Source organism: Mustela lutreola, chromosome 1 (genome assembly GCF_030435805.1).
Source record: "Mustela lutreola isolate mMusLut2 chromosome 1, mMusLut2.pri, whole genome shotgun sequence".
Classification (NCBI taxonomy): domain Eukaryota; kingdom Metazoa; phylum Chordata; class Mammalia; order Carnivora; family Mustelidae; genus Mustela; species Mustela lutreola.
The window spans coordinates 193,003,474-193,147,652 of NC_081290.1; the positions used below are offsets into that span (position 1 = coordinate 193,003,474).

At 42.0% G+C, this 144,179-nt stretch overlaps 1 pseudogene; it reads right to left on the reverse strand.

Annotated features, from left to right (window-relative positions):
* Window positions 1-18,245: 18,245 nt before the first annotated feature.
* Window positions 18,246-77,065, reverse strand: LOC131829328 (small ribosomal subunit protein uS10-like; annotated as a pseudogene).
* Between the last annotated feature and the right edge of the window lie 67,114 nt (window positions 77,066-144,179).

The following is a 144,179-nucleotide window of genomic DNA, read 5'->3' on the forward strand; positions in this document are numbered from 1 at the left end:
GTTAACATCTCCATCCCTCAAAAGGGTCATGGAATTTGGCTCCATAAGAAAGGTATAGATCACACCTCTCAGGGTAGTCAGCCCTGCCACAGATGTATGAGAGGTGAGGTAGGTCAATATAGAGGTTATCATTAGCATCATAACTATCTCCAGAGAAAAAAATAAAACCAAAACTTGTGCCTACATTTCCACCTGACCAGAATGCCACAGAGCCCAACACCTGGAGTTAATTCTTATCTCCATCACCACGGCAGGACGCAAGACCAGAGCAGTGCAGTTGGTAGACCAGCTGGAAGCACCAGCTCCTGAAAGGAATCCCATGCTCCAGCCCTCATGCACCATGTTATCTCCTGGGCGGGAGGGTAGGGACCTTCAGCAAAATTTTCTGGATGTAACTGTACCCCCAAGTTTTTCCAGCTTCTCTTATCTTATAAAACATAATGTTATTCTTGGTTTAAAAAAAAAAAAAAAAAAAAGCACAAAGGATTGACAGTGTAAACACAGTGCGCCTTCTGGAAGGCCAGGAGACTGTCTGCATTTTGCCAGAACCAGAATCCGCTTTCCTGGGGGTCTCCTGAGTCTGCCAGTGCCCTGGAGAAGGGTGCCTTCTCAGGTAGCCAAGCAAGGAGAGGCCTTAGGGACTCCCATCTGGAGGAAATACCTTGAGGGCTAGAAGGAGTGAGCTATCCTCCTCGGGAGAGGCTCACCCAATCTGTGTTCAGAATTTCCAGTGCAGGGCCGCCTGGGTGACTCAGATGGTTAAGCCTCCACCTTCGGCTCAGGTCACGTTCTCTGAGTCCTAGGATGGAGCCCTGTGTCCAGCTTCCTGCTCAGCAGGGAGTCTGCTTCTCCCTCCCTCTCTGTTCCCCCCAACCCTGACTCATGCTCTCTCTCTCAAATAAATAAATAAAATCTTAAAAAAAAAAAGAATTTCCAGTGTAGGTTCATATCTCCAAGCTTGGTTTCCTCACCTGTAAAATGGGGTAGTAAGATGATGTATGTCACAGGATTGCAGGGAAGGGTTGATTCAATGGGATAAAACCCTCTGCACGATGACTGGCACATAAAGAGGGTTCACTTAATGGAGGCTCTTGGAACTCCTATCACCAGAGTCATCTCTGGGGGCGACGGAGCAAAGAGAGCAAATGGGAAAGAGCTCGGGGGAGCTGACCAAGGCGCTGGCATCCCCCGGCATCCCCGTGGCCCTGCCGATGACCTCTCTGTGCAGGGGTGCAGAACATTTCCCCTCCTTGTCAGGGTCCCAGCTTAGTCCCGATCTGGAGCACACGGCGGCATAAGAAAGGCCTGCCTCCCACAAGACGGGCACCGCGCCGAGCTACGCCTGGATCCAGAGGAGACATCTCTGTCCAGCATTTCGATCAGGGCTCTTCGGAGCCAGCTCCTGGGGCGCACACAAAGACCCATTCAGGAGGGCTGCAGTTCTGAAAGCCAGCAGATGAGCCGAGGGGCCCAGGAAGGGGCGGGGAAGTGGCACAGCGCCTGGCACCAGCCCCACTGGGGCCCGCCTCGGGCAAGTGGGCGTGGAGGGCTCAGGTCTGCAGCCACGGGCAGCACTCTTTGTGTTCCCTCGAATTCCTTTCTCTGATGGTGGTCCAGGGCATGGAGGACACCAGCTGCCATGGCTGGGATTGAATGACCTCCCTGGAGGAGGCTGGGAACCCCCACCCCACGATGCCGGCCCAATATGCAGGGTATCCACTGGAAACAGGCCAGTACTGACTGGCCTGCCATTTCAAAAGCACTTCTTTCTGGGAAAAAGGCCTCTCACAGGTTCCCACCCGGAGATATTTGCTGCGGCACATTAGTAAGAAACAAGAAGCTAAATGAATAAACAGGAGCTGCCTCTAACTCCCTAGGACCTGGGAGGCAGCTCCAGGGGACGTCGGCCTCAGTTTTCCGATCTGTACAATGGGGCCTGGTGATTCAGAAAGTAGCTGCTGAGAGAGTTTCTAGGTCGCAATTTGTTTCTTTTCTCTGACCCAGCAGACAGGCCTCAGCCCTAGCCTTCCTCCGTGTGGCCTCCTGGATCCCATGTTTTTGCAGGCAGCCCCCAAACACATCGGATCTGAAGAATCATGGACATATCAGCTCTGAATATGCCCTGGAACAGAGAGGCTGCTTGAAGAATCACAACCCTTGGAGCCAGAGGAAAATAAGATTCCCTCCTTTACCTTTTCCAACCTCCTAAATCCATGAAAGGCTGTCTCAGTAAGGTGACAAGTCAAACATGGAACAGAAAACCAAGTCCCCCTTTTGCCATCAGGATTATAAGACATTTCTTATGGGACAACAGCATTTCCCAGATGACTCAACTCGGAACAACTGAAAGGATTTTCTATGATCTAAAGATGTTTCTACATCTATTAATCTAGCTACCCACCTTTCCTAGAATGCACTGACTGCATTTATTCATCTAAATATCTCTCACCCGATGGTAAAACTCGGTATAAATATTACCTCTTCCAGGAAGCCTTCCCTGACTACATAGCTTGAATTAGTGCCCCTTCATCATGCATCCACAGCAGCCCAGGTACACGTCTTCCCTAGGATTGAAGAAATGACATTGAAGCTATCTATTTGTCTCATTCTCCCCACTTGTCAGGGACTGGACTTTATCATAATCTTTCTAACTCCAGCTTCCAGTATGGTGCTGGCATAATTAGGAATTCAGTAAGAGTTTACTGAACTAAACAGGTGTGTATCTATCTCTAGACTAGTTGCTGGAATAAACTCTCCTTTGTATTTTTATAAGAGTGTACTGTAACTTCTCAGGAAGTTCTATCTCAGATCTAACCTATCTCCTGCACACATACCTTGCTACTTTTTCTAACCTCAGGAGACAGCAGCTGCTTACATCCTTGTTCTTATCAGAGTAATAGTAGAAATCACTACTATCCCTCATCATTTCTTTCTACCAAGCCAGCTTTATTTTTTCAGGCTTAAATCAGGAATGAACTATCTGAGTCTCAGGCCTGACAGGTCTTACACTTAATAGACAAATAGAAAAGGACTTCCAAAAAGCTGTCGTGAAAACCTACTGTGTTCCAGACTCTGTAATGACGGTCAATAAACAAATGCTTAAGTCCCATATCAAGAGCTTTTCAACCTAGAACAGGAAATAAGGGGAAAGGTACTCAGTTTAGCTAGTAAAAAGCAGCACCCTACTTTATTTGTGGTCCCTTGGTTAGAATCACCAAGTTTTGAGAACACAGAAAAGTCCAGGGTGCTTAAAAAACAAAGCAAAGTTTCTAATTCCTGAGCAAATTGCGAAAAAACTAGTGGCCCAATCAGGGAACATGTTGGAGACGTTTTGGAGAGCCCATTCAAGGACAAGTGCCATGTGTATATTGACATTGTGCAAAAAATTCATTTGCATTTTCACTGCCGGGCAGAGGCTGGTCTCTCCTGACCACATATTCAGGAACCTGGCAGGAGCTGCTGGTCACCAACCCCCAAACTGGCAGGCTCCCTCCTTCTGGCCAAGGAGCTCAGGGTCTGCGTGACTTGAGGCAAGTCATCTGGGGACATTTGGGATTCTGATCTAGAGAGCCAGTGGAGGGAGCCCAGATAAGACCAGGACAGAAAGCTGGCAGTCTCAGTAACATCTGCTTGGTCTGAAATTTTGGCTCTGGCTCCTGCTGGGGGCCTGGGGCTGGGACCAGGAAGGCTGCGTTTGGAGCTGGTTACAGCAGGTGGCGCAGGAGAGCAGAAACCAACCCTCAGTGGGCCCCGAGAAAGCAAGCATGGTTTTCACTCCTCCCGGAAGGGAGGCATTAGGGCCAGGAAAGGCAAAGGAGACCAGACTCTCTGCAAGGCTCTCTGTGCTCCCAGATGGAGCGTAGAGCCAGATACGGGCTCTTTCACAAATAAGGAAAAGCCAAGGTAGGTCCTCAGAAGTCTGAGTCCAATTCTTGGATGGCCAGCACTTGGAGGAAATGCGCAAAGAGAAGAAAGAGAAAAAGAATGTGCAGAGGCAAGATAAACCCTCCTAGACTTGAAGGACTCCCACCACTCAGAACCCTTAGCTGCTGGTGAAGTAAAATTCCCCACATAGCCTTCCTCACCACCAACAAAATGAAAGCAACAACAAAACCACTTATTCTGTCTCGAACAGCTCTGGAAAATGGGATTTAAAAAAAAAAAATTTTTTTAATGTATTTAAGAGAGAAAAAGGGGGGGGGGTGAGGTTGGTGGAGGAAGCAGAGGGAGAGGGAGAGAGAATCTTCAAGTGGACCGCACTGAGCATGGAGTCCAACTTGGGGCTTGATTCCACAACCCTGAGATCATGATCTGAGCTGAAATTAAGAGGCAGATACTTAACCGACAGAGCCACCCAGGTACCCCTGGAAAACAGCATTTTTAAATAAAAATAAATTTATTTACATCTCAAAGCTATTAGGGGAAACCACCTTTTTGATGTTCTTATCTCTGGGTGAGCTTGCCTCTGAATCACACCCACGAAGAGGGCGGCCAGCAAGTTTTCCTTTCCACACACACACGGGAACTCCTCAGCCTCTGTGCCCCCAAGCACGGTCCTATTTATCTGAGTACTCAGCACCCTAAGCTGAAGAACTTTAAGCAGGTGGGGCTTCTAAGCACAGGGATAAAAGCATCACACGCAAGATGCAGGACAACCTCTTCTCTGAAAAATAACATTCAAAGGCAGTTACCTGCTGAGTGGTGCAAGAGAGAAATCATTTCGTTCACTTAGGCAGTGTGGGTAGGCTTGCGGATAAAGCCTAGAGAATATGACCAATTTGATTTCCATTTCCAATTGGCTTGTTTTCATATTTTTACTTCTCTGGTGGGGAAACACTCCTAGGAACTTCAGATCTGATGTCCTATAAATCAATTCTCTATGTTTGCTTAAGTACATATACATACACCCAAATCCGGCACTGGTTGGAAAATTGTTGGAACATTTCATGTGCTCGTTCTCAATCTTCTGCAAAAAGTGAGGTCTGCTCAACTAAGGTTCACTGTTGGCTGCACGGCCCAACTAGGACAGCCTAGGATGGGTCTGGGCTCTGTCCCATAACCTCCCCCCTCCAACTCCATGGGACCCTCATCATAGACATCTGAACAACAGAAAGCAGAAGGGGGTTCAGTCTCCAATAAAGGGCTAGGAGAGCACAAAGCAAGGAAGGACGACTGCCACCCCTCCCCCGCCAAGTGGGACAAGAAGGACTTCCCAGAGGTGGATACTGGTGTTTTATCTCTCTGTGCCTTTGCGCATGCTTTGTTCCGCCTGGAAAACCCTTCCTCAACCCCCAGCATTTTCCTTCCGTGAGTAATTTCTGTTCTTCAAGCATCAGTACTGATATCATCTGAAGGCCTCCCTGACCAGGACCTTGCTCCTGTGCTTTCTTAGAAATTCTGTACAAATCTCGGTCTAAGTACATGACCTAGAAATAATACTATCTCCACCCCCTATCCTAATATTTACCCATCACTCTGTAGACTCCCTTTTCTTGATATTCTTGCCAGATCCCTCTCCGTGCAACTCCTTCCCACACAGAGTTGCCAGTTAAAGACAGAATGCCCGCTTAAATTAGAATTTTAGGTAAACAACAGACTTTTTTTTTTTTTACTGGAAGTATAGCCCCAACATTGAATGGGTTGTATTTTTATATACTCAATATGGCAACCTGACCCCTGAGAGCACAGACTTCACGCCTTGTCCCTGACCCCGCCCCCACCCCGTCCCAAGAGGGCCATTCAAAGCTGCAGGTGCACTTTCTCAGCCCTGACCTCTCTCCCCAGCCCTCCAAGAAGAAAAGGGGGCATCCCTTGCCCACACTTCTAACAAGTTGGAAGAGTAATCTAAGGTCAGTTTCAGATCCATGTTGTGCTTTTACTCCCATACTGGGTGTATTATTCAATAGATGGAGTGTTTCAATTCAATATAAAAACACTTGCTCAATTAATTTTAAATGGGAGGGTTGTCACTTACTTTTCGTTTAAACGTGGCTTAATGAATTGTAGGAATTGTATGACTATGCCACATTGAAATCTGTTAAATCCATGTTTAACTTCAAAATACGGCAGTCTAGAAGCAGTGACATTTACCTTCTCAGTTCCTGCTGGCTCTTTCAACCCCTTCTCTCCTGGAGGAAGCAAGGGAGATCCAGCTGGCAAGACAGGAACCTGCAAAAACACATGCAATCTCATCAGACTGCGTCCACCATTGTGAAACATCCTGAAATTTAACTTACCCTCTTTATTTCACTATTGTAGCAAATGGAACTTTAAAAGTGAACATAACATCTCGGAGTCTTCTACCAAATCCTTTCCTCCAAGATTAGCTTTCTTCCCCCTTCTATCCAGTCCAAAGGAGTGGGCGAAAAATTGCTTAAAACGATCATTTACATTTGTGTTGTCTACCTTTTTCACGTCATGACACACACAGTAAATTATAACTGTGTAACTGGGGTAAGTTAGGAAGAATTTGGGAGATTCTGTTTGAGACTTAGGCATACAAATAATTAAATTTTATTCATTACTTTTATAGTGATAAAATGTTATGGAAGACAAAAAATATGGATTTTCTAAAACTTCTTCCAGTAAAATAAATCATTTTCTATTTAGGAATACCTGATACCTGATTTTTAAGATGTAAAGATTAAAATCACATATGCTTCTTACGTTATTAGAAAAAATGTAAAATACAAGAATAAATTAAATCAGAAAAAAGAAATCCCTAACGTTTTACACTGTAGGCCAAACAAAGAGCACAACTTATGACAAATCATGACCAAAACATAAATGAACTAAGACCAGGACCCTTTTTTGGTTTTGTTTTTAAGACACCAGCACATATTCACAGGTAAATAGGGGGAAGTGGATTGTTTGTAGCTGTCCCTGAACACTCTGGTGATGGAGACCATTCAAAGACTTTCAGAACTCAAAAACTCCTTACCAAAGTCAAGAAGATTATAGATGAAGCCATACACTGAAGCTCAAATAGAACTGAAAATGTCTAAAAGTTATCAAAATGGTTTTCTCATATTTTACCATGACAAGAAAGTTATAACCATCCACATCTCAGAAAACACCTTGTAAATTACTCTAGGCACCCCAGGCCTGTCACAGAGCCCTGAAAAGCTCTGCCTTCTGGTCCACTTCTAGCCCACTGTTGATGCAACAAGCACACTCAAAATTAATGGGTACCAAAGAAGAGGAATATTTTCATCTCTTAATTAAATGAAAATCTTCCCCAAATGTCAAGAACTATGGAACACTGAGGTAAATTACCCACAGAAGACTCAGGACTCCTCTCCTTCCCTGGCCAACCTTGGTGTGTGGAAAGGGCCAGTGTCACCATTCCATTCAAGAACATATCTGGAGACACTGTGGAGACCAAGCCCCAGGGTAAGCGTCAGAGACAGAGCAAAATGCAAAATCCTTGCCCCTCCTGAGGAATGGCTTGCAATCCGGAGGGTGGGACCAGAGGTGCACAGGAATCTATGGTTTACTTGAGTCTTATCCACAATAAGGGTTCCGTAATTCTTCAGATTTGGTGATTTTTTCCTGCCCACCCTCAACGTATGCTACGATCAGACATGTGCTTCTACAGAGCATCTGGCTGCCTTTCTCCTGAATCATTCTCTTTTCTCCAAGAACGTGCCTTAAGTTTGACTCGTGAAAGTGTTTCTCTCCCACTGAAAGTATGCCACTCTCCCCTTCTCACTCTCAGCCACCCCAGATGGCAGGGAAGAAGGGCCCAACACCACCACTCACCGTGGAGTGACAATATTCCAACATGCCCAAGATATAGAACCCGGAGGACTAGAAAGCTGGGGTGAAAAATGAACTTAACTATTGGTGGGGGGCTAAGGTTTTTTTTCTATTCATCTAACTTTCTAGGCTTCCTTAGGGTGTTCTCAAGCAGAACTGTCAGCCAAGTAGGTGGCCCTCAAGAGCCTGTCTCCTTCAGGCTCATCCCTGCCTGGAAGGATCACAGTATTAAGGTACGTGGTTTTCTTGATTTTGTGACGGATGGCACACCCACCAGGGAGTAGGGCCCCCTGCAGCACAAAATTCACTAATGTGCATAAATTAGCACCAAATGTCTATTCTGTGGAGAAATGCCAAAACTGCTCTTTCCCACATTTAGTAACCCATCAGCCTCTCTCTTTAGTGAAGGCCTATACCTTGCCTTACCTTGTCATTCTACAGTTTATCAGATGATTTCAAATCCATTTCCTCATTGGACCTTTGACATTTTAGGAGGCACATGATGCATAAGTTTTATTTCCATTATGTAAATGAAAAAAATAAAGCTCAGGGGAGTTAAAAAATGACAAGCCCAAGACAAAAACAGCTAAAAAGTAAAGGAATGGCTATTTAAGCAATGTCTTCCAACTCTGAATCCAGAATTCTTTCCGTGACACCATTCATAGCCAGCTAAAGACAACGAGAGAGAAGTTCAAGAGGACCAACACTGAAGGAGTCACCATCTCCCTTCTCTGTTATCTTGACCTCCAATACATTATTCACCTGAAGTCTCTGATGAACATTCCAGAAACATCTGAATCACCTTTGGTGCACAGTTGATAAACTACATGCATACATGCAAACGCAGACACATATTTACATATGTATAAAACCTATAGCCGGGCTGGTATTTCTAACACCTTAACACATTCCACATGGTTCTTCTCCATGCCTATCACAGAGCAGAAACTCAGTATCTATTGGCTGAGTGAATAAATTAAGGCTTACCTCTCTCATCCCTTTTTATGTCTCCAAACAGGACTTCTATCCCTGCTAGTCCCACCTCCTCAATACCCCACCAACCATGCTGGAGTTCTGGAATAGGCTCAGGACAAGAGGATGGCCCTATGCAATGAAATGGATCAGAACCAGACAGAAATCAAACAGAAGTTCCTGTTCTGCTAGAGCAAAATCTGCAGATTCTAGCTTCAGAAATGATTTACAGTAAATGTTTCAATATTTGGGGACAGATAATCGTTTGAAATAGATTTTAGATATTCCAATCTCATTTTATAAATGGAGAGCTATAAGCTCAGGGACGTTAAACAATTACCTAAAGATCACAGAGTTGGTAAGTGGCAGAGGCAGAACTTGAACTTGGTTCTGACTGCTCCATTTATCACTGTACAACTAGTGTCTGCCATGGTAACAGGCCCCCTTGGTACTTCTTGAAGGTATCTGGTTTGTTCCTCCTGGGGACCTTTGTACACGTTGTTTACCGGGCCTCCTAGGCTCTTCCCCAGATATCTGCTGCTCAGTGCAGGCTCCCTACATCTCCTCCAAGGCTCTGCTCATTCTTTACCTACTCATTGACCCCCTCCCTCACTGCCTTAAATTGCAACCTATCCTCTCCCCCACCTCCATCGTTCTAGATCCTCGTTGCCCCCACCTTGGTTTTTTCCATAGGATATACCTCTTTGTAGTCGATCATAAAATCTAGTTATTTATTATGTGTACAGATATTATCTAAGTTGGCTTTGCTATGGTATGGATTTTTGTCTTTTTAAATTCACTGATGTATCCTGCACACTAAAAGTATTACCAGGAATACAGTAAGTTGAATGTGGTAAATATTTGCTGCATGGAAGGAATAAATGTATGGTTGGCTCTCAGTTATTTGTCAAATAAATGAAGAGTCAGTTTATCTAAGATATTCCATGAATATATTCCACTTATTACATGCCTCCTGTATGCTAGGCCCAGAGATATAAGTGATCTTATTGAATTAGCCCTCAAATCCTCTTAGATAACTGAATCCCTTATTATAGATGAAGATACACAGGCTCAGAGAAGTTAGATAATTAGCCAAAGATCACACCACTGGCAGTGTCAGAGAAAGGATTTGAACTCTGTTCCATATAACTCCAAAACTTGGTGGTGGGGGGGGCCTTCTATCCCACTATAGTACTTCTCAGTGAGCTCACATGGTTATGAGCCACCTAGAAACATGCAGCCTCTATCAATGACATACTGCCCCATAGTTTATATTATTATAGTTTATATTATCATAGTTTATATTATTTTCCCATTAGACTCAGATTCGACTCAAAAGCATTCCATTACCTGACATGAGGTGGGCTACTTCCTCTACTGTTCTGGAGCCTACAAGCAATGCCTGTTGTAGAACCAAGTCTGGTAATTTGCATTTCTAATCATTCAGGAATTTAATTAGCATTATGGCCTTAATCAGGTGCACTCCAAATACAGCTGATGTCACCAGAGCTTAATTAGTTTGAAGGAGAGAAAGTTTTTATAGTCTGAATATATCTCTGTTGGTATAAAGGTGAAGGGTCTCGGGGGGTTGTAGAAGAGGAAAGAAGCCAACTTAAAATCTAGATTCTGTGATTAAACACTTTTTAAAAAAAACACTATGTGGGAAAGATTTTTTAAACTATAATATCACTAAAATAAAAGTAGGAAGATTACAGGATGCCAATGTCAACCATTTTTATAGGTCTGTAGAGGTATAATTTACATGAAATGGCACTCACTCATTATAACTAAAATTCAATGGTGATCTGTAAATGTATAGAATTGGGCAACTCTCACTCCAATCCAGTCTTAAAACATTTCACTCACTTCCCAAAATTCCCTCAAGCCTGTCTGTATTCATTGTTGGCTCCTCCCCACCCCCAAACGCAGGCAACTGCTATTCTGCCTAATATCTATAAATCTACCCTCTCATACGTTTCATATAAATGGAATCATACAATATGAGTACTTTCATGTCTGTCTTCTTCCACTTAGCATGTTCCTGAGGTTCTGTGTTATAGCATATACCAATATTCCATTTCTCTGTGTTGTTGAGTAGTATCTGATTGTACAGATACACCCCATTTTGTCTGCCCATTCACCAGTTCATGGGCCTTTGGGTGGTTTCCACTTTTTGGCTATTGTGAATAATGCTGCTGTGAACATTCATGCATAAGTCCTTATGTGGACATGGATATACATTTCTCTTGGGTAAATTCCTAGGCGTGAAATTGATTAAAGTCATATACTAAGTTTTCATATAACATGTTAAGAAACTACCACACTGTTTTCCAAAGTGGCTGTTCTGTTTTACATTCCCACCCACAACCCATGAGGGCAACCACTGATTTTGAAATTGCCTTAGATGGTAGAATGGCAAGTCTTCAGCTTTTTTATGTTTGATCTTTGAACCGTCACCTTGAAAGAAAACTGGGAGATACCCAAATTACACTATAGACAGAGAGAAGGAATGATGGGAAATTAATTGAAATAAATGAGGTTTAGATAAGAGAAGGGATTTGTAGCAAGCAAGTATTCTCAAGGATAGTATTTTCAGATTTCATTTGCTAGGAAATTAAATCAACCAATTAAATCAAATAACTCTCCAGAAAGATCAGTTACATTTGCCACAGAGATTGCTCATTTACCCAAATTTACCCTGAGATTTATATAACAAAGACATTGTTTAATTTACCTCATTCTCCTTTTTTTGTCTCCCTGTCCTGGAGGGAAGGAGCATTTTGTGGGCTTCATCCAGTTTTAGTACTTATTACTCAAACTGGATTGACCCTGCTCACATATAGGAACTCTGCTCACATATGACAAACTCCAAGTTGTTTCATTTTTCTTGTGATCTTTAATAACTTGATAAGATGTACATCACTAAAAGATGACACAGCCAACTCTTGAGCTGCAAATTCAGCTTGGGAATACACTGAAACTCCCTTGAGTACAGTTTATGGGTTCATTCATTTACTCTGGAAAACATTAATATGTTCCTTCAGATACCAAGGGTAGGAGACATGAGCTTGGGCCTTCAAGGGAGTGGCAGACATGTCAGTAAATACTGCAGTGGAGGGTGCTTGGGTGGCTCAGTCAGTTAAGCCTCTCTGCCGTTGGTGGCTCAGGTCATGATCCTGGGGTCCTGGGATTGAACCTCCCATTGGGCTCCCGGCTCAGCAGGGAGTCTGCTCACCCCTCTCCCTCTGTCTCCCATCCCCACTCCTGTTCTCTCTCTTGCCTGCACACTCTCTCTCTCAAATAAGTAAATAAAATCTTTTAAAACAAAAGCAAACAAACAAAAGCCCAAATACTGCAGTGGAGTGGTACAGGTGCTGTCATCAAAGAAAACACAGATCAGAGGGAGGTGGCAGGGGGCACAAAAACAGGTACCAATTTGGGTAAGTCATCATGGAAGAGGTAATTCTTCTGTTCTTATGTTAAAGATAAGTAGGTATTTTCAAGAGAGCCAGGAGGAGGTAGAAGGGAGGTCATTCTGGCAAGATGCCAGAACAGGAGCAGAGGCCCAGGACTATGACACAGCCAAATGTGTCCAGAGAACTGGGAGAGCTATCATTGTGGTGGCAGCGTGCAAGTGACCACTGAGTTGGTATGGCAGAAGACAAGGCTGGGAAGGGTTTTATATGTCTTAGAGAAGAGAGCAAATTATCCTCTAGAAAATACCCTACTGTAGGATATGATGAAGGATCTGGCACTATAAGATCAGAATTTTATTCAGTTTATATTTATTATAGTAAAGAGGATAACTAGGAGACCAATGAAGAGCCTTCTGTAGGAGCCAGGCTGAGACTCTGAACTCAGGCAGCAGCAGAAGGAATAAGGAAGCCGAGGATATGAAGTATATCAAAAGCCATGGTTTGGTGTGGACAGTAACTATCTGAAGCCCATGATAAAATGCAAACTTCCTGGGTCCCATATCTGCCCATATCCGATTTATAGGATTGAACTTTGGCCAAGGAATGCTCATTTTTAAAAGCACTCTGGGTGATTCTCCTGCACTTTGGCTAGGGATTTTTCATTGGAAAATGTATGACATGCTGCCCAGAGGAGCCTTGTAGAGAGCCACTGAATTCTAGAGCTGCCATTAGAACCAGTGCAACCAGGGGGCAGGTATTGTAGTAAATAGGCTAGTAAAGGTTGGGTGACTTTTGCCACTGGACTGTGCTAGTTTGCACCCCCACCTTTGATCTGGCTAACTTTGAAAAAGCAAACTGCACCGTAAAGAAAACCAAATTAAAATTAGTCACTATAGGCAACTAGATTTAATCAAAGTTTACTAGCTCATGTATAAGATTCCAACAAGGCTAACTCACATTCATCCAAAATGAATCTTATCTAGCTCACCACACAGGTAAATAACTTCACATTTCTATGAACTAGCTCTTGGTACAAACATTTTTATTTGCCTTTATAGCACTCTCTGTCTCTTTCTCTCATCTGTCTGTCTGCCTACCTAATGAGAGGGATCTCAGTGTTCTCTTTCCTACCATAAACCCTAAAAGAGTATAAATTAGATTTATTCCAGAGTAGAAATTGACCGTATTTGTCAAAAATCATTCTGTTCTGGGGTGCCTGGGTGGCTCAGTTGAGTTGGGCCTCTGCCTTCGGCTCAGGTCATGATCTCAGGGTCCTGGGATCAAGTCCCGCATCGGGCTCTCTGCTTGACGGGGAGCCTGCTTCCCTCTCTCTCTCTCTCTGCCTGCCTTTCTGCCTACTTGTGATTTCTCTCTGTCAAATAAATAAATAAAATCTTTAAAAAAAAATGATTTTGTGCTGGTGTGCCTATAGAAAACAGGCACAAAAGAAATGTTTTGTGTTGACAAAGCTACAAATATGTAGATATTTTATATGCATATTGCTATAAGATGCTGAATATATAATTTGTACATTATGCTGGTTTAAGAGAGTGGGAACTGTACTGCATTTTGTTTTGCACGAATATCTTTAAATGCAAAAAAACACCAGAGTAATAAATTAAACATTTTAATTAAGTGCTGAAGCCCCGATTGGTACGCTTCACTATTACATGGTTCAGAGAACTGTGTCAAATAACATCCTTATCAGACTTCTACATTTATGACAAGCTCCATAACACCCAGTTTTCTATACCTGCTCAGTTTTTTTTACCATGTCCCGCAACCAGAATGGTAAATTCTGGGACTAATAAAGTACCTGACGTTTACCTCGTAATTGTTTCATGCCGGGATGGTACTAAATCCTTCACATGAAAGATTTTACTGATAATCCCAGTGAACCTAATTAGTTGACTCCATTCTTGGCCCCATTTTACAGATGAGAAAACCAATGCCTCACAAAGTAGACAAGGTATATGACATATGACAGGTAATTCAGGAGCAGGGATTTGAACTTCATTCTAGTGGAGTGGGTTCTTATACCGATGGCACATTAGTTCTAAGGGTTCTTTTCCATATAAGCGATGGGAGAAATGGATTTAATGTGATGGGAAATGGGGACCAAACCTGGAATATCAAAAAAAGTCCTACTTTGAAAGGGTCTTCTCCACCAAGGAAGAAGCCCTGATTTATAGCATTTGCAGATTTCAACGGTGTTAAGTCGTATCACCAACCTACCATTACTAAACGTAGAGGTGGGAAGAGGGTATGTATGCATTGCACCCGTTCCCTCCTAAAGTGGTCTTTAGGTTTCTCATGGTCTCTGGACAAGCTCTAGAGACCTGGGACCACAGAGAACACAGGTGTCCTGTTTGCGGGAGGACCCACCGTAGGGGAGAGTGTAGTGTTCCGCTCTCTACAACAAAGTGGTGGAATGCAAGTGCCACCAGGCTATTTTTAATTAAAAAGTGATGACAGCTGAATATATTCCCTGACTCTGCAGCTAATAGCTTCCTGACCTAGACCTCACTCGCTAGACCCACTCCTGAAACTAGACGGCATTAGTCCCTATGGGGCTTCTATTATTGGCTGGCCGTCTCAACAGATACAGGTCTAACCAAATCCATGTCTAATCTGAGCATGCAAATGGGGAGATAAAAGGGAAAATGCTTAAGTGCTGAATCACAACCCACAGAGGGAAAAGTGGGTATCAGCAGCTGTCTGGGAGAACACCAGAGGTCACCGTCACAGAGTTCCACAGCAGCCCAGGAAATTCTGTCCTGCGACCGTCATTTGGAGCTATTACCTTTTGTCTATTCATATCTCACATTAATAATACTTGACTGGCGGTCCTATTACAAAGGCTGCATGTGTGGGTTAAAGCATGTTTTTTGCAGTCAAACATGCCTGAAGCGTTTTATCTGCTTCTGGTACCATTTAATCCTACCATGATGCCCATTTTACAGCTGAGGAAACTGACCCACGAGGACACAAGTGGCAGCTTCTGAACCAAAACCAAGGGAGAACTAATTCTAGGGCCCGAGCCCCTTACTGACATCCTTCAGCCACCCCACCTTCCTGCTTCAACCTGCATACTCAGTTCCTCTTCTGTGGGTTTGCCAGTGCTGTCACCTCAACCTCCACAATGCTCCCTCTTTCTACCTCCACTCCTTTGACTTATCCCAAATGTAGCTGTTCTTTAAGGTTCTAATCAAGCCCCCACTTTCCCATCATGCTTTCTTGAGGGGCTCCTCACCCAGGATCCCACTCCTATTATACTTACTGGCTGTGGACAACTGGCCTCCATTTTCCCTGCCTCAGCTCTACTCCCTTGTGACGTACCTTGTCTGGCTTCTTTTCCAGCCTCCAGGGTAAATTGTCTGGGCAGAAACTACATGTAAACCTCACAGCACTAAGCTCTAGGTAGAAGCTCACTTTTTAAAAATCAAGGAACGATGCTGTATCCACAAGTGTATCAATGGAACAAAGCTCTGAGAGTTCTAGAACTGAAAGGAAGACTGGTCGTTTTTGAATGCTCATTACATAGTAAGCCCTAAGCCAGGCATAGTATCTACATGATTTTATTTAGACCTATATGGCTGATATTGTACCTTCCATTTTACAGATTTTTTTTTTAAATGTCCAGAGAAGCTAAGAAATTTGTTACCACCATGTTGTTTAACAGCAACAAATCTGCAACTTGAATCTAGACCAATCTGACTCCAAAGTCCATACCATGCCACCCTGTCATCACATCTAGGTCACTGCCTCTGTGAGAGAAGAGAAAATACCCGCAGAACTCTGGGAGAAGCAGAAAGTCATTCTGAAGGCCCACTTGATAATACTTTCCAGGTTCTGCTAACCCTAATATTCAGAAACTCATGCTTCATGACCATCTTCATCCCCTCTGGCTTCCAATTCAAGCCACCTCCCTTTGTTGTGTAGAGGCAGGAAGGTAGAAAACAGCTGGCTGCCATTTCCTAGACAGGCATCCTTCTTGGGCTGGAAAAGTCCTCTGACACCATCTCATCTTCATCTTCTCTAGAATAAAAGACCAGCCACACGCCTCAGAGGTTGAAAGGTCGTCCTAATGGATGGGCTTTCCTACTCAGACCGAATTGTAACTGTCAGCAGGGAACCAGAGTGAGAGCCACCAGCAGGACTGGATAATCATGGACAGATGCCCTTGAATCAAAGATTCCTGCTTAAAGGAGCTGAGAGAGCAGAGAAAGCAAAGCTCATGGAGGAAAGAAGGATGCTGAGCACCAATGAGCCTTCCCCGTTACCTGCCATCACTAGCGGCCATCAGAGCCAGGCTGTGGGGTGGGCGAGGAGAGAACTGAGGCAAGAAGGCCAAGGCAGCTCCTAATTTGGGGAAACCAGGGATTGGCAGGCTGCCCGCATACCCGGGCACCTGGGTAACAAGGGCAGCAGCTCAGAAAGCAACGAAAACACAGTAGAGACCGGAGGAGGGGAGCCTTTCAAATGGGAGTGCTAAAATGTTTGGAACCCAGTGGCTAAGAAAGACACTGCCAGATGTCACACTGAACGCAGGCACGCTTTCCTGGGCCCTGGATGTGAAGGCCACGAACAATGAAAGGGGAAGCCTGTAAGGAAAATTCCATGGCCCCCGGGGCCTGCGCTGCCCCCAGGGAAAGCTCTGCCGCATGCAGGGAGGAGAAGAAACGATAGCCCAGCAGTCACCCTGCCTGCCACATAGGAAAGGACAGAGATGGGCCGGCTTCCTGAAAGGGATCAGGACAGTGCGTTTTAGAACAAAGCCTGGGCCATCCACCTGCAGGACAAAGTTTGCCCTTAATAAGATGTACATTGGAGGGGGCACAGAGAGGAGTGTTGTTCCTGCGTTCCATTAAAAAGGGATTATGGGCTGACTGACCAGGTAGGCAGTGTGATCGGTGAGCAGAAACTGGTCCTTTGGAAGCAGGAGTGTGGGTAAACAAAAGCCTTAAGAGACACAATCGGCGACTGTTCCCTGCAGCAGGGTGGTAAAGCAGGATGTCTGTGTTTGTGCGTGTGTGCAAGGGCGTGTGCAATATTTTCTGCTGTTGCTAAGATGGTTTCCCCCCTCACTGGCCTCTCGCCCAATCAAAAGGTAGCTGCTCCTCATTGGCTGCCTGGCTTTATCGAATGACCATGACGAGCTGGGGTTGAGCCCACCTCATTGGTTTACTCCTATGGCCCATTGTCAGGGGAGAGCAAATCAGACACCTAATCAATATTTTGTGAAGTGGCACTAGACTCCTGGCTAAATTTGCATTAAATTCCTGCCTGCCTGTGCCTTTGCACTCAGATACTATCATATTAACTTCGGAGGTAGAGAGAGAGGCAAGCAATCAAACACTGTCATCCTTCAGCCATTTTGGATGTATTCCCGAGTCTTGGCAAAAATTTTAGAATGCCAAACGTGTAACAGAGGAATTAGTTATAAACAAGATGTAAATCTCCTGAGCAGAAACATAATGCAACTAGGCTAGATTAGTGGTTTCCCTTCTAGATGCAAATTGAATTTTCTTTCCTCCCTCCCTCCCTTCCTCCTGCCCTCCTTCCCTTTCTATGTCATTCAACAAATATTTATTGAATACCTACTGTCAGTCAGGTTCTGCCGTGGCCCCAGATGCATCACTGTGTCAGGCAAGAAATGTTTTCTTTCAGGGCCACTCCATAGCAAAGCAGGGCATGAGAGGGCCAGGGGTCCTCACATTCTGCAAACCAAAGAAAGCTGGGCTCCAGTCATCATTCATGGAATGAGGTGGGATCAAAATCCCACAGCTGGAGATCTCCTGGCAGGAGATAAAGACACTGAATCAAAAGTTGGTGGAATGACCAGCATTCCCCCAGAATTCTACCAAGTCGCTGATAAAATGTGGATGCATAGTGATCTTGAGGAAGGTTAGATTTTGGGGTGTTAATAAAATTCCTCTCTTTCACAGACACGCTGGGAGCAACCAGTGAAGAAATTTCACGAGCCTTCTACCACCACTTAAGAGCTCACCCATGTCTGTGCCCCTCTCCTCTGTGCTCCTTCTTGCTACAAGGAACAACAACAACAAATTGTGTTTCCACCAAAACCATCCCTTTTATTTAACCCCATCCCCACTCACCAACTCAAAGCTCTCCTATAACTGTCACCTTGTTCTCCTACATAATTGAATTTCCAAATCTCCCCTCCCTTCTGGTCATTTCATCAACACGAAAATATGCCGCAATATCCTCTTCTTAAAAAACAAAGGTAATGAAGACCAAAACCTCTTTATGGATCCAGGCCAGTGTTCATCTAAAACACGCTGGTACCTCTGTTATGAGTGTTAAAAGTATTGAGATACTTCTGGACCTGGTGGGAATCACTCACCACCCTGAGTTTTCCAAGTATCCCTGCTCCCACTTTTTTCAACCCAAACCCTTCCCTGGGACCTTCAGGACCTTCCATTATCCAGCAACTGAAGGTTAGAGTCTGGATCAGCAGGGCCCTCCAACACCCTGCTCCGGACCTATAGCCAGCATCCGATTTGATTTAACAGTCCCCAGGCCATATGCAAGGTCCCTGCTTACACCCTACACTTGAAAGTCATCCCCCTTTCCTCCCCTTTATAGCAAAATCCTTGTAACAGAGGTCTTTTCTCATTCTCCCTATTTCTTTTTCTCTTTTCCTTTAACACATTCCAATCAGGTCACCATTCCAAAGTTTCCAGTACCAGTCTTTGTCAGGGTCATCAATAAAGCTTTACTTTGCCAAACCCAAAGATCAATTCTCAGTGCTCATCTTATTTGGCTTATTAGCCACATTTGTCACAGTTGACTGCTTCCTCTTCTTGAAATCTCTTTATTTTTTTATCTTTCTTGTCTCTGAGACCCCACTCTCTCTTCCAGTTCTCCTCCTTCCTATAGCCTGCTTTCTGTCCTCCTTTGCTGGTTCCTTCTCATCTTCTTGAACTCTGAACATGGCAGTGCTCTAGGGCTCACACTTGGGACCTCATCTTCTTTGCAGTCTACATTCATTCTTTGGCGAGCTCATCTGATCCCTTGATACTGAATACCTTCTATATGTCAATGATCGCCAAATTTCTATCTCCTGATCCATTTCCCCTGAAATGCAGATTCAAATAATCCAATTGTTAACTCTGCGTGTTCACCTGGGTATCTGATAGAAGTCTCAAATTTAAGTCATATAAAACTGTACCCTTGATCTTCCCCTCAAGAGTTTTCCCACTTGCTCCCAGTCTTCTTCATCTCAATAAAAGGTGACATCTTTCTTCTTATTGCTCAGTCCCAAATCCTTGGACTCGGGCTTGACTCTTCTCTTTTTCTCACACCACGCTATAATCTACCAACAAATTTGGTCATGCTACTTTCAAATTAGATCCAGAATCCAATCATTTCTCACCACCTCCCACCATAGCTACTCAAGACCAAACCACTATAATATCACCTTTTTACTATTGCAATGACTATCCAAGGGCCTGCCCGCCTTCACCCTTGCCCCCTTAAACAGCTGTCCTCCACATATGGCAGAAACAATCTCTTTGAATACAGTCAGTTCACGATACTCCTCTGCTCTGAGTTTTCAGAAGGCTCTATCTCCTCCAGAATAAAACTCAAAGTCTATATGCTATTCCTAGGCCCCGAAAGCACCATGAACTATGATGTATGCTTTGCTCTCAAGGAGTCCATTGTTTATTAGCTTAAATTCCAACTTTACTTCACTCTGTGACCCTCCTGCAAATACACGGTTAATCACAAGAAAGACTGGGGTGAGAATATGAATAATGGATTATACAAATCTAAGAACAAAGAAAAACAATTTGTGTGCAGCTGAAATCCTATTAGTCAGTTATGAACTGAAGCACACTGCTTAAGGGCAACATAGTCCCTTTGAATGTATTGAGATGATTTCATTTTGGCTCCACTGACATCATAAGCCGACATCAAATCATATCTAATTTCCAACGTTCATGGCAAACACTCCAAATACCTTGAATAAATGAATGCTTAGGAAATGAACTTATTTTTTAGCTGGGATGATGGTGATGAGAGCCGAATTGTGTGATGTGATCTGAACATATACTCTGTGAGGTCTGGTATTTCGTTTATATAAATTTTCTTTTTTTTTTTAAGATTATATTTATTTAATTGACAGATGGAGATCACAAGTAGGCAGAGAGGCAGGCAGAGAGAGAGAGAGGGAAGCAGGCTCCCCACCAAGCAGAAAGCCTGATGCTGGACTCAATCCCAGGACCCTGGGATCATGACCTGAGCTGAAGGCAGAGGCTTAACCCACTGAGCCACCCAGGCACCTCCATAACTTTTCTTTTTATCCCAACTTTATTATCTCCATTTTAAAGGTGGAATTAAATGTCTTTATCAAAGTATAAGCGGCAGAGTTCCAGACTTGAACAGTGGTCTGAGTGGCTTTAATGCCTGTGCTTTCACCACAGGTGTCTTGTGATGAGCCACCCTCCTATCTTTGTGACTTTTTTTCCCTTGACAACTGATAATCAATTTACAGCAAAAGTAGATTCAATCGTCTGCCATGGTGATTTCAACCTCAAATTTTATCTCCACGCTGACGGGTCATCTGCTTACCAATCTCATAAGGACAGTACAAATCAATGGTCCCTTGTAGAACCTCATCTGAAAAGGATCCCAAGTCTGAGAACCTTTTCTTGTAGTGACTCTCAGAGTCTTGGTGGGCCTCCGAACCGGTCCCTTCACAATGAGATTCTTCTCCTTTGTGCCTCTGAGCAGGTCAGCACGTATCTTCTCCAGAGATTTTACGTTGTGGCTGGCTAAGGTAATTCGAATTTGGAAAATTGCCACCCCTGGTTCCCTGGGTGTCTTCCTCACGTCTTTAAAAGCTTGCTCCTTGGCCAGAGGGAAGAGTGGTGAGTCAGGAGCTGGAGTGAGGCACCCAGAGTTCTGTTATAGTTGCAAACAACTCAAAGTCGTGTCTCTTTCTCTGTGACTTTTTTTTAAAATTATTTTTATTAATATATAATGTATTCTTTGCCCCAGGGGTATAGGTCTGTGAATCCTCTGTGACTCTTTAAACATGATTTTTAAAAATTTATTTATTTATTTGAGAGAGAGAAAGGGAGAGAGAGATGGGGAAGGAGCAGAGGGAGAGGGCAAGAGAGAATCCCAAGCAGACTCCCTTCTGAAAGTGGAGTCCCATGTGGGACTCCACCTCATGACCCTGAGATCAAGACCTGAGGTGAAATCAAGAGCCAGACACTTAACCCACTGAGCCATCCAGACACCCCAACACTTTTAACATCAATGCTCCTGTCATTATTACTACCTCCACAAACTTCCAAGATCACTGAAAAGTGAGAGCCAGATCCTCTGTTCTTTGTTTGTGGATGGGTATGCTAAGCTCCACAGAGGCTCAAGGTAAAGTAATGAGACAGAAAGCACAATCTCCTGCTTTCTTCTCTCCTGACCTTCTCATGTGTCTCACACTACCTCTCCCATAGATCTCTTAGCTAAGTGCATTGGACCCATTGACACTTTAAGTTCCAAAGCAGATCTTCTAGAGTCTATAATCTCACATCTTTTATAGTTTATTAATCACCTTTCTCATAAAAATGCTTAAAAAAGCCAATTCCCCATCTCCTGGAAGGTAGAAATGTAACACTATTTTCTGAAGATGCTCTCAAGCCCGTGGGAAGCTGAGTCCAATTTATCAGTCTTCCAATGTCAAATTTCAATTGGGTATTTCCTTGTCATATGAAACACACCTCAACAAATTCAAAATTTCTCCTCATGAACTTGTATATTCTAAAATAATCAAATTAAGAACCATATTCACTTGAAAATGAAATCCCTTAGATTTTGCTATATTTTTGAGAATCAAATTTCTATTAACTACTCATGACTTACCCTATTCGCACAAAAAAATACTCCCTTTTGTCAGTAGTCTCTGTGTTGAATGATCCTTCTGTGGTCAAGGGGAAGAGCCAAAGAGGAGAATCCTATTAAGAAACAACAGTAGAACGATGGTGGGTAGACTCTGCCTTCTAAAAGACTGATCTTCCAAGCCAAGTTGAAGCCCCATCTGGCTCAGTGACCAAGATAAAAGTAGAGTTATTAGAAGAAGCATAGCTTCATTTCAGTTCTCCAAAGCAGAAAACAGTAATTCATACAAAGTTCTGTGATACAGTCAACTCCATGGAATGAATAAATGAATGAAAGATCATTCAGTCATTCAACAGGTATGCCTGCTGTTTTCAAGGTGCTGTTGTCAGTGCTACAAAGGGAAATTCTTTGTGAAATGCTCCATTATAAGTACAAGTGGTATATAAATAGCCACTTTTATTGAGCTTTGCTCCTAGGCACTTCAGTCCTTATAAAGCCATACAACCTGCTAAAGGAAAACCCTCCTGCGAAAATATTAGAATGGTAACAATCCTTCCAGTACAGACCTCAGAAAGGATTTTAACACATATGAGTACACAATCAAGACAACAAAAATAGGTCAACCTCTTTTAAATGAACTGCTAAGATTATAGGCTACTTAGAAGAAATAATTTGAGATAAAGACATGTCTAGTGGTTGCTCCAGCCTATGGTCCAGGACCCCAAATAAATGCATTTTTTAAAAGTAGATTCATTCTGGGGCACCTGGGTGGCTCAGGGGGTTAATCCTCTGCTTTCAGCTCAGGTCATGATCTCAGGGTCCTGGGATCGAGCCCCACATCAGGATCTCTGCTCGGCAGGGAGCCTGCTTCCTCCTCTATCTCTGTCTGCCTCTCTGCCTACTTCTGATCTCTCCTTGTCAAATACATTAAGAAAAAAAAAGTAGATTTGTTGTGATTTGGTTTACTAAAAGTAATTCTGGAGCTGATGTTTCAGAAGTCAATTTTCTTAGGAGAGTATACCCTAGAAATACAGTTGATGTTATCATGTTTCTACAGTTAATGTGCTTTTCCTCTAAGTATTTTCTGCACATGACCCACGATCAAGAAATCCCTGAGGGTAACATTGGAGGTGATTTTGGGGAGCCTTCTTATCTTCCAGAATTTTATTAGTGCTTATGATGGAAAGAACTCTTACAGAAAGTCCAAAGTCTGAATCAGTGTCCTCACCAATGGAAACACTTGTATGGAACAGCAAAAGGTTACCATGAGAGCAAAAACCAAGGTCATGTGTATGTGGGGGAGCTACCGATCACACGAGCCAGAACTAGCCCAACCTGATCCTCCTGGTACCTCAATGAAGACTGTAGGACTCTGCAGAGAACAGATTGAACACAACTGACCTAGCCTACTTCATTTCTCAGAGCGAAACTAAGCCCAAGAAAGACAAAATGCCTCTTCCAAAATCACATAACCAATTATTGCTGAGCTAGAACTAGTTTTCTGATTCCCAAGATAGCACCTTTCCTCATACCAGACTCCTCTTAATTTCAGAGCCTACTGCAGTCTCCCTACAGCAAAAATTTCCTCTCTATTTCAGGCAACCAGAGCAGGCCAGGTTGGGTCTGAGCCACCCAAGACCATTTGTCAGTGCCAGTCTCCCACCAGGCAATGCCAACCCCAGCATCTGGTCCTGGTCCCTAGGACTTATGTTCTCATAATTAAAGAGCTGGCATATATAAACAAACCATAACCAGAACACCGCATGGTCAGTGAATAGAGGTCAAACGTGGATGAGAGCTGACTCCCAAGGTGAGAAGGAGCCAGTTCCTAATTTCCAGTCTTGTTTGTCTCTGGTGACAGGTACATAAATATTGCAATTGTTACAAAGAGCCTCTTTAAACCCCAAATATCCCTCAACTCCACAGCAAGTTAAACAAAACTTACACTATCCCACTTTGACTAGGTGGGACTCTACGTGAGCCAGGGGGTTGGAGTTATTTTCAGGTTTGAGTTAGGGCTTGCTTATTCAGGGAGACATGCTGGGGGCAGCATGGGGAGAGGAACTCTTATGGCTCTTGAAGGAACACCAGGACAATTTTGGCTCAGACTGCTTATAACTCTATAGGATGTAACCACTCCCTTCCTGGGATAGGTACAGCTCCCAAGAGGCCCCACCCAGACAAGATCTGAAAGGTCTGCAGCAGTAGCCAGAGTATAATCGGAGACTTGTACTCTTTGCCCTATTGCTACAGTGTGCTTGAGGTCATTTTGTTGCACTAACAAAACGTATTTCCCTCTTTGTGAAACAGTCTAGAGACAGATGACTCAAATTGGAGTCTAGTGCATCTGCCCCACTTGGGAGTTTTGTTAAACAGGTGTGTTCCCAAACCAACTCCAGATCCACTGAATCAGCACCTGTAGTTTAGTAAGACCTCCAGGTGATCGGCATGCACCTTAAATTTGGGAAGGACTGGTCAAGAGATGAAGACCATGACTCTCCCCGTTTGCCATTAGCTCCATGTACAAGGTTTCAGTTAGCAAACCTCCTTGTGTATCCTGTGCTTTTAAATGGAGAAATAAAGTACCCCCAGTGAAATCCAAAACTTCCTTAAAATATGCTTTCTTTTGCTCCAACAAGTTTTTCAACCCCAATTTCCATCTAATGGCCATTAGGGCAGGATTTGCTTCAGATCACCAGTAAGGATCTGAAGGAGGAATATGCATTGTGGACTGTGATAACCAGCAGTAAATATATTTGGTATTAAGTCCTTCTCCTTCACTTCTAGACATCCAGCTGGCTACCAAGTCCTTTTGATTTTACCTCCTAAAGGATTTTATTTATTTGTTTGTTTATCTATCTCAAGCATAATTAACATACAGCATAATATTAATTTCAGATATATGCACCCCTATGATTATTGAAGCACTCTTTACAATAGTCAACACACTGAAGCAACCAAGTGTCCATCAATAGATGAATGGGTAAGGAAAATGTGATATATATATACACAGTGAAGTATTACTCAGCCATTAAAATAAATGAAATCTTGACTTTTGCAACCATATGGGTGCTCCTAAATTATTTTTCCATCCTCCTTTCTATCCCCACTGCTCTGCTTTAGCTCAGGTCCTTATCATATATAACATGGACATTAAAATAACCTCTCAACTGCACACCTGGACTCCCCACATAGTATTTTGGTCAACCACCACATCCTCCAAGCTGGCATCAGAAAGAACATTCTTGAAGGCAAATCTGATCATATTGTCTTCTTGTTTCAAGTCCTCTAATGATGTCTGACAAATTCAATACTTTCAAGCTTTTCATGCAAGGTTTATGGTGATAGTGCTTTTATTTACTAACCTAACCCTATTTCTCCCACTTTCCTACTTTTATACCAATTCATGTGTTCCGTTCCTCTCGTTTCTCCCAAGCTGCCTCTTTGCTATGCATACTTTTTCTTTTGCTGCCAAATAAACCTCTTCTTGTTTTTTAAGATATTGTATAGACAGCCCCAAATCTGTCATGGTTCAGTTTAAGACAGTTTGACTTTATGACAGTGTGAGAGGTATCTACATTCAGTAGAAACCATCCATGGAATTTTGAATTTGGATCTTTTCCCTGACTAGGACTATGTGGTACTTTCCTCTCTTGTGGTACGGGGTTTCTGAAGCAGCCAGCCCCAGATCCCAGTCAGCTTCACGAACACCGGGTCAACAACCCAAACACTGACAACTGTTCTGTACCCACACAACCACTTTCAGTATAATATTCAGTAAGTTATGGGAGATTTTCAACACTTCATTATAAAATAGGCTTTACATTAAATGGTTTTGCCCAGCTGTAGGCTAATATAAGTGTTCTGAGCATATTTAAGGTAGGCTAGGCTAAGCTACTATGTTTGGTGGGTTAGGTATATTAAGTGTAGTTTCAACTTATAATAGATTTACTGGGATGTAACCCCATCAAAAACCAAGGAAGGGGAGGCTGGGTGGCACAGTCAGTTAAGTGTCAGACTCTTGGTTTCTGCTCGGGTTGTGATTTCAGGATCATGAGATGAGGCCCCAACTTGGGCTCCCCACTCAACAAGGAGTCTTCTTATTTTTTTTTTTAAAGATTTTATTTATTTATTTGACAGAGAGAAATCACAAGTAGATGGAGAGGCAGGCAGAGAGAGAGAGGGAAGCAGGCTCCCTGCCGAGCAGAGAGCCCGATGCGGGACTCGATCCCAAGACCCTGAGATCATGACCCGAGCCGAAGGCAGCAGCTTAACCCACTGAGCCACCCAGGCGCCCCAACAAGGAGTCTTCTTAAAAGACTTTCTCTCCCTCTCCCTTTGACCCTCATGACCTCTGTTCTCTCCTTGGTTCTCAAATAAATACATCTTTGTTGTTGTTGTTGTTGTTGTTGAAAAAAGTGGAGGAAGATCTGGAGTTCTGTTTTAACACCTATCAGCTCTTCTTGACCATGACTCTCAACCACTGAGTAGAGTTGGTCATCCCTGGATCCCAACAACATCTTGTGTTTGCTCAATTAGCAGCACTTTCCCTGAAATATGCTTGTCAACTTGTCTCTGTCCTAGCACCAGTTTATGGCATCTTGAGGTCCGGAACAATGTCGCATTCTTCTTTTGCATCTTGAGTATCCAAGTACCATCACCAACATGTAGTAAGCATTCAGTGAATGTTTGACAAATGAAACAATTAAAGGAATATAGTCACTGTGTGAAGTAGGTACCACGTTATCCCAGGGAACTGTGAAAAATACACAGCACATAGATTTAGTGGAAATATTCACAATGGATTAATCTTTGAGATCCCCCAATGATGGATATTAAGGAATGGAATTGATGTTAATAGTGAAAATTACTTATGTTAGTTAGCTCTGCCACTACCCTAAAGGGAAATGATCTACTTCATGTCATTTATTAAATACCTAATCACCTGTGACATCTAATAATCAGAAGAATTATAGCCTAAGGCACAACCAAACCTTGCCTTCTGCCGACTGTCAATCTAAGACAGTTAATATGGACACCAGCCACTCTCCTAGATGGTCAAAGAACTCTTTCCCTTGGGGCATGACGGTGTTGTCGGAAGGAAAGAAAGTCAAGAGGTAAGGCTAATTAAACACTTCTGGAAATTGGGTCTTAGCCTCTGCTACCCCATTTCCCCACAGCAGGGCTCTCATGACGCAGTGCTTCAAGCTCAGCTCAACTGGTCTCCAAGATCAATTTGGGACTCAAGCAGGGAAGATTTCAAGAGCTCCAACTCAGTATTCTTCATCAGAGGTCCAGTTACATTTGCATCCCGTCTTCCACCTTGCCTTCCTAGCCCCTGCTCCTAAGGCCCAGAACCCACCTTACACTCTGGATTCTGCTGATGAAGACAGTAACAATAATGCTGTTTCACACATTAATCCAACCTTACTATGCACCAGGCGCCATTCGGGGTGCTTTAGGTGTATGAAGCAAATTTAATTTTCACAACAAACCAATTTATTAAGTACTGAATTATCTACATTTTACAGATGAGGGAAACACAGACAAGTTTCCATCTATTGTTTGCTTGTTGGTTTCTCCTGATCATGTTCTGTCTAATTACTGCAGATTCCATGATGTTAACTACTTTGGGCTGCCTTACTTTTTGGATATTATGCTCTGAACTTTGCAGCTGGATCTGCATACACTCCGTCCCCTGACACCTTCCAGTCTGGCCATCCTATTACAGATTAATTTGCTCATTCGAGCCCTGTCCTGAAGAGGACAGCAAAAGAGAGATATAAGGTCATTTATTTCCCACTCTATTTAATAGGGATACTTAATTAATGTTCATAAAATTAAACTCAGAGTATGTAATATGAATAAAACACCAAGTGATAACAGGCACCCATACCACATACTGTCTGAATTAGAGGAAGAGGAAAGATGAGGTGCCATTTTTAAGAATGTACAACCTTGCAGACATTCTCCTAGGCATCTAGGCATCTATCTGGATCCCTGAAACTCTTTTATTATAATGAAACATAGGATGTCTATTAGCAAACTCAAGGATCTACACACCATAAGAAACAAACCATTGGTGCTCCATTACCTAGGAAAGAGAACTGTGGGAGCACCTGGTACAGATTCAGGATTTTGTTCCTCACAAGCCTTTTCAATGAAGTGCACATTCACTGACTCTCATATTTGCATAGTTCAGATAATAACAGCTCTCTGTTTCACGTTCAGAGCTGAGGTCAATGTCACTAGAAGCTGTTGAGCAACAATCCCCCTTTCAGGCAGTCCTTTGATCAGGTAGAAGAGAAGACTTAGAGAAGAAGGAATAGAAGCAATTCACTGCCCTAGGTTTGGAGCTCTAAAGCAGACCACATTTCCAGACACACATATGGGGTAGGTTTCAGTATCCTCTGGAGAACTTTGCGAAACACAGATTAGATTTCATTCTCTCGGTCCAGATCTCTAAACCAGAACCAGCCAGCCAGATAGAAATATATGCAATATACATATAAATAAATAAATGCATATATATATATATATATAATTTTAAAGGGAGATTCAGATACATATTATTGATTAGGAAATACTGCTAAAATTTCCATCTTGGAAGAACAAGAACACTAATAGCATATGTATTTTCTCCTCCAATAATACCAAGAAATGTAAATGAGTTACCGCTAAATTAAGCCCAAAAATTAGGACTACAGGGAGTGTCCTTAAATATAAAAAGAATTTGGTCACATTGAAATGGGTTCTGAAAAATCCCCTGAATGCTGACAGTTCCCCAAAGGAATTCATTTGAAAAATTAGCGTATAGTAAGCCTTCATGGAAGAGAAACACATATTAAAAATTCTTAAATAATAAGAGATAAATTCAGAGTATGGTAAGAGTTTTAGAAAAGATTCATAGCAAGGTTTTGGATTGTAGTTCACTCACCAGTATATTTAAATTGTAAGTTAATTTACAAATATTTGATAAGGATAATTTGAGAATGGATGTAGTCATCTATTTACTCTCTAAAAATAAACTGATGCCTGAAATGTAAGTGTCAAAATCCACAAAAGCTAATTTTACAAAGTCACAACACTGAACAGATTAATCTTCTCTTTGCCCATCAGCCTCGGCCCCCCTGTTGATGACAGCAGTTGCTTAAGCCAGAAACATCATCTAGGACAAAGCTTCAATCATATGATGGATTGTGTGGGTCTTACACAAGCAGGACCTGCACAAGACTGCAGGAGCTTTGGGTCTTTTTTAACCAAGACAGGTCATTAAAAGAAATGAAAAGATGTCTTCTGGAGGTTTAATTAAGGAAGTTAATTCTAGGCCCCATCATAGGCCCATTAACCTTTCTCTGTTCCTAAAATACCTTATGTAATGTCAAAAAGAAGCAAAGATGGGAAAAGGAGCTGTGTAATTAAACCTACTTAACCTTAAAATGGAAATGTGTCAAGGGATAGAAGCAATTGGTATGAAGCTCCTAACCTGTATTTACGACCCCAAAACCCAGAACCCATATGCCTTCTCTTGCTGTGCTTGACTCACATTCTCTTTGCTATGGGCTGGACAACTTGGCTGGTGAATTTACTTACTGTGTCTGACCCAAACCATAAGTCAGTTGTCAAAATGCCAGAAGGGCAGTACTATTCTGGTACAAAGAACAAATAGCTTGCTGGTTTCTATACAGATTTCTTGCCACACAAACATTCTTCTAAGGTTCTTAAGGAGATGGTTTTTCCTGACCTAGGAATGCCTTTCTTCGCCATCCCATGAGAACGTGGCCAGGCTGGGGCTGAATCTGGTTCAAGATCCCAGAGAACATGATGCATGTATTTTTTTTTTCTATGATAGTACATTGTTATGCACGTAAATTCTTCCAGAATGCCAACGTATGACTTGATATAAAAGGGCAGAGGCATAGCAAGAATTTGGCTGCCTTCTCAACCCCAGCAGAACATTGCATGAGGAGTGTTACTGGTGGGTTTTTGCCCAATCAGAAAACCACTGCAGGGCCAGGGAAAGGGGATTACGATGGTTTCTTTCTTTCTCTCTTTCTTTCATGTTTCAAGTTTTTAGTTAAATTCTAGTTGGTTAACATATAGTGTAATATTATCAGTTTCTGTTGCACTTAATCACCTAGCTTGTTCTGAGTTCTGTTCCTGGGGCTGTATCAGTAGGGATGGGAGCATTCAGAACCAGCCCCAAACCAATCTGAAATGTTGCAAGTTCCAAAACTTAACAGAAGCAGTCAGGTCTCTATTAAATACCAACAGATTATGCACATTACAGATTATTCATGAGGACTTTGTTTTCTCAGGGGCCTCTCAGGGTATATGAGGGTTGACACACAATACAGGACACCTGTATTTTTATTTGCAAAATCTGGCAACCCTACCTGATATCCAACTGGTAATCATCACCCAACACCCTTAAAACAGGACATTTTAGACAGAACTTGGAACCAGCCCTATTGACTCATTTTACATATGAGGAAACCCAGACACCCCAGAGATTTTTGGCAGGTGGTGGGTGGTCTGCTTGTTCTTAAGATTCCTGGCCAGTCAGAGGCAGTGTTTGGACCAGAATTCAGCCTATTTTATACCCATTTTATTCCTACCACCCAAGCTGTTTCTCTAATAACAATGCAATATTTTTATTGTTATTGTGTTGTTTAACTAGGCTTTCCAAAAATCTGACATTTCTTGAACATTACCCTCTTTTAGGTTCTATGCTAAATTCTATAGACAAAAAAGGAGTACCATTCTCTCCCCTAAACCTGATAGCTTTTAGAATTTAAATTCGTTACGTGTTAAGGGAAATAAAAACTTGTATTTTTTTAATATGGGCAAAGAGCCGCATAATAATTTTTTCAAGCCCAAATAGAAAGATGCTCTTGCAGAGATACTATTTTTTAAGTATTTGGACCACTGTAACCCTCCATCAGTTAATCATCAGTGCTGGTATTCTAGGCAAAGGTCATAAATACAGTCGAATCTCAGCCAAACTTTAGATCACTCTGTTCTGCAAAATCCGCTGGGAGAGATTATCTAAGTCCATTTGGAACCCGCTTCATACCTTCAGTCACTATCCTTCCAGGACCTTCTTTATATACTTTTTTGCTAGGAGATATGGTATGAAAATGCATTATATCTAGAAGTCTCTCATTCACATAGGAAATGGAAGAAATAGCCTTGGCTATGTTCAAGATAGATCTGTCCCTCTCTGGCTATCCCACGCTACTATGACTATTATCTGTGCAAGTGCCCTTCTTATTTGTGATGATTTCCTCAGGTCTTTCTCTCAGAAATAACTAATTTTGCACCTCGTTTTAAAATACAGTCTTGGACTTTGAAAAAACATAGGCATCCCATACTAAAATAAATGAGTTTAATCTAGGACTTACACAATAGTAATATTAATCTGGGGGTGCTTGGGTGGCTCAGTGAGTTTTAAGTGTCTCCTTTAGCTTGGGTCACGATCCTGGGGTCCTGGGATCAAGTCCCACATTGGACTCCCTGCTCAGCAGGGAGCTTTCTTCTCCTTTTCCCTCTCCTTCAGCTGTTTGTGCTCTCTCTCTCATAAAAGTAAATAAAATCTTTTAGAAAAATAGTAGTATTAATCCAGTTGGAAATCCAGCTTTTATTCACATCTTTAAAGAGTTCCTATTCTTAAATGATTAGTGTTATTGACCAAATTTTGCCCTCCCCAAATTTGTATGTTGAAGCCCTAACCCCGGATGTGACTGTATTTGGAGATAGGGCCTTTAAAAAGGTATGGGCAGGGTCACCCAAGGGCTCAGTTGGTTAAGCGTTTGACTCTTGATTTCAGCTCTGGTCATGATCTCAGGGTTTGGGATTAAGCCCTGTGTCAGGCTCCGTATTGGGCAAGGAGTCCGCTTAGGATTCTCTCTCTGCCTCTGCCCCTCCCCCAACAAACGTGCACGTACACTCTCTCTCAAAAAATAATAAATAAATTAACTAACTAAATAAATAAGTAAATAAAACTAAAAAGGTACAGGTAAATGGAGTCATAACATAAATGAAGCCCTAATTCACTATGACCCATTTCCATAGAGGAAGCGGAAGAGACACCAGGGGTGCTCAGGGGTGAAGAAAAGGCCATGTGAGGATACAGCAAGGGAGTGGCTCTCTGCAAACCAAAGAGAAAGGCTCAGAGGAAACCATCCCTGCCAGCACCTTGATCTTGGACTTCTAGCTTCAAGCACTTTGAGGAGATTAGTTTGTATTGTGTAAGCCACCAGTGTGCAGTATTTGTTATGGCCGCCTGAGCCAATGAACACCATCAGAATGAAGCTCGTGAGCATTAACCAAATAATTGCTGGAGTGTAAGAGAAGTGAAAGCAAGAATTCTACCTCATTCATAAAATTCACACCTCATATAACGCCTTGCACACAACTGGTCCCAAATAAACAGCTGACAAAATAAAAGAATGAACGCGTGGATGGATTTAGACCCGTGCCCCAGCAAAGCAGCACCAGCCATGTGACGTAACCACAGTGTGAGAGAGGAAAAGCAGAGGCTTCAGAGCCAGACAGACTGCTTTCACTCTTCTCTACCTGCCAACTTGGGAAGTTCCATAACCTTATTAACCTTAGTTCCTTGTTTGTCAGTTGACAGGAGTAATGTTTGTATCATGTAGTTGTGGAGATGGAGGTGATATGCCTGGTGTATATCACAGGTGCTATAAGGTTGGTATTAATGATGGTTGACCTTCCATGTGTTCACTCTTTTATTCATTCAACAACTTTTTATTGAGCAAGCCCCTTCTAGGCACCCAGCATTGTTCCTGGCACTGAGAATAAAATGGGTAATGACACAGTATCTTAGCTCACGTGTGCGTTGCATTCTAGAGAGCAGAGTCAAAGACAATGGGAAATAATCAAATGATTTCAGAGAGTGGTAAATGCCACGAAGAAAATAAAGCAGAATAATGTGGTGATGACTGTCTATGGCAAGCTCTCTGGGAAGGAGACATATGAGGCTAAGTTCTGAGTGATGAGAAATCAGCCTGGAAAGTGTCTGAGGGAAGAGCATTCCAGAGTGAATAGCTGCTACAAAAGGCCTACGGAGGGATGGCTTTAGCATCTTCAGGGAACAGAAGAAGACCAGTGTGGCTGTAGTATAGTGAGAAATGTGGAGAGAGGTACCAGATAAGTCAGAGAAATTAGCTGCAGCCAAATTATATAAGGACTTATAGGCCAGGGTGAGGTGTTTGAATTTTTTTCTAAAAGTAATGGAAAACAGATTTTCAAGCAGGGTAAGAAAGTGAGTTGATTTATGGTAAAAACATTATTCTGCTGCTGTCCCAGTGACAGGTGGTTGAGTGGGTGGAGGGGGTTCCTCGGGGGTCATGTCCAGTGGTCTGGGCAAGAGGGCACTGGCTTGGACTATGGTGGTGATGGAGCCAGATAATGGATGAATGGAAGATATTATTTAAGTCCATTTAGGACCTGCTTCATACCTTCAGTCACTATCCTTCCAGAACCTTCTTTATATACTTTTTTGCTAGGAGATATGGTATGAAAATCTATTATGTCTAGAAGTCTCTCATTCACTAAGCAATACGGGAATGGAAGAAATAGCCTTGGCTATGTTCAAGATAAAACTGTCCCTCTCTGGCTATCCCGCGCTACTGTGACTATTATCTGTGCAAGTGCCCTTCTTATTTGTGATATGATTTCCTCAGGTCTTTCTCTCAGAAATAACTGATTTTGCACCTCATTGTAAAGTATATTTTTAGACTTTGAAATAGCACAGGCATCCCATACTAATGAAGGAAGATGGGCTAGAAATCTCCAATGCGCTGGATGTGGACAGAATGAGGGGCTCAAGGATGACCCCTAGGATTCAACTTCAAGAGCCAAATGAGATGGTGCTATTTATTGCGATCAGTTGGGGGTAGGAAGAGGCAGGAGAGTCAATGGAGATGACACTGACCCTGACTTTGTCTCCATTTACCAATACAGTTGATGCAGCTTCCATGGCCAAGCCAGTAGCAGCCTGTCTCTTAAGAAAAATCACTGGAGCTTAGTTGCCAATACTGCAGATTCATTATCAATTCATTGATCACTGCTAAGCTTCACACTTTAAGTAGTTGTGTGAAAAATGATCTGGGAGAAGCTCAGGTTTGTTATTATACTCCTCTTCCAGGCCTTGGTTTTCTTCCCTGTGGAATGAAGCTTTTTGAGTGTGTGTTTATTTTTTGGTATTTCCCAACTGAACCACATTACCTCTCCTCACTCTGCAGAAACAAAACCGGAGCAGGGGGATCCCCTAGGAGCCACAAGGATGGAAGAGCAGATAATGGTCAACACTTGGACTCTGTGCTCCTCGTACAGACTTCAGAGTTCTTGTGCCGCCTGGCTCCTTCCTCACTGCTTCTCCCTTCTCTCTCAGGCATCAGGGTTCACTGCATCATCTCCTTCACAAAGGGTTCACATGGCTGCCAGTGGCTGGCTTTAATTAGAGTGTGGTACTGAGCATCATTACAATGTCGGTGGTGTTAAATTTCAACGTGCTCAGATACCATGAGCTGAAGTCACAGCTCATGACAGCCACAGGGAAGTGAGTGTTGAACTTAACTGGGAGATGATTAAAACAGGCAGGAGCAGAGATTGTTCATATTGGCCTCTCCTGCACTCCGACCCAACCACCCCCTTTTGGGGTCATGTCTTCCTTCCTTTGTCTTATTCATTCTCTCTACAGTAAAGGTTACTCTGAAGTGGGCATCTAACAAGGATGACAATGCTACGAGCAAGAAAAGAAAGCAACTAGAAGTACAAAATGTTTGTCCTGAGAAGCCTGCCTCTTATGGTTTCAAAATCATTCTGAAATAAAACCAGAGTAAATTACCCAGGTAACAAGTATGCCTTCCTAGTCTTTATATTGTGTCCACATGAGGGCAAGTAGAGTTTTCTTTCCATTACACTAAAGAGAGAGAAGAGAGACACAAGTAGTAGCTAACTGAAAATCACTGACAAATAGTTTTGGAATTTACTTAGTGAAAATGCATCAGCCATAGGCAGTCACCAGGCACATTCTTTGTCACTTTTTCAGAAAGCCATCGGTCCCCCTGACCATTAACCACCCCTGTCACCTAAGCTTCAGTAAAGTGCAAAGAGCTTTGATTGGCAAACAGAACACTTGCCTCTATGTGGCTTGTATAAATCACTTAGCCTTGTTAGAAATCAAGGCAGGATTCTAGGAGAGGCCATTGTGAGTTATTGATACAAAAAGGCAAGTAGATGACTTAACATCAGGCCCCAAATAGGGAAATTTGGAAAACTGCCGGGATACACACGGATGATCCCAGTTTCAAATTGAAATCCTTTTAGACAAAAGTAAGCTCTAAGAAGAAAATCCACCAGGTGTGGTGACAGAGAAATAAGTAAGGGGAGGGGGTGACCAGGAGAGGTTATATATAAAACGATGTGTGGAAAATGAGGAGGAACCAGGCTAAGAGCCAGAAAGGGAAAGAAAACAACAGGTGCAAAGCTCCTGGTGTAGGAAAGAGCTTGGTGTGTTCTACAAAGTGTCAGAAAGCCAGGGAAGGCTGAACAATGGTGACAATGGAGACGGGAGCCCGGAATGAGATTGGGGAGTTTAGGCCATGGGCAGGAGCCATATCCTGCATGGTAATTAAGGCAGAGAAAAGAGTTTAAATGTCTTCTAAGTAGAATTGGAGATCATTAACAGGAAAAGACACAAGTTGGTTTTGCTTTGTTTTGTTTTGTTTTGTTTTGCTATTTACAGATCTCTCTAGATACTATCTAGGGTTGCCAGGGATGGGTAGAATACCATTCGGCTTGTCAGGGATGGGTGGAAGGGCAGAGTGGGAGCAAGGTGATCTACTAGGGAGCCACGGCAGGTACATGGCCAGGAGACAATGAGGACTGGGGCTAAGATGATGGCAAGAGGAGAAGAGGAGGAAAAAACAGCCTGAAGTGTCTTGCACAACTGTGATGTATAATTAAGAGGACTTGCTTGTAGACTAGATGTGGATAATGATGGAAGGACAGAAATTAAGGGTTACTGCTAAGTTCCTGGTCTGAGCCCAGGGTGGCTGGTGAGGCCCTTTTTCTTTAGAGGTAGGACTGGGAGGGATGGAGGGTGGGTGCAGCAAAAATGAGTTTGAGAGCAGGAGGAAAATCAAGAGTTCCATTTTGGATGTCTTAACACAGCAATTCCTGTGAGGTACCTAATTACAGTATCAACTGTAGTTAGTTATATAGTAAAATATATGAATCCCCAGCTCAGATGAGAAAGTAGGGATGAAGATACAGATCTAGGAGTATCAATATGATGGTGATATGGAAAGTCATCGGAATGGATGAGCTCACCTCAGGAGAGAGTAGTCACAGAGACAAGAAGATGACCCAGAGATCAAAGAGGGGAAGAGACTCTAACCTTCATGATAGGAAGGCTGTCTCTCAGAAATGAGAGATAACCGGAGAGAATATGTTTCCCACTCCAGTATCCAGTACCTCCTTAGAAAACCACAATTAATCCTGAAGATGAAGAGAGAGAATGCAACGAAGAGCAGTTAGTGAACTACAACTTATTATTACATACGCACTATAATTATTAGCTTATGGCCTGGTCCTGGATTTATTTCTGTCTTTACTGTCTTCTTACTATAAAGTAAATTCCTAAGGTCAAAGATGCCATTTGTCCACTGATGGTTCTAGAACAAGCCAATGTTGGCTGACAGACTGACAGTTACTCTTACGATATTCAGGAGTAACTGGCCAAAGCCTGTTTCATGTTGGCTTCTGATAAACCTTCCTTCCATCATGGCTACTTCCTGTAATTTCACATTTGCAGGGCAGACATCAGAACACTTTAATCCTGATGAAAGTATGTGGCAGAAGCTCCTTTTCTCAAATCGATATGAAGAGAAGAGATCCTCATCTGTTCAGTAGGAGTTTTTTTTCCCCCTTAGCTTTGCCAAGAAAATTCAAAATCACACACAGGAATAAAAGAACTCACTTAAACTAAAAGGAAACAAGTATTTCACAAGAAGTCTTTAAGAGCTCTGGACTTCAGCATTCTTCGGTACGGGGAACATCGATATGGCAGGCTATCACTGAGAGCAGAGCAAATATTCCTGGAGAATTTTGTGAGGACCAGTTTAAAAAAAACTTTTTTTTTCTTATTTTTTCCTCAGTCCAGTTATTCTCATCTATTTTTCAAAGAAGATTTTTTTTTTCTGTCTCTTTCTCTAAGATGGATTTATTTGAGAGAGAGAGAGAAAGAGAGCACAAGAGGAAGGGGCAGAGAGAGAGAGAGAATCTCAACCACACTCCACGCTAAGCCCTGAGCCTGACTAGGGACTCAATCTCAAGACCCTGAGATCACCACCTAAGTGGAAACCAAGCGTTGGAGGCTTAACTGACTGAGCCACCCAGACACCCCTGCTTCTGTCTTTTTAAGGCCAAATACAACCTCAAGAAACAAAAAGTGAGATACTCTCACTTTTATTAGGAATTCACCCTCTTCTCTCACAGAACTTCTAAACTTCTTCTCCAGGTACATGATTTTCAGGGAATCTGAGGTAAGAAAAGATCAAGCTTTTACTGCCAAAGAGGAAGAGGTCTAGAGGTAAAGCCATCTCACCAGCGAACAATAGAACGTACTCCTAAAACATGTTTTGGGAAAATGCACGCCGCCCTCCCCTCCTTAATGACAAACTCCATGACAAGAGATAACATCTGAAAGGTCTAGACTGTGAACTGTAAGTGATAACAAACTTAACATACATGGAAGTTGTCTCGATTTTGTAATCAAAGAGAATCCTGATTTGTTCACTGTGGACCTTGGACAAATTATTTCTTTGTGCCTATTTTTTTTCATCCTAGAGATGGATAGATACCACTTACCTGGCATGTTTGTTGTGAGGTTTAGATATAAAGCACAAAGAGCTGGTATAAAGCACAGTGGAAGAAGAGAAGGGATGGTGACAGAAAAACAAAACACAAGTGCCTGCATCCTACACTGTGGTGGCTAGAAGGACTCATAGAAAATAGGGAGATATACTATCAACAACACAGAATGCTTTTGAGCACTTACTGTATGTTAGAACTGAGATAGTACTTTCATGAAAATTAAGACATTTTCAGGGTGACTCAGTAGGAGGGGATGGAGCTGGGACTCACACCGAGGCATGTAAAACCCAGAGTTCCTGGAATTCCCCACTACAGTGTACTGCCTGCCTTCTAGGTATAGGGAAGACAAATATATGAAAATCGTGATACTTGAGCTCTAGTTTTCATTTCCCACAAATTAAGCCATTTGGCCCTGGGAAAGTCACCCAATTTCTGTGACCCTCAGTCTTCCCAACTATAAAATGGGGGTGCTGGATATTACTGGATTACCAAGGTCATGTCTTTTTTACAATCCTGTGGTCCTGTGATTTTTTTTTACAGTTTTATTTAGATATGATTCACCTATAACACTGCATTAGTTTAAGGTGTACAACTAGTGATTCAATATGTAGATAATGTGAAATGATCACCACAACAAATTTAGTTAACACCCATTGCCATAAATAATTTCCATTTTGTGTGTGTGTGATGAGAACATTCAAGATCTATTATCTAAGCAACTTCCAAATATATAATACATCATTATAACTATAGTCCCCATGCTAGGACTCATTTAACTTATAGCTGGAAGTTTGTACCTTTTAATTGTGCTCAGATGCTTTTTACTTATTTTAATCAACTGAGGTCATTCAGCTTTTCAAAACTGGAGAATTACTTGGCTGCCAGAGTATTCACCATGAAAATCTGTAAGATAAATCAGGTCTCAAGCCCGCTAAAAACAAAACAAAACAAAACAAAACCCAACTGGTTCTATCCTGAACCTGGAGAAATGAAAGGAAGTGGTAAATATCACATAACAACAGAATATTCTACAGTGCTTCTTTATCTCCTAGTCTTGACAGAGTTTCCTGCCACAGTCAGACATGAAATGTCTTCTACAATGAACAGCAAGGAAAAGGGTCGGATCTGAAGAGTGAGTGTAGATCCAGAAAGCAGCCAAAGCCACGATCACAGCCCCGTCATGACCATACCCTTCAATCACACCTGTGCGAAAGCTGGGCCAATCTTCCCCTAGAAAACACAGCAGTCCTGGGGCAAAACTGGGGTTGGGAGCCAAATGTCTAACATGTTGATCCTTTCCTTTGACTTTTCTGCTGAACAGCATCAAGCAGGCATCAAAGCTCAGATTTTCTTGACCCAACATGATTTGGCCTCCGACTTTCGGGGACAGAAAGATGGTGCCCTCCAATCCTCGCTCCAGCTCAATGATTAAGTCCCGTCAGGGATGGCTGACAGAAAAAAACCCTGTCGTGGCTCCAATCTAAATTGTTGAAGCATCAGAATTATATGGTGCTTTTATTATCTTGTGGAATGCATGTCCCTGGGGTACTCCTTTGAGTTCAACTAAAATGACAGTTTAATTCTCAGTAAATGAGTGCTAATTAAAATGCTGGGGGAAAGACTGTCATAATTGAATAATGAGGATAAAGCAATGTACATTTGTTTAAAGGTTCCTGGAAGCTGAATTTAGGGATCAAAAAAATGGTCTCTAGGAGCTCACAGGCAAAACCAACTCCCTGAAAAATGTTCATCGCTCTGTGTGTGTATTCGCTAAACTAAGTTTTTATCTTGCGTAGGAATTGTTTGAAAGCGGCTGTGAGCATATAAGTCCTCCTTCCACATCTGTCTCTTGCAATGCTCCTCGCCAAAGATTTTGTGACACGGAGACTAGAGTGGAACCGGTGGGGATGGAAATCTGTGTTGTTTCACTCGTACATAGGTAACTGTGATCACCTCTCTCTCTCTCTTTTTTTTTAATATGCTTTGAGTTTATTTTTATGTATTTATTTACTTTTTTAGATTTTGTTTATTTATTTGACAGACAGAGATCACAAGTAGCCAGAGAGGCAGGCAGAGAGAGAGGAGAGGAAGCAGGCTCCCTGCTGAGCAGCGAGCCCGATGCAGGGCTTGATCCCAGGACCCTGGGATCATGACCTGAGCTGAAGGCAGAGGCTTTAACCCACTGAGCCACCCAGGGCCCCATGTGATCACCTCTCTTGACTCAGATCTCTGGAATGCAATACTCTTTGACACATGAACCCTTTTATAAAACTGCAGAATTAAGATAATGCCAAGAGGAGAAGCGTTTGGAAGGAAGGAGTATGGTTTCGTGGAAAGAGCATTAGATTCTAACCTTAGCCTTGCCGATAATTCTGAGAGTTTGTTGCAAATAATGTAATCTGGACCATGATCATTTAGTTGAACCTGTTTGGAGCATAAAATGAAAGAATATACGATGAGTGACTTTATTTATTTATTTATTTTTTTAAAGATTTTATTTATTTATTTGACAGAGGGAGATCACAAGTAGGCAGAGAGGCAGGCAGAAAGAGAGAGGAGGAAGCAGGCTCCCTGCTGAGCAGAGAGCCCGATGTGGGACTCGATCCCAGGACCCTGAGATCATGACCTGAGCCGAAGGCAGCGGCTTAACCCACTGAGCCACCCAGGCGCCCCCGATGAGTGACTTTAAAAGAAAAAAATTATAGGAATGAAATAAAACTTTAGCCTTTGGTTGACTCTGGCATAAATAATGTGAGCCTCTTATTTATCTTCCCAATTCAGATGACCCTAGTATATGGATACATTTTAACAGGTTAGACCCACTGGGCCAAGCTCATTACAGTAGCATGTGACCAGGGAAATCTGAATTATCCTAAAATACAAAATTTATCCTTCATCCCACACAATGTCCAATTTATATGCCTACCCCGACCCCCAGCTGCTGAGATAATTGGATTGACTTTCATGCTTCTGGGTTTCTCCATTTCCTTTAGCCCTTCTATTACTCTAGTAATAGTTCATTTCAAAGGCTTTGGGATTGTATTGAGTCCAACCTATTCAGTGAGTTTCTGTCCTGCCCTTAAAGATCTATGGGAAAAATAAATTCTATAACCACCTTCTATGCCTAACAACTTTTACAGTGAGTAAATTCTGTACAATCTGAATTCCTTGATTGTGAAAAAATGTCCCCAGGGCCACCCATTGGGAGGCCTCCCATGCACTTACTAATCCAGCACAGCTTAGAGGTCTTGACAGCTCCAGCAGTGCTGCTTAGACACCCCCCTTATGAATATGCAAAGACAATCTTTCACTTACAAAAGAAACTGATATAGCCATTATGGCCTGTGGTTAATCAAACCTCCATTCACTTCCCTCTGCTTTGAGAACCGTCATCAAGAAAACGTGTTGCTAAGCAAACTTAGCAGTAAGGACCAGGTTCCCTTAAAAACGATTGCCTAGAGGCCAGCTTGTTTAGAAGTAAGGATCCTGGTGGGTTTTTTTTTTTTTTTTTTCAGCCTCTAATTTGATTTCCTATAAAATCTAAGCTCATCATTCAGTTAAAGGAAGATTTGGAAGTTGCTCACACATTCCTCATTTTAACAAGTTAGAGTTTACACACACACAAATACACATGCACACACACACTCACTCACACCAGGTCCTTCCACTTGCTTCTGTAACCGCTTCTTGGAAAACATCCAAGCTTAGACCAAGGAAATGCATAATAGAGAAGCTGCTGACTTTCTAAGCATCTGGTGAATTCACAACTTTCATTGAGCCTTACATAATGTATCATCAATATTCATTCTTTCATAGACATCTATCTTAGTCATTCCCACCTCCCCCAGGAAACACGGTCAAGAGAAAACATAAAGGATACTCTATCACAAATTCTTAATGAACAGTACCTAGGAACAGAAATTCACTTTCTAGCTTTACAACTCATTTTCAGCATAATCTTAAGAGATCACTTAAAACTAGTTGTGCTATGGATTCCATAGACCCAGAATGGTGAATAACACTTTTCAGGACACCAAGATGAGTCCTTAAGCCTACTCACATGATAGCATAACATCCTCTCAAACGACCTAGATTATTAGAATCCATCTAGGTTAGTCAAAAGCTGTTTTATAGGATCTAGGTACTAATTTCCTCTAGCAGGTGGTGGGCCAGTGGTACATGTGAGGTTCTGATTAATCAGTTTTTATTAAAGAAATTAGTAAGAAAATGGCTAATGTAGTATTTACTATTATTCAATGGTGGCCATAGGATCAGTGTTTTTCGGAATGTAACCCTGACTCATCTGAGAACTTGTCAAAAACGAAGATTCCCTAGTCCTGCTTGGGGCTTACTGAATCCCAGCCTCTCTTGGTGGGGTCCAGGAATGTGCAATTTTAATAATGGTTTAACATGGTTTTCAGGCACATGCGAGTTAGAGAGAACCTCTGCTTGGCTTTTTTTTTTCCCCCCCTCAAAAGCATCGTTTCTGGCTTTGCTGGAACTCTTCAGTCAACCTGAAGCAAGATGGTTCTAATCTCTGAAGAGCTCTCATTCCAAAGGCTTCATGTTCATACTGGATTTGAAGACCTATATTTTTGATATTCCAAAAACCTGTCAGTAATGCCAATGCCTAGATGACTATTTGGTGTTCAATCCATCTCTGATGTCAGATGCATGGAATCATTCGCTTTTATCTGTTTTGCCATCTGATTGACATGGGTTGATTAGTTAAGGTTTTACAATAAAGAGAAGCTAATGGATCTTTGAGTTCAGCGGGTGTGTGTGTGTGTAGTATGTGTGTGTGTGTGTTATGTGTGTGCATTTAAATACTTTGCTCTTCTTTTGTTTTGACTTTATTCAATTAACTCATCAGCTTGCAACTAGTCAAGTATGACTTCCTAATAGCGTGGGTCATGCTTACTCCTTCAATCAACTCTTGGCATGTAACACTCCTATCTTCTTCTCCGAACATTTGTATAAGACCTCTACCTATTTTGTCAGCATCTTACAGAAAGGGTTCAGGGTGGGGGGGGGGGGCACTTGTAGATTTCTATATTCAGTCATGAGTAAAACATGTGAAAGCACACTCTAACAAATACTTAGGTATACATTCCTCAAAGTTATGCTCCTTAGCAGTGCTGTGGCATAGTTTTATGAAGGACCCCCTCTAATAATAGTTGGTGGGAGTCAGGATCTCATCTAAACCTTCAGAGAAGTTTTTCATCCAGTCTTCTCTCATGGAATTGACACATTTGGCACTTCTGTCAACACTGTACTTACAGCTTCTATGACATGACTGAAATTCCTCGAGGGTAGTGAATGACTTCTTTAATTCCACCCTGTCTCTCCCAAAAGCATCAGAAAAAATCCAAGAGGAGATGTTTAAGTGTATGCAGGTGGAAATGCAGTCCTGTGAATCAGTAATTAAACATAATCCAGTTTCTCAGACCTCAAAGACCAGAGAGTTAAAGTCAAACATGGGGAGGGGAGTATACATACTGAGACCCCTTGGCAAATCTGCTAGAGCCTCAGCTCCTCCTGGACCACTTCAGGGCCTCTGGATAGCTCACTACTCTCCTTGAAAGGCTGCCGGTCCCCTCCAGTGGTGCTGATCAGTCTCTCCCCTGCAGGATGGCCTACATTCAGGCTACCCTGGGATCTGTTGATTTCATTGTTGATCACCACTGTTGTTGATCTGCTCTCTCCCAAAAGGTCCGTGATTCTACAGTCACTTTGGTCCATGTATGGTCTGGCCCACTTCAAGCTCTGTACAGTGCAAGACTGGGGTGGAAAGGAAAGAAAAAAAGTAGAAGAAGGGTTCTTCCTCCTTCCCCACCCCCAGCATGAGAATGGCTTCCATAAGTCTGAAGAAAATGTCTTAGAAAGCCAGGTCTCTCACTGTGCCTCTGATGTGAACATTAATTCATGTGGCTGATTTGTCAGTTACTTTCATGAAACTCCATCTCTCCAAGAACAAAAAAAGTTAAAATTTGTACAAATTGGCCTATTGGCCCCTGGTTCTCTCTAACTGGGGTTCAGACAGCAAAGTGAATTTGACCACACCCAAGACCAGGGCTCTCTGCTCCTCCTCCACTGGGCGCCCTGGGGGCAAGAAAAGGGCAGTGAGCACCTCCTCCTAGACATCCCAGTTGCAGGGCGAGCTATTGACCTGACAGCTCTAGCCTGTCCACTCCCTGCTTCTCCTTTTATGAGACCCTGAGGAAGAAGGCATCCAGCAGCCTGCCCAGTGAGGCCCAAGTGTCCCAAAGCAGTTCCCTTCCACACCCTTTTACAACATACAACTTAGCCAGATCTGCCAAAGATGAAAGCATGCCCCCTCCAGCTACCCAGCAAAATTGCCAATTAAATCAGAGAGACGAAATTGGATCGAGTCGATGTCTCTGACTCAGCTGGCCCTAGGGAAATAGTGACTGCCAGCAGGTGGTTCAGAGTGACTCTTTGTAATATTCATTTCATGTTGCTTAAAGATGTGAAAAAGACCAAGTCTACCAGCTTCTGGTGTTGGACAAACCAGGCTGCTGTTGGATAATATTTGAACAGACAGCTGTGTCTGAGTGTGCCAGGGAAAATCTTCCAGGCAATCAAGTAAGGTCAGCACAAATTCCCCAGACTAGCTAAGAACTGGGTTGTGCCTAATCCCACGAAAACTGAGTGGTGAGTTATGGGCACTGTTGGTTCTTTCATAGACATTCTGGTTCATTCACTCGTCATCCATTCACTAGTCGCTCAGCAATTATTTACAGAGCTCTAATCTGTGCCTGTCTCTGTCTTAAGTGCTGGGTACGCACTGTCCCAGGCACCACAAAGCCTGAAGGCTAGTAGCTGCTTTTGACAATGCATTTAGTTTCTCAAGCACTGGTCGGAACCTTTCGTGAAAAACCTACAAGACACAGTTCTTATTAATACAACAAGACCATCAAAATTATTTAACTTTTTAAGTGCATAACAAAGTAGTGGAATGAATGAAGCATTCATTTCATTTGCATTCAAAGTCAAATAGAAGCTTTGTCTAAGCCAGGAATGGAGACAACATCGCCTAATACTCTCAATCTAGTCCTCGACTGATCCCTTTGCAAGAGGAGGCCTATCTATAGATCAAGATTCCCATAGCAAGAAAACCTAACTTAGACTCTGTGTAGAAATCACACAAAACAGTAAGATCACAACCACATAAAAGGCAATACTTTTCCTTCTGTATAAAGTCCTGCAATAAGTAAGAGCAAACAATGTCTGAAATTCTGAATTCAATTTCATGAGAATGCCTTCCTGACCTCTATCCCCTCCAGATATGGAGACACATGTCTGTATGTACTACTGGTCATATGCAGTAGGTCAGCCAGAGTCTTACCAGCACTCACTGACTAATCAGCTTCTTTACTTGGTTGTTCAGAACATATCAGATTATAGACAGACTAGAGGGGAAGGGAGGGACGGGGCTTTTAAACTAAGTGTAATGACGGGAGAAGATGCAAGTTGATAATGTGGTAAGAAGAACTGACACGGGGCACCCAACTCTTCCCCGCAGTTAATGCTCTTAAAAATACTCAAAGTTCAACCAAGTGAAGGATTAAGAAGGCAACAAATTATATTCTACATTTTAATATGTTTCCATCCAAAAATGATAAAATTCAGTCATGTGCAAATTTTTAAGTAGTGTTTCACTTCCAAGTAGCACTTTCCTCTAGAAGAGCAGCTTGGAAAGTTTGTTAAAGTTCTCATGCATCTTAAACCCCTTGAGCCTCCTAGCAATGCTGTGAGACTAGTAGATAGATATTTATTTTCTCCATTGTTCGTTCATCATTTTCATTATTTTCCTGTGTTCATTCATTCATTCTGTCAGCCAATGGGCATTCTTGAGTACCTCTCTGTTCTGGGTAGTGGGCTCCCATAGTGTCCTGTACTCTCCAGTATAGCAGCCCTAGCCACATGGGACTACTGAAAATAATTAAAACTAATTAAAACCACAATCCTGTGTATATGCTGGATACAGGGGTGAAGGAGATGAGGAGGGTTAGAGTATCTGCTTGTCCTGGTCCAGGAGATGCTCGGCCTGGCTCCCACATCTACCTGTGATTTCCCTTATTCTGTCAGCTGTTCTCTGTTCTATCTCCAGGGCACCCCATCCACCTGCTTGCAAGGCAGCACACTGCCAAAACCAGCTAGACAGGTGACTGTCCCTTCTTTTTCTCAATGATTTCCAAGAACTCCGCAAACACACTGGGTAAGCTACCCTAATGACTCACTGATGCTTTAATTATTACCTTTATTGCTGGAACTGAGAATGCTCCTCTTGAAACAATCCAATTCTCTTTTCCTTCGTTGCCCTTTACCTCTATATTTCAGATGAAAGAGGCTCAAGACAATAAAATTCTCAATTCCCCAAGATGAGTTACATCAACTTTCACCTCCTGCTGGGCGTGTCTCTGATGTCCCCCGCCAGCACAAGATCGGCCTCATGAAGGACATCCGAGGAGCCTTCCCAGGGAATATGTGTGCTTTTCTCTCCACCAGGAAATTAAAGGTTGAAAATAAATGGTCTTTGGTGCCTTGGAGTTTTGAGAAGCTCGATTTCTTTTTAAACGGGAAACAGAGAATCAAAATGCAGAGGAAGTGTTACTATACCCCAGCAAGAAAACAATGGAAAGAGAAAGTAGGCTAGGTAGGATCTAATAAGGGTGCTGGAGGCAAATCCTAAGGACAAGCTGAGGATTTAAAAGGATTAATATTGCTTACGAAAGAACTACCAGAGGAAGTGACAGAAATGTGAAGAGGTGACTACATAGGCCAATCTGAAGATGCTTAAGGGAACTATGGAAAAGACCATATTAAGCTCAAAGGAAAATGTAGACTCCATTGTCACCCTCAGAGGCTTATCAAACATCTTCACCAGACACTGAATGCTGGGGAAGTACCTCAGCCTTAACGAAAAATAAAATAAAACAAAAGAAATTAAAATTAAGTTAAACTAAATTAAAATAAAATAAGTAAGTGTCCCTCTGTGAGGGCCAGCATGCTGAATGTATGAAGGGACAGTTGTGGTTCAGCTTTTAATTTTAAAAACACTTTTCTGACTAGGACCTTTTCCACTAAATACCAAGGATTGATTGAACTCTGTGGCAACACAGGTCACAGTGAAATAGGAAGCGGGTCCCCACTCAGAGGGAAAGAGCCTTGCTCTGAGGCTCAGAACAAACTCTGGATTCCAAAGGACTCCATCCAGCTATGGGTGTTGAAAACCATCAAACGCAGGGCTTTGTCCTGCCTGACCCTGAGTTAATATGAGTCCTATGCAGCTCCATAGCAGCTGCGGCCCACAACGTCTCATTCTGCCCTTGAGTGTACGTCAGTCTACCAAGAATGTAGCCTTCCTTCCTCCTCCCTGTTCCCAATTGCTGGATCCCAGAACGTAAACCAGTTCCCTCCTGGACTGGAGTCCTGAACACAGGTGATTTGTTAGCTGTCACAAGGGTGGGAGAGGTTGGGGGTGGGAGGGCTGGACCCTGCGGAGTAGAGCTCCGACCTTAACATGCCTGGAATCACTAGCCTGGGGAGTGCTGTCACCAAATTCGAGAGCCCTATTCTAGTACTCTGCTCCTGGACTGACCCTCTAAGTATATTGAATCCAGCCTGTGTTGGACCCAAATCTGCCACAGCCTTTGATGTTCTGATCCAATACATTCCTACAGCTGTGCTTATCCTCCTAGATCTGGTTTACCCTCTCCCAGCCAGCTGATAAGCAAGAGACTAGCAAGTCTCCCATTCTGAAGCAGATACTAGCCCCTAATCATACGTAAGAATGCGGTAAGGCTTATAGGCCCAAGGAAGGAATCTGGATCTTATTCTAAGCATGACTGGAGAATTCTAAGCAGAAGAAAGGCATAGTTTGCCATGCCTTTCAAAAATGTAGCTCTGGCTACAATGTGAAGACTGGATCTTGAAGTGGTAAGGAAAGATGCTTGGGAACAAGTCAGAAGGCTAGCTAGTTCTCCAGTACTCAAGTAGTACTCCCATGGTAGCCTGGTGAGAAATAGTGGTGAGTGAGAGAGAAAAACAACCTTTTGTTTAGAGATGTGTTTTGTTTTGTTTTGTTTTTAATTATTATTTTTACTATGTTATGTTAGTCACTATACAGTACATAATTAGTTTTTGATGCAGTGTTCCATGATTCATTGTTTGTGTAGAACACCAAGTGCTCCATGCAATATGTGCCCTCCTTAGTACCCATCAACAGGCTCATTCATCCCCCCACCTCTTCCCCTCTGAAATCCTCAGATTGTTTCCAATGTTTTGAAGGTAGAGTTGATTAACATTGTTATGGGGGAGAGGAATTGATGGTCGCTACCCTTGTCCATGTCAGGGGCACATGGGTTTAAACTATGGTACATAAAGAGGACCTTGGTAAGACAAATGTAAACCTTATGTTCATTATTTATCCATATGTAGATGTTGGAATTTTCCAGGGATCTAATTGTCTAATGTAACCTACAAGATTTTAACCTTAACAGTAAGTTCTTCCCGGGACATAATAATGCTTGCTCTCAAAAGTATTCCTTCCCTAAACAGAAGTTTCACAGCTTGAGTAAGTGCAACAATAGAAGACTAATACATAAACTCTATGCTGTGACTTTTCAGCAGGATTCTGCAATGGAATTAAGAGCATCTTGAACCATTTTCTGAGAGTCTGCTAGAGTTTGTTTCAAAAATATATCTTGAGTGCCATCTATGAGCATATTCGAAAAGTTCCACAAAATAATGTGGGTCATAGACTTCTCTATCTATTCCCCTGGAGAAAAAACCGTTGGTAGAATAAGCTGAATAGCTTGGAATATGTTAACACTCATTGACAATATTTCCAATGTCATCATCAATTATACATCAACACATAAGGCATCTATTAACGTTCTCATTTGAATTAACTCAATTGCATGCAAATGGCTCAGCCAATGTAGGGATGAACGGCCTTCTGATATAACAGTGCAGTTTTTCCACCATCCTTTATGTGCAAAAAAAAATCATTTTTATTGCTTATGAGCTTTTCCAGTTCTTCACAGAATTGTTCCTTTGCCTACCCCCCTTTTTTTTGGTTTAAGAGTAAATCAGTCTTATATCATTTAAAATATGTTAGACAATTTTATCAACTTGAAAAGGTGAGTTGGGAATGTCTAACAGTAGAAAGCTTTGCGACATGCTTGAAGTACACTATGTGTATACAGACCAGAAAACCTGGAGTGACACTGATATTCTCCCAGTTGTTCTCCCAGATGTGTAGGGAAGTGTGTGGACACATGTACTACTCAAAGTCTTCAAATGCAAAATTGATTTTATAAATACAATGAAAACCCATCATTGAATAAAAACCCATCATTGAATGAAACCCCCCAAAGAAATATACAAGCATCACCACTCCTCTCACAGCATATGTGGAATTTCTTAAGCACTACAGTAATAGCAAGGGTTCCCTCTCAATGTGGATTACAATTCTGTATTTATATAAACTGTTCTTCAGTAGGAAATGATCAGGACCACAGTGCTCTCTGCTAGTTTGTGATCCTGTCCCTTTCCAACATTTTCTCATTCTATCACCTTATATCATGTGTTTTGAAGATTTAGTCAAGAAATGCCACTCCTTCCCCACAATGAAATCTTAAAGAAATTCCCAAATTTATAGTTCGAGGCAGATGGCTCAGTTATGCAGTATAAGCAACAATGTCCTAACTAGATCATTGATTTCATTTATGAAATTTGCTTCTGAACAAAGACTGATGGTTCTTGGATTTAAAAACAAACAGTGAGCACTGTGAAGTGTGTAAACCTGGCCATTCACAGACCTGTACCCCCGGGATAAAAATATATGTTTATAAAAAATTAAAAATTAAAAATAAATAAATAAATAAGTACAAACCAAAACCAAACAACAACAAAAATAGCACCTCAGTAATCCCAACCATGTATCAAATTATCAAATGTCTTAGAAGAACAATGACAGGTACAATTGTTACCTATGTCTGTACCCCAGAAACCATCAGAAGCTAAGCATACTTGTGGCTTTAGAACTTTTTATTTGAGTAGTCTATCACCACATGAATTCCAGAAATGAAGTTTAAGAAAAAAATGGCCAGCAGGCTCAAAGAAGTCCTTTCAAATACAGGATCTACTCAGTTTCCAGCTGGAAGAAACATTCAGTTACTCTTAGTACCTGAGAGGGGATTTCCACTACCAACAGTTGCCAACTCTCTCCTAAAAAGGTCCTCTTCTGGTCGCTGAAGATTTCCTGCTATAGTAGGCAAGGGTGATGAGGTCTTCTGCCAACATCACTTAGTGGAGTCAAATACTCCAAAGCAAAACTCCAATATGTGATAGCATCAACTCCACAATATCAAAATAAACAAAAATCTCTACAGTGACCCATAATATACACGGCATACATGACGCCAATGGCAGTAAACACACAGTCCCTTTTGGTTCCATCTACCTGGTACAATTGATTCTTGGTCCTTTTGAGCCTGTTATTTGATAAATTGATTTCTTTCTTTATATTCTTCTTGCAATAGTCCTTTGGAGATAATATCACAAAATCACTGCTCTTGAAATGCCTTTATCCATTCTTGCTTTTGCCAAGTTTGAAAATTATGATGGGACATAAATTTACAAAGATAAGGCAGACATCAGAGAAGAGGACTTTGTTTTCATCAAAGCCAATCACCATGAATACACATCCAGCTGGTACAAGAGGGAGGAAGTTCTGGGGTCAGAAGTCCTAAGTCTATTAGTAACATCCCTAGCCACTAACGGCATAACCCTGGAAAACTCCTCCAACATTTCCCTGTCTCAGTTGCCTCAGCTAGAAAATGGGAATAACCACCCTTCCTCAGCCTACTTCACAAGAAGATTACTGAAATATAATAATCCTTTGGCAAATTTTAATTTCAATTCATGTAGCTGTATGCATGATCAATCAATGATAAAACTTAGGTAACTTAAATAAGCAGAATAGATAAAACTCTCCTTTACTGGACCTGGAAATATAACATGTCTCATCAATAGTCAGAGTCAAGAAAAAATGTTTTGTTTTGTTTTGCTTTTGTTTTAATTCTGAGAGCTACATTTGGTAAGCAAGTTAATAGCTGAGCACTCACCATGTGAGCCTTCAATTCATTCATGCCTCCTCTCATTGAATCCTCTCAGGAATCTTATAAGGGAGATACTCTCTCTTTTTAAACAAAAGTTGTATTTTTTATATGAAGCAGAGGAAGACTTATTTTTCCTAATCCTTTCCCATATTTTTAACCAATTATGTTTTTTTAGTAGACTGATAGGGGATAAGTCAAGCCCTTGCTCAGGCTTTTTGTGTTTTTTGTTTGTTTTTTGCTTTTTTTTTTTTTTTTTTTTTTAATGTGACAACTGTTCTTTGTTATTTTTGGCTTCAGGTTTGACTTTTTAAAAGTAAATCTGAAAATAATAATAAAAATAAATCTGATGGACACACTCTAGTCCTGGTTCTAGTCTTTTTTCGTTTAACTGAAGTATAGTTGGTGTACAATGTGATGCTAGTTTCAGATGTACAACTTAAGAGCGAGCTAGTCTTACTTCCAATTTCCAGGGAAGATGCCTGAGCCTTAGTTAAGTATTTTTGCCCATTGTCGCTTCCCAGCAGACAACCGAGCAAACATTCAAACCCTGGGTATTCTGACGATAAAACCCTTAATGCTTAAAGTAAAGGAAACAGAGAATAGAAAAACAATAGGAAAAATATTAACCAAACTAAGAGTTAAGCAAAACAAAAGATAAATAAAATTAACAAGCCCTTAGCTAAGGAAAAAAAGAGAAAAAAACCCCAAATCAATGAAATTATAAATGAAAAAGGAAACATTACTATAGATGCCACAGTAATTCAAAGGATCATAAGAAGTATAAACAATTATACTCCAACAAACTGGGCAACCCAGGAGAAATGGAAAAATTCTTAGAAACATACAAATTTACCAAGACTGAATAAAAAATAAATAGAAAACCCAAATAGACCAATTATTAGTGACAAGGTTGAATCAGTAATCTAAAGTTTCCTGCTGAAGAAAAGCCCAGGACCAGATGGATTCACTGGTGAATTTTTCTAAACATTTACAGAAGACTTAGCCCCAATACTTTTCAAACCCTTCCCAAAAAAACTGAAGAAGAGTGCACACTTCCAAACTCATTTTAGAAGGCCAGCATTATCCTGATACCAAAGCCAGAAAAGGAAATTACTAGAAAAGAAAAATACAAGCTAACATCCCTGATGAATATAGATGTAAATTTTTAAAACAGAATGCCGACAAACTGAATTCAGTCATTCACCAAACTAAAAGAGTCATTCACCATGATGCATGCAAGTACAGTTCAACATAAACAGATCAATCAATATATCACATTAATAGTATATATGAAAAAAATATATGGTCCTCCCAATAGAGATAGAAAAGCACTCAACAAAATTCAACATCCATTCATGGATTTTTTGAAAAACCTCAACAAATTAGGCAGATAGTTACAGAAGGGAGGAGGTGGGGGGATGGGACAATTGGGTGATGAGTATTAAGGAGGCCACATGATGTGATGACCACTGGGTATTATACACAACTAATGATCATTGAACATTACATCAAAACTAATGATGTACTATATGTTGGTGAATTGAACATAATAAATAGAAAAAAAAAAAGGAACAACCCCAACATAATAAAGGCCATGTATGACAAACCCAGAGCTAACATCATCCTCAATGGTGAAAGGTTGAAAGCTTTTCCTCTAAGATCAGAAGCAAGACAAGTGTGCCCACTCTCACCACTCTTATTCAATATATTACTGTAAGTCCTATCTAGAGGAGTAAGAAAAGAAAAAGAAATAAAAGGTATCAGAATTAGAAAGGAAGAAATAAAATTACCTCTACTTGTAGATGACATAATTTTTTATTAACATATAATGTATTATTTGCCCCAGGGGTACAGGTCTGTGGATCGTCAGGCTTACACACTTCACAGCACTCACCATAGCACATACCCTCCCCAGTGTCCATAATCCCACCACCCTCTCCCTACCCACCCCCAGCAACCCCAAGTTTGTTTAGAGAGATTAAGAATCTCTTATGGTGGGGTGCTTGGGTGGCTCAGTGGGTTAGAGCCTCTGCCTTTGGCTCAGGTCATGATCCCAGGGTGTTGGGATCGAGTCCTGCATTGGACTCTCTGCTTGGCAGGGAGCTTGCTTCCCTTCCTCTCTCTCTCTGCCTGCCTCTCTGCCTACTTATAATCTCTGTCAAATAATAAATAAAATCTTTAAAAAAATATATCTCTTATGGTTTGTCTCCCTCCTGATCCCATCTTGTTTCATTTTTTCCTTCCCTATCCCCCAAACTCTCTATGTTGCCTCTCAAATTCCTCATATCAGGGAGACCATATGATAATTTTCTTTCTCTGACTGACTTATTTCACTCAGCATAATGCCCTCTAGTTCCATCCACATCGTTGCAAATGGCATGATTTCATTTCTTTTGATGGCTGTATAATATTTCATTGTATACATATACCACATCTTCTTTATCCATTCATCTGCTGATGGACATCTAGGTTCTTTCCATAGTTTGGCTATTGTGGACATTGCTGCTATAAACATTCGGGTGCATGTGCCCCTTCAGATCACTACCTTTGTAGTAGATAACATAATTTTATATAAAGAATCCTAAAGACTTACCCAAAACTGTTAGAGCTAATCAATGAATTCAATAAAGCTTCACCATACAAAATTAACTTACAAAAATCAGCCATGTTTCTATAGAATAACAACATAATTTCTGAAAAAGAAATGAATTCCAATTACAACAGCACCAAAAACAATAAAATATTTAGGGATAAAATAAGCAAGAAATAATAAGACTAACTCAATTATAAATTGTGCAAAGGACCTAAATGGACATTTCTCCAAAGAAGATACATGAAAGGCCAACAAATACATGAAAAACTACTCAATATCACTAGTCCTTAGGGAAATGCAAAACCACAATGTGAGCTTACCTCACACATGTAAGGATGACCATCACCAAAAAGACGAGATACAAAATGCTAGCACAGATGTGGAAAAAAGGGAACCCTTGTGCACCACCGGAAGGAATGTAAATTGGTAGAGTCACTATGGAAAGCCGTATGGAGAATGCCACTTCTGGGAACATATCCAAAGGAAATGAAAACACTAACTTGAAAAGATATCAGCCCTGCCATGTCCATAGCAACATCATTTACAACAGCAGACACAGGGAAACAACTGAAGTGTCCGTCAATGGATGAACAGATACAGAAGCTGTGGTATATACACATACAATGGAATATGATTCACCTATTTAAAACAGGAAGGAAATCCTACCATTTGCAACACCATGGATGGACCTCGAAGGCATTATGCAAAGTGAAACACGTGAGACAAAGACAAATACTACATGATCTCACATGTGGAATCTAAAAAACAAAACCAAATTTGCAGAAAAAGAGATCAGAGGGCTGGTGGAAAGAGACAGGCATGGAGGAAGGTGGTCAGAAGATACAAATGTCTAGTATTCAGATGAATAAGTGCTAGGAATACGATGTATGACATGATAACCATACTGTGTAACAAATAGAAAAGTTGGTAGGAGAGTAAAGAGTCTGCATCACAAAGAATTTTTTTCCTTTTCACTTTTCTTCTTGTCATATCTATATGAGAAGGTGAATGTTAGCTCAACCTATTGTGGTACTCACTTCACAATATATGGAAATGAAACCATCCTGTTGTATGCCTTAAATTTATACAGGGATGCATATCAATTATTTCCCAATAAAACAGGGGAGAAAAAAATCCATGCTCGTCACTACTGTTAGATGATCGTCTAGAGAGCTGTGAATTCTTTACTCAGAACCCTCCTCCCCATTCTACATCCACTCCCTGGGTGTTTCAGCGCTTTTTATCCCCGTTCTTCTCACTTCCTAAATTAGTCTCCTCTGATTTACTGAATCCTCTAGATCCCGTCAAGCTCACCAAAACCATGGCTTTGGCACATGTTTCTCTCACAAAATCCCGTTTCATACTGATCACTCTCTTAGGTTGCACTGATCTGTCAATCACGTCTTAGATGTGTCCTCCAGCTTGGCTTTTCCATGAAGGCACAGATTGTGTGGCATGTGTCTCCTCTCTCTCTCTCTCTCTCTCTCTGTCTCCATCATGCTCAAGACTATACTAGGTTAACAGAGCGGCTCTTCAACAAGGACTTGAAGACATTAACAAACCTTCTATTTGCCCTCCTCAAGTCCAGGCTGGCTTTCCTATTCCAGATGCCATCCAGGCAAATACCCACAAACAACATGCTGGGCCCAGGTAAGCAAGACCAACCTCTTCCATTGACTGGCCAAACAAGCAACTGTGTGAGGCAAAGAAGCACAGGTCCTAGCGAAGCCCCGAGTGGCACCAGCCACCCCAACCTGTGGGGCTACAAGAAGATTGTTTGGCCAGTGTGGTGTTTAGGCTGAACTTTTAAGGATTGTGTCATAATTACAATAAATTCTTACCAAATGTGCCTTCTCCTCCCAGCACTTTTAATGTGTCATATAATCTCATATAATCCTCTCAATAACTCTATTAAAAAGATGCTAACCTTATTCCATGTTACCAGTAAGAAAAGAGGAGCCGAAGGAGAATAATTAGCCCAGGGTTCCTAGTCAGTGGAAGAAGGAAGACTGAAATGCAGGCAGGCTGGTGCCCAGAGACCACACCTTTAACGAGGAATCCAGCCTTCCTCTCAGGTAGGTTAGTCACTGGGGAGGGAGAGGAAGGATGGTCCAGGCAGAAGGCCCTGCACACCTGAAGACACAGGAGGAGCTCAAGCAACCTACGTAGAGCAGCTGAAGGAGCTCTCTGTAGGCCTCTGACAGTTTCAGGTGAGGCTCTGGTTGCCCTGAAATGGACATTAGCCGTTTTCCAATTCAGGCATGTCACAAAAACTCCGTCCTGGGGTGGCCAACCTATCCCTGAGGGGAGTCTGAGCTGCCCAGAGGCTTTTGGTGAGCTGCAGGCCCCAGGAACTGTGCCTCACCATGTCCACCTTGCCTGCCTGCCCCAGTGGCCATAGAGTCCTCCTTGCCATGCATCGGTTTTTCATTAGCTACTAATAAGCTACGTGACATTGGGCAAATTACTCAGCTTTTCAATGATTTAGGTTCTCATCTATAAAATGGGCATGGTAACAGCGTTTACATGCAAACTTGATCTTGAGGACTAAATATAGACAAAAGACATAGCAGAGTGCCTAGCTCCTCATAAATGCTAATCAAGCTGGGGCCTAAACAGTGAAAAGGCTCATCTCAGCCGCATCTGCAAATCTGTGCACAATCTGGAACAAACAAAGCTTTCAGATACCTTCGCCTTCTCCTTTTCTACCAGTGTGCAGAAATATTTTTAAAAAGCAGTTATCTATCAGTTATATGTCAGTTATAAAAGTGTTAAATAAATCCGTGAAGGCAAAGAAAAAAGGGAAAGAGACTGGAGCCATCCTGCTGTTGCCATGACAACGAGGCAGTTTACCTGGACAGAGATTTTGGAAATCTCTTAAAAGAATAGCCAGAGACGTTTCCGTCTCTTTGGGGAGGGCCAAAGTCTTCCTTTATCCTCCACTAAAGCCACACATTGCTGAATATGTCCCAATTAACACAGGGCAAGATCTGAGAGGAGTGAGGACGTCGCGGGCAGGCAGGTGGCGGAATGGAAAGAGAGTTGGCAGGGGGCTACAAGGTAGGGGTCATATCCGTGGAAAATGCAAGATCAAACTGCCAGGATCTCCATTGTTTCACTTAAAATGCCCAAAGAGCATTCACCAAAAAGCATCATTCTCACACACGAAGCCCCCCAACTGCTGCAGATTAACTTTAGAAGAAATTGAATCTTAACCAATAACGCTCGTTCTTATGAACAGTACTGACATGAAGAAAGTGATTAAAAACTCTAGCGGGCAGGACTTTTCTCCGCAAGTCATTTTTTATATGGAAAGGAATAAAGAGCTTAGCATTCATGACATGTGCACCCCCCTCTCCACATCTCCTCGGGGGTTGTATATAGGTCGTGTGTCTGTGTATGCGTGTGTTTCCCTCCTACGATCTGCAGTTTACACTTCACATAATAATCTTGCACACCTCTCTCTCATTTTTTCAGTTAATCGATAGTATTTTTAGAGCCACAAATAGGGGCTATTTGTAATAGTACTTCCTTTAATTGCATATTTTTCAAACATGAGACTATTAAAGTAGCTGTCCATGAAAGCAGTCATTCAATTCTCCTCTGAGGTGCCCCTTCATTCTGAAAGGGCTCGCTCATCAAGCTCAATAGCATCTCTTGGCTGCCTGAGAAAAAGCACTGGAGGAAAAAAAAAAAAGCAACCTATTTTCCAGATCAAAGTAATCCCTACTCCATTGCCATGGCTGCAGACGTCTCTTTCTTCTTTTCATTGAGCAGACAAGGTCCTTCTCAGAGCCCTGCTTGCTTTTTTTTTTTTTTTTTTTTTTTTTTTTTTTTTGCCTGAATTTGTTTTCTCGTTGGGAAAAGTGGTCATTAAGGTATTAGTTTAGGTTGATTGGTTCTTCAGCAACAGAAGAGGCTTCTGATGCTTTGTTATCTCTGACATGATCTCAAAACAGTGGCCTGATTATTATACAATATAGAAATAATAACTCAAGGCAGCAGGCTTCCCGTTGAAACCCACGCAGGGTGGCAAGTATATGACGATACACCCAACCTGCTAGTCTTTTCACGGGTGTTTCTGGGAACCTCAGTGTCTGGCCGCATCCCTGGACATTGCATGGGCTTTCACCTCCCTGCCCTAGCCATTGAGCCCCCCTTCCATGAATTCTCCCCAAGTTGTTGAGGCTACTGAGGACTTGCCTCCATTTATACCAACCAGTGGCGCATTCACTAGAAAGAATGGGGAGAGAGAGGGGGAAGGCTTTGATGTTTCCCGGGGCAGGAAATCACTTGGATGATTCTTCCAGGGCCACTTGGCAGCAGGTAGAGGGTGTGACAGCTGGTGGGAAGGTCGGCGGCTGGGATGTGACCGCTCAACCGTATCGGGAGACTGTGCTGCCCTTGCAAACTTAGAAGTTTGCTCCTATAGTCTGGTGGGGGGTAGAGACGAGAGAGAAAGATCAGAGGGCTTGGCACATACCACCTGGGAAAAGAGAATTCAAAATTATCAAATAACAAGCCGGAAGCTTTCATTACTTTTTAAGACCAAGTGACCCAAGTTGTCAAGTCTGATCTAATAAGAATGTATGACTGCCAATACCCAAGAGGTGGGACGCATGGTGATCAACCACGTAGAGCCTGAATCTGGTCTTCAAGCACCCCTCTACTCATCTGTAAAATACAGTTGGTATCATGCTGACTATGAGGATTGATAATAATATTTACTGCAACCTCGCCATGTGCCAGACACTGTGCTTAGTACTCGACAAGCATTAACATCTCCTACCTCCAACAGGTCTATGGAACATTTCCTTACTGAATGCCCCTCTTCCTTACAAGGAAACAGGCATAGAGGCCTGAAGTAAGTTATCCAGATTCATATAGCTGGTGAGTGAAGCCAGGATTCAAATCCAATCAGCCCAAACTCTAGAGAACTCTTAGCCACCACTTAGGAATTAAGTGAAATAATATGTAAACTATTGATTCTGGTACCAGACACTCAGCAATATTACTGATCATTCATTTAACATTGCCAGCATTATTACTGAACTCCCTCTGTTGCTTCATCCAAATGAAGAAAAGTGTATGACAGGGCTTCAGTAAGGGAAAGGCTTTATGAAAGCAAACACGTCAAAAATAATTATGATAACTGGAACTGGCACACAGGAAAATTGACAATATTTCTTGATTTGAAAGTTCCATGGAGATACAGAACACTTGCAGGACTCACTGGGGGGAAGCAGGAGTGGGAGTTCGTTTCTAAAAACAACTCAGCAAAGGGGTATGGCCAAAGGTCTGGAGAATTGGCATCCTTGCTGCCTCAGCTGGGTGGAGGTGGAGATGGGGCTGGGTGCTTCTGCATTAGCCGGAGAGAGAGGGCAAGCAGAGCTGACAGACACAACCCACTCAGGCGACTAGAGAAAGCCTGACCACACACTCCCCGCCATCCGTACACAGAAAATACATGCACAGAGCAGCTAAATCCTTCCCCTCTCCTGTGCGAAGACCTCAAGGAACCAAGCAATGCTGCCATCTGCAAAGTCTTAGGGAGAGCCAGAAAACTTATTAAAAAGCCTCCTTCATTCATTTATTGGATTAGTATTTATTGAGAATCTTCTACATGCCAAGCATTGTGAGGTGCAAAGAATATAAAAAGGATTGAGTAGGTCCCTGACCTGTAGTAGGAGTAGGAGTAAGTGGTCTAAACTGAAGAGGGTTGTACTGTGTCATTTGAAGGAGTGGTGCACAGAGAACCCTGGGAGAGAAGGTGAAGACCAGGGGTACCTAGTTCTGATGTGAAGGTAGAGAGAAGTAGGGTAATGGAAGGGAGTGGGGTCCTAGATGTGTTCTCAGGGGAGGTGCCCAGTAAGGATGAGAGTGAGGGGTCATGTGACCAAGGTCCTGCTCACTGAATCTGGCTCTGTCCAACTTTCTTCTTGCCTGTTGTGTGTATCAGTAAGGATTGCGTGAACACAGAGCTCCCGCAGACACTGCAGAGGACACGTAAAATAAGTAAAAGATAGGATGCCCCATCTTACAGATACTTAAAATGTGATCGTGACTCCAAAGAGGCATAAAAAAAATAATTAGATAAGCTAGGGGAGTGGGTAGCAACACAATCTCAACGTTGGCTTTACCACTCTAAAACTTGCTAACTTTTCACATGCTGCCTAGTGAGAAAGCTAAGTTTGTCATGGCTGTGGACTGTTGGCCGGAAGCTGGGGAACATTCCTGAATACATTAGTCAGCTGGCACCACAGAACACCTACAAAGAGCTCAGAAGTTAAGAGCCATCACCCTGGGGGTGCCAGAGTGGTTCAGTCAGTTGAGCCTCTGACTCTTGATTTCAGTTCAGGTCTTGACCTTAGGGTCATGAGTTCAAGCCCCGCATTGGGCTCCACACTCGACATGAAGCCTATTTAAAAAAAAAAAAAAAAGAGAGAGAGAGAGAACCATCACTCTGGACGCAGGTCAGTTCCACAACACATTGTTTGAACTTGGGCAAGCCACTTAACCTCTCAGAGAATGGGTCACCTCATCTGCAAAATGGAGATCATAATGGAGATCATTTCTGCAGTGGTAGTGAGAGAACCTGAGATAAAACAAGAAAAGTGCTTAGGCCAAAGCCTGCCAACCATAAGCTCTCAATAATAATAATAATGAAGTTACAAAATATGTATTACTTATAATGGTTTACCTTTTAAATAAATGCTTATAAGCAATATTAATACTGTTCTTGAGCTCAGTGCCATGGTAGAGGCAAATACAGTTAATTAACAACACTTTTAGACTCTTTACTATGAACCAGTCACTATTCTAAACACTTCATATGTTTTGACTCACTGGATTCTCACAATGACACTATAAGAAAAATATCATTATCCCCAGTTTACAGGTAAGAAAACTTGAGCACAGAGAGGTTAAGAAATTTACCCAAGGCCACACAGCAAAGCCAGGATTCAAACCCAGGCTGTTTGGCTCAGGCTGCACTCCCAACTGCTCAGCAATGCTGCTTCTTGTCATAATGAATCAGATACAGTTCTTGAAAAGAATGTTTATAAGGCAAGCTAACATATGATAAGACTCAGGAGAAGTAAAAATCATAAAAGTACCAAAAGAAGAGCTGATGAGAGTTATCAAATCCAAATGGGAAAATCAAGGAAAAAGAACAGGAAAGAGAAGCAGTAGCATGCTGTGTCATGGAAGCCAGAGGAAAGAATTTTAAAGAAAGCAGGGGGATACTGGCTAGTCATGCCAAATATTACAGTGATGGCAAAGTGTAGGAGCCTTGAGAACAAACAGGATGCAGCACAGTGAGGAATGCAGTTAAGGGAGAGAGATCTCATGGAGGGCGGAGGGTAAAGCCAAATGATGAGGGTTGGTAAGAAACTGACTCTAATCACTGTAGACTTAACTTTTTTTTTTTTTTTTTTTTTTTATTTCACGACAGAAATCACAAGTAGGCAGAGTCAGGCACAGAGAGGGGGGGAGGAAGGCTCCCCGCTGAGCAGAGAGCCTGATGCGGGGCCCCAAACCAGGAACCCGGGACCGTGACCCAAGCCAAAGGCAGAGGCCCCAGCCCACTGAGACACCCAGGCACCCCTGTAGACTTAACTTTTGAAAAGATTAGTAACAAAAGGAAGGCAAGAGAGAAATGTCAGTTCAAAGGATCCTTCCCCTCCCAGACAAGGGTCCTTTGCTTGTTATCCCAATGGAACTTACACGTGCAGAGTAAAGATGGAAGAGACAGGTGTGGACAATTTACAACTGAGCAAAGAATATGGACAGCTTGTGTGGGGTGGCTCCAGTGGGAGCTCCAGCCTTGGCAAAGAGGAATTGCCCTTCTGCCTCTGACTCAAGAGGGAAGAGGAGACAGATGGAGATACAGAAACATTTGGATATGGAGGGCAATGAGGCAACTCACATCAGCTGCTCCTGACCTTTTCAGCAAGGGAAGTTCTAGGAAGAGAAGCGTGGGTGTCATTGGTCATTGGCTGGACAACCCATTATAGAGATGCCATTTCCCCTTTCCGGCAGCCTGACAAACTCCTACTAACCCTTCAGGACTCTAACCACCTCCTCTGGCCTCCTAAGTGCCAAGGCAGAGTTGAGGCTGTGTCACCCACACTTGTTCATTTATTTTTCTCTTACTACATCAGTCATGCCCGTTATAATTATTTTTGCTCCCATCTCTCTCGTCTTTCAGTGTGAAGTCCTCAACGGTGGAGACTACATCATACATTATATATTAATTTCTCTGCCATCACAGTAGTACAAAATGATATGCAGTAAATGTGTGTTGAATGAATAAATAAATTACTCCATAAGCCATACATAAAGGAACTGCAATTCAGACCCAGAAAGGGAATAACATTTTAGAACCAGCATCTTAAATGTCTAGGTTCATTTCAGATCGAAACAGTCTGCTCTTGGGCAATTACCCTAACCTCTCTGCATCTAATAACCCAAGCTCTGAAAAATGGGGAGCACAATCCATGGAACTGCGAGCTTCATTAGTGAATGCCAGTAAAGGGCTTTTTAAGTGGCAAAGCTGATAATTACAGAAAATGCCTCTGAGGGAGAAAGATGACAAAAATCTGTCTCAGGGACAATGAAGGAGCTTTCTTCTAGGATTTCCACCACATTTCACTCTGACACAAGCAGCCATGGAGGAGCAGGAGCCCTCTCAAAGGGCCTGCACCACTAGGTTCCAAGGTTATGTGTTCACCAAGTTCATGAACTGCTGTGAAATCCTATTTGTTAGAAAGCACAAGGGAGCAAGGTCCTGTGACTCAGCACCTCCCAGCTCAGGCCCAATGTGCCCCCTACTTAACTTTCAGCCTTTTCCATTGTCCTGCCTTCTGACTCCCGACTTCTGCCTTTAGAGAGCATCAACAGGCGGCTCAATATGCTCGACCCCTGGAAATACACTTGCTCTCCCAGGAAGTACATGATAATTTATCACTGCCATTTTCCAAGTGCTAGCTTGATAAACAGATACCTGAGTGAGCCCTGAAAGCAGCCACCAGCTGACTGGCACAAGATGAGACACAGCCCAGTCCAGGTGAGCTCCAAAAAACAATGTGACATGGAATAAGAAGTTGAGTTGATGTTCTGGGACTTTTAAAAACAACAACTTCATGATTGGTGTATTTTATACTTATGTCTAAGGCCATAAACATATAAGGCATAATGTATTCTAGGTGGCTGATCCTAAATGTAGAACACTGCTGTGGAAAAGTTTAGTGAGATGATAATTCTAAAATGTGGGTATTTGATTAATACTGTATGTAATTCATATCTACACAAAGGCACGCATGTTCGTACACACTTGCATACCCACACATACCCCCTCCCCCCAAAGCTGATTTTGTGGAAGGTAAATTCATAATGGATTTGTGCCCCAGATTCACACATTTCATATTTGCAATATGTGTGATAATAATGGGTAAAGATAGTCTAGAATTATTAACTGTCACAGTTAATCAAAAGGTGATTATATAGAGGAAATCAGATCAGAGTAAATGAAGAATGGGCATTAGAAGGGAAGAAAAGAATAGGACACAAAAAACAGGGATAAGACTAAGAATTGATGACAAGGTATCTGTGTCTGTCAGTAGTCCCAATTCTTTTCCAGACTGGTTATCAAACCACATTCAAACATTTCCAGAATAGGGGCACTTCCCGCTTGAGAAAGGCCTTGAATTGGTCACATATGTAATAGTGAAGGAGGTTTTCTTTTCCGATACTGCAGGCTGCTTTCTTACTATCCAAGCAGTTAACAGTCTGTAGATCCTCGTCAGTGCTAAATGTAGAAAATCTGCCACTGCTATAATTAAAACTCTGGTTGGTATCCACATTAGCCAGTTGATCTGAACATTAGCCACTCAAAGCTCTTCTTGAAACTTATAATTAGTTGGGAGAGAAATAAAATGACAGCGTGTTCTTACTGACATGACTTCAGGGTCCACACAGAGGCTGAATGGCCCTTATTCAAGGATAGCATATAGGGAAGCCTTTCAACTGTTGGAAAGTCAGGCTAAATGACTTCTCCTATCACCTGCAACTGTGAAATTGTAAAATTCATTGACCTCACAGGAAAATTACAAAATTATTCTATGAGGTGGACATCACTGGAACATTCCATCCCTCCCAGGGAGCCCTCCCATTGAGGACACGCAGAAGCTCTGGAAACAATGTCAGCTGTCCTCTCAACTGACCCACACACCTTGCAGGGATCACCTGTGCTGTCTGAGCTCTGAAAGCCTACTTACTTGGGTAAGTACTCCCCAGGCCCCAGTTCATCCAATGAAATAGCTATCACTAATGGAATCTTGGCTTGCAACCTTTTCTGGGCAGAGTTGAGGTAAGTAATTTTAGAGCCAATGATACCTTAGAAATTTGGGGTCATCTATCCCATCAACAATCAAAACAGAAAATAAAGCCTCAGTAAAAAGATTATATTGCTCAACCAGTATGCCATTAGTGTAACAGATATAAATTAAAAGAGTCGGGGAGAGATTTGGTCTCTTTTTTTTTTTTTTTTTTTTTTTTTTTTTTTTTTTTGAGGTCTAGAACCTCAAGGAAGTTGAGAGCTTAAAGGAAAGGGAGCTGGAGGGCAGAAAGGTCATACCATGATTAAAGCTTCCACCATGCAATTAATCAAATGTGAGGTATATCACAAGAAATCGTAATAAAAAGAACAAACCCTCAGTGCATACCCTTAGTATCTAAGACGTAGAAAAATGTGCGATGTGGGACTTCATTTCAGCTATCCACTTAGGGATTTATGCAAACAAAGGCTCAGGCTGTCAAGTGACTATTTTGGAGTAAAAAAGCAGCAAAGGGCCATGAGCTAAAAACCAAATAAAATTATGCAATTCCATTCTTTAAAAATCTTTCAAAAAGAAAAAAACTAATCTGTTACATGACAAAATATATAAAAATATATAGTAACTCATAGGTAAGCGGTTTTGATCCAGTTTATCTGAATTCGTATCTCAATTTCTATGCCTATTTCTATATTTGCATTCATATTTTATCAGTTATTTTGTGTTTATTGGTTGCCTCCTAAACTGAACTCCAAATACCTCAGGATGATGTCTTTTTTTTTTTTAATCCACATCAATCTGTTGCCATGCTCACTGTGGTTGACTAGCATCCCATAGAATCACTAAAAATGTTTCATCCAAACCCAACTTCTGCTTTTCCTAAGGTAAGATAGATTGGTTCAAGTGCTTTACATAAACGTCACTAGGGAAATTCTCCATTTGAAATATGGGTAACAATTACTCTGTACCTTGAAGTCACTGTAACTTTTCAGAACATTTTCATGGAGATCATTTCATTTCGGTATCTATTTCATGAACAGTCCCCAAAGAACATTACAACCACCAATCACCCCCACTCACCAGTGAAAGCTATGTCTGGAGTCTTGTGCCTTTTGGTAAATCAGAAAACTGGAGGTCATTCCTCCTCCAGGCAAGAGAATGTTCAATGCAATTCACCTCGCTAGAATATAACAGCGTTCAGCTAGAGATCAGCATAGAGAAAGACAGTGCTCAAGCGACATTACAGCAACTCAGACTATAGAAAGATCCAGAAGGTCAAAACACAGGTCTTCCTAGTCCTTGAAAAGTTGAAGGAAGACACCTAAGTGTCCTTCAATCACCCCCTTAAATAAGGTGTCCACAGTGTTTATGGTTTTCTCCCATCCTGATATTTTGTCATAATTTAGCATTCCTGGGAAGGCTGAAATGAATGCTGAATTTTTCACTGGAGCTGGGTCATGCTGACAGTGATAGCAACTGACAGGAGATTAAAAGGAACCAAAGAGACTGTGCTGAAAATATCTCATCAAGGTCACCCACTCGTGATAAGGCAAGTGGAGAGTGAGGGACAAATACAGGCTTATCGCTTAAGAACCAACTGGGACAACGACATTATCTAATTATTCCTCTTCATTCCCATCTCCTCCAGCCTCCCACTCCAACACACATGCTTTTAATCAAGTCTGTTATTTGAAAATTACTAGAAGATGGTTCTCCTCTTATCAGTTCAAGGTACAGCTACCATAAAGGCAATGCCACCAACCTTCCCAATCGTGCCAAGCAGAAATAGTCACTCCCAAGTCACTCGGCTCACCCCTTTACCACTGCACTTACTAGTTACGTGACTTTCTCCCCCAAAACTCTGAAACCCTCATGTGTCTGAAGCATGTCCTCCTCTTCTATTAACCTACACAGTGGCAGAGCTAGCTAGCTATCTACTGACACTCATGATTCTTCCTCTCTGAAACAGAGTTGCTGCTGAGAAGTTCCTGCTAAGCCAGGAACTACTTTTTCCAGCTTCACTTCTATCTGGGTGTGGCCACTGGGCCAGGTTTAGTCAGTGGAATATGAGCAGAAGTGATGTACTTCACCTTGAGGTTTTTTTAACATACCATACATCCACCATCCACACTCTCTTCTGCCTACCACCAGCTATGTGCAAACCTTGATGAGACAAGATGTTGCTGGCTTGATGAGGGAATCATTGCGTGGAAGAAAGCTACTGTATGGAAGAAACCATGTATTGGACTAGTGCAAGAGGGAGAAATATATTTCTTCTTTTTTTTTTTTTTAAGTGTATACATTTTAGGGTCTATTTGTTACCAGAACTTGCACTAACTAATACACAAGCCTAAACCAGTGGCATATACATCCATTCAAGGGACGGCAAATAACTAAATGGAGTATTCACCCATTTGCCTATGAAAGAGCCTGATTATTTTGTGCTTTTCAAGGAAAAGATTAACTATGGATTACATCTCATGAAATTATACCCAGTAATTGTTATTATGGAAATCATCTCAGAGTGCTATATGAAACAGACTGATGTTAGGAGGGTTTTATGTTTCTTCAAATTCATAGATACATATTTAAATTTTGTTAGTGTGGGAGAATGTTGAGGTAGCCATGGCAACAAGTTAAAGCAACAGAGGGCACGTGATGTACTGGGCTGCTTGGTGCTAGCCATGCCAGCAGAAACATAACATGATGATATCATACGGGGAAAACTCTACTAAGGGTTATGGTGTGGTAGCCAACTATCTGTCTTTCACCTTCTAGGAACCAAAGTGTAACACACTGATTTGTTCACAATTTTGATAATATTGCCAGTTCTGCAATGAAATGGATTTTGGAATAAAGATGAGATGATTGGTGGAAGATCAGCACTCTATCCCCACCCTTCTGAAAATACACACACACACACACACACACACGCACACATCGGGCTGACGCAAGTAGACTCTAACTGAGTTGATGAATTGAATGGACAATACATTTAAAGTAAGCGATCAAATTAAGCCCCTCCAAATTGAGCAGAGGTTTTGGAGCAAATTTCTTAAGTAATTACCCCAACTCTTTGATTTACTTCACCATGCACACATAGCCTTTATTGATCCCTTCTCTGTGGACCAGGAGCCTAATTCTCTGCAATATACTTGCTCCTTATTCAAGTTATCATCACTCTCTTATGAAAATTAAATGTTTCAAGCAGGGCTAGTCTACCTCCCCCAGGGATATTACTCTTCTCTCTGAGTGACCTTAGGGCTTCTAAGTGTCTGGAAGCAATAATCGTGAGATAGCACAAAGGGCAGGTGGCTTGGATTCAAATTAAAAGAGAAAAGAAATAGGTTTGGCCTCATGAAATGTGGCAAGTTGGAGTAGAGATGTTTGATGGGCAAGAACACTTTGGGGGGACTGATATCGCTGGCTGTTCTTTGAGTAGTAAAGGTAAAGAAAAAACTCCCCTGACATCGTTTCTCCTTAACACCCTAGCAAGTAATTCAGGAAAACTTTCAACTCTAAGAAGAAACAAAGAAAAAGGATGGCATCCTGACTTTTAGTCTAGACTCCCCTTTTCTTCCCCTTCTCTCACCCTACTGTTTCTAATTCTATGTGTGGATTCACGAGTGTCTTCTCCAGCCCCTCCTAGTTTCATTCTGAAACTATACTGGCCAACTTCTTGGAGAAGAGATGCAAGCTTTGAGAGTCCTTCCCTCCCTGGGACAGCAGGAGCCATGCAGGGAAGAGATTCCAATGGATAAGACGCCTTTATTGTAGTAAGAAGCGGGACAGAACGGAGGCGGACTCTGGACCCCACCTGCAGTGGTGCAAGGCAGAACCATTTCAAGAACACGGCACAGGCAAACATGAAGAGGAATCGAACTGAATTACAATGCCAGACAGTCTCAGGCGGCCCCTTGACTGCTCCTGGTACAAACCAGGGTCAAAGACGTCTGACGGGGCTCAGTAGACAGAGGAGATCAATAATGCTAAAGAGTAACGTCTGCAGTGAGACACAAATCATTGCAAGTTCAAATAAAATGCTCTCCATGCTCAGGTCTGCGGACGGAAGCCCTACAGCTGCCATACTGGCATTGCCCTCGTGATACCCCCTCTCTCCGCGGGAGGGGTAAGAGGGGGAGAGAGAAACAGCGGGAGCCAGGGGTGGTCTTCCAGCTCTTGTGTTGTCTGCCACTGAGAAACCCCTAATAGTTTAGCGTCCATCTGGCCGATTCAAGGAGAAAACACTGAGAGCATGAACTATTTTGAGAATGATGAGAATAAAGCACACTTCAGTCTCAGAAGAGGTTGGGAGGTAGCTAAATGAAGTTATGAGCAGCAGAATAAGCAGAAAGCAAATTGTATTCAATGACTTAAACCTACTGAGAACTTATTACACAAGCCAGGTCCATTTACTACTAAGGAAACTAAAGCATGGAGCTGTGAAGCCACATTCCGAACATCCCAGGATTGTCCATGGAAACTCCAGGACTCACACCGAGGCTGACTCGCTACAGAGTCAGACAGTGGTCTTAACTCCATGCCACACAGCTCTGTACAGGGCTCACTTCTAACTGCAACTAAATATGTTTCTCTAGGCCTTTCTCTTTCTAGCAGTCTTCATCACGTCGGGGTCGCTGGTGTGCACTTGACCCATCTTGATGCACAGAAACAAGGACATGTATTTCTAAAGGCCATCCAGCTGTCTGGGTGGAGGCTGGAGGCATCATACAGTGGATCACAGGGAAAGGCAGAGGGCATGGGCACTGCAGCGTAGTATCCTGCCATTTACTCCTCTTGGGGAAGTCTGCTAGGGGAGAGTTGAGTTCTTGAATCAAGAGGACAAACTAGCAAATTCCACTGTGGGTTACTCACACCTCCATAGTTTTGTTATTATTGTTGTTGTTCAATATATGACACATTGTTTTGAGAACCTACACCAACAGAAGCAAAAATAATGTAAAAGGCAGAGTCCATGGCCAGGACTTAAATTCTACATTGGGAGCATGCTGTCAGGGTCCTTCTGGGGACACAAATTCTCTGTGGCTCCCCAACCCTCTTGACCAATTTCACAGATGTAGTGCTAATGGTAAAAATGGAAGAACTTCAAAATGACTGCTCTACCTGTGGTTAAAAATTACTCTTCCGCCTTAGGAAGGATTGACTCAGCAGGGCCAACGCTTAGCTCCCTGTAGCTAGCTCCCTAGGTGATTTGTCCACACCCTAGCTTACTGATTTCTCACAACCATCTTTTGAGGTACCACACACCTACCTTCTAGCTGATGGAACTGAAGTTACAGTGATCAGTTTGCCCAGGGCCAGGCCCAAGGTGGTTGCACAGGGACGCATGCCTATATTCTCATGACATTCGTAATCAGTAGTCTTTCTTCTATATTCTTCTTGGCCTCTTTAATGATTAAGATCCTTGCCACACCTCTGGGTTATCATTATAACCTTGAGCAGTCATGGTTCCATGGAGTAGAAGGTATAGAGTGTTAAGCTGAGAAATTGTACCAAAATCAATGTAAACTCCAGAAGGTAATGCTTTGTCAAAACTCCTTAACTAAGTGGTTTACCTCTCCTTGTCTGTCTCCCCTAAAACCGACATAGAGAAAAATCATTCTGATTACTTGAAAGTTCATTAGTTGATGAGTTGGTCGGTTGGTTGATTCCAGATTTCCAGAACCTTAAAGAGAAGCATTTCATGTCAAAATAAACTTTTGTGGATAAGGTCTATTTGGGAAAGGATCTCAGATGAGCTGACGTAATGTGCTCGTGGATGGGTCCACCTCTGGAAACATAGGGTGGAGGGAAAAGGGCAGGAGCTTGGGAGTCATCCAGACCCAAATGAGAATCCTGGCTCCCCAACTGGGGGAAGTGGAGGAAGTCATTTTCCTTCTCTGAGGCTCAGTGTCTTCATCTTTAAAATCAGAATGATGCCACCACCTCAAAGAGGCAAGATGAGGAACAAATGAGATGACCTACATAAAAAGCTGATCATCACACTCGGCACAACAGACACTCATTCAGGAAAGCGGAGTTTCTTTCTCAGTCCTCTCTGACTACCTCTTTAATGTCCTTGAAGGAGATGGGGTGAGGGTACGAGTAGCACCCCCTGCTGGTTGAGTGCAGAGTCCATCTAAGGAAGACTTTTGGGATTCTCACCGTCTGCAACTTAAATTGGCTGCAGGAAGAGGCAATTCATACTCTTGCCATTTATCCTTGGGTACCCTGGTGTTGGTGGCCAGGAAGGTGGCATTTCAAACAAAGGATGTCTGACAATTGTAAGGCCAGATGATTCCTTTACTACTATTTGGTGTGTTGTGTAACAGATCTCCATATTGTGCCATTCAGAGTCTCTCACAACTGCCTGAATCCCACAGATGGCGTCTCCGCTTTCATACCGCCCTACTTTCCCAGAATTTCTACATCTCCAGGGCCATTACCGCCTCCTGACTCTCTCACACTTATCCTATTATGCTATTATCCTGCACCCAGCACTGGCTGCTTTATTTTCTACTTTCTGCCACAATATTATGGGGCCTGAGTTGCCGACTCTCAGATAGTGTCTGTCTGCTTGCTGTTTGTGTGCTCCACTGGGGAAAAGGGAGGTGTGGAATATCCATTTGTGTACGTATCAGGCGAGAGACAATGCCAAAGCATTTCAGCAAGCAGAAAGCATCCTAACAGGGATGCTGCAGGCAGAGGAAGGGGTTGCCTGTCCCACTAAAATAATTAAACCCCATCATTTCAAGTCCCCCCAACACCCTGTTACGTATATAATCCAAACGGCAAGGGAGGATGAGCAGTTAGCTGGTAAATTATCTTTGCATGTGTTCCCCTTTAAGAAAATAAACCACACACAAAAATTTTTTAATCACTTTACAGTATTAACTGTTTCAAGTGGCTCCCTACACAGAATTCTCTACCTCCGTGACAGCTCCTTTTCTGTGTTGATGGAATAGGCTAGAACCTGAGAGTTGTTCAGATCCAGTGCTAGGTTCAATACTTGGATTTCCAAATCCTAGTTGTATCGCCCGGGCTATTGTCTTCACACTGCAACCAACTTGGCAAAAGACTCAGTTCTTGGAGCTTCTATTTCCTCGTCTATTATACGGGGATGATACTGAGTACCTAGCCTGGTTTGGGGGAAAATAACTGAAGAACGGGGAAGCTGGTGATATCGTGCCTACGATCAGAGGAACTGAGACTTATTTATCCCGCTCCCTTCTTCAACACTCAAACACGCCATCAACCCACACATGGCTCTCTCCCATAATTCCAGTGGCCTATCTTCCTAGGTAAACTGGTTTCCGTGGGGCTGGATTCATTCCCTCTTACTCAGCCCAGGGACTTAGAATAACGGCTTAACAAATATTAGTGGAATTAGGAACAAGTGGAATTACAAACCTACAGAACAATTGGTGGGTTCAAAGGAAGAGAGGATCACATTTCTTTAAATTAGATTCTTTTCAGCCATACCCTTACAGATCACCATTCATAGTACTGTCTTAAAAAATGATCATGCTTCCATCTGACATACAAAAAATAAAGCGAGAGAGAGAGACAGAGACAGAGAAATGAAGAAAGATGGAGGAAGGGCAGAGGAAGAAAGGGAGGGAAGAAAAAAAGAAAGAAGACAACAACTGGGAGCTTCTGATGTCAAACAATAGTCCCTGACTACCCATCTTAAGCACAATGCTCGTAGAATACAAATCAACTTCACTACTAGCTACACCTAAAGGATAATTAAGAAGTACAATGTGATTTGGGAAAGAAGGGAGGAGAGAATCCCTAACTCCCACGGCTAACCAGAAATGACTTGAATCCTCTGACATGTTGTATTATTGGTGTAACTATCCCATCCCAGCAATAAGAGAGATGGAAAGCAAGAGTGGATCTTTTATGGAGTCCCAAACAGATCATCATCAGACATCATCCTTCTTTACTGAGCACCTACTATGTGTTTATAGCTCAGCTGCCCAGAAACTAATTCAGATCAGCTTAGCCCCAGTGGGATAAAGTTTGAGCCATGCATGATAAAGCTTGCATTAAATGCTTATTTAGAAGGAAGGAACAAGCAAGCTGCCTCAAAAAGAAGGAAAAGGGCACCGGCCCCCATTCTGGGAGGGACAACGTCTAGACCTCCCCTCAAAGAAAGTCTTATGTGTGGACCCAGGTGCTGCTGAGGGAGGCCTGGCGGGGTGGTGGGGGATGAAAGGCTTTCTGGAGGCCCTCTGACCCCAGCCGTCCCACGGGAAATGAGCGAGGAGGCTGCTGGCTGGCAGACAAGCAGGTGTGCCCTTAAGAAGCCATGGAGATTAGCCGGGGCTTATCCAAACCTCTGCAGGAGGCAAATCTCTCCTGGCTCTCTCAGGAGACCTCAGCCCTCCTCTGGCATCAAATAAGCCAGATGCAGAATGGACGTCAACTTGGCCTTTGTGAGTCCCGGGCCCCAGAGCAGGAATCTGGACACCATGACACTCACCAGAGCCCCCAGTGAGAATGGGTTTCTGAACAATATGTTTAGAAAAAGGAAAAGGGAGTAAAAGAAATGACCACAAGTCAGAATCACAGACAAATGAAGCCTCACTTATACTCGCATCTTTGCCTTTGGGGCAGTCTTTACGCCGCATCCACCCCACCTCAACCCACCCCCAGCCCCACATTTGACAATTTGACCATAAGTTTCTCTTTTCTCAAGAAACTATGGCTTCTGGGGAAAGTAGCTGGTATCTGCTCTTCAGCAAAGGTAAAAGCCAAAAGGCTCAAAGATTGATACCCTCATTCTCAGGAGCCCTAAGGAAAGCCAATTAGCAACATAAGCAGTGGAAGGAAGGAAAGAGGGGTTCCCATCAGTGTGGAATACATCCATTTAATTCCATGCCAAGGTCCAATGATGTGGGGGAAAGAACACTGGCTTTAGAGTCAGCAGATATGCATCAGAATCCTGATTCTGCTGTGTACAAGCTGTGTGACTCTGAACAAGTTACCTAACCTCTCTGAGCATTGATTTTCCCATCCCAAGGAGAGCATTAAACAGAATAATTGTACAAGCAGCTGGCAGAGTACCTTACTTATAAAAGGTGCTCAATAAACTTAGTCCCTTCCACTCTTCCCTCTTTCAATAACCCAATTCACTACATAAAACATTAGATAAAATCCCTACTATTTTACACTTGTCGAAACCCATTCCTAGGGAGGGTCATTCACTTACCCAAACCTCACCTAGATGGAAAGAGTAGAGAGCAGAATCCAGATTTCCCCGATGCCCTTGCTAGGCCTTTTGCTGTTTGATGGGCACCATAAAGATGACCCAGTGCCCAGTCTCAGAAAGGTCCAAACATGGGTGTGGCAGAGGGGAGACATCAGCATCCGATGCTAGTACAAACCAGGGAGGCTAGAGCTGTACTTGTCTCTCAAACATGCTTGAAACTCACCAGGAAACCCATGGCATGTATGGGATTGGGGGGGGGGAGGGGACGGTGCGGGTGGGCTTCACAACTTTAACTAACAGTGTAACCAAGAGCCCTCTCATCTTCTAAACTGGTTGTACCACACACACACTCAAGTACAAGACCACTGGCTCTGGAATGTCTGAAATGGGGAGATGTCCTTGACACAATGACAACAATAACGGGACTTTTTTCTTCAATTCACCACCTTCCCTGCCAGAGCATGCCAGGCCAGCGGGAACGTCCCTTCGGACCGTGGGCACTGCCTCCTCTCCACCTGACTCTCAGATCATCACTGGGGCAGGAAGGTTCTCTGCAACCCAGACTGCAGTCCATCTTGTCTTGCTTTCTTCCCAAAGGTAGTTAAATTTCTGTTTCTGTTTGAAATACCCTATCACCCGTACCTAAACAGATAATTTTAGAACTAGGACTCTCACATGCATTCTCTTGTTTTATAAATGAAGGAACTGAAGGAGGCTCAGAGATGTGGAAAACTTGTCCCAGGTCATGAAGCTAACGTGGTCAGTGCTGTGTCGATTTGGCGCCCGCCCCCTCCACTGACTGACCCAAGGTTTGGGGACCACGTGGATGGGAGAAACAATCTTTTTGCACAGTTTCATCAGTCTAGAGCTAACTGTGCACAGAGCTCCTGAGAAAGGCATTCAAAGTCAAGTGGAATAAGAACACAACCTGCATAATAGTCAAATATTCCATTAAATATCCTCAAGGAAAAAAATAAATAAATAAAATGCCAAAAAGCCCTTGCAAGAAGTACGACTTTTTAAATTCAGAGACTTCTTTGTGGGTCCCGAAGGCAGTGTGCTATAATTATTATGGAGAAGTCAAATCACTATAAATACATTCTTTGCTTTTGTCTCTTCATGTCTGAAAAAGTTGTTTCTTTCAGCTATAATTTACTGATCAACTACTCTGTTCCAGGTATATCCTAAGGCCAAGAATATGCAAATGGACAGCCACAGCCTCTGTGCTCAAGAAACTATCTGAGAAAAGGTAAAAACAGGTACTACGTAAGATAAATCAAAGACCTAAATGTAGGGTCTAAAGCTGTAAAACACTTCAGAGAAAATATAGGGAAAACTTTCATGACGTTGGATTTGGCAATGATTTCTTGGACGTAGCAACAAAAGCCAAGTAAAAAAAGGAAAAAGGAAAAAAAAGATAAATCGGACTACATCAAAATTTAAAACCTCTGAGCATTAAATGACATGATCAGCAAAAAGGCAACCCGCTGAAAGGAAGAAATTATCTGCAAATCATCTATCTGATGAGGGATCTCAAATCGATGAAAAACTCCTACAACAACAACAACAACAAGTAACTTGATTCAAAAATGGGCAAAGAACTTGAATTTTGGCAAAGAAGGCATACAAATGGCCAGTAAGGATGTGAAAATATCACCACTCCTCAGGGAAATGCAAAATTTACACTATAATGAAACACTACCTCCCCCTCCTTAAGATAGTTGCTACCCAAAGCAGAAAATAGGCATTGAAGAAGGTATGGAGAACTCAGAAGCCATGTGCCCTGTTGGTGGGATGTAAAATGGGATTGCCAGTGTGGAAAATAGTGTGGTGGTGCCTTCCATACTTAGAAAGAGAGCTATCGTATGATTCCGCAATCGCACTTGTGGGTACGTATCCAAGAGAACTGAAAACAGGGTCTTGAAGAGATATTTGTACATCTGTGTTCATAACAGACTTACTCATGGGATCCAAAAAGTGGAAATGACCCAAGTGCCCATTGACAGATGAATGGATAAGTAAAATGTGGTCTATACGTACCCCTGGAATACTACTCGGCCTTACAAAAGAAGAAAATCCTCATACATGCTACACTATGGATGGACTAGTGGACATTATGCTAAGGGACAGAAGCCAGTCACAACACAACAAACTGTGAAGACAAATAGTGTATGATTATCACTTATACCTGGAAACTAAAAAACAAAACAAATGAACAGTCAAAAAAGACAGAAACAGATTCATAAGCACTGAAAACAAACTGGCAGTTTTCAAAGGGGAGGAAAATTGGGAGGTGGGGGCTGATATTAGGGAAGGAGAGATAGAGGTATGAACTTCCAATTATAAGTCACAGGGATCAAAACCACAGCATAGGAAACATAGTCAATAATATTATAATAATAACTTTGTTAAAAATGATGAAGATAGTAATTTTTATGTTGTATATATTTGCTGAAAAATTAAAAAAATAATAAGACAAGAAATACAGGCACCGTCATCGCCATCAGTAAACTTAGCAGGAGCAAATGGAAATCTCTAGTACCCTAGAAAACACTGCAAAGGACCGTGAAGCCCCTATAAAACAACAAAGAAATGCTACGATTCTGTGTGAAAACATCCTGAGAGAAGAGAGAAAGCCTTGATGAAGATGGTGAACTCTAGACCCCGACTGAGTCTTTCTCACAAGACCATAAGCCTCACCACATGTTCATAAAACCAACAATGTTAAATTTCTCCATCCAGTTAGACATTGCTTGAGGCACCATCTTGATAGACATATCAGAACAACCTAAAAATTTCTAAATTGTTAACCTTGGCTTGTGACTGTTAAGAGGTTTTGCCTCATATCTTCAAGCAGGGCCAATGGGTATGGAGGAGCCCACTGCAGTGATTTGATACATTTTTGAAACAAAACATTAAACTCTTAAGGAAGGACTTACCCGTTGACTTCATCTGACCAATAATCTCCATCTTGGTTCCCCTTCCACAGGGCAGATCTCCTGGAGCATCACCGTCTTGGACAGACAGGAACAACGGAAGGTGAAACAGCAGCATCTTTACTGAGAGGGAAGACAAGAAAGACCGATTACCCCAGGTAAAGGGAGAATAATTTCCCCACAGTCCCGACACTTACATACCTCACTCAGCTTATGGGTGCCGTTCAAACACCATACCTGTCTCCTTAGCATTTTATGAGTTCCCTTGCCGTGTGTTTGTGGGCTCAGTGTTGTGCTAAGACTGGAAGTGCCTGGAGATGTGGTGCAGCCCCTCCACTCGGGAATGTCCCATCCTAGGGAGTGAGAAAGCATGAAAGCCCGAACCACGTTGTCAGAACGTAGGATGTCTTGTGGTTCTGTGCCTCAACTAAAGGACGCGCATCGCCTCCCCTCCCGCCCCTCTCAGCAGAGAACGCTGGAGCCCAGAAGAACAGAACGTTCACCAGGGAGTGCCTCCTGACTCTCTTGGCCCAATGAGGTGACGTCCTCAAACCCACGCGCCCTGGTGCTCAGCCTCCCTCTCATTACACGCCCAGTCTCTTCTGGACTTGGTCAGAGCCCACTGATGAGTCCGAGAGCACAGGACTCCATCCCTATTCTTGCTGGTAGACACTCCCCATCCCTTGGCCACGGAACACGCAACCATACCCCAGGTGAAAAGGCAAGTGGCCAGCGAGCGCCCACGTCAAGCCCGTCAGCACCACAGTCTGAAATGCAAGGCTGGCAGCACTGTCTTCATGAACGAAATACGATGCATCACCATGATCCCACGGCTCTGCTAACCCCCCCTGCCTGACCTGCTGGGTCAGCCACACCCCCGCCCGTTTCAGACACCCAAACTGATCTGCGCATGCTCCCTGATGACGCAAAACTCCGTGGGCAGGCGCACATGCGCACATCTGTTGTCGAAGCTCCCGTGCCACTGCATGGTCCTGGATTGAACATTCCTCCGCCCTCCACTGACCTAGACGGGGGAGGCGCCGTCAGTCTGCCCCTGAGCATCTGCACCCGCTGGTTCCAAAGTCAGCCTCTCACCCCAGCCCGTGGAACGTATTTAAACCTCAGTGAAGGGCCCTCACTGTCTTTTGTACTGGATCCATCCAAAAGGCTGAATGAAGCTTTTAGAACCAGCAAGGACCAGATGGCCCTCCAAGATCATTTCTGAATGTTTCCATCTGAGTCATTTGTATGCGGAAGTCTTCACAAAATAGCAATCTGGGTAGCAGGCTCCAGGCTGAGTCCAGCTTTCCAGACAGCCCATCTTTGCCTACAATTGAGAAGACAAGCACAATATTGTAGGGTTCCACAAAAATATTACAGCATTTATCTATATGTGTAGCATCAAATACACGAAGTGTCCCTGTCAGGCTGTCACTACAATGGTAGTGTGCCACAGCTACCTCCTTCTCCGACTTACTTGTCTTTCTCCCACTACACCTACCCCTTCTCCTCCTGCGCAGGCTGAAAGCCAGCTTTGCCAATCAGCCAGCAGAGGGTACTGCAGCACTGGGGCAAGAATCTGATTCCCGGTTCTGGGCCAATCCAGAGCCCTGAGAGATTAAGACTCATGAAAATGGGCTCTGGCCTAATCACCTGCTGGAAGCTCCCAGCCAGAAAGCTGGGGTGGGGTGGAAGATACGGAGCCAGCAGAGCACTGGCCTGCTCGTCTCAGCAAGTGTGAGCACAGAACCAGGAGTCCCAGAATAGGGTGAAGGCGGGGTTCCTGAGTGGGAGGCAAATCCGTATGAAGGGGGTCAACCCAGCATTCCCCAGCCTGGGGAATCTACCCTAGAGAAGAGGAAACAGGCTCATGCAAACACTCATACGGAGATATTTATGGCAGCTCTGCTCGTCATCATCCCAAACTGGGAATGATCCAAATGTCCTACTACCACTGAATGTAGAAACCAAATGTGGTGTATCCATACAACAGAAAACCACTCAGCATTTAAAAAAAAAAAAAAAAAAAAGTAAATTATGGATACATACGGTAATGTGGATGAACCCCCAAAGGCATTATGTTGAGGGAATGAAGCCATTCTCAAAAATTCCATTTGCATGATGACATTTATACAAGATTTTCAACATCTCAGCATTGCCAGGGACCAGGAGTGAGGGAAGGGTATGACGGCAAAGGAATAGCATGAAAGAATGTTTTGGAGTTGATGAAACATTCTGGATCTTGCTTTCGATGATGATTACATGAATTTATGGCTGTGTCAGAATTCATAGAACTGTATACTCAGGTCAGATTCATGATATGTTAATTAAAAACAAAAATTTCAAAAGAAATAAATGTATTAAAAAATCAAAGTGATACAATGTGAGGGGCAGGATGGGATACGCAGATGAAGAATGAAATCAACAAATGGTCATCATCAAGAATGTAAAGTCGGGGTAAGGCACAGAAGGCCAGAGCAGAGTCTAGCCAGGAGGACAGGCTGATGGGGATGGGCCCAGAAGATCAGGCTGATGGGACAGAAAGGTCATCTGGACCCTCGTGGTGTTGGCTGAGCAAGGAGTCTGTCACTCAATGTTCATGTGGCTCCAGAGACTCTGCTCACCCTTAAGAACCAATATTCATGGTAGTGCAGAGCAGGCTCGAGCTATTTCTACATTTCCCTTGCTGAGAAGAAGGGGATCCTCAGCTTTGGGCTGGGCTTTAGTTGAGAAGGGGTAAGTGACAAACAAAAGTCAGACAAATCTAATCTAACCTTCTCATTTGCTGATGGGGAATCTGGGAGAACCCCCAAATCTCACTGCCCGCTAGTGCCCTCAGAGGTCCTAGATCCCAGCCCTGGACCCTTTCCACCATGACTCACACCACTCCTTTGTTAGTTCTCCAGCCTGGGGACAGTATTGCTCTGTATCTGTTTTGGGCAGGTGAGATTATGTTTTCCCATTTAAAAAACAGCAGAACAAAGGTGACACCATTGCATCCAATCACAACACATTGAAACATTTACTACCTTCCTTAACCTTTTACTTGCTGTTCTTTTCTCAAATGAATTGCTCACTAAATCCCATATCGGAATCTTGTGTCCTTCTTCTCTTATTCAAGCCATTAAATATAATGATTAGACTGGATGATAAAAAGATAGTCAAAGATCTTACCTATCAAATAACCTTCTATATCCTATCCACATTTCTCATTTCCACCTAACTCTGTAGAGCTCAGAGAAGGGAGGTAGCCTTACATTTTGAGCTTATGACTCTTGGATTCAATGGTATGCAAGATAAGCCCGAGTTGAAGAAAGAGTGGATTGGAGGTCCTGATTCACTCCATTGATAGGAGATTTGAGATTTTATGATATGAGATGGGACATGGATGTGAAATTCTAGGTAAGTTACTTCCTCTCCCGAGATTTAACTTGCTCCCTTATTATGTGAGCTGATTGAGTTAGAAAATCACCACGGTACTTTCTGGTCCTACAATGTTAACATTCCATATTCAGCCTTAAGTATAGATTATGAATAGTTAAATCAGTGCACAAAAATTTGAGAAGTTTAATTTAGTAAATAGTTATTGAGGGTCTACTCTATTTTCAGGCTACATGCTAGCCAGGAGGTATTTAAGGATATGTAAGAAATAAACCCTGACTTTAAGGACACATAGCCTAATGGATCAGAACAAGACTCTAGATTTAAAGGCTCCACAGTCAAGGCACAGTTTCCCCTGTAACCATCTGGGTCATTTGTTTAACCTCTCCGAACCTATTTCTTCATCTCACTGCAAATAATAATGGCTCCAGCTACAAGTGAGAAATAAATAAGAGTATATTAAGTTTTATTACTAAGCCATTTATATTACTTTTCTATCCTCCTGAAACAGCATTTTTCTTTCTCTCTCCTATACTTTTTTTTGCAAATGATCTCCATTTTTAATCTCCTTTCTTGAAGTTGAATTTTCTATTAATGGTTTGAGATGCAATTCAAGTTCTACTTCTCCATGAAGACTTATCCATCTGTTCCAGCCAATACAAATCTCTCTGTCTCTGGGTTTTTGTTGCCTTTTTAAAACATTAAATGGTATTTCTTATTGTTTCATAATTGAGTCAGGTATGAATTGGTGTAAGCTTTTTTGAACTCCAGCTTCTTCTGCCCACAGCGACCTCAGATTCTACAGGTATCAAGTTGAACCCATGATTTGTCCAAAGATGCCACTCCTCTCCTTGGGTTCATTCAATTCATGGTTTCTCAATTGTTTATACTAAATACTCAAGTATTGATCATGTTTCCTTTCCAACATGCCCACCTCCAATCCATCCTAATAATTCCAATGTATTTGCATTGTTCTGATCATCCTCTCTCATCTCCATGAGCATCTCTTGACAGGGTTAATGCAATGACAGAGGGCAGGATGTCTTAGTATCACCTAGCAAGTTTTTCAAAATATCCTTATTAACCTTCCCATCACCCTGTATCAGAGTAGAAGCTTGGTTGAGGTGAGGGAAGAAACAGAAGACTAGGGAGGGAAAAAACCTGTGTATTTTGCAAAAGCTTCCCCAATTATTCTGATATATTGCCTATCACTCTTGAGCACCATCATGTTAAACTTCCTCCTTTCCAATCCTTTCTCCCTCTACTGACCAAATTACTTTTCAAAATTTCCAGTAATAACAGTTCCTCACTGCCTTTCAGGAACAAACAACAGATTCTTTAACCTGACTTTCACATGGCTCCAGGCCACCTTCCTGACCTGATTTCCTCCAATTTCTTCCATGCCCAGTAGGTTCCAGACAAACAAACCAGACCTTGTTGTCCTAGACACACCATACCCTTTCATTACCCCTTCCCTGATTCACATTTTACCTTGGAATTCCCTTCTGTTCTAACCTCATTAATCCTACCTGAAACAATGCCACTTAACTTTCAATGCTCAAGCCAATGCCGCCTCCCCCATGAAGTCTACCCCAATTCCTTCCCCTTTCCAGGCAGAATTAGCTGTTCCCTCCTCTAGACCTTCGTATCATTCTGTTCACAGTGTTAATCCACTGACCAACAGTTTGGGTAGGCTAACTTCCTTGACTCCCTCCAAAAGGTTACAGGTCTTTCTTTTGGTCTCCTACAGAATTGTTTAACTCTGTTACTGTTACACCCTATTGCACTCTGCGCGTGTGTGTGTGTGTAAGTATGTGTTGAGTTTCCTGACCCATTTATCTACCAAATTCTACTAAATTAACACCATATCCTCAAAGCTAGATGCCATTGTATCTTTCACTGAATCCCTAGCACCAACCAAGGGTGCAGAATTTTAGTGGCCCCTAAATAAATAAATCTTTGTCAAAATTCAAATTAGACATCATCCCCTAGTCAGCCTTCCCCAGCTCTAAGAAGTTGCCTTGCTTCACCACAGCACACTGTATATACCACTTTGTACCAAAATTATCTGTTAAACAGTCCATGTCCTTAACTAAGACTAACTTCATTAGGGATATGAACCATAATTTTTCCCTCTTTCTTACCCGTGGCATATGGCACAGTGTCTGACAAATGGCGCTACTCGCCGATGTTCTAGAACAACTAAACTGAATGCTCTGTTGTTTCTTTGCAGGGATCTTTACTGTATCTTTTACCACTCTTACATTTTGACACCTCCAGCCTTGGACTGAGAGCAAGCATTCAGCAAATATTTGTCAATTGACATAGTCATATGGAATGTTCCAGAATAAGTGGAGAGGATTCAGTGCCCTTCTCGGGTGTGTTTCCAGGAAAGGACAGACTGAGTCTTTCAGGCCATCACCCCAATCCTAGCCATTGTCCTCCCTGGTATTTCAAGTCAAGTCACCAAAAACAAGGATCTGTCATTGTTCTAATTTCTAGCTTATTTATCCAGTCAAATACCAGGCATTTTGCTCCTCTCCAGTTGTCCCAATATATTCACCAGATTGGCCTGTGTCATATTAACCTTGCCCAGGACTAGAAAAGAAAAAAGAATGGAGGGGACACAGAAATAAAATTCCTGAGAAAATTAAAAGTAATGCCTGCTTATGTGACAAGTTCAAAGCTGAGGTTTGGATCACTGGTTAATGTGTTCCTAATACACAGGCCTACTGGATAATGAAAACTTTTAACATTACTTTATCCACAACTGAAGAGTTTTGAAATTTTGAAATATTTGAAATTTTGTTTTTAAAAATGACACCAAAATATCGGGATATTTATGGGCATACACTCAATTGCAACTTATTATTACAAGCTTTGAAAACAATGTGTGGTACGTTTTCCTTTACACAGTAGTAATAATTACCATGTTTTTAAAAAGCATAAACCTGATAAAGTCTTTTTCTCCATATTTACGTAAAATAACACAAATACCCTTTTAGAAGTTTATAAATTTCCCAAACATTTTGAAAGCTTAGGCACAATCAGCTGAAACCTTTATATAAAGCACTGTTAGCTAGTGAGCAACCCCCAAGAAACTATTTTCCTAGAAGTTGGAAAGTAGCACTAACTAGAGTTAAGTAAAAACAACGAGTTCAATACTGGTCATAGCACATAAACTGGAAGGAGAGAGAGAAAGCATGGTTGCCATGAAAATAGGAGTTTCTTTCCAGATAGGTTTGTATGTGAAATTGCTCAGAGGCAAAAAATATAATGAACCTGCCCTTCTTATTTAATATAAAAGGTAGAGGGATACTGGTGAACTTGAATTCACATTGTATGATTTTATTTAAAAGTCCCCGGAGTCAGGATTACTCTCAATTTCTACGATCGAGGATAGATGATTGTCTTTCTACAGTGAGGTCATTTGTGTGATTAGGCATAATGCAGTATTTTATGGCTCCATCAAGAAGAATGAAATGAAGTCAAGAATTGAGAGGGCCTGGTTCAGATTCGTCTTACAAAATCTGATACCAGAAAAAAAAAAAAAATGAGTCTGGACTTGAGTGACTCTAACTGATTATCCATGCCACCAAATTTCACTGGTATAAAATGAAGTGATGTGGGATATCCAAAATAACTAGTCCTCATCAGGGAAGGATGGGCCCCAGTAACGATCACCACACTGAGTTGCCATTTAAGGTCATTTCCCAGATGAGCAAGTAGTAGGGGGAGGAAGGTAGAAACCATTTTGAGAAGATTCAATGCTTCTAATATCATCCATCCTAATGTCTGCATGTTCTGCTTTGTTAATGCTTAATATGACAAGAAAGGAAAGTTCCAAACTATCTTAAATGTCTCCAATGTGCAGAAAGACTGATTCTCCTTACCAGAGAAGAGGTCCCTGAAACCAGCAAAGTGCATCCTATTGAAACAACTTTCCTCCTCAACTGTCAATTTTTAAGGGAAGGCTAGGATCCTACTAACCAGCCCAGAGTTATTCTGAGATATCAAGAGCAACCGTGCAAACTGATGAACATTGGCACAAGGAGCTGAACAAGAAAGCTTAGATCTTCACGTTGGTCCATTGATCGAGCACCATGGGTTTCCCAGCACTGGGCAAGCCCAAACTCATTATCCCCTTATGCATATGAGGGGGAGAAAAGCCACTCCTTTCAAGAGTATGAAGACAAATGAGATTGTGATGATCAAATGATTTGAGCATTTGCGGGGACAAAAGTTTTGCAACAAGGACAGTAAGTGGTTTCCTTTAAGAGGTTAAACAATGCAAATAAATTACATTTATTCCATGCATTCTTAGAAGCTTGGATGACCTGGTTTCACTGGGCAAATGACACTGGTGTTTCTGGTCAGGCTTTATTTGTCTTACCCTGCCAGTCGCTGGAGTTGAAGAGGGAAAGATGAGAAGGCCCAAAGGGACAGGGACTTGTAAAAGGGATTGAAGAAAGTTAGAGGGCCCTTACAATATCACTACCTGTTTGAAGGATGACTAATCTGAGACATCTCTTTTAATACCCTCCCACAAACTTTCAAGCAATAGTCCTAGAGTAGGCATTTTATGGATTCCATTTTCATGAATAGGTGTGTAGATAATATTACATATTCTTTTCTCATCCTTCCAGATCTGCTCTCAGAGAAGTGGGTAGAGGAGGAACTTTTCTCCACACCATCAGTGTTTCTTTTGCATAGAACTTCACATTAAATGAATGTGGGAGAGGGGCGGGGAAAAGCCCTGGATTGCCACATAACTTCTCCTAGAATATTCTTAGGATTCTTACGCTGTGCTTAAAATGTCAACTGTCAAAATAATATAATTATTTTTCAAGGAAATCCCAAACATCTGCAGTTAGCCTAGCAAGTCTACATAAATGAAATAGTACACACCTCCTTGCCACCCCCAAAAAATAAATCCAGGGAGAAAACAGAGTTCGGTCAAAGCATCCTTTGTCAATGGCATCCTCGTTCTCCACATTTGCTTATTTTTAAACCCAACTCCTGAACATAAAACATTGTATCCAAATGCCACCTCTAGGCTAATGTAACAAACCATTAGTGGCTTTCTAGTTACTTCCCAAAATGCAACAAGAGCAGTTTGGCACCCTGGTTGATTAGCATGGTAGAAGGTCTTCATCTTGCTATTATGCTTTACACTTCTTATGAGCACTTAGAGTCCTATGTCACAAAGGAAGTTAAATGAGCAATTTGATCTCTGAAGGCCTTGTCCAGTTAGGTAGAAGGAGGTGTGCCATTCATTCAGACAGTTAGCACAACTGTCCTCCAAATTTAGAAGAGAAAAAAGAAATCCAGAAGAGTTTAAAAGGTGGTGACCCTGAGAGGTGTGTCTGCAACTTAACTGTAGAGTCTCCACAAATGAAATGCTTTTGGGGGGAAAAAAAAAGTTTTCAGTTGATTACGATGGTTGGAATTAATGAGTGGATTGAACATGGTTTAGCACCTTGGGCCATCCCCTACCATTTTAATAGTTATATTAAGTCAGTCTAAGGGTCTATGGGCAAATAGAAGTAGAAGAGCTACAACTTCTTTTATCATTTATACACACATCTATGTGATCTTTTGCTTGATTTATATTAAGGTGTTCTTCCAAAACACCAAAAGATACTATTCTTCCCTTTGTTTTTTTTTTTTTAAGATTTATATTTTTAAAACCCAGAAGATAAAAGGCACAAATAATATTTTAACCACACTGCATTCAAAATATAAAATATTAAAGATGGAGTTTTCATTTTTTCAGAAATGTCGAGGTTAGGTCTTCTGTAAGATTTTGCGAGTTTTGGATCTACTGGAACAACTCTTGGCAGTTGTGTAAAATATTTGGATTAATGGTTGAACTTGAACTTGTGCCTTTAAAATATCTGGGGATTGACCTTGGCCACAAGAGCAGTCGTTCCTTTCAAGTTGATCCAGCAGAAATTAAATATCTGCAGGGGGCACGGGCTGAAAGATGGGGTTCTCTCCAAGTCTGTTCTCCCATGGGATGAAGCGTTTCTTCCGGCTCCTTGGAGAACCACTGTTTGGAGGGCCAAAGGGACTTGTTTACAACACTTCCATCCTAGAGACCCTGAGCTTTTCATTAACCTCTTTGTCTTCGGCATTTTCAAGTGGAAATCCCAGCTGGCCTTGTGATAGTGCAGCCATTTGCCTCTCACTTCACATTTTGCCCCAGCAGATTGGTAAGAAGCTGGGGATCTCCATCCCTCTCAGCTCAAAACACTCTGAAGACCAACTTTCTCATACACAAAGGCTTTGGGAACATTTATTTAAATTTGACTTTTGAATCAATCCCAAGTGACTGTTCCTTGGCAAAAGATATGTAACTTTATCACAGATAAGTTTTCCTTGCTCACAATTCCTGGCCCCGAGTTGCTGTAAGGATCATGTAGATGTGTGTTGGAAATTAAACAGTGCGCTACCAGGGTGGCCACAATTAAATTCAGACTTGCATTCAAACCATGCCCTGTTCTGCATTTCTTCGAGAAGTTTGCTTTCTATAGACATTTCAAAATGTTCCTTCACAAAAGAAAGAGGCAGGGTGGCTGGGCCCAAGTCCCCTAAATCAGGGCAGTGAGAACAGAAAGGGGGAGGGGGGGATTTATTTGTAGGGTACCAAAGTAGCTGTTAATATACAGGGATCCTCAGACTTCTCATTTAAGGTGTTTTCTTAGGGAGCCCAAAAGTTATTCTCCCTCACTTTCACGGACAGACTACACCCGTTATTTGGAAAAGAAAGAAATTATGAGCTCATACTGACCATCAATCCACCAGCATGCATTATAACATGCAATGGCTCCTAGAAAGAAACATTTTCTTCCTCTGCTTAAAATACATTTTAGAATTGAAAGGCTGAATGTTAGCAACTTCTGATAGTAGTGAAGCGTCCCAGACTCATAGTTAGAAGTTTGATGGCTTAAGTGGGGGGCGGGGGGGAGTGATCAATTTGCAATAATTTTCTATGTAAGTACAGATAGTACAATATTTAGAAAGAAGAAAACTATGGGGAATCAATTACAGACATGGTTTTTCTACACTGCAACTAAGTTTATAAAATTTGCAAGTTTGTTTGTTTGTTGGCAAAATTGCTTGAATACGGAATTCAAATTTAAATATGCTTTCTGGTTCTATGTTGAATCTAATCATTTTTATTCAGTTGAAGAAATAGACATTACATGAAGTTAAAGTTGCTGGAAAGAATTCCTAGCATTTTCATGCTTATGCCAAATGGCCATTTGAAATACTTGCCTAAAAATCTATTTGAGCATGTGCTTTTGTAACCTTTGAAAAGTTTGGGAGTTATCAGAGGAGTTGGCCTGCTCAGAGCAGATAATCACTTTTGCATAAATGTTGCCCAAAAGAACAGCTCTCTGGTTAAGGTGCAAAATAACATAATCCTAAGATTTATAACCACACCAATGATGGTCAAAAGCATCTTATTTTTTTTTTTTTTTGTAATGTACTTTGGAAAGTTACCACACACATTTCACATGCAAGCTTAAATGATCCTGAAAAAGACAATCACCGATTTCAGGCTGAACCGATTCCAACATTTGAGCAAATCACAAACAGCAGATCTGGCCTTGCTTAAATTTTTCCATCTCGTTGTTGAACTGAACAAAAATAAACAAATGGAAAGCCTGACAGATGAATATGACTTTTCTCATGATTTTTTAAAACCAAAAATGCAGCAGAAAACAAATACACCGCCGCCCCCACCCCCCCAGAAGTTCTTGCAAAGAAACTGCCTTTGGCATCTAGTCTGGAGCAGTCTCCCCAGACCACCCCCCTCACACTCCCACCAGAGCCCTTCCACTCTTGCTTTATCTCCTAATTTCGTGGACTGGATCGCTGAGCTGTTTATCAAAGAGCGTGCAATAAAAACGGCTTCACTCTACTACTCTGTGAACTCTTGCAATTTTCTCCCTCCTCCTGGACAGAGGCCACTAGTAAGGGAAAGCCTCAGGAAAGGGGGAAAAAAAAAAAAGCAGATCAGTGAAAGCAAAGAAACAATAGCTGACCGTGGCTTTGACAATGCCTTCCCTCAACCCTCTTTCTGCTCCTGCTGTGACACTCGCATTCAAGAGCAAGGGCGGCTGCCATCGGATGCATGGGCAATGGACTGAGGAATACAAGGCAGGGGGGAAAAAAGGAAATCAGATGAATTCTGAGCTAAGATGGCAGGGCTCTCACCTTTTCCGTGTTTTTGCGAATAGTCTGGATGGAGGCGTCCCGCAGAGAAGAAATAAAAAGGGTGTCTGAATTGTTGGATGGTGCTGAAGCCTTCTGCATTTTGCAAACGCAATTTAGAACTATTTGCGGCGGCATACTTGCTACCAGCCATCTCTCCTCTCTCTCTCTCTCTCTCTCTCCCTCTTCTGTTTTATGTCCTGCTATCTCCATCACACCTCCATTAGTATGAAGACTTTCTGCCTGTAAGTAAGTGAGAGTGCATTCCTTAGTGCTTGAATCAAGACCCACGTCCGCATGCATTTCTAATCTAAGGAGCCTACAGCAGTTACTACAACTGTCAATTAGTCAGCAATAGCGGAGACCCTCAACGCCTCTGAAGGAACAAAGGTGGAAAGACATGCAAATACTCCAGCACCTAGATCACACAACTTCCCTGCTACAAAGATCGGCACCTTTTGCTGGTTTTTTGTTTTTTGGTTTCTTGTTGTTTTTTTGTTTGGTTTGGCTTTTTTGGTTTTTTGTTTGTTTGTTTGTTTTTCTGTTTCACTCCCAAATCTATGTGATACTACAGGCTTCTAATATATACACCTGCATAATCAGGGATGGGAGTGCCTCTGGGTATATATGTTCCCTTGGCATCACCGAAATGCATTAAGCTGAACTTAAAGGAAACACCTGGGGACAAATCAGAGTTTATGACATATTTGATCCATGCTCCATTTTAACAACTGCAAGCAAAACTTAAATTAAGTACACGGTAGAGTTCTTTGTCCATGGCAATGGCTTTTACTTAAGAAGCTCATAAAATAGTGATAAAAAGAAGGGGGGGGCAGTATTCAGCTACAGAAAAGCATGTATGAAAATTCATACATACATACATAACAGATAAAATTATTTTGATTTAAATTCATGTTCGGATGTTAACATTGAGTGGTTTGCTAGAGTGTATGTGCAGGTGTTTTGTTTTTGCCTTTTTTTTTTTTTTAATTGTATGTGTTTGCTGAGTACCAGCACACATTGGAGCTATCTGTGGTAACTTTCTTTGGATGCATTCTGTGCTAACACTCTGAAGCAACAGAAAGTATTGTTTTATCTCATTTTGCAGAAACCTCAAAAAAAAAAAAAAGACCCTTTTGAAAAACAATGCTTGCCTTACAGTTTTCAAGGACATCCAAATATTGCTAACTTGAATACACACGCAGAAAGAGGGGGGTATAAGTATAAGTAAGAGCTGATCTGACTCACTTGTGAATACCGATATTTCAAAGGGGAAGCGTGTACTCTGGATCTGATGTTCTCTGTGATTTTTTCCCTCTTTTCTGGGGCATGAAAAGCTGTTGTTTCTCCCCTTGGCACTTCTTGCTAGAATCGAAGCTCTTTCCAGACAAGGCACGGCACCCATGCTGTAAGTTAACAACCTCCTCTAACTCTGTAAACAAGACAAAGTCTCACCTGAAGACATGCATTTACAGCCGAGCTGTGGCAGGAGCTGCAACACAGTACCACCTTATTTCCTTCTGCTATTTATTCCTCTTCTGGGGACTGCCCCTCTACAGAGCAGTTTCTGTTTTCTTTCTTCCTAGACAAAATGGCTCAAGCCATAATTTTACCCCTTTTAATCTGTCAGGGAGCTACAGCAGCGGAGCTATTTGGAAATCCCCCCTCCAAGAGGGCACCCCCGCCACAGAGCCTGAGCACGGAGTCGCAGGGACGGGCAGTGAGTCTAGCAAAGCTTTCACAATGGGCAGAGAGAGGAGGTGTTAGAAAGGAGGACAGACCAGGTCCCTAGCACGATAAAGCAGGGGTAGAGACGGAGGCTCAGGAACCCCACCCCCGCCCCTCCAACAGACCCTGTCACTTAAGAAAGAAAAAAAAAAAAAAAAAAGATAGAGAGAGAGATCCTAACGAGGTGGAGAGGGAGAAGGGAAATAGTGCTAAATAGTTGGCGAGGTGACCCACCGTCCTGTTTGCTCCTTGGCGCTTGCCGAGGGGAGTAACAGCCATAGCCGTGACATCGGCGTTGTCATGTGAAAAGTACAACCTCTGCCCAGTGCTCTCTGCCTCCCAAAAAGGAAAGAAAAGCATGCCTCAGACAGAACACAACGGGAACGAGCAGGCGCCATCGTCAAGTCACGGACCCCATCAGCACCGGCTGGTCTCTGAAAGCCCTGTATCCAGGGTCCCATTCAAAGGCAACGAAGAAGCAGAGACAATGGCAAATCAAAAACTGGCAGGGCTTCCGGAATAATTTAACTCCTCACTCCAGAATTTAGATGGGTAGAGCAAGACACACAGGCGAGAGCTCCTTCACACCAAGGCGCCGAGCATATGCCTGCCTCTCTGTGGATGTATTTTTAGACATAATATCAGGGCTAAGGCAGCCTATGCACTCATCGATAGCATGCGCTTCTCTTTTTCACTCTGAGACTAGCTGATGACTGACTGCAGGAGGCAGCCCACATTTCTCCCAAGCCAAAGGTCGGTTAGGAGCACCCCAAGCCCTAACCCATTGTCTCCGAGCATAGAGAGCATTAAATACATTTATTGTCAAGGTATGTTTCCCAAATGAGGTCATGCCTTGTGGCAAATTGTTCGCTTCCCATCTTTCCACAAATGACTTAATTCCAACATCTAGAATCCCAACCAGGAGAAGAAATCACACCTTGACAAAGGCGATTCAAATACCGTAGACTGAGGATTTAAAAGCACATGTATTTAGCTGGACACGTATTATCAGGAACATGCACTGCACTTCTAAACTTCTCCAAACAACATGTTTATTAAAAGCAAGAGATGGTTGATATTTTATATCCTTTAGATGGGCCTTTACGTGTGAGTATTCCTCTAGTTCACCTGAAGCTTCAAATATTTCAAATAATAAACACAACAGAAAAATTGGATAAGCAGAAAGCAAAGGAGACATCCTCTGCCTTCATGAACAAATCAAATATAATGTAGTATGCACTTGTCCAAGCCTAAGAATTTTTCCCCCATGTGGAGGATTAAAATATTTAAACACATTCCTTTAAATCTTTCATATTAGAATACACTTATTAAATATGTATGGGCACATATCTACACATATACAAAATTCTCAAGTTAATTTAAATTTATGGGAGAAATCCAAAGGATACTAGGGCAAACAATCCAAAAAAAAAAAAAAAAAAACCAACCACAGAGTCATAAAAAACAATCTCTAACCACACACCATCTCTCTAAAGTTTCACACAGCACTTGAATGAGACCGGCGGACGTGAGGGTGCCGAATGAAAACAATGTTTCACAATCATGATATTCCAAATGAAATTACTGGAAACGAAAAGCAAAATGCCCACTTCCATATTTTGGGGTCAGAATTTGTTTCTGTCAGAACTGGAGGCTGTTTTTTGTTTTGTTTTGTTTTTGATGTCATATACATGTAATCTGTAAATGCGAATTACCACATGGATGATTTCCAACTCCACAATAAGCATTCTGAGTTTTGATTTGCCTTTTAAGAGTAGAAACAGTTTATAATTTCGCTTTGTAAATCTCACTAGGACCGAATGCTCTTACAAGGACTGACAGAGAAAGAATAATTCGTGTCAGACCAAAAGACTGCTTTCGGTCGGCTTCACACAACCTTTTTTCCAACAGCTCTGGGCCAAAATGTGTGTAGAATCTTGAGCTGAACTATCCATCACATTTCCCTAGCCTTTCAATTAATGACACTGCAATCAGATCGATAGAATGTAATAAGAAAAGAGCTTTGCATTTCTATACCTATTAATTCGTTGAGAAACTCCAGCAGTAAGACGTGACTTGAAAGGAAAAACACTCAAAGGAAATGAATTCTCTTAGCATACTGAGCAATGACACCCTGACCCAAAAGTGAACGTGGGAGTTTCCACCTTCCAGCCAGGGTTGTTAGGACCCGAAGATCATATTGTTTGTCAGGAGCAAACAGACTCTTTTCCACCAGGTTCTCTGTGGTACACACTCACACCACCACAGGGCTTGTCACACAGGTCAGTTTGGGGAATTGGGGAACAAATATCCTTGAAAGGCGAGTCAGAGAACAGGTTGGGGTTGTCATTGCTCTGCACTGCCAAATTCGTGATCTTCGATTTTCCTAGGGCATTCTGCCTAGAGGAATTGGTTTTAGAAGGAGTTGGGTAGGGGAAGAATGATCAGAAGGCTAATTGAGTTTGGCCCCATCCCGAATCACTGCCTTGGTCTGAGACCACGTGAACAGTGACAGAGAACAACACAACAGAGTCGGCACTCTCTGTGGTTATCACCAGTGACAGAGGACGGGGCAGGCGAAGTATGAATTCTCTGTGGGAAGGATGAGGCAAAAAAAAAAAAAAAAAAAAAAGGCTGTCCACCTCTATGTCCTGCAGGATCATGTGCACATCCAGACATTAATGTCACTAGAGGTGAAGGAACAGTGACTTCAACAACTCAGAAGCAGAGAAAAGAGGGGCAGTTGCCAGGAACGGGAAAATGGGAGACACAGGTTAAGGAGACTGTATTGTATAGGAGATTATTGTAGAAGGAGACTATGGTTACGGAGACTGTGTTGTATACTTGAAATTTGCCAAGAGAGTAGACCAAAGTGTTCTTATCTCACACACACACACACACACACACACACACAAATGGCATGTGAGGTGGAAGATGTCTTAATTACCTTGATTGTAGTAACTTTCACAGTGTACATATTATTTGCCAATTATACCTCATAAAGGTGGAGGAAAAAACACTAATTTCAGTCCTAAGATGTAGACTCTACTACATGCAGGTTCTAATAGGGTTCGCTCAACCTCTGGTATCATAGAAAAAATAAGCCTGTTAACCAAACAAATTAGAGTTTGAATCTCAGTTGTACTGACATACCTGTTAGCATCTCTGAACCTTAGGTTTGTGCTGGTAAAATACAGGTATTACTGCTTAACTGAAGGGTGGCTCTGAGGCTGAATGAGATCACACGTGCAAAGCACATGCACATACAAGGTAAACCTTACTCCTACCACCTTTCAGATTTCTGCGCATAAAATAACAATAAAAATACAAGCTTATTGTACAGACTAAATGAGATATCAGGACACTCTATAAACTGCCCCAAAATGTAAAACAAAAGAGTAGTAGTAGTAGTAGTAGAAAATAACACTAAAGCTTTTTTTTTTTTTTTTAAGATTTTATTTATTTGACACACAGAGGGAGAAATCACAAGTAGGCAGAGAGGCCAGCAGAGAGAGGAGGAAAGGCACTGAGCAGAGAGCCTGATGCTGCACTCGATCCCAGGACTCCAAGATCATGACCTGAGCTGAGGCAGAGGCCCAACTCATTGAGCCACCCAGGCGCCCCAACACTAAAGCTTTTTAAAACCGAATACATCATTCAGTGTAAGGCACGAAAGATGAATAGTGTAGTCCAGTACCTCGCCGTGTGTCAAAACCATGGGGGAGTATCCACAGTCAAGTCTACCAATGGAGGCATGCCAAGTGCCTTGGTAACTGCCAACCCGCCTTCCAGGGGACTCTCCCTTAGTGGCACCGCTTCCCCATAGGAAATAAGAATGAAATCACGGGATGAAATCTAGCGATGTGTCAGAGACACCTGTGCTATGAGGTAAGCATACACCACTCAGGGGACACCTGGGTGGCTTAGCCAGTTAGGCCTCCAGCTCTTGATTTTTGCATCAGGTCATGATCTCAGGGTTCTGGGATCAAACCCCACATTCACCCTCAGTGAGGAGCCTGCTTAAGATTGTTGCTCTCCCTCTCCCTCTGCCCCTCCCCCCCCACTTGCATATGCTTTCTCTTTCTCCCTCTCTGTCTTAAGCAAATAAACAAATAAATCTTTTTTAAAAAATCACTGTTCAGTATTTTCTGTGTTTACAATACACGGAGAAAGGATCCCATTATTCATTTGATAAATATGTGTATGTCAATAAGATAGACATGAAGAGCACTCTAGGTAGGAGGTACAAAAAGAAAGATTTGGCCTTCCAAGAGCTTAAAGCCCAGAAAAAAAAATTTTTTTTAAATCATAAAATGAAAATAATCGCCAAGTGTTAAGTGAGAAGAGGACTGCAGGTCTTGGCATAAATTTTGTGGCCACTGGTATCTGGCATCTGCAGTACCAGAAGTATTTGTGAAGGACCCTTCTTATTACATTGTCATGACAGTTATTATCTAATGAGATGAGACAGTAGATGAGGAGCTTAAAATAGTTGCTACAAACACGAAGCTCTATGAAGACGTCAGGCTCATTATCTATGCATGGTTTGGATGGAAAACATTGGGAGGCTTCTAAAGATTAAAAATTTGTTTCAACAGCTATGGTTAACTAAAGAGGATGTCTGCTGCTTTTTAGGGAAATAATAATGGTAATGATAATAATGACGATGATGATAATAATTAATAATAATAATCGTCACTACTTAACATAGCACTTAAGCAGTGCCCAGCAAGCTGCTAAGTGTTTTGGGCCTGGTAACCCACTTAATCCCCACAGGATCCCTATGAGGTACATCCTATTGTTATCATCATTGTTTTACAGATGAGAAAACTAAAGCACAGAGAAGTCAAGCGACTTGCCCAAGATCACACAGCTAGTACATGGCTGCCACCAAATTTCATACCCAGGTAATGTAATGCCTGAGCCCACTCTCTCGACCAGTTTGCACTTAATCGTCTTTCATCTTTCATTTCCTTTGTCCTTATATTCTCATCAATTCTAGCTTTCAGTACAAAGTGGGATGGAATGGCCAGCAAGCCAAGCCTCCTTTGGGTGAGCTCTAAGAGAAAAAGGGAAATAAAACATATGTTCAAGGAAAACACAGAGAAGAAGCAAAATGTATGAGTGTGAAGCTGCTAGAAAGCCTGCCTTTTTTCTCTAGCTTCATTTCCCAGCACACACACTGGTGAATTTATTTATTCAGAAAATGCTGCTGCGCATGACTACCTACCAGACACAGCAGGCTCCCACCCCATCGAAACTTACAGGCTGGTATAAGAGACTGCCATTAACACAGTGACAACACAGGGGCCTTAGCAGAAAAACTAGAATTAAGAAATCAGAATACTGGTTTTCCATCCGGGATGCTTTCATGAGATCAGAAATGTGTGGTTTGAGAAATTTCTCAGAGAGGAACACATCTCAGTAGAACTTTCTTCTAGTATAGGGCCCACCCTAGTCCCTTCTTTTTTTTTTTTTTTTTTTAAAGATTTTATTTATTTATTTGACAGAGAGAGATCACAAGTAGGCAGAGAGATAGAGAGAGGAGGAAGCAGGCTCCCCGCTGAGCAGAGAGCCCGATACGGGACTCGATCCCAGGACCCTGAGATCATGACCTGAGCCGAAGGCAGCGGCTTAACCCACTGAGCCACCCAGGCGCCCCCTAGTCCCTTCTTTTAATTTGCCTTCATGTTCTCTGTCGCAGTGTGATGTGCGCTACTCACCTGAACTCCCTCCGAACTACTTTGAAGATGCAGGTCCTCTGCTTCTCAACCTACCCTAGTCCCCTACTACAAGTGAGGGAAGGAAGACACCTTTCCCTCTGCCTCTCTCCCTTGATGTTTAACAGACACCCAAAAACATTTTTTTTTTTCAAATAATGCAGGTATGCACATTTTAATAATGTTTATGACTTTTCCTGGTTATAACAGTAAAATGTTTGCTACCAAATTTTCATAAGAAAATAGCAAAACCTAAAGATTACAGTTAAAAATTATATTCTACGTTGGCTAACTGAACATAGTAAATAAATGAATAAAATGATCCAAAGTAATAACAATTAAAGATAACCACATTTGCTATTTCATCAGATTTTCTTCTATCTTTTATAGATTAGAACTTGTAGAACATTTGGATCATAATGTAAATAACTTTGCTTCCCACCCTTTTAATTTGACATCATTTTTGGTGTTTAGTATCTTTTGTAACATTATGTAATATTGTAATATTCTATTCTAAAGAAATGTGAGGGGTGCCTGGGTGGCTCAGTTGGTTAAGCAACTGCCTTCAGCCCAGGTCATGATCCCAGGGTCCTGGGATGGAGGCCCACATCAGGCTCCTTGCTCAGTGGGATCCTGCTTCCCCCTCTCCCTCTGTCAGCTGATCCCCCTGCTTGTACTCATTCTCTCTCTGTCAAATAAATAAGTAAAATCTTTTTTTAAAATGTGATTTAACTATTTCCCCAATATTTCATATTTAGGATATATTTTGGATTTATATTATACATAAGGTTGTAACAGACATCTTTTTTTTTTTTTTTTACAAAACTATTTGACCATTTTCCTTAGTACAGATTAGGAGTGGGACATTGGATCAAAGTGTTTTCTTTTATGTCTTTCAAAACCACTTTCCAAAAAAGTTTTGCCAATTAGCATACTTAACTATCGGAGGAAATTCTCAATTCTCCGCAGTATCACAAGCCTCAAGTTTTGTTTTATTTACTTTACTATGTAGTATTTGCTTAGCAATGCTGTTTCATTTTTTATTTCTGTGAATCTAGTAAGTTCGGATTGATATTTTAAGAACTCATTGACCATTTTAAAAATTTTATTAACTACCTGTGTCTTTTCTATACACATATATATGTATACCTTACACGCACACATTGTCAACTATTGCAAATACATTTTCCAAGTTGCTTATGACGTTTTAGTATACTGAACTTTAGTATTCTATATACAAACTGATATTTTCTTTTGTGATATCAGCAGATGCTTTTATCTTCTGAGGTATGTCCCGCTCAAAATTAAACACCTATGTTGTCTTCAAGTTATCTTACATGTAATCTGCCTAAAATATATTTGGGTGCATTTTTTAAGATAAGGATATAACTTGAGGGTTTTATTTTCCTTAAACTGGCGATTTTCCCAGTATCCATCCCCATTTCTATCGATATTTTAAGTATGATAAAGTACAAATTTTCAAACCTATCTCAGAGCCACCTTTTCTGCTCAGATGTTTATGCATTTAAATTCTTTCCAGTAAACGAGCTATCAGAGTATTTTTCTATTTCTTTTTTTTTTTTTAATTTTTTTTTCTAAGATTTTATTTATTTATTTGAGAGAGAGACAGTGAGAGAGAACATGAGCAAGGAGAAGGTCAGAGAGAGAAGCAGACTCCCCATGGAGCTGGGAGCCCGATGCGGGACTCGATCCCAGGACTCCGGGATCATGACCTGAGCCGAAGGCAGTCGTCCAACCAACTGAGCCACCCAGGCGTCCCTATTTTTCTATTTCATCATCTCTAAGACTGAAAGACTTCTGCTCTCAGGGTGAGAGACAAAAATAGCCTATTATTAAAGACTGGGCTGAGTTGTATGGCCGATTTTAGGTGTGATAAGAACGCTGCTAAAACTAGCTGGCTCTCAGGAGTGGCCTTGATGGCCAAAGGGCTGAAATTGAATTCGAAGGAGTTGAGATTAGGGCAGAAGATTCCACCTTAAGGCAACAGGGAAAGGCAAGAGTCAAAGGGGTTAATCAAATAAAAATCTACAGGAGAAAGTCAAGACCCAGCCACTGATAAGAGCACTTTAAATTAAAGTTTGAAGAGACCAGACCAGGCTTGAGCTCATTCTCGCAGAACCAGATGAAGTCAAGAGGCAAAGCATCTCCAAGAGAAGAAGATAGAATATGAAAGTGTGCAGGGATGGGGGCCCCGGGCTGACATCCCAAGATGGCCCAGGGACAATGCACGGACAGTCAGAGTGGGTCACCTTCACTACAGTGAGTATTTTCCCCAAAACAAATCAATGTATTATAGAGAATAGATGGGTCATTTACATTCCCTTCTCTTTCTTCGGTACCAAGATTGAGTTTGGATGGAAATAAACAGAGGGGATTCCTGCCTCAGTTTACCTTCTCCCCGTGCAGGGCCAGAATCAGTTCCAGCGGAAAGCAAGAACAGTGAGCAGCTCATTCACCTGAAGTGTGCTGGTATTGCAAACATGAAAGTTTCCGGTGGGGGGAAACAGGTCAATTTGATGATGCAAGGTTGTCAAAAGAAAGAACATTTGCCTTTTCCAAGGTACAGGGAGGAAAAGGCTGTGGCATAATGGTGGAAAAACTTGTCAGCTCTCTACTGCAGTTTTGACGGACCATCTGTCTGGCACACAATTAACTAGTCCCCCATTGCCACCTCACTGAATGGTCCACACAGGGCTTCTCTGGGCGTGTGGGGGGCAGGTAATAAACTGTGGCTAGAAACATGGCCTCTAGAGTGAGCTGACCAAAGCTTGAGTCTTACTATAGTAGTAACTTGCTGTGTGATCTTTGTTTTTTAAGATTTATTTATTTGAGAGAGAGAGAGAGAGAGAGCAGGGGCAGAGGGAGAAAATCCTCAAGCAGACTCCCTACTGAGCACAGAACCCGACGCAGGGCTCGATCTCACAACCCATGAGGTCATGACCTGAGCTGAAACCAAGAGTCGGACGCTCAACCGACTGAGTCACCCAGATGTCCTTGCTGTGTGATCCTGAGTAAGTTCCTTAACCTCTCTGAGCATCAGTCTCATCACCAGCAATGTGAGCATAGTACTGCTATTCCCCTCACTGGGTTATTGTAACAGTAAAAAAGAAAACACCTATCTGTCTCTGATATGAGACAGATAACTGAATTGCATTCAAATTAATATTAAACCGTATTAGGAGGCAATACAGGGAATGCAAGCTGCAGAACTAAACCTGAGTTCACCAGCTCTCCCACTTGTTTGTTCTGATCCATCCCTCTGTGCCTCATCCACCAAATGGGTATACACATACAGCAATCCCCACTCCACAGGCTGCTACAAAGGTTAAATGAAGTGATACATTCACACAGGCACTTGGAACAGTGCTTGTCTCTATAAAAATTAACTGTTATTGCTGTTGTTTTAGGATCCAGAATGTACAGCTGGATTCCCCAGGTCAAAAGTCAGCCAGAGACTGAAAACGTGAAGTAAGTGGAAATGTCTTTCCCGCTGGAAATACACTATAACCAAATCTGATTTTTTGAGTCGATTCTCCCATCCCTAATGGAAAATCCACATTGCAATAAAACGGATTCCTGTGGCAATGCTAGAGGCATCCAGCATGTAATCACAGACGAGGCAGCACCTCTAAAACAGCTGGAATGACAGTTCCAGGAGTCTACTGAGTTCATCCAGAGGGCATAGAGATGTCTTTATACTAGACTGTCACAGCAGGCATTCTCTCTCAACTGCTTTTGGGGAGATCCTATGGGTGGTCTCCCAGCCAGAAGCCAGGACTTGCCTCTAATAATAATCCCAAAGAGATCCTACAATGTCCTGACTATGCATCTCTGCCCACACTTTTACTTTAAAATTCATTCAACTATCCAACTATCAAGCATTTATTTCCATGCCTAGGCTAGGGGCTAAGTATATAAAATGAGCAAAGCAAACTCGGTTCCTGACTTATGGAGCTTACATTCTAGCGGGAGCACCAAACACGACTCTGGTAACCGCCCAGCTAAATACGTAATTGCAAATCAAGAGCGAGGTTCAAGTGAGAAGAGGAAGAGCCAACATGGGGATCTGCAGGGGAACATCTCCCTGAGCAAGTGGCACCTAAGCTGATGTGAAACACGATATAGAAGAAGCAACAGCAGCTTTGAGAATAAAATTTTCATAAACACTGGCTCAAAGGAAGCAATCCACAAGGTTGAAGAAGTTACTGATACTGCCCACCGGAAGTTATGCTGTCACTAGTGGGCACAGGTTCAAGAATGCAAGAACTCCGATGACTTGAGCCTACCAGCCCTCGGATGAAAGAGATAAAGGGAAAAGCAGACAGCAGCCTAGTACCACCGACCTCGAGGAAGGAAAAGCAAGGTGGGCAGACGTAGAGGCTTTGCCATAGAGACAGTTCCCCCCTAGAGCCCCTGATCTGTATCCCAGAGACACAGGGTCTGGTTTGGAGAACCAGCAGCACAAAGCACTGTCAATGTGAATTACAGAAGCCATGGTGGTTCAAGAAGGTTGGAGACCTGGGTCATAGGTAGATGGGACAGTCCCCATAGCTTGGCTCAGAGCAGGCTTGGAGGAAGAAAGGAATGGAAGCTTAAATCCCTAGGTAGTCTCCATAGAAGTTAAGATGTTCCTTCCAAACTCCTTTCATCTTCCCCAAAGCCAATTTATGACTGGCCTCGTTCCATGAGATTCCCCACTCCCCTGAGCGTGTGTCATTGCCCCAACTGTATCATACTTCCATGGTACTGTGCTGCCTTGCTCTCCAGTCTCTTCATGACTTCTTTTCGTGCCCACTCAATATAATATACTTCTCAAGCACAAGGACTATCCCTTCCCTTCTTTTGTGCTTTCCACGGTGCCTGGTTTAGTATCGTGCCCACTGAAGGCACTTAACATATCAGTGTCTGTTAGAGAAATGAATGGTTTAATTAATCCTTATATCGGGAAGATTTCAGTATGTTAAAGGAAGAAAGAAAGAGAGAGAAAGAACAAGCTTTGCATATAACAAAACCGAGCCATCCCTTGCTAGGGCTGGATAGTCATTTCTGAGAGTGTTTAATACTGCATATTGGTTATTTAAATGGAGGGCACAAGGTCCTATAGGTGGAGATTTTCACCTATCTAGGGTAATTAAAGAGCTTCTTCACCTAGCAAGATGTGATGGACAAGAAAGACCTTCCAAAGTCTTTCCATTTCTAATTCTGATTCTATGGATTCTGACTTGTCACCATCTCAATCCAACAGTCCATGGTATGAACGTTAGGCAGCCCTTAGAACAGGCCCTGAACCATCTCACTCAAAGGACACTCTGAACACATCAGAGCCTTCTAGGCTCTAGAACAGAACCCCCACTTTCACCACCTCCACCAGCGCCGGCACTGGGACACCCACCAAACCAAAGTGCATACTCCCAACCCACCAGAGTACAGCCATTGGTTTAATTTCCTTACTGCTGGGCTTATGTGGCGGGCGGGGGGTGGGGGGGGGAGAAAGAATTGCCACCTTACACAATTTGTTTAAAAATAGAACAAGGACCACTTGGACTGCTGTGCAATGCCGTTTTACTCTCTTCCCGTCCTAATAAAGGTACTGTATCAGGAAACCTTTGGAAAAGTCTTGCAGGGGATGGGGGGGAGACAAAAGTGATTTTATTGTAGTTGTGTTATTATTATTCTAATTTAAAAGTTTTAACTTTTACTCCCAGGTAGGCTTTAAGCACTCCTTTCTAGTTAGCTCTAACGAGCATTAATAAAAAAACATCAGAACATAAAACTTGCCTCTCAAAAGGTGCCCATGGCCATCAACTCTGATGTCACTGCTTCAAGAAGCCACTGAAACAAAAGGCCAGGCTTCTCCGAGCCAGTCATGTCACAGGGTCCCGCGGCAGCCAGGCTGCAGGACAGAAAGGTCTGAGTCTCCATACAGAAAGCATCCATCACTCCCTGGACTCGTGCCCCAGCACAAAGGCCTCGGTTCTCTCTCGTTAGGCAGCACAGTATGCCCTCTCACAGACCCCTTGTCACACTCCGTGACCTCCTCTGTCGGTGTATTCTTTGTTTCCTTCTCTTACTTCAAAATAACTCAGCCAGGACAGAATTGAAGCCCAGCCAAGTTTTCATTTTACATGTTGCCCCTCTCTCTTGAGAGTCTTGGATGAGTTTTCTGGTTAGGCAAGAGCTAGGCTTTCACATTGGAGGAAGTCATTGTTTTTGTGTGGAGTGTCTACCTGTAGCAAGGGGGAAAAAAAAATACACACAGCCTCGCCACAAAGAAGCAGAAGTGCATTTTCCCAGGACAGCTGCTGGGAGTCTACCAGTGTGGAATTATTTGACTCCCTTAGACTGTTCTAGTCCTGCTGAGTACCAACTCCCGTGCTCATGCACCCTTCACCCCCCACCCAACAAACCCAAACTCCAGTCAGAGTTCAACGAAATCAATTCACAGATGAAGGAAGAAAGTATTTAGAGAGATAGATTGCCCCCACACAGCAGAAACTGGCAGCATAAATCACAGGAAATGATTCGAAGGGGCCATGAAAAGCCCAGTGAGCTTCTTGGTCCATTATGCATTCAGCCTGGAATAATGACCCCTAATTTATTTTAGCCACATTCCTCTTTGGTGGGGATGCCCTTAATCTCACTCTGAAGATTTCAGAACACTTTTCTGTTGTTCTTCTTGCCTTTAAACCAGGGACTCTGGCTCATTTTCTAGCTGTGGAGTAGTTAATCTACTCAAACGTTTCCCCCTACATAACCATCTGTTCTACCTTGCATTTTCTACCTTTTCACGCTATCTTGGCCTCAGCCTGCTCTTCCGGCTCATTCGGTGTTCTTTAATTTCTCCTCTGCCTTTATGTCTGGTTGCTTATGTTTTGAGACAGACAATGGAGGTGATATAGGCCATTATTCATGAGTAGCTTCAAGGGTAACGTGAGAAGGGCCTCATCTCCTGACCCCTCTTAGCATAAGAATTGCTGATAAAATTCTGAACTCAAAAGACAAGTTCTGAGGAAAATATCAGAGCACTACTCACTCTGGAGCAGCTTTCTAGAGAAAGAACCTTGGGGAGAGGAGTCAAAAAAAAATTTTTTTTCTACTAAATTTTAAAAAGCTTGCCTCACGCAAAGTTGCAAATAGACTATAATCAAAACCGCCATTTTTCTACCAACAGCCAACTGTTTAATGGGTTCATCTCCAAACCTAATAAACTGTGGGTCGTTCCCACGCAGCCAAGCGGACTCTTTCGTTTTTTCCCTCCTCACCTTTGCTTGATTCAGCCTCGAATGCACAGTGACACGGCAGAAGGTGAGCAGTGGGGAGGAGAAAGCCTAAATCACCTACTGGCTACCTAATCGCTTTCTAATTACTCAGGAGTTGCCAGTCAGAGAAGTCTGGGGACCCTGTGAAATGCCTGGAACTGTGGTTCTTTGAGGAGCTTCATCCAACAATTATCATTCATGTGGTAATGCCCCTGGTCTCTGTAAACACAGGCAAAAGAAATGACTCCTTGCTACCCATCTTCCCTAGGGCATCTTTTCCAGAACAGAAGCTTCAGATCTTCCTACTTCAATGTTATCACATATTCATGTTCCCTTTGCCATCTGGGTCTCTCTCTGGAACAGCAACCAGATACTGCGGAAGTTTTACTAGACTTCTCCTGGTGCTAACAGTGGCCAACTATCCACCCTGTGGTCCAATCCAGAAACCTGGGAGTTACCCCAGCTTCCTCCTCGAATTTACTCTCATGCCCAAGAACCAATCCTCCCAAGTATGTCCAAATGCATCACCCACTTGGGTCAATTTTCCAGGGCCCTGCTGCACTCTCAAACCATATCTGCAGTTCTTCTTGCTTAGAGGATCCAAACTCTGCTTCTGATGATCGTATTCTCCAATCCTTCTCCACAAAAACACCAGAATGTTCTCTTTTAAAAAAATTTTAAAAAGAGCCTGCCATTTTGTTGTTATTTAAAACATGCACTATTCCTTGGTTACTTTGAGATGAATGTCCATCCCCTTAGCGTGGCATACAATCCCTTTACAATCTGACTCCTACCCACTTCCTCAGACTCAATTTCTGTCAACCCCTCAGACTCTCACTGAGGTGCAAACATATGGAAGTACTTGCATCCTCTGCGTGCGCCATGCTCTCTCACAGTTCTTTCCTGTGTAGACACTGTTCCCTCTATTCATAATGTCCTCTCTTCCTTTGGCCTTCTGTCTAGCTAACACCAGCTCGTCAGTCAGGACTCGGCTCATGCATAACGGTCAAACTCCCCTGGCACTTAGGGGCCTCCTTCCTTATGTGTGCCAAAGCACCTTGTACTTTCTTTCATTATTCATCTGAAAAATGTCTATGAAATGCCTGACACATTGTTTTTTATATACTCGCCACACCCACTAGATGTGCACTCTCTGAGAACAAAGGTTGTGCTACCCTTGTGTTTTAGGATCTTCAATGAGTAGCACAGTGCCTAACCCAGAGTAGGTGACTCTCAGAGCCCAGTGGGTGAATATACTGGGCATGTATAGACCCAGTATTAAAGTCAATGGTCTACTCTTTCCCCAGAAGAAACATTCCTTCTAATTTTCTTATACACCTTCAAGAACAGTACAGTGTATTAACAAAAGCACTCTTCTTTGAGTTAGAACCCCTAGGTTCTAGTCCAGCTCCATTATCAGGAAGGTGTGAAATCTGGAACAAACCACCAAAAAACAGCCAACATTCATTCAACACTGATGATATGGAGGCTCCCGGCTAAGCATGTTATGGGCATGATTTTCTTTTTTCCTCACAGCCAATGGAGGAGATAGATATTAATATATACACACTTTATCGAGGAAGAATTTAAGACACTCAAACCCCTGTTTGAAATTGCCCCTCTTTATCTAGGTTATTGAGGGACAAATTGAGACTTGGTATATAAAGGAGTTTTACCAACTGTTGAGAGCTATACACACATAAGTCACTGTAATCATGGAAAGCAATGAAGATTGTCTAAGTATAATGGATGTTCTATGACTCTAGTGGGAAGCCAGATTCTACCAGGTGAAGATCCAGATTACAGAGCTGAATGAAGAAGACATAGCTGAAACACACTGCCAAATCTGAGATACATAATAAAACCAAGGAACACAACGTGCCCAACCCCTTTGCATTTTGTGATGGTAGAAAACCAATGTTGAAAGCTGCAGAAAGCCACACAGCTCATTTGTACATAGGTTGGGACTCCTGGGTCAACACTGAACTATTTTTAGCCCACTTTGTGTGGAGGAAAGTTCGTGAATATGAATATGAAGTTTAGAGAATGATACTGATGGATCTGAGTGTTCCCTTTAGAGAGCACCTGGGTACTTCAGAGCCAACATTAAACTCACAACATGCTCCTGACCTCTCTCCTCACGGGCATTTTTAATTACCATGTCTGTCGTTACTAGGCATCCAACAGGTACCAAATTCAACAGGGCCAACACATAAAAGGCAGAAATAACATTTATCCAGGAAGCTGAGCTTAATAAGAAGCATTAGGATGTACTAGAAAGAGAAAATTCTTTCGCACCAAACAGATGTGAGGGGAAACCCTAAACTCTACCACTTCACTGGGTTGCCGGTAATCGAGCAAACCATTTTCCTGAACTTTGGTTTTCTCACCTCTGAAATGAACAAATGATGCCTCGTTATCGAAGGAATAAAATCTTTGCCACAGTGGGCAAATACAGGATGGCTTCTCTTCTGTCCATCAGCCATGTTCAAGTGATATATGAAGAGCCTTGACCATTTTGCCAACTCTACTTACCTCCCTACTCTTAAGAAGTGACAACAATGTTGGTCTGCTCTCACTCCATGTAAATATAGAACCATCAAAGACATAAAACATGTTTCTCCTTTTCTTTTTTTTTTTTTTTTAATTTTTTATTTTTTATAAACATATATTTTTTATAAACATATATTTTTTATAAACATATATTTTTATCCCCAGGTCTGTGTTTCTCCTTTTCTTATCACAAATAGCAAATCTACATCTGGGTAACTTGAGGTACCCTGAGGAATAATGGTACCCTTATTGAATAATGGGTTTAGTGTGTGTTGAGTGGTGCTGAGTTCTCCTGCATGGCTCTTTTCAGAAGTCTAAAGGGGTTGATCGAATATGGTGAAGAACATTAACATCGGTTGGATACGCTTTGAGGCCAGATTGTACGGACTGCAGGGCCCTGAAATCAGACTGATGGAATTCAAATTTCACCCCAGGTCTTGGGAAAGTTACTTTTCTTCAGACATGGAACGTGTCGTCTGTAAAATGGGCAGAATAATGGAACCTATTTACAGATACACAGTAAGAGTTAAATAAATCATTGCAGATAAAGTCATTGGCACCAGGCTTCATGCATAGTTAAGCACTTAATAAATGCAAATGGTCATCAATACTCATGTCACATGCATCCTTAAGTGGGGAAGAAAAATCAAAATAAGAGAAACATAGGCTTGATTTTGTGGAAAGAGTTGTATTTTTGTCATCCTTTATTTGTATTATTTGGCAGCTGATACCGTAACTATACGTATTTTGTATGGGGAGTTCTTCAAGAAGTTAACTTGTTCTCATGTCCTCCCACGTTTCTCAAATTACATCCTTTGCCTGGGAAATTCCCAACCCCGGTCTACCTTTCATCCATTAGGAAGCCCTTAAAATGCCTCCCAATGACTCCTCGCTCCACAAAACCTTCCAGGAATCCCCAAAGGAAAACAGCAGCTGGTCCCACTTGTGTCTTATCTAAAACTGACGTTCTAGAGATCAACCACTCCCTTATCACAGCCCCATCAAGTGCACTTGGCTTTGGTATTGAGCCCTGTTTGAACCACCCATTACTTTCTCAGCTTAAGTCACTGGATCCATGGCAATAGCATTCCAGTTGGCATCAAGAGATTTGGAGTTCAAACCTTGGCTCTCTGCTCACTTTGACTTTTGTCTGCTTTATCTCACTGAACCTTGTTTTCATCAAATGAAAATGGACATCATAACATGCAGACAATAGAACATTACTCAGTGCTAAAAAGAAAGATGGTATCAAGCCATGGAAAGACATGGAAGAAACATAAATACCTAAAGTAAGAGGAAGAGGCTAACGTGAAAAGGATACACACTATACGGGGCCAACAACATAATATGCGAGAAAAGGCAATACTGTGGAGAGAGGGAAAAGATCAGGTGCATAGGTTAAGGATGGAGGAAAGAACAGGCAGAGCAGAGCAGAGCAGATTTTCAGAGCAGTGATTCTCTGTCTGATACCCAAGTAGTGGAAGCGCGTCATTATATATTTGTTCAAACCCTCAGAATGTACCATCCAGAGTGAACCCTGATATGAACGATGGGCTCTGGGTGATGACGATGTGGCAATGGGGGTTCACCGATTGTAACAAATATGCCATTCTGGTGGGAGATGTTGACCACAGCATTCTAGAAAACACTAACAGAATTCTAAAAACAATTATTCCCTAAATATTGATAGTATGAGGATAACAATTATTCTGTGACTTTCCAGGCTATGTTGTTTAAGTTCATTATCTTCTCCATCAAGGAAGCAGGCACTTTTTCTATCATTGAGACAAGTTTTTTTTTTTTTTTTTTTTTGGCTTGGTTGGGGTTTTGTTTGTTTGTTTGTTTGTTTGTTTTCTATAAGGCACTTGCTACCAGTGCACACACAGATACACAGATTAAAATCAAGTGAATTAGGGCTGGGACTAGGGTCACAATCTGTGAGGCACTTGCCTCAGGCACAGATTTAAGGTAGATAAAAAATCTCAATAATCAAGATAAATAATGTATTAATGCAGCACGGTAAGAAGTAAAATTAATGCAAAAATTCCTATAGAAAAAGACAGGCTTAGTATTAGTGATTTGTCTTTTTGACTTAGGTCCTGACATGTCTTGGCACAGAACTGAAAAACCCTTGGACACCTGCCTCTGCTATTCCACAAAGGTAAAACTTAATGAGATCTTATTCAGGCATCCCAGCGGCATCACTGTCCTTCATTTGAGGATCTGTTCACTTTTATAATAATGTCCAGAACTACTCTTTAATTTTGGCAGTGTTGTTCATTAGAGGGCACATTTTAGGTGGTGATTTTAGTACAACACTAAAAATAAGAGCTGCAAAGCTATCTGTCCCCAATTTCTAACTTCAGCTCTCTTATTCTCCCTCCATAACATCCTAGAATAGTTCACTGGCCTTCGTCACTTTTGCCATAACCAAGAAAATATGTTCAGTCCGGTAACACATCCCAGGTCTTTGACTTGGGCAAAGGGCCCAGTGGCTTTACCACACACAAGCACTCAAGGAAAATGAATAGCAGACATTCACCATCCTGCTTTCTACTCTCTACAACTCAGTGACAGCCAGGAAGAACTAGGAACAAGCAGGTGTGGGTGTGAGTGTATCAGGGAGGTTGAGGGAAGAGAAACTTGAAAGGAGAATGGGGGCAAACCTCCATGATCTCGTATTTCTAGATGATCCCTAGTCTCATTTGTCAATAAACAAACCCTACAAGGACAATGAGCTGGCCCACTCTCTTTCCTGTGGAGATGATTCATCATTCATTCAATGGATACTTCCTGAGCACCTGTGATAAGCAGGGCACCAAGCTTTAAAGTGTTGAGGATACAAAGGGAAAGTGTTAGGTACAAGAGACAGGTTTGCCTTTCATAAGCCTAGCAAACCGACATAAAGGATAAAGTGTGTAACAAGAGCCTCCTTACTGTTTACGATAATTTTAAACAAATACCATTTTCATATTTGATCTTTATCATCCTCTAACAAAAGATCGGTAAGTATCTATCACCACTCCCATTTCAAAGATGAGTAAGTCACTTTCACTTATAAAGAGTGAAGCTAGAATTAGGACCCAAATGTTCTGGCTTCTGCAAGATAATGCATATATGACAAGGTCCAGGGAGGTAGTATAACGCACCTACGTGTTGTAGAAGGAGATTAGAAATGCTAGAATTACTTCCGAGTGGGGTACAGAAAGAGGAACCATGAAGAAGAATGAGGGCAGGCAAAAGGATATGGCAGAAGAGTTACAGCGAGATGAGAATGGACATGAAAGACAGACACTCTGAGCAAAAGAGGTTGGTGTGGGCAGAGGCGAGCAGGTAAGCAATCGAGGTGCACATCAGCCCTAGAAAGCCACACCGATGGTACAGCAGGAAAGGCCTGCTTGGGAAGTGTTGGCTAACGTGGAAGAATAAGGTCATGGAAGTGGTACATATAGGGCTAAGGAGTTCGCAGTTTATGAGGTAGAAGAAAGGAAGATTAAAGTTTTATACAGAAAAGTGGAATATAAGGAGAATGATCTAATTTTAAGAAGAATGATCTGCTTGTGGATGGGATGCAGGGTGGTTTGGTGGAGAGAAACTCTGGACCCAGGAAGCCCCGAAGGAGGCCATTTCAGAGGTCCAAGTAATAAGATCCTCAGCTGGTGATGGAAAGGGAGAAAAATCAAAAGGAGTGCTTGTCAGAAAACCTGGTTTCCATTCTCTTTTACTGTATTCATTTCCCAAAGGACTGGGGAAAACTAATACGGGCATGTCATTTGATGTATATTTTTATTAATCAAATTTCATAATGTACCACATGCCAGATGTTGTAGTAAAGCATTGGGATACTGGGGTGAAGAAGACAAGTCCTTGCCTTTGAAAAGCCAAGAGAGAAAGCTCAAGAAAAAGCAGCCAGCTGTCCCAGGCGAGTCAGGGAAGGCTTTATAGGATTGATGCCTGAACTAAGATTTAAAGCATGTGTAGGAAGTTTGTTAGGCAGAAAAAAAGGAGTGAGTATATTTTGTAAAGAAGGAGAGAGACAGGGTATATGGAAAGATATTAAAGCAGAAACAGCATAGGGAGTTTTAAGGAATCCAAGTAATTGGGTAGGGCTAGAATAAGGGTGACTTTGGGGGATTTTTTTTTCAGCTTTATTGAGATAGAATGACATGAAACACTGTGTAAGTTTAAGGTATACACTGCGATGATTTGATATATGTATACACTGTGAAATGATCATCACAATAAGGTTAGTTAACACATACACTAGCTCACATAGTTACCTTTTTCTTATGTCTGGTGAAAATATTTAAAATCTGCTCTCAGCACCTTTCAAGTATATAGTACGGTACTGTTACAGTCACCACACTGTCTGAAAGTCAGATCCCCAAAAGATAATCATCTTATACCAGAAGTCTGCACCCGTTGACCAGCATCTCTCCATTTCCCACGCCCCCCCCCCCCCACACTGGCTCCTGCAACCACCACACTGCTCTGTTTCTAGGAGTTCAGCTTTTTTAAGATTCTCCATGTAAGTGAGATTATACAGATTTAGGGTGAATTTGGGCAAATGAGAGCAAGCAGGAGGAAAATGAGAAGTGGCTGTAGTGTCCACAGAGTATTGGGGCTTGCTTCCGAAGAGGAAGTGTAGCCATTAGAGCATTCCAGTGGGGTGATGGCACGACCAGGGCGGGGGCAGAGAAGGGTCAAGGGCAAGGCCATGAAGAAAGGATGAGAGACGATCGCGGCTGGAGACACAGAGTCTGTTAGGGAAAACTTATCAATTTTCTGGGCAAAAAAAACAGATGAGAGGCAGGGCAGTAGAAGCAACAGTGATGGAGTGATATTTAGAAGGAAGAATCACTATTCCTCAAGGGACATGGCAAAATCCACTAACCATGGAGGACAAACACCTTCTAACTTGTATCCTACCTTCAATTGCTTGAAGTTTCCTGAATTTCCTGAAATCCTGTCTTGATTATCTGGGACCAGAGCAGGCTTCCGAGAGAAAGAGCACAGGGTGATCGGTTGTGCTGGCTGCCGCGGGTGTGGCACAGGGGACTGGTGACAGGCATGCCGGGTGTATCTGTCATTTCTGATGGCCAGGACACTCCCTGGGGACAAGATGAACCTAAACTAAGATAGATAACACAATCTGAGCTTTTTTTTAAATCTGAGGGTCCTTTAAAAAGACCCTCAGATTAAAAAAAAAAAAGCATGGTGTCACACAAAATCTCATTCTATGGTCTCACAATTTTGATTGTTCAAAAACTTAATCTCAGGGAACCTGGGTGGCTCAGTCGGCTGAGCGACCGACTTTTGGTTTCGGCTCAGGTCATGATCTCAGGGTTCTGGGATCGAGCCCCATGTCAGTCTCTGTGCTCAGCAGGGAATCTGGTTAAGGGTTCTCTCCTCTTCACCTTCTGTCCCTCCCCCAACTCATACTCTCCCTCTCTCTTTCTCAAATTAATAAATAAATGTTTTTTTTTTAAATGGGTAGGAAAATACCTATTTTATAAGATTGCATGAGGACTGACTGAAACAATGCACAAAGATTTTAGTATACAATAAATTACATTAGCTCTAGCAATAATTGTATTGTTATTATAACCCAATACTGTCTTGGAACTAAAGGAACTTTATTTATTTTGTAAAGAGTCTGGAACTGCAGAGACCCTTTACTCCAAACTCTTCATCTTGTAGAGGGCCTGTCTCTGAGAAAGTTGACATGGCTCAGCAAGGCTGCCCGTTCAGCCAGGAGTCAGAACTAGAATCTAGTCCCTCAGACCTCCAGATCTTCTTCCCACTCTATCCCATGGGATTGGCTATTTGCCTCTGCATACCATGTAACCCCTTCTAAACAATATAGTGCACCAAAACCTAGAACTCTTCCTCCATACCTTTGAAGTTCTCAGGTCCCTGTCCATATCCTCTCACCACCCTCTAGAGACCTACAACCGTACTCGGGGCACAGCATGGGCGCAAGCAGTGTGATTGCCTCTCTAATGTTTTAAAAATGTTTCCTTTTAAGTCCTGCTACACAGGTGTGAATGTTTGTAATAAAAATTGCTGTTTTATCTGTGATAACAACAACTGACCAAGCTTTTAGTGCAACATTTGGTATTTTCTGTTTCGGCTCGTTGTTTTCCATGAGCCATATAGTATTTCGTGTCTGAGGCCGTGAAGCAGCTAGTGAGGGGTGGTTTCATGTCATTTATTTATTCAGAAAAGTTTCCCTCGACAGCTATAAATTGAGTAGAAGCAGCAAAGACCAGTTTCAGTCCCAGAATAGCGAGTCAAAACAAACCTTGTAGGTCACAGTCTTTGAGGCTAATGAGAACCGTTCTTTTTTTTTTTTTTTTTTTTAAAGATTTATTTATTTATTTGGAAGAGAGAAAGAGAAAGGTGGGCATAGGGAGAGAGAATCTTCAACCAGACTCCCCGCTGAGCGCAGAGCCCAGCATGGGGCTTGATCTCAGGACCCTGAATGAGATCAGGACCCGGGGTGACATGAAGAGTCACTTAACTGCCTGAGCCACCCAGCTGCCCCAGAGGCTAATGAGATCCTTCTTGAGCAGACTCTCTCTTTCTCCATATCTTGGCATCATGGTGCCAATCCAGGTGGCAGCCTGGATTCAGGCATCTAACTACGGGTTTCATTTTATTCTTCTCTTCTGTTGCCTCCCCTCTCAGTCTCTGATTCTATCCTTTGTTTGTTTCCTCCTTCCGTCCAACCCTCTCCTCCGTCCTGCCTGCCTGCCTTTGCTATGTCATGTTTTTCAAAAAGGCCTCACCTTACATGTGTAAAGTTTTTCAAGTCATTAAGATATTTCCAAATGTTTCCTTGGTTTTCTGGCTTGATCCTTCCCCTCAGCCCCAAAGAAATAAGACAGAGCAGCCATTTTTACAACTATTATAAAGAAAAGCCTAGGAGGTCATCCAATGAATTGGTAACAAAGCTAAGGAAAAGGACCCACGTCATGGATTGCTTCATTCATATTGAGATCTGCAATGTAAACTTTATTATGGAAGTCAGACTCTGTCTAGGCCAGATTTCTACACCAGGACACTACCAGCAACAGGTGCTCCTATACCCCCAGCACTGGGAAGTCAGCAAGGTGGGATGAAGGCTTAGTTACTAAGTTACTAAGAAACACTAAGGGAATTTCTGGGAAAGTACAAAGTGCTTCTAAGAGAACACCAGACTTTCCATTTCTATCTTAATCCCTTGGTGCGACCAGGCATAGTGTACCTTTCATCAATCCAGAGATCACCCATTTCTCCCCATCATTCCTACATATTTTTAATTAGAGTATATACAATACTTCTGTCTAACTTCTTATGTCTATGTTTATCCTAAACTCTATTCAGGAGCCAAACTCTTAGCTCTTAAATAGTGAGACTTGGCCTGGCACCTCACATACTATGAGCACCTAGACAGTGTTTTGAATGAGTAAGTGGATTAACTGATTAATTAATGCACTACTATACCACACCATACTTCTTCCAGGGTAAAGCAGGAAGCTGGAAGCAGAAAGAAGTTAGGGCACAGTCTGAAGTATCCTCTTTCCTATTGAAGTCTCAAGTATTGAAGTCTCAAGTGAATGGCAAATGGACTGATTTTCATCATCAGACTTAGCAAGGGACTCAGTGGGACAATGCCAGAGGACAGCTTGCTGTTTGGCTCTTTGCTAATGTGGAGACAAAAAGGCAAAGGAAAAGAGTTCTTATCAGAGTATTTAATTATCTAGACTACCCCAGGACGTATATTATTCTTCCACAGATCTCTGAACGCTTCAAAAATGTTCAGTCACAGATCTCCACTTAGAAGCTAGGAAGTTTGAAGGGGCACCTACATGGCTCAGTCCGTCGTTAAGTGTCTGACACTCACTTTCAGCTCAGGTTATGGTCTCAGGGTGGTGGGATCGAGCCCTCCACCGGCCTCCAAGCTGGGTGTAGAGCCTGCGTAAGAGTCTCTCACTCTGCCCGCCCCCAACTCACATGTGCAAGCAAGCTCCCTCTCTCCCTCTGAAGAAGAAGAAGGAGGAGGAGGAGAAGAAGAAGAAGTTAGGAAGTTTGAGAATGTTCTGGTACCTTCCTGGGTGTGAAAAAATTAGCATTGATTCTAAAGGAAATTAACTTCTTCTAGAAAAATATCTTTTACACTGGGGGACTCTATCCCCACTCTTAGGGCAATGTTTATGAAAAATCATCAAGCTAGAAATAACTCTGGAACAAAAAGAAGAGAGGATGGTTCTCAGGATTTGGGATTAAGGAAGGCTCTGCCAATGAACACTTCAGCCCCCTTCCATTTCTTCTGGCTCTCAGTTCAATTAATTTGAAATGTGGGGAAGGAGGCTGGTGGATGTACAGAAAGACACCTAACATGTCATCCAGTGCAGTTCACTTCCACTCTGACCACAGTCAAATATGTGACTTACAACAGACACGGGCTGCAGGGCTGGAGAGGAGAGATGTTATAACTCCCCAAGACAGTCCTGAGATGAGCAGGAAGCAGGGAGATAAATGCTAGAGAATGCAAATGAGATTGCCTGTGTGTTGAAGCCCTGGGAGAACAGGAAGGGATATGAATTATAATTTTTTTTGGCTTAATTCACAAATCTCTCAGATGAGGCAGCCCTGAGACATTTCCACAAGCTAGTGAAGGGGAAAATAAAAAAAGCAACTTTTGCGGAAACCCACAAGTGAATACTTGATCTTGCTCAATTTCAATCTGTTTCTTTAGGAACTTTTTTTCCATAAACGCAGGCCTAGGAGCTGAGCAGTACGTGCACGGGCCACATCTTCCAAGGGCTCAGAGAAAGACCTCCATGTTCTATACCCAAGCCAAGGAAAACAGACTGAGAAAATGATCCTTTCCAAGGAGCTGCTTTCCATCATCTTGTACTTTATGTCAGGGGGAAACATGCTTTCACAAAACCCCAGGGACCCAGACTGTGTATTGCCATCTTCCCTAGCAGAGTCCAAAAAGAGTCGAATCAGGTTTGGTTGAGCTACAGTTAAGCTTCCAACCCAGGTAGAACTAGACATGAAAAGTTTAGGCACTGCCTATAACCAAAAAGATTGCCTCATTGCATAATTTCATTGGCACAGATTTCCCATCGGCCCAGCCCCAAGATGACATCCCTGACAACAGACTGTTCAAAGTGCAAACAACTTTGTCAGCTAAAACACTAGAGTCCTTGAAACTGAGGAGTAATGGATCATAGAAACAACTCCAGGGTTGGAAAGGGCTTTAGGAAACGATCTAAGGACACGTGAGGCACAAGCAACAAAATAAAAAAACAAATGGCACTACAGCAAACTAAAAAGCTCCTGCACAGCCAAAGAAACCATCCACAAAGCAAAAAGACAACCTACAAAGTGGGAAATAATATGAGCAAACGATATATCTGATAAAGGGTTAATTTCCAAAACATACAAAGAACTCATACACCTGAATAGCAGACAAACAATTAACTAAAAAGGGTGCAAAGGACCCAAATAAACATTTCTCCAAAGAGGACATACAACAGGCCAACGAAGACATGAAAAGATATTCAAGATCACTAGTTTTCAGGGAAATGCAAACTCAAACCATGAGATGTCATCTCACACATTAGAATTGCCATCATCAAAAAGACAAGAGATAATGAATGCTGGTGTGAACCCGGAGAAGAGAAAAGCATCATGCATTGTTGGTGGGAACACAAAGTGGTGTCGTCCCTCAAAAAATTAAAAACAGAAATCCTATATAATCTAGCTGTTCCACTTTCAGGAATAGATCCTAAAGAAACAGAACCCTCAACCAAAAAGCTATCTGCACCCCATGTTCTTAGTGGCATTATTCACCCACGATATGGAAACCACCTACATGTCCATTGATGGATGAATGGATTAAGAAGTCGTGTTGTATGTGTACAGTGGAATATTACTCAGCTGTAAAATAAACACAAGGAAATCTCACCATCTGCAGCCACACAGATGGACCTTGCTATTAAGTGAAATAAGTCAGGCAAAGACAAATACGATATGATCTCACTTATATATGGAATAAAAAAAAAAAAAAACCAAAAAGCCAAATTCATAGAAAAAGAAATCAGACTTGTGTTTACCAGAGGGGGGGTGGGGTGGGGAGAGGGGGAGTTGGAGGAAAGGTGGTCAAAAAGTACAAACTTTTAGTGATAAGATAAATACATACTGGGGGTGTCATATACAGCATGACAGCTATAGGTAACACTGCTACATGATATAGAGGAAAGTTGATAAGAAAGTCCTAAGAGTTCTCATCACAAAAAGAGGTTTGTTTTTTTTTTTCTTTTTTTCTTACTTACTGTTGTTTCTATTTTATCTCTATGAGAAGATGGAATTTAGCTGAACACACTATGGTAATCATTTTGAAATATATGTAAATCAAATCATCACGCCATATACCTTAAACTTGCCCAGTGAGGTATGTCAATTATTTCTCAATAAAACTGGGGAAAAACAAAAACAAAAGAAATGAAATGACCTAGGTCAGCACATAACATCTCACTAACGTGGTGTCTAAGCAACACCCATGAGCTGGATGTTAGTCTAATTTTAATAGTCCTTTACGGAGTGAGTTAAGACCGACAAAGTCACTTTCTTGGCTGTCATCTTGCGTTCACTGTGCATCTTTCCTTAGATAAACGCAACCTTGAAGGGTTCACACAATTGAGATCATTCAACCCACCTGAATAGGACTTAATACCAAGTTACACTAAGAGCTATTAATTCTTTTTTTCTTGACTTCATACAAAATAGTTCAAACAGAACAAGACCCAACAGAAAAGCTTTAAAAATAAATACATAAAATGATGTTTGCTGCAAATGAACTCTCCATTCTGTAAGAAAATGCTAAGTGAATGTTCTTTAGAAGGTCATGCTATAGAGAAGTAATAAAAGGGAAAGGAACAATTTTGTAAGAGACATGTAAAATTGATTGTCAAGGCATTATTTGAAACCTTCCTTGACTTTAGGATATCAAACAGAACATCTTCATGGTGATACTAATCTCTTTTTAAAAGAATCAAAGTAAAATCCCATTAATTTGGGTCACACTAATTCAAATTGAGGATAATTCAAACCAGACAGATAAACATACTTTCATATTGCCAATTCTCTTTAAAAAAGTCAATTAGAGGTTTCTGCACAGCAAAAGAAGCCATCAACAACAGAACAAATGAAACCTAAAGAATGGCATTCTTTAGGTCACTGGCAAACCACATACCCAAAAGGGGTTAATATGCAAAATACACAAGGAAAGCTACAGCTCAACAGTAAAAAAAAACAAATAAACCAATTTCAAAATGGGCAAAGGAACCGAACAGTTGTTCTTCCAAAGAAGACAAACAGCCAAAAGGTACATGAAAAGGTGCTCAACATCACTAGTCTGGAGGGAAACGCAAACCCAAAAACACAATGGGAAGATCATCTTACACCTGTTGGAATGACTATCATCAAGTAGACAAGAGATGACAAATGTTATGAGCATTTGGAAGAAAAGGAATCCTTGTGTGCTGTTGGTGGGAATGTAAACTGGTACGGCCATTATGGGAAAAAAACAGTATGAAGTTTCTTTAAGAAATTTCTTTAAACAATTAAGAATAAAACTACCATATGATTCACCAATCTCACTTCTGGATATATATCCAAACGAAATGAAATCACTATGTTCAAGAGATATCAGTGCTCCTATATTCATGGCAATATTATTAGCAACAGCCAAGATATGGAAACAATCCAACTGTCCAATGATGGATGAATGTGTAAAGAAAATGTGATGTATACATATAATAGAATATTATTCAGCCTTTAAAAAGAAGGAAATCCTGCCATTTGCAACAACAGTAATGACCTTGGAGGGCATTATGCAAAGTGAAATAAACCAAACAGAAAAAGACAAATACCAGGTGGTATTGCTTTTTTGAGGTATCTACAAACAAACAAAAACAAAACAAAACAAAAAACAAAAAGTCATAGAAACAGAGTAGAATGGGGGTTGTCACGGACCAGAAAGGGTGAGGAAAATAGGGAAAGTTTGGTAAAAGGGTACAAACTTCAACTATAAGAAGGAATAATGTCTGAGGAGCCAATGTATAACATGATAACTCGTTAATAATACTGTATTGTATAACTGAAATTTGCTAAGAGGTTACAACTTAAGTGTTCTCAACATACACACACACAAATAAGGTAAGTATATAAGGTAATAGATTTGTTAATTAACTCCACGGTGGGAATCTTTTCACAACGTATACGTTTATCAAATCATCAGGGTGTATACTTTAAATATGTTATAATCTCTATCTGTCAAGTAAATTACACTTAAATTTTTAAAAAGTCACATAGTACTAACAAGAAAAAACTAAAACCCAAGTTGGTTTAAAGCACTTTTGCAGCACCAATCACATACAAATGAGTGTCCCATCATACATTTTTTTATCCATTCATGAAAAGTGACACAAAACTTCTAAATGGTGGTACTTCATTCATTCTCAATACAGCACAGAGGGGAGCAGACAGCTTTGTTCTAGGAAGACCAGATTCTGGCATGACTTGGGCCATGTACCAGCCGCACACCCTTGGAGAAAACCATTTGATGTCCCTGGGTCTCCATTTCTCTGGAAAAAGACACCCTAGTCTTGCGTGACTCAGGGACCAGAAGCCTGCTTGAGCCCTCCAGCTTCTAGATCTCTAGTACAAACTGCCTGTGAGTATCAAAAATGTATTTCTTTTAGATCCCTTCTTTGGTTCAAATTTCATATTCCTTCAGATTGACCTTCCCACCAATTAATTTGAGCTAACAAGATTTTGTTGGAGTACATACACATCTCTCAGGCTGTAATGTGATGCACAGATTGACCAAAAGGATGTATTTCTCTTCAGTGCTTCTCTGAGCACAAAGTGATCAGCAAGCTAAACGCTGTTTGGTGACGATAATGTTCTTTCTTCTCTTCATTTCTGTGGCAATCTCCGCCATTTGGAATCTAGCGGAACGATTTTCCTTGCTGGTTAGCACTTGTCTCTTTGCTATGTCATAACCAACTTAGAGTTGACATTTGAGAAACCTCTTCGTAAGTCAGCACCTATATGAATAATTCAAGTGAAACTTCATGCTCAAAAATCTCATATACCAGAGCAAAATTTACTATAGGTTAAAGCAGGTTTCCCATGTATATGATAGTATGTAGTGAAATTCTCACTTGAACCAGGAAAATTGATGCCACAACATGACTTACTTCTCACAGAGGAGAGCCTCTACATCCAATGAATTATAGTGTAAATAAGATGGGGGGGGGGTAGGATTTGAACACAAAAATGTCTTTGAAATCTAGTTGCCAACTTCTAACTGAATTTGTTAACTCTGCAGCTTTGGGCTAATTCCTTAAACTCTCTCTGCTTTAGCTTCTTTACCTATGAAGTGGGCATAATTACACCTGATTCACGGTGAAATTAGGGACTCAATGAGATAAGAGATAAGACAGCACCTAGCATGCTCTCTGCCCCAGAAGCAGTATTTGTGAATAGTACTTCCCTTTCCTACAGAAACCCAGAAGCCTGAAGAATGTACAAATATTCATCTGCAAGTGTGACGGGTAGGAAATGACCCTCAAGTAAGCATTTTTATGAAGTTAGGCATTTTCAGAAAGCTTTTCTTTGATGTAATCAGAAGAATTAGACATATCCACAATGCGCAAAGCCAAGAAAACAAGTTTCCTGACTGTTTTCAGCCCCAGGTGCTGGTATTTGTTTCATTCCCTCTACTTGCCTGTTGGCTCTTAAAGGGCAGTCAGGAGCGTTATCTTGTCTCCTGCTGTGCCTTGCAGAATCCTTACATATAATATGTGTCATGTGAATATTTGTTGAACTGAATTTATCTTAGGAATCTTCTGTCAATCAAGACCTAGATTGTTTCTAACTAATTTGGTACTTAGATAAAAAATGGTCAATTTCCATGACCCCGGATGGGTCAGTAGACCAGACACTACACAAAGAAAATACCTGATATCTGTGAATTCCAAATAAAATATTCATATAGTTTGGCCCTGTGTCAAAATACCTTTGTCTAAATAGAAAAAAAAAAAAAAAAAAAGGCTAGTGTTCTGAAGGCATGGGGAGGTTTCCTATTTGGTCCCTCTCCAGCTCACAATGGGCGCTCCATTTGCTGTTGACCGAAGACTGGACTAATTTATTACAGAATTCTGACCTACCAACCACTTGCAAGAGTCCTGAAACCTATGTCTTCCCTTGGCCTTTCAAGCACCCCCTTCCAAAGGAAGAGCTTCCACCCTTGGCCAACCAAATATCCTTTCTCTTTCAAGTATCATCAAAATTCATATTAATGAAATTTTGTGATGTCTGAAGATCACGCATTGACTCAATATAAATTTGAGTGACTACTGCATGCCAGGCCATGTTCTAGATGCTGGAAATTACTGTATGAACAAAACACACACAGGTGCACACACACACATACACACCACGCCCTCTTATGATGTACATTCCAGCAGGGCAGGGACAAACAGCAAATAAATAAGTTAAATATGCAATAAATCCAATGGTGAGATGTACTTTACTTAGAAGAAAATATAGCAGGGGAGAGGGACCAGAAAAGCAGATGGAAAGTGAACTCTTATAAATGGCAAAACTACAGTCAGAAACAACAAAAACACTGGACCTCTATACATATATAATACACATATATATACATGTGTGTGTTGTATGGACACACACATATGTATACATACATATATATACATACATATGTATTGTTTATGTATAGAGGTCATATGTATAGAGAACATACACCATATACATGTATATACATATGAAGATATATAGACTACTCTGTGTGTGTGTGTGTACTTATAAAACAACCCCTGGTGATTACTGCAACAATTATTATTCCTATTAAAATCTTTCTAAAAGGTGTAACAACTAAGCTTAAATACAATGATAAGCAGAAGTCAGGCTAATGATTACACCTAACACTTACTGAGCATCAGGCTTTCTACCAAGCAATTACATGTTACCATATTAATCTTCACAAGACTACAAAGAGCTCATGTTCTCTTTTAATCCGCAAGAATAAGAAAACAGCACCCATGAAGCCATTGGCCTAAAGTCACAAAATTAGTGGCATGGTTGGATGTGACTCAAGGCCCCAGGTTCTTGATACCAAACTGCCCTTTGCCCCAAGTCTGCTATTATTTGACAGATTTAAATAACCATCTCCAAGATCTGTAAGAAATTCCCTATTTTCCACAAGATAGAGTATATTTTTGACGTTCCACTTATGGAGAGAATCCCATCACTTCATTCTAAATTACAATACATGATATCGTATTTTCTGGGATGAAAGCACACAGCATGTCACAGCTTTGAATTCTTCCTTAAGCTTCTCTGTTTAAAAAAAAAAAAAAAAATCTGTTGCAATTTATGAAGACAAGATAAGACAAACCCAAAGAGTAAATGAACAATGAACACAAGACAAAAGAAACACAAGGCCGATTAAATGAAGGTTATTTGTAAAGATGTGGGGAGGACTATAAGCCAAGACTCTATTCTCTCCTCCCTGCACACCCTAAATTCTGGACTGGCAACTTGCAAATGAGAGCTGGGGTCCTAGGGGAGACCAAGAGAAAGTACGTGGACTGGTGCAAATTCCCTCCTCAGCTGCTAGACATCAGCAAAGCACCGAGTGTAAATTCTATGCTATGCTCAGGTAACTCAATTGCATTTTAATTATTAATATCATGCTTTGGGCCAGAAATGATAAGACAAACTAGATGTGGGAGAGAAAAAGGAGAAAAAAAGAAGGCTAATAACCATAAAATGGAGACAAGAATGGGGCTAATACAGAAAGACATACCTTAAAGACCTATACATTTGTAGGGGGGTATGGGGTTCAAAGTTAGCTCTAAGCTGGCTGGCCATCAATCAAAGAGGAAAACCTGATCAGTTATACAACTCACAGTATCTAGAAGATAGAATATCTCTGTAGTCTCCATATAAAAAGGAATTTTTATTAAAAAATTTGTCTTCTCCCCACAGAGCAATCTTCTCCAACCGTGACAGAAGGCAGATGAGGATGAGCCCTGTTCTTTATGAGAAAGGAGACAGGATGGAGTAAAAAGAACACAGGTCCCCACCCTTCTAGAAGATTCTGATTGTTGCAAGGACTAAATGACACCATACTTGGGGAGTGCCTGCTGATATCTGACCCATGGGAGAGGCTCAACAACATGGTGACCACGATCAGGAAGGTGAGGCTAGAGGCGAGGAGAAGGGTCGGGAGTTGGGGGGAGACTACTCTGAGACTCAGTTCTAGCTCATTAGTCACTAAGTAATCTTGGTACAAGTCCCTGTATCCCTGACCCTCATCCATAAAATCAGGATAACGTGACCTACTCCATGAGTTCATTGTGAAAATTAAATGCCATAATGTGTGTGAAAGTACTTTTTACAAGTAGGGAACCATTGGTGGGAAACTGGTGGGCAGCCAGCACAGAGCCACATACACCACTGGTCCTGAGGGGTCTTCTTCTTTCCATGGTGATGAAGAGCTGCTGAGGTAAGACTTCTCCCCTCTCTGCACTCTCTGCTCTAGTCATGTTTGTTCTCCGTCATCTGAAGACCTTCATCCATTCTGCTCCTGCTGCTAAGAATAATCTTTGATTGTCACCCTTCACCTGGAACCACGTACTCACCACTCAGAGCTCAGACGAGACTCCCCTTCCCCAGGGGTCTTCCCTGCCCTTCCTGATTAGGCTCTATGAATTCCTAAACTGCCCTACTTGTCTCTGGTAAGAAACTGTCTTATGATACTCAGTTCGGGGCAGACCATTCCAGGGGACTGGAAACTCTTCCAAAGCAGGAAATGCGTCTCTCCTCTATTATCGTACCTGCAACATGGAGCCTTGTGCCAGCTCATAGAAGGCACTCGGCAAATACTGAGTTGTGCGACCAAAGTGGATTCAAAACCCAGAAGACTGGTCACATGGTTCTCATTTTTCTTAAGGTGCCACGATGCTTAACTGACTGCTATTCTTTCTTGCACTAATGTTGTAGCATCCCCAGCATCAAATGGAATTATCAAGGGCTGGAAATTATAGTTAAACCTCTGCTCATTCAAGAGTTAAAGCCATCTTCTAGAACGCTTAGCAACATTAAAAAAAAAAAAAAAAAGTAGTTCAGATTAGAAATTTTTTATCCAAGAGCATTTAGAAGGGATTGATAAATCAGTTCAACAAACATTTACCTTGCATCAAGTCCTTTCTCTTCAAGCTTTGTATATCTTTGTATAATTCAAAAGAAACGTAATCCCTGATGCCCTCCCTTCATTTGTTCATAAAGCATTAATAGGCTGGTTTGAATGAACTTTTTAAGATGAAGAAAACTGCCCTCTCATTGAAGTTGTTGAAAGCAGCTTTTCCTCTTAAATACAGACATCAGTGTTTTACTGAACAGAAACATTAATAGATCAAGATATTGTTGCCTCCTAATACCAAGTTTGTTACCTATGAATTCAAAGGCTCAGATTGGACTAAATTCATTTTCCTGTTGTTTATTTATATTTTTAGGGCATAGCTAAGATCGCAGTGGGCTATCGCAAACTACTCAGCAAGTCAGCTCTCAAAGCCCTCAGACAATGGTAAAATTTTCAGCGAAGAGTGAAAAGGGAGTCAAGTTTTGGTCATCTACAGCAACAAAGAGCTGTTGAATGGAAAAATAAAATCACTTGTGCTGCTCAGCGCAGCTCACACCCAACATATGACCTTTCTTCCCAGCCTTATAAATATCTTCTGCATCACAAGGACTGCCAGAATTGACGAGAGACATTAAAACAAGGCTCTTTATAGACAATGAGCTATTATCCTCTAGGACTTAACAAACTGGCTGTCAGCCAACCTTATATTTGGATACTCCTGGAAAGATAAAATATGACAGTTAATTGGTTTATGTGAGAAGAGTAGAATATCTTAAACAAAAATATAACCCATGCCAGTCAAACGTTCTAGAAAGAGTATTTTCTCAGGAAGTCATGTCAACAGTATCAGACAGATAGAAGCAAAATAGCTTAAATAATAGCTAATGATGTATTTCCTTTGGGTGTTCTGTCTCTCTCCCTTTACTTACAAGTTATGAACATGTACAATCCCTTCAAATGAACCAATCTTCATTTGGTATCCCCAAACCACTGCAGTTGATAGATAACCAAGCCAATCTAACAGACTGCTACAATGAATTCCCACAGATATGTTATCCCAAATCCATGCTAAGTTGGTCTATCTTGTACAGACCCAATCTGTAAAAGACCCCAGTGTGTAATGATTCAACTTGGCAATTTGTAGCTAAGATTTCGGAGAGGCTGTGACTTGTCCTTTGTCACACAGCAATGGCTACTAGCAAAGCTAGGTACAGGATTCAGGTCTCCCCATCTTTGCTAAGGTCTTAGTCCACTACTGCGCTCCGAGTCTGCTAGTCTAAATCTCTATTCTGCAGCTGTGTTTAAACACACATACATACTCACGTGCATGCACACATAAACACACACAACACAAAAGAATATCCACAGTTTTTTAGATTATGGAATAATTTATCCATTTTCCTGAATCTACCCAAAAGGAGTGGATTAAACTATCACTTGAATGGGAAGTGTCATGGGAAAGTTTCTGCAAGCAAAAGAAGAGATTATGGCCTGACGGCTTGGTGATCATACTTAACAGGAGAAACAAAGGTCAAGCCAGAAGGGAAACCCCAGTCAGAGAAGATGGATAGTGTGCCTAGTCAGAAAAGCAAGAGGAGGGGTATGGGCAATAAGGTCAGTGGAGAAGATGAGGTAAGAGTTAGGGAATGTTGAATTCTTGATCCTAAAATGGCAAGTTGTGGAGAGGAGGTGCAGTATTCCTTGGAGAAAAGTTCCATGCATCTCACTCATATTGGTGAAGGACAGTATTCCCAATGCAGGCAATTTGTTCAGAACATACTTCTTGGTCCCTGACATGGGGAAGCCTCCTGTGTCATCACATGTTGTCCCTGTGATTCTGTGACGGACAGCATGGTCCCTGCATCAAGTGCCGAATGAAGAGTCCAGTCCCCGCCCTCCCCTTGCAAGTTCAGACTTGCAGCTCATCTGTTAAACCGATCAATGCCCAAACTCCATAGAGACCAAGGCCAAACACCAGGTCTAAGACCCACAGGAAGAATGGAGCTTAAGGCTGCCAAGCCAAGCATTTGGAGATGGGCTGAGATCAGATCGGAACAAAAGCCAGCTGAAAACAGCTAATAATATGTTTGCGATGGGTGTTAAAGCTGGGTTAGGAGGCAAGGGAGGGAAGGTATTCAGCAGGCTTTCGGGAGCATTCAGCATGGTAGGCATGTTAAGGATGCCAGACAGGAAAATGTTTTTACTTAGAATCATTCTTCTGTACGCCTTTAAAAGAGACTGAATACCCTGTAGAGCTACCTGTTATGGAGAGATAGCTTCTGATTTGCAATCTGCTGTAGGATAACATGCTCCCAACTCAGAGGTGTTTTTCTTGGTTCAGAGAAGCAAGATAATAGGTTTAATTTTCTGTACTTCCAGTGGTTCCAGTTATTTCCAGTAAGGAACCTTAACCTAACCCAGGAGCCCTGATGAGTCATGAGGTCTCGAACCCCCAGGCACTTTACTTCTCTAAGTCCCTCTGGCCTCTTCTGCAAAGTTAAGGCACTGGCTCCAAAGACTCTCAGATCCTTCCCCTCCAGCCTGCGTACATCTGGGAATACACTCCATGTTTGGCCCAAGTACGTCTTTACGTAGGTATGTTATCTATCTTACTACAATAACAAGCACACGCCCCAGATGGGAAAACTATGCTGGAAAAAAAAAAAAAAAAAACAAGGCTCTGTCAGCACAATGTATGGGTGTGGTGAAAACAGGCGACTAGATTGTGTGCAAGTCCAAAAAAAAAAAAAAATGATAAAAAAGCATACTCTGATAAATAGCTCAAGCTAATGGAAATGGAACATGGTTAAGAAAGAGAACATATTAAATATTCCAAAGATTCAAATATGTTATCCCATGGATCACCCAGGGTAGAAAAAAATAAAATAAGAGAAGGGAAAAGATGATCTGAGAATGACCATAGCGTCAAGTATGGCTCACGTTACGGAGTCTACACTACTCTCATGGATGTGGTTTTTAAATTTTCTCAATCCCATAATATCTGGTCAAAACGCATCGCAGCTTATTCCCCTCCCTCCAAAATTCTGCATTATTCTGGAGTGCGCTGTTTGCCTTTGAGGAAATTCTAAGCCATCAAGTGATTAGATTAGATTTCGATAAAATAAGAAGGGAAAAGAAACCTCCTTCCTAATTATTTCCACTCTCGATGTCTAAAAAAGATAGTCGCAAAGAACAGGGAAATTCTCATAATCCCCACCGTTCCCTAAAAATTTTCTCATAGTTTTGTTTCAGCGTTTGGAAGGGAAAAGAAAGGGGCGCCTGGGTGGCTCAGTGGGTTGGAAGGGAAAAGAAACCACTCCTCAGCCCCAGTGCATGATGCAACAATCCCAGGTTCAAAGAAGTCAAAGAGCTTCACCACAGTCCCGCAGCTGAAAACAGGGGCTCAATCCTCTGGCTCTAGGTTTCTCCGAGACTATACTACCTGGCTTGACTCTTGTTTGGAGCAAAATGCTAGGCAACAGAGCTCCCACAGGCAGCCTGTTGGCAGAAACCTGCTTCTGTTGGGGGTGAAAGTGTTGAACCCCAATTGCTAAGAATAGCTCAAAGCACCTTGGAAGGAGGGCTGGTTTCTAAAGAAATCCCTGCTTGGAGCGTGTTCTTCCTTCTCTTCGGCCCATCTGTCATTATGTATCTCGGGTAACGCATCAGAGATCGTGCAATATATGGAAACATATTGAAGGTATTATATGTGTCAGAGTCATCTTCTCTCCTATTTCCATTAAAAGCTCTCAGCTATGCCAAAACTTTCTCATTCCCAAATGAGGTACATTTCAGTAAATGAGATGATGGATAGAACTTAAAGATCCCTCTAAGGAAGAGACAGAGCTGCAAAAAGACAGGAAGAACTTGCCAAAACAAAATTACAGGCAATCTCAGAAGCACGGATTTATTTCTCTAATGATACACAGTCTTTTAAGGCCTAAAACCTGCAACATACAACTTCCAATTCATGTCACTTTCCTAACATCTTTTTCTAAACTAGATCACAAAGATCCGAGGACCCAAAAGTAGAGAGAAGGGAGTCTGTGTGGGCACATGTGTGTAGACATAACGCGCGTGGATGCTTTCGTGATGGGGGATCCCGTCTGTTGGAAGGAATGCAATGATTCAAAAAGGGTTCGTTTCCGAATCTTTTTCAGACTTAACTGATGGCCTCAGAATTTTACAATATGCATTTAAGCTTCAAAGAAATTTTTTGCTTCAGGGAAGACCATTCTCCAGCAAGTGTGTGTTTTTTTTATTGACCTTATTCCCGTTCTGTTTTGGACACAGTGTGAGGAACCAGAAATGCAGGCAGACCTAGTCCTGCCCTCATGGGGATTCTACTCTATTAAGAAGGTCTCAAGATCATGTCTTCAAGGCATTTGGTTACAGATCTATCAAGGAGATCTAAAGAAAGTGTGTACGTCCTAGAGGCGGGAAGGAGTAGCTGCCCACTCACATCCCGTGGTCTCTAGCTAACCTCAACACTCCCAGTGCAGAAATGGATCAAGGTCTGAGCGTATCCGTGACAACCCAACTGCCAGAAAAAAAACAACAAAAACTACTTGGGTCAGTCCGCTTCCCATTAATCTGAAATGGTTTTTGTCACTAATGCCTTAGGAATTACTAACTCCTGGTTACTGCTCAGTTTTTATCTTGCTTGAGCGTACTCTGTCATCGGCCAATGAAACATTCCTTCGCATATGCTTTGGTATGCTTCCACATAGTAGATGCTCAGTAAATACAATGTATGATACAAAAATAGAAAATAGTAAGAAATAGAAATGGCAGTTGCTATCATGGAGATGTGCTGTAGTCATGATGCACTCAATTTTTTAAATGATCTCTTATTTTGGATGGCACAATTAACACTAAAACAAATGCCTAAGGGATGCCTGCATGGCCCAGTAGGTTAAGCATTTCTCTTTGGCTCAGGTCAAGATCTCCGGGTCCTGGGATCAAGCCTTGAGCAGGGAGCCGAGCCTGCTTCTGCTCCACCTGTCACTCCCCCTGCTCTCACTCTCTCTCTGAAAAATAAACAAAATATTTAAAATAAATGCCTGCGACATGCTGTTAGAGAAGCGATCCTTTGTTACTCTGAATTTCACTTCTCCATTTACTTGATGCTTTTTTACCTTCTACCTTCATTCTCTCATTCAATGGCTGTTCTGTTTGAGCTTCCAAAAGTACTCTTTGGAGCAAATTAGCAAGTGTTTGCTTTGTTTACTGACCACCTAGAACACACACAGGGGATGACATCAATGTAAGTTCACATGGCCGTGTGACGCATAAGACGCTGAGCACCCAAAATGCTAACAAAAACAAAACTGGTACCCCAGCTTAGTTTTAAGGTGCTGCAGGATATTTGCTTGTTATATTAATATTTTTCGAACTTTCCTCTGGTTCTAGGATCTTTCTTCCTCCCATAACCTCCCGAAGTTCTCTCACTGCCCCACTGCCCCCCAAAACCAGCATACATGGGTCAAATAGCCCAATCTCCCCCCTTTCTCACACTAGCATTTAAGTCATGACTTCCACGTAAATAATCACTTGACTATATAATCAGCAGTCCACTGTCCTTTCTACTTTATAGAAGAGCCAGCAATCTATCCAATTCATATCTATATTCTATAAACCAGCTTCTCAATATTATAACCCTATTTTATACTGAAGCATCAGTTCTACTAATTAACACTGCCACTTGATGAATGTAGCCTAACTTGGTGTCTATAAAGGTAATTTAATTTTATCCTTGCTACTACTGAATAGAGATTGAGATAAAGTTACATCATTTGTTAAATGCCCCAGTATTCCCTTCATTCTTTGTTTTTTTAAGTTTATTTATTTATTTATTTGGCAGAGGGAGAGAGAGAGCACACAAATAGGCAGAGAGGCAGGCAGAGAGAGACGGGGAAGCAGGCTTCCCGCTGAGCAGAGAGCCTGATGCAAGGCTTGATCCCAGGACCCTGAGATCATGACCTAAGCCGAAGGCAAAGGCTTAACCCACTGAGCCACCCAGGTGCCCCATTCCCTTCATTCTTTATTCTGGAACTAAATAAATGGTTTTAAACTACTCTTCATCCAGAATTCCAAAGACCCTGGCTGGCCATCCTCTGACCGACACAGCACTCTCATAACTGTCCTTCTGTAACTTTCAGAGAAGTTTGCCAAAGGCAGCTAGAACAATATTGCTTTCCTATCTATAAGGAGGGATGAAAATACAGAAAGTTTCTAAACCGTCATCTTTTATTCCCCCTCTTTCGTAAGGAAGTCATTATTACGCCTATTTTATAGATCAGAAAACTGACTTCAAATAAGTTCAAAGACCTGCTCTCATTGAAGTAGCCAGTAAGTGAGGAGTTAAGAAACAACCCCAGGTCTTTCTACGTTGTCAGTCCAGAGACCTTCCCACGTGACAGTCCACTCTCCACGCTCCCCTGGGCCCCCTCAGGTGTTCAGAACATGCTTTCTCCCGAAAACACCTGTTCTTAAGGGAAAAAAGCTTTGTTCTTTCTTCCCTGTAAACTGACTACTTTCAAGAATTCCTTTCAAATTCGAAGACATATTTAAAGCAAAGATCTAAGGGGAGTTTTTCTTTTCTGTATCTGCTGTCTTAAGAATTCTACTTCCTGGGAGATATTAACTGTTTCTCAAATGCCATCCAGTGCTTGGCCTATGTGTGGAGTTTCAACATAATTTATACTCACTGAGGAATGAAACATCAGACAGGATGTCCCTGGAGAACAGGGTGTTAGGACGGAAGGCGGACCCCAGGATCTCCTGTCTCTAATCACTAGGCACCTCTGCAATGGTGCTATAAAATCTCCAGCATTTTCAGTTTTCTGGGGTATTCAAACACTGTAAAGAAAAGCCCTGACCACCAGTCTGCAGCACTACACGCCCATAGCTCCCCTGGAGGCAGCCACATTCCCCCTTCAACATCAAGGTCGGGTCTCCCTCTAACTCTGACTCTGGTGGGTCATAGGGCAGAAACTCTGCCTGATTGCTGAGCCCGAGGGCTGTATCTTATTCATTTCTGGGCCTTCAGTGCCTCACTCAGTGCCTAGAATGCATGTAATTAGAATTAAAACTTGTGGGAAAAGAATTACTCTTCCAGTGCGTTGGCCAAAGGTTTTCTACCTAAGGTGAATCAGACAACAATGGCCCATACAGGGCTTTTCTGGGTCTCAGACCTGGAGCCCATCACATAATAAAACTCTTTCAAACTAACATAGGATCACAGACCATCCTAGATGAAAAGAAATGTTTTAAGAGGCACTGAATAGACCTTGTTTGTGTCTTGATTCAAACAAATTAACTCAAAAAGCCACTTGGGGACAAATGGGAGTATTTGAATGTGAATGGAATATAGCAAAGAAAGATTATTGTGTGGGGGACGGCACTGTGGTTACGTAAGAAAATATACTTTCTAAATGTTAAACCAAATATTCGGGCTTGAAACGCCATGATTTCTGGGATTTCCTTTAAAATACGTTAACCCCATAAAATAGTTAAAATCTAAACAATGACTATGTGCTGGATATACGGTGCACTATTCTTTCCTTCTATGCCTATTTGGATTTTTTCTTAATAAGCAATTTTTACATGAACGCAAAGCAACCACTCATTCTAATATGACAGCATTCTGCTTTTACTGACAAAAGTGGTATTTTCACATATGATCCAATATTAATGTACACGTATTCCCTTAGAAGCAACTTGTGTTTTCAGATATTTCAAATGCAAGTTCTTCAAAGCGGAAAATTTAGGCATTTAGAGCAATTAAATGCATTTTAGTATGTACCAAAATAAAAAATAAAGCTTATACAATTCTACTGCAAATATGTCGGCTGTAGTCTGCATTCAGCGGTATACACCACAGGCCAATTTCAGACTAGCTATACTACAAGCAAAGTCGTTTCTTCAAAAAAATTTTCTACGAAACCCAAATCAACAATTCTCGGATCACATGCCAGTCACACAGAGAGCTGTTTGCTTTTGCAACCCCTAACAGTTTACATGCCACCATCATTAGATTTAACAAACATTTAGGATGCTTTCCATGAACTAGACACTCACCTATGTCCTTTCCAAATCTCAACTCATTGTTTTCCTAATAATCGCCCTTGAAGCCAGTGCTATTATTATTTCCCAGTTTGCAGATGAGGAAGCTAAAGTGCTGAGAGGCTCAGTAGCAGAGTTGGAGTCGGGGGGCAGAGTTGGAGTTGTGGGGGCAGAGTTGGAGTTGAGGGGCAGAGTTGGAATTGGGGCACAGAGTTAGAATTTGAATCTGGGTAGCCTTTCTTCCAGAGTCAGCGCTGAAGCTCCATGACATGGCACCTCTCTACTATAGTGATTAAATTAACAGCCCTTGATGTGCTTGCTACTTTTTAAATAAATGTGAAAATTTAAATGATCCATCTTTAGTAACTTACAATAATTTTTCAAACACCCAAGAACTGTAGAGAACACATCACGGGCAGAGTTTGAATCAAGTATCCTAAGAGAGAATCCAATGGCTTTAAGAAGACACAGCTTACTTAAGTATGACTTTTCTCCAGGGCTCAACAGCCCTCGAAATGCCTTGGCCTCCACTCTTGCCCCGGTCTTTCCAGGCGTCTCTCTTCTCCCTTTCTTGCCAAGGAACTATTTTGAAAACCAGCCTGTCATCATTGCCTGTGAAGAGCTGACCCCAACTTGGACTAGAGGTCTTAGTCTCACCTTCCTCTGCATTTCTGGAGTTCTTGTTCCCTGTTATATCATACCTCAAAGGACATGGTAGGTGGCCGCTCCTTACCCCCATCTCATGGTAGTTTTGTGGATTCTCAGAAAGAGAAACCATGTCTTCATCTTCATTGTTACTGGAATCTGGTAAATCTCTGGTCTTGGAATGGGGCCTTGGCAAATATTTATTTGTTCACTGTATCTTGCAGTACATCAGAGTCATTGGAGCTGATTATTTCTGACTTAACACTTTAAAAGCTTGACTAGGACTCCGTGTACCAAACTTCTCTTCACCATCAGGCTAAGTGCCTTGGGGACAAGGGAGGAGGCCACCACTTTCTTGTATCCCTCACAGCACCTGCCACAGTGCTTTGCTCATGGTCAATGCTCAAAGATAAATAATTACCAACATTAATTAATTCCACTGTAGATATGTAAAAGTGCCAATGACTAAAGTTTCTGTTGATGGAAGGACAGATAGACCAAATACTTGTGATGCTGTTCTCAAAAAAAAGAAAAAAAAAATGAGGTCTTTAGCCCAGGGATGGGGTTCCAGGCCTCTGGGATGTGATCTGCAGCCACCTTTATGCCTCTGTCTCCTTTGGTCATGACTGCTGCCCTTTAGAATGATTTCAGTTGAGCCAAGATGAGAGGCTACAATAGAAGCAGAAGCCTTTTTCTTCATGAGAACACAAACACATACAAAGAAGCACAGAAGAGTATCTTGGGGGATGCTGACACCAAAAACTAAGAGAATGTGGGAACTGTGTACAGGGCAGCTGCCACAGGATTGGCTCAAATCAAACACGGTCAAATCCTAACTACTATCTGAAATCGACAGTCTTTGTCATTGCTCGGCTCAGGTATACTGGAGCTCAAGGTACAGCAAAACATAAAGCAAAATGAGGAGGAAGAGACCATAATTCATTCATGCTACTGTTAATTTCAATACTGAGCATAACCATCAGAGTCAACCATAGTTTTCAGAAAATATATATTAACACCGTCTCGCTGGGACCCTTTAACTTCTTCCTATCCCTGAAAAAACCAAGAGATACTTTAATTGACAAGGAGAAAACCTTGAAAACTTGAGGTAATTTACCTCAGAATTTGACTTTGTGATAAATAATTCAGAATGCTTTTTCATTTGAAAATACACGTTAAAATATTGTCTACCCAGACCTATAGGCCTGTACTGTCCAAAGGAATGGCCACCAGCCATACCTGAAATGTGGCTAGTCCAGACGGACATGTTGTAAGTATCAAACACACATCAAAATTCACTGATTTGGTTAAAGAAATGGATAATATCTCATTCACTTTTTATATTGATTACATATGGCAGTGATAATATTTTGGATATAGTGGGTTAAATGAAATGTATTATTAAAATTAATTTCACCTGTTTATTTTTACTTTTTTAGCGCAGTTACCATAAAATTTAAAATTAGACATGTGGCTCACATTTGTGTTGTGGGCCTGTTGGAGAACACTACTATAAACTATAAGACAGCAAAAACCTAGTAAGACATAGCTCATGCTATAAATCATCTTCCCTTAACCCCCTTCCCCAGACACATGCAACTAGGTTCTAGGAGCAGTTTAAGTATGCGTAGTGCAATTCACCACAGCAGAAACTGGGAAAATCATAGCCAAGTCTAAATGGAACGAACTAAGATGATACAGGGGAGAAGTGCAGATAATACAAAAGAATAGAAAATTCAAAAACCATACCCTTTGGCCCTAGAAATCAGAGATATGAAGGTCACTGAAAACCCACGCTCAGTCAGAAACCACTTCCTCCCAGCTCAACTCTACTGTATTCATCTCCCTGATGAAGACTCCCCCCCACCACCAAGGCATCTTTCCAGTTCCCTGTCTCCAAGAGACACTACACAGTTCAAAGTTTGGTAATGGGAGACAGACGTGCCTTCTGTTACCATAGTTGGGTAGTTGCTGAAGGTCCTTAATTTCTGCGGGAAATTTCCAGGTGCTCTATATGGTCCTTTCAAACGAATAGGTATCATTTATTTCTTATATTTCCATTAAAAGCACAAGAGGGGAAGCCCCAAAGGGAATAATACTTACGAAATAGAAAGCGATTATCTTTCTTTTTACTCCAACTTCCAAGACGAGGAGGAAAATTCATTGATGAGTATTTATTAACTAATGATGAAAGAGCACTTCAAAAATGAAAATGGCCCTGAAATGCACTGCATTATTCTGATTGCAGAAAATGGGAGACTAAAGAGAAAGAGCGCACTATAAAATGTCCTCTGCAATTGGCTCCGTCTCTCATGGGCCTCTCAGATTCCTTTGTCCCTCCCACGATAATAACTTGTCTTCATAGCCATAGCCAAGAACACATTCTTTGTTTGGTTACATAAGCTTCTAAAAATAACAATTTATCATGGAAATGCTAAATGACCCTTGAAGATGGTGTTCTGATCGGCTATTAAGTTATTGCTGTGTCTATCTTCTGATACATATTATAATTAACAATAAAAAATCCTTTCTGATGCTTTTCAAATCTTAAAAGTATATCAATTTCATGCTTTGGGCATTTTTATCTTAAAAAAACATGAAGAAAAGTTTCCCGCAGTCAAAGTAGTTTTACCACAGAGATGGAGATGAATTTTTCTCCTTATTAATGAGATTTTAATGAAAAAAAAAGGAGGCTAATTCAAAGCGTAATTTATTTTTTTTCTGTCTGTCTAGCTAGGTTTGATAAATGAATTCAAAGTAAAAGAATCAGAGAAATTAATTGGCAGAATACTTGAAACCTAATAATGCACAGCTCATTTCTTAAATCTAGCACTTTGAAACTGAAAGTCCCAAGAAGTAATCTAGTTGATGTCTCCCTAAGACCAGAGAGGTTGCGATGCTTGCCAAAGTTACACAGCAGTGCCAGCTTGCGCCCCCTGCCCTGGATCACACATTAATTATCATTCTCTTTGACGCCAAGTGAATGAATGAAAGAAGTGCCTCAAACAGAACTTGCATACTCTTGGAGATACAGAAAACCAAGGTTTTAAGACAGGCCTACCAAAGCCAGAAAAAAAAAAAAAAGTAGGTAAGTCAGGGAGTCTTCCTTCACAAAGTTCACCAAATACGAAGATTATATAAAGATTCAGAAAGGCTTCCTATATAGTAAACTTATTCAGGTGTGGGTCTGGGTTTTTTTTTGGGGGGGAGGGAGCATTTTTTTTGACTGAGGTAAAATGTACATAAAAATTAACCATTTTCAAGTGAACAGTTCATATTTCATTCTCAGTTCATTCTCAATGCTGTGTTCATCTAATTCTAATACATTTTTATCATTCCAAAAGAAAACCCTATACCCATTACACTGCTACTCCACATATCCCTCTCCCCCTAGACCCAGGCAACTACCAATCTGCTCTCTGTTTCTATGTATTTACCTCTTCTGGGTATTTTATATAAATACAATCACACCATACATGACCTTTTGTAACTGACTTCTTTCACTTAGTATGTTTTCGAGGTTCATGTACATTGTAGCTTGTTCCAGTGCTTCCTCCCTTTTTATGGCTGAATAGTATTCCATTGTGTGTCTCTAAGACAATTTTGTCAACTCTTTATCCTACATAAAGTATTTGTGGTAATTTTTGATCTTCAGTACTGTCTGAACATCTTACTCTCAATTAACACACTCTAAAGAATCCTTGCTCAGAAGCCAGTCATTTCTTGATCAACAAAATGGAAGGGAGTATTAATCCTGCACTAAGTCAGGGCACCTGGGTGGCTCAATCAGTTAAGCATCCAACTTGTGAATTTTGGCTCAGGTCATGACCTAATGGGTTGTGGGATCAAGCCCTGTGTAGGGCTCTGTGCTCAGCAGGGAATCTGCTTGAGGTTCTCTCCCTCTTCCCCCCCTCTCTTTCTCTCTCAAACAAATAAGTCTTTAAAAAAAAGTGCTGCACTAAGTCAGTGTCATAGGTCTCTTTGTGTAATGGCTATATTCTATGAACAATTTCTAACAACAACAACCCTGTAGATAGAGAACTATTATCATCATCTTTATTTTATAGGTGAGGAAGCCAGGACATAAAGAGCTTAAGTGGTTATCCAGTGTCACAGCAGGTAAACGGCCGAAGCAGGACTGGTCCTCCTCCCTCCCTCTCCAGTCACCCAGCATCAGAGGTCACTCAGCAACCCACACTAACCAAGACATATCTCATCTCATGGATTATAAATTGCTTCTACAAATTAAATTCGGAAGCCAGGTCCATACATTCAGACCAAAAAAAGCCTCCAGTCATAACCAAGCTGAGCTCTGAATATATGTTTGAAGTCAGTCCTTGCAATTCATAAGGCATTTTCCCAGCAAAGCATTTCCCAGTTGTATACATGGCTTGTAGGTTCTCGCATTAGCCCACCAAAAACCTAACCCATCAGGTACCAAAACCACATCATTCTTACATTCAGACTTAAACTTGATGTATTCTGTTAGTTTTACAACACACCACGTTCCAAGCTGAGAATGGAGATGTCTGAAGCTCGGCTCCCCTCCCCCACAGGGGCGCCCCCTGCACACAGCCCAGCCCCTCCCCACAGCACTTTGCTCCAATACTTACAGAAATTCCAGGAGCCATAAGATGGTGTCTCGTGATGAGGGTGCTTATATTAAAGAGGTTCCCAGGCAAACCTCCAAAGAAGAACAGGGCCAGGTGCAGGAGTGGAACATACTCTCAGAGCAAAGAGGCAGGATATTTATTTAGTGTGGGGAGACACAGAATAGAGTAGGGACAAGGTTTGTGTTTGGCATTTAGTGGTGAACTGTAGGTTGACGCCAAACCATAGCCCCAAATAAGTTTTAATATTAAACAGAAACATGCTGGAACATTATGTCATGATGCTAGCAGAGATAAATGAGATAACACCAACTGTCCATATGTTTTAAGAACTCAAAATAATACCAGACAAATTCTTTCCAGCACAGTGTTTTTGAGTTTACAAACATCTTAGCACCCATTGTCTCTTGAGGGTCATGCAACAACCCTGTGAGTTAGGATAGATATTAATATACCCATTTTATGATGCAGAAATTAATTATGGCAATTAAATGCCTTAGCCACACAGCTAACAAGTTGTGGAACAAGTACTCAGAGGCAGGCCTTTCAAAAAAATCTGTGAGTCCTGAGCTCTCTCTGTAACAACAGGCCACCTCAGGCCAACTTATTTTGTAGCTCATTCATCCCTTCTCAAAAGCCCTAAATTTCGAGACAAAGGTTACCTCAGAGTGGGCAGGAATGTAGTCAGCCACATAGAGAGAAAGAGAGTCAAGTTTCTTTTGAAAGACCAGACATTGCCAGACCAAAATAACATCCGTTTTCCAGTGATATTTACAGTTACTTTTTATTCCTACACGCTGGACTTTTAAAATTTATCTACAAGATTATCTCTTCTTCTTTAATTCCAAGTATTTCCTCAGGATAGAAGACTTTCCACGACACCGTCGTGTTACATGTTTTTAAAAATGGAGTGGCTCAAGTCTGGGGCCTCCTGATTGAGGCTCTGAGGTTCTCTCAGGCTCCAAGATGGGTGCTGAGAAGATTTGCCTGGCCATCATGGCAGGCGAACTCTGCTCTTCCTCAGGGTTAGACAGTCACTGGTAGCCTAGGCTCCAATGATGAAAGACCTCTCAGCCCCGCCATCTTATTCTCCAACTAACATCACAGGAGCCCCTTCTACATTACACTGTGGAAAAGGAAGAGGTTCTCAGAATGTCTGGCATTTATAGACAAGAACTTCATCAGCCAGCTTCACAAAGAATTGCTATTCTAATTCCCAGCCCAAGATACATTATAATTAATGATCACACATGTGGAGATGACTGACTTTATTTTATTCCCTATAAAGAGTGAGAGAATCTGCATGTACATTGGGGTGGGGCTGGAGGCTGGTACATGAGAAGTAGAGAGAAAATGGTCACTAGTGAATGTTCTACCCTCCTTGCTAAGCTTTCTTATACCTCAGATAGACTGACCATAAGCATAAATTCTATGAGTGGACACATCGAAGCCTGTATATTTTGTTCAGTTCTGATCTATCCCTTTAGTGTCTTTCTAAATGGTTGGGCAAATTTTGGTCCTCATGCCTCCTACGGCCCAGCTTCTACTACTCAGTGGGCGATCTTGGTAAAGAATTGTGGGCTCTGAACTTCTGAGGTGTCACGTAATACAAACTAAATCTGGAGGCAGAAGCCCTAGACTTGAATCTCATATTTGCTATTGATTAGCCACGTGACCTTGGCAGGTAACAAGCGGGCTGATGAGCCAGCATTTCTTCGATTATGCACAGAAAAAAACAGTACCTTAGCATTGTTGTGGAAATGAAATGAAATAATATATAGGAAAAAGGTCTTGAGAACTCTCAAGCCCTCTTCGAATATGACTTATCTACTCACTTAACAAACGTGAGTCATTATCCAGGGAAAAATAATAAATAATGACATCCATATTTTCTAAGATAAAAGTTGCTCCACAGTTGTGGGGGTGGGGGGTAGGAATGAAATGGACATTCGAATCATTCTCTGGTAAAATCAGGCCCTGGAAAGGGTCACTTGGTGTGTTCTAGGCATGGAGGGCAAGGGAGGTTTATGTTAAAGTGGTTTGATTTAATATCTGACATGTCCGTCACTATAATAACAGTGGCAGAAACTGACACATGAATGCCCCATTGTTGAAATTCCCATAATGAAGAAGAGAATATGACTTCACTAGTCGCCTCCCTGACCCTCGTAGGAGTTTTCCATCATTTCATTTAAAAAAAAAAAAAAGAAAAAGAAAAAAAAATGGCCACATACTGCTCAATATGGTGACTGGTTCCTGAATAGTCAAGACGTTATTTTCAAACACATTCTTTCGTTGCTTTTCTGTCCCCATGGGGCCCTGCTATAATTCCTGGCCTTCTGAAACCCCGTGGCTGAGCTTCCATCGTGCTGAGCAGATTTTCAAACAAAGTCCCCTCGCTGTGTGCACAGAACTGCCCTCCAGAGCCGCAGGCATGCCTGTCGGGGGCTCCGATGCTGAATTTACTTCCCACATCTTGGACACATCACTCTCTCCCGACCCTCCCTCCCTCCAGTCCCCACCCCTCCCTACCTCCCCTCCCCTTCATTCCTAAATCCTACAGCCATGACAGAAATAAATTAGCTAGAGGTACAGGTCACACCTTGGAGAGCAGTAAACGTTCTGTGGGAAATCAATAGAGAAGATGGGATTCTCAAACAGCTGAAGCAGAAAGAATGATGCATTGATGGCTATACATAAACCAAACAAAGGAGCCTGAGAACAGCCTTCCAAGGAGGGGGCCGGTGCGCTCAGGTTCATTTATTCCAACACCTGAACCCAAGATAGCACCACAGAAAAGACGCTCCCCAGACACCTGTGCCTCTGGAGGCTTTTTTTTTTTTTTTTTTTCCTTCTAGAAGGTTAAAATGTTGCCATGCGAATATTTGTGAAAATTAAAAATGATGTTCATATTGTGGATGCTAAGGATGCCCCCTTCCACCCCACCAAGCCTCCTGGAGGATCCTAAGCTGTATGGGGGATACATGTATCTGTTCCAGAAAAACCTCCCTCCATGGCTGCTGACAGTGAAGGCGGGGGGGGGGGGGGAGTGGAGGGGGTGGCTGGTCTACATAGTTAACTGAAGCAATGTAATTCCTAAAGCCTGAAGTGTGATGAAGCCCAATAAACTTCAGGCTCTTACAGACCTGGGTTCTAGTCTTGGCTTCACCACCCTGTTGGTAAAAGGACCTTGGAAAGGCCGCCCTTATAAAATCAGGCGAGAGGCAATTGAGGGGATTAAACGTGTGGTGTACATAAACACCTGGTACAAAGCAGGCACCCAGCCCCTGCTAGCTGCTGTTCCTCCCCTCCTCCACCTGCCTCTGAGCAGCTGTTTAATTTCTCTTGACTTCTGCATTTTTTCTCACCACAGACCTTTCACAAAGGTAGCCCCTGATAAGGATTTAATCCAATAGGAAATTCAAGGTCTAGCAAAAAGAGGGGGCTCAGGAATGCTTTCGGTCCCTCCATCTCGGTATCAGTGACCAAATGTCACCCCCAAATGAGAGTGGCACCCTGGCTGTGTGAATGCAATGTCGAAAGAGAACCTTACCCCTCAGAACCTCACGTTCAGGAATTCTGGAAATTGTATTTTTCTGTACCAAGAGCCTTTCTCTCTCCTGTATTTTCTCTCTCCTTTTTTTCCCCTCACTTCCACAAAGTGCATGTATTAAAAGGTTTTGTTCTTTTGTTCTCCTCTGTTTGAGCCTAAGTTTCCCTCCCACACCTGAATTTCAGGAATGAAACAAATAATGTCTAGTGGGTAAGCCCTTACAAACTATCTCATATACTGACTTTTTCACATTGTCATTTTTTTTTTCATTTTCGATTGTAGTGGAATATACAGAATGTAAAATTTACCATCCTCACCCATTTTTAAATAAACAGGTCAAGAGCACTAAGCACGTTCACAATTTCAGGCAACCATGACTACCATCCAACCCCAGAACTTTCTCATCATCCCAAACTGAAACTCTATACCCACTGCCCCAGCCCTCACCCCGTGGCAACCTCCATTCTACTTCGGTCTTTGTGAACTCTAGGTACTCCATATAAGTGGAATCATAAGGTATTTGTGGGGGGGGGGGGATGTGTCTGCTTTGTTTCACTTAGCATAATGTCCTCAAGGTTCATCCATGTCGTAGCATGTGTCAGAACGTCCTTTTTTTAAGGCTGAATAATATTCCATTGTGTATGTGTATGTGCCACATTTTGTTTATCCATTCGTCCATTGACAAACACTTGGGTTCCTTCCATCATTTGGCTCCTATGAATAATGCTGCCATGAATATGGGTGTTTAAATACCTCTTTGAAACCCTGCTCTCAATTATTTGGGGTACACACTGAGAAGTAGAATTGCTAAATGGGATGAAATCCTATGTGTATCTTTATCTTTTTGAGGAACCGCCATATTGTATTCCTCAGCCACAGCACCATTTTGCATTCTCACCAACATTGTCTGGGATTCCAATTTTCCACATCCTCACAAACACTTGTTATTTTCTTTTAAATAGTCACCCTAATGGGGGTGGTATTTCTCCCATCGTCTCAGGGAGCATGTGGAAATATATGTGTGTCAACAATTTGTCTGGTACCCTGATTCATTGTTTATCTTTCATTGCATATGGGAACTACTTACAGTCAACCAAATTCTGCTCTGGCTATATTTTCTGCCTAGTTTCCTGTCTTTTCAAAGACTTCCATCTTTTGCTAATCTGGGAAATATAAAGTTAATTTGGGCAATAAAAGATTTTCCAATATTCCGACAGAAAACAGTTTGTCCAGCTCAGCCAACCATGCCACCTTCCGAGTAGTAAGTGAAGGAGAAGCCTTTTCAGAACAGAAAAGCAAAATGCATGAGAACCCTCAGCAGCCACAGGGGTCAAACAGGCTAAATTTTTAAAATTCACTTTAACATTTCATCATCCCACCTGAGGAAATTCTCTCTGCCCTTCCAATTTTCAGGCGTGAAAAGTGAGGCACGATGAATTGGAATAATTTACTCAAAGTCACACAGCTCGGAAATGCCAAGGTCAGAACCCAAATCTCAGGCATTTCACTCCAAATTCTGTTTTTAAGTTACATGATACTACCTAATAATTACTGGGGTTTTCACTTCTAAAGCTGAAAAACTTTTAAGGACCTATTTGTGGGCAAAAAAAGATGCATTTCGATTTGCTGTTCAAGTAGAGTGGCTTCCCAAAAGCAGGTGGTGTGCATAGAGCCAAGAAAGTAGTAGCCCTTCATGGGAACAGACTTGCCCAACTCCGGGCAATACATGTTAATGGATCCAGAACTGGGTGAGTCTGGCATCTCCCATTGAAGGAACTTGCGGAAATGACAGTAGCTGAGAGACTCCTGGACCACAGCTGTCCACCTAAAATGCTTCCTGGAGGTCTTCCTATCACACAAGGTACAGTATGTCAGTTGGTCAATCGTATGAACCCTCTTCACTTCGGTGGCCATATACACTTGTCTCCCAGCCAACTTCCTCCTCTTTAAACTTTTTAGGGATATTGTGAACTTTCAAGAAGCTAATGTTGGTAAAGCATAAAATCTAGTGGAGGGTACATAATAGATGCTCAAGAAACCAACACCTGTCTACATTCCCCATTCCCCTACAGTGGACAAATGACCAAAGGTCATGGTAAAGCCTCTGAACGCTAATGAATTTAGAATTGTAAATAGACATTTAAAAATCTTTACTCCTCATCCAATTGTCCCTGAAGTTGGCTTCACACTTCAGTGCCCGCACACCTATCTTGTGTCATAGTGCTCTGTGCCATTCTATGTACCATTTATTCAGTCAGACGAACGTGCTCTGAGGGGAGTGGCTCTGCCCTTTGGTTTTGCAGCCCTGTTATGGTGTGCTTACAGTTCTCAACTCAACTACAAAGCACTGATTTGGTCAGCCGTGGACCTTGGTGTTTTCTCTCTCTTCAAGAAGATCTTTCTAACATAATGCCATGTTAAGTTCAGAGACTCCATCAGCCTCCACAGCCCAGTCAGTGCTGGTCTTCAAGGGCCAAGAAATACAAAACTCTCACAGCCTGTGAGCACAAGGGCCTTCACTTGTTTTTCAATACTCACTGGAGCTATTAGCCTAGAATAACCTCTGACGAGCCATTCTTCCCCTCAGAGAGGCTTCTCACATGCAAGAAGTCTGTCAGCAGCCAGTGAAGGCCACCAAAGAAGACTAGATTTGACTCAGCCCATACTGCTTATCCCAGTCACATCTGCCTGTGTAACCTCCCTCCAGCCACTCCCCGGGTGGAGACGAAGAACTCTGCTTTTGCCCTTGTTAGCTCCCTGCCAGCAGTCGGCACAGTTTTTGTATTTTCAATAAATATGCCCTGAGTGCCATTCACAGAATGACGGTAAGTCGCCAACACAACTGCCCTGAAAATCTGGGAGCTGAGCTAAGATCTGATTAGGATTCACAGTGAGTGTACCTGGCTCTCACCTTGGGTGATAAAAAAAAAAAAAAAAACAGGCAAGAACAGGTGCCATTCAGAATGCTGTAGGGTTTTACTGTGCCCAAAGCACCATACTAAGTACTTTACATATGTCCTCTAGTAAAATCCTGGACCTGCACCCCCGTGCTAGGTATCCCCTTTCTACCTAGAAGTGCAAAAAAATGCAGAGAAACCTACCGAAGCCCAGAGGCTTCCTTACTGAGCCATCTGGCACACACCTTAGGGTCCTAACCATAGGATCCAGAGCCAGCTTCCCAACTCCCTAAGTGTAAGTGTGGACGAAGCACATGACTTTTCTGAGTTTTCTCCTTCGTGAGGGGACTCACAGTATTTAAAGCTTCTGACACACTTTGTACCTTCATGGACCACAGGACTCCTCTTTAGGTACCTTCCCTACCTCAGTACCCCCGAGCTCCCCACATAGATTCAGGAGGGTCTAGAATTTCAAACCTTGAGTTGGGCAACCTGAACTCCCATCCAGTCTCTACCTGACCCGAGGCAGCAACTCATCCAGGCTTTCCGTATCATGCTTTGTCTGGAGAAAATGTGAACACTGGTCCAATCAACTCTGATGGCCGGTACTGAAGATAAAAAGAAAGACGAGAAAGTTCCCTGGAAGGTCTCAAGTGCTTCTCCCACTTAAGATACCATTATGGTAATGGAGTCCATTGGAGAGATTATTGCACAGAAAAACTGCCATTGTCCAAAACCTCCAAGCAAATGGGAAACTGAGGCTAAGATGCAGAAATTCGCCTCAGATCATCCCTTCTAGCATGTAGGAGAAGTCTTATCCCGGAGCTTGAGAGCTCTGTGTGCTGATTCGAACTCGGCCACTACTTTGGATAAGCCACTGGACTTCACTATAAAATAAGGATATGATACCTGCCTGCCCCAAGACCAGTGGGCAGGGTGTGGGCAGGACACAAAAACACCCAGAAAACTTGAGACAAGGAAACCTCTAGAAAGTCAGTTTCTACCTTTTTAAAAAATGTGACATCAGGCTTTTTTTTTTTTTTCTCCCACTCACTTTCCCTTGTCACAATCTAAATTTTATCCAGATGTGAACATGAAGAGGCCTCTAGGTTTCCTTTGTCCCTCGAAAGGTTTCATGCCATTCTTTGAGACGTAGGTCATGAAGGGGAACAGCGTTGGGGAAGGGGGAGTGATAGGAAAGGGGAGTCGGGGGAAAGAAAGCTCCAGAATGTGTGCCTCCTCTCTTTCTATACAGACAGCCAAGGCAGTGAAAGGGTCCCTGACGCCAGACAAATGCCCTTGGCCATGCAAAGTCTCCCAAGCTGCACTGTTCCGCAGCCCAGCCCCAGGCGCATGCGCATGCGCGCACTCACGATCGTGGAGAACTGTACTCTCCCATCCTAGAAAGGGTTTGTTGTTTCCATTAAACTTATCAAGATCTATGCCACATGTTAGGTAAGAAAGGAAAAACCAAAACAAGACTGAATTACTGAGGCTATCTCCTTGGGGATCAATCTGTAACAAATAAACCACCGTCTCTGCATCGAGGAGCTTTTACTTATGAAAAGCAGAGGCAGGTGCAGAATTGCGGCAATTGGTACTAAATCAAAGCCCTGGGAGCAGAAGGAAGTGGATTTAGATGCAACCACTTAGCTTCTCTGCTTAGGTCTAAATCACAGGATGGGGAGCGGATCAGAGGCCTGGCGGGGTCTGGCCCCTTCTTCCTCATCTCCCCTGAGGACCCTTCCCATGTTGCTCACGGTTTCAGCTGACCAATAAGAGCAGATGGACAGAAGTTAAAAAAGAGCGAGGTCAGCTCACCAGCGAAGCCTTATTTCACACCCTGCCCCACCTCTTATCGGCCCTTTCTGGGACATAAAGATGGAGAATGAGGGGCAGGGGTGCTCCCGCATCTGAATCCGGATGGAACTACGGTATTTTCATTTCCATCCCCTGAATAGCTTGCTGGTCAGTCTGATTTACACATTGGTAATATGTGATGCTTTGTATCCCAGCAAATATTTAATCCCCGACTGATCAATAATCCTCGCCTGGCTGTTCTGATTTTGAAAAGAAATAAATCCCCCTTTCACTCTTAAAATTCTTGAATAAAATTAAACTGCTTTAGCCCAGGAT